At 43.4% G+C, this 144179-nt stretch overlaps 1 pseudogene; it reads left to right on the top strand.

The window, feature by feature from the left end:
• The first annotated feature begins 44022 nt into the window (after window positions 1–44022).
• On the top strand, window positions 44023–44775 carry LOC141127344 (uncharacterized; annotated as a pseudogene).
• Window positions 44776–144179: the final 99404 nt, after the last annotated feature.

The following is a 144179-nucleotide window of genomic DNA, read 5'->3' as shown; positions in this document are numbered from 1 at the left end:
GCTGTCCTTCTTGGGCACCCCCTCTGTCCGTGCTCATGTTACTGCCTTCATCGAGCTCAGTATCGTCATCAGAGCCTTCCAAACGCTGGGCATCCTCCTGGAGCATGTACCCAACACTGTGGTCAAACAGTTCGAGATAATCCTCATGAGGACATGGTGGAGCTAGGGAAGGAGTCACTGATGACATTGAGCTGAGGGAAGAGGCCGCTGCTTTGCCAGACAAAGCACCCTGGGCATGGGTGAGAGAGGATGAGGAGGATGAGGACGGCTTGGTCATCCACTCGACCAAGTCTTCCGCATGTTGCGGCTCAACACGGCCAGCTGCCGAAAAAAAGGCCAAGCGTGTCCCATGGCCACGTGCTGATGAGGATGCACCGTCTCCACGACCAGCACTAGACACAGAGCCTGCTTGCCCTCTCTTATTGGCTTGTGACTGTCTGCCTCTCCTTCTTGGCCTTCCAGACATACTAATGGCCTGTAGCTGCACTAAGCTGGGATAGAACACCTGTAATTTTCTTCAGGTAGCTTTATATACTGTAACCAGACAAGCCTGCCTGTCAGTAGGAAGATAACAGGAACGGATCTAGCTGAACACTGTGAGCAGGACGCACTGTACTAAATGTAAATAGTCTAGCTGCCTGACCGTGGTACTAATAGGATCAAATAGAACACCTGTAATTTTCTTCAGGTAGCTTTATATACTGTAACCAGACAAGCCTGCCTGTCAGTAGGAAGATAACAGGAACGGATCTAGCTGTACACTGTGAGCAGGACGCACTGTACTAAATGTAAATAGTCTAGCTGCCTGACCGTGGTACTAATAGGATCAAATAGAACACCTGTAATTTTCTTCAGGTAGCTTTATATACTGTAACCAGACAAGCCTGCCTGTCAGTAGGAAGATAACAGGAACGGATCTAGCTGAACACTGTGAGCAGGACGCACTGCACTAAATGTAAATAGTCTAGAAGATAATAGGAACGGATCTAGCTGAACACTGCGAGCAGGACGCACTGCACTAAATGTAAATAGTCTAGAAGATAACAGGAACGGATCTAGCTGAACACTGTGAGCAGGACGCACTGCACTAAATGTAAATAGTCTAGAAGATAACAGGAACGGATCTAGCTGAACACTGTGAGCAGGACGCACTGCACTAAATGTAAATAGCAGGAACGGCTCTAGCTGAACACTGTGAGCAGGACGCACTGCACTAAATGTAAATAGCAGGAACGGATCTAGCTGAACACTGTGAGCAGGACGCACTGCACTAAATGTAAATAGCAGGAACGGATCTAGCTGAACACTGTGAGCAGGACGCACTGCACTAAATGTAAATAGCAGGAACGGATCTAGCTGAACACTGTGAGCAGGACGCACTGCACTAAATGTAAATAACAGGAACGGATCTAGCTGAACACTGTGAGCAGGACGCACTGCACTAAATGTAAATAGCAGGAACGGATCTAGCTGAACACTGTGAGCAGGACGCACTGCACTAAATGTAAATAGCAGGAACGGATCTAGCTGAACACTGTGAGCAGGACGCACTGCACTAAATGTAAATTGCAGGAACGGATCTAGCTGAACACTGTGAGCAGGACGCACTGCACTAAATGTAAATAGTCTAGAAGATAACAGGAACGGATCTAGCTGAACACTGTGAGCAGGACGCACTGCACTAAATGTAAATAGCAGGAACGGATCTAGCTGAACACTGTGAGCAGGACGCACTGCATTAAATGTAAATAGTCTAGATAGAAGATAACAGGAACGGATCTAGCTAAACTGAATACAGTGTATATATATATATGCAACACCTGGGATGCATATATATACACAATACACTGTAAGTGCAGCTAACTGACTGACTGTTCTGCCTAATCTATCTAACTCAAATCAAATGACACTGTCTCTCTCTCTCTCTATCTCTCAGCACACCGGAACACACACTACACAGGGCCGCCGTGCAGGCGGCCTTATATAGTGTGGGGTGTGTACTAAATCCCCTGAGCCATAATTGGCCAAAGCCACCCTGGCTTTGGCCAATTACAGCTCTCTCTACTGACGGCGCTGTGATTGGCCAAGCATGCGGGTCATAGTGCATGCTTGGCCAATCATCAGCCAGCAATGCACTGCGATGCCGCAGTGAATTATGGGCCGTGACGCGCCACACGAATTTAGCGCGAACGGCCCATATCGTTCGCAATTCGGCGAACGGGCGAACAGCCGATGTTCGAGTCGAACATGGGTTTGACTCGAACACGAAGCTCATCCCTATTAGGGATGTATGATACAGTTCGAAGCATTCACCAATGCAAAGGCCAGGTTGCGAGGGACACTGGGGACAATGGAAGCTGGTATCTTTTCGAAAACCTCTTCTGCTGCACACACGACATCTTTTTTGCTGTCTTCGGCCTGCTTCCGATGGTGGAATGTTGTACGGGAAGTGGCGTTCATGAAGTCGGCTAACAGCATCAGAACGAAATACTTCTGGGAGGGGTCTTTGTTGATAAATGAGGGACGTGACTACTACTTCTATGAATTTTAGGAAGGGGGCGGGGCTTTCTGTGGATTTAGTGTAGATTATGTAGGAATTGTAAATGGCCAAATGGATTAGATATATTGCTACCTTCTTGTACCAGAATCGGGACCTCCTTATTGACAAATAGGGCTGAATCATTTGGTTGTGGAAATCCACCCCCCCATGTAGAGATTATAGTCTTGGACACATGTCGGTTTTTCAATGGGACCTTGTCTTCGCTGAACTACAACTGTAGTGTCATCATGAATGGTGGACATCATGTGCACGTTCCTGTTATCCTTCCACCTCAAGGCCAGCACTTCATTACATCTCAGTGTTGCTCTTTCCCCCCTTTTCAGCCTTTTGTTCACTATGGATTGTGGGAAGCCCTTCCTATTTTTTCTTGAAGTTCCGCAGGCCAGGGTTTTTTCAATATATAGGTGTCTGAAAAGGGGCAGGCTGATATAAAAGTTGTCCAGGTATATATGATAGCCTTTTTTCAGAAGTGGGTAAGCCAGGTCCCATACGATTTTTCCAGTTGTGCCCATGTAGGCCGGGCACTCAGGGGGCTGGAGCTGGGAATCTCTTCCCTCATATATGCGGAATGCATATAGATATCCTGTGGCTCTCTCACACAGCTTGTAAAATTTGACTCCATATTTGGCCTTTTTGCTAGGAATATATTGTTTTATTCCTAGCCAGCCTGAAAATGGTACCAGGGACTCATCCACGCATATATTCTTCTCGGGGACATAAAGTTCTGCAAATCGTTGGGAAAATAAATTTATTAGTGAGCGAATCTTGTATAGCTTATCGGAATTTGGATGATTGCGGGGAGGGCACTGGGTGTTGTCGTTAAAATGAGAGAATCTCATAATCATCTCGTATCGGGACCTGGACATAGCGGCAGAATACATGGGCATATGGTGGATGGGGTGGGTGGACCAATAGGTATGTCCTTCATTTTTTTTTGTAAGCCCCATATTTAGGGTGAGGCCCAAAAACAATTTGAACTCCTCCAAATTCAAATCTCTCCACTCAAACGGATGGGTATAAGATGATTGGGGGTTGCTGGCAATATACTGCTGGGCATACAAATTTGTCTGGTCCACAATGAACTGCAGCAAAGTATCAGGCAAAAACAGGTGAAAAAAATTGATCTCTGTAAAATTTTGGGTGTTGGCCTGCACACCTGGCTGTGCTGTGAAAGGGGGAATATTTGGTGATCCCGAGTTGGAAGGCAGCCATGTTGGGTTGGCAAGACCATCTGTCATATAGGTAGCGGCCCTGGCTCTTGGGGGACGTGACACTCCAGTAGTTGGGGGAGTTGAATTTCCTGTGCTGGAACTCAGGTGTGATGTGGCAGCACTGGTACTGGGCATTTGTGCGCGGGCCTATCTCTGGTGGCAACACTGGTACTGGGCCTTTGTTCCTGGGGCCTATTGCTGGCGGCAGCACTGGTACTGGGCCTTTGTTCCTGGGGCCTATTTCTGGCGGCAGAGCTGGTACTGGGCCTGGGAATATAATCCTGGTTGCTGGCGGCTTCCTGGTTTCCAGAGTGTCGTGCCCTTTTAGGAGGGACCCATTCTTCATCCAAATCATTGCTACTCTCGATCGGTTCAAATGCCGTTTGATTCGGAATCAGAATTGGACTCTGATGAGAACTCCCCGGTGCTCTCATCAGTCATAGAGAGGATCTGGAATGCCTCCTCGCTAGTATAAACTCTTTTGGACATGGCTGTGTGGCGGGTAGCTGTGCGACGGGTGACAGATGGGTGGCAGGTGACGGTCACTGATGGGCTGTGCGATGGGTGGCAGGCGACGTTCACTGAGAGGTGATGGTGTGATGGGCGATGGTCACAGATAGTTGACAGGTGACGGTCACTGATGGGTGACAGGTGCACCGCTGATGGTCACTGATGGGTGAAAGGGCACAGTCACTGATGGGTGACGGGTGAGAGGGAAGGTCACTGATGGGTGACAGGCTATGGATGGTGACAGGTGATAGTCACAGATTGTTGACAGGCGACGGTCACTGACAGGCGACAGTCACTGACAGGCGACGGTCACTGATGGGTGACGGGTGCACCGCTGATGGTCACTGATGGGTGACAGGGCACGGTCACTGGTGGGTGACAGGTGACAGGGCAGGTCACTGATGGGTGACGGTGGCACCGCTGTTGGTCACTGATGGGTGACAGGGCAGGTCACTGATGGGTGACGGTGGCACCGCTGATGGTCACTGATGGGTGACAGGGCAGGTCACTGGTGGGTGACGGGTGACAGGGCAGGTCACTGATGGATGACGGGTGACAGGGCAGGTCACTGATGGGTGACGGGTGACAAGGCAGGTCCCTGATGGGTGACGGTTGCACCGCTTACGGTCACTGATGGCAGTCTCTATGTGACAGGTGCACTTTTTATGGGGTGACTGTTGGGTGACAGATGACAATTGGGGGGGGCGATGGGACAGAAGTGGTGTTGGTGCAGACACTACAATACAAAGATCTGTAACTCACTGCTCCTGGCTCTTCTCTCCTCACACTGGAAACGGTGTGTGAGGAGAGAAGGGCTAGTAACAGCTAGTGACAGCTCTTTGTTTACAGTTAGTGATCGGCTGTGAATGGATGACAGCCGATCACATGGTACACAGCCCTGGCCAATGGCTGTAAACTATGGTCGGTGACGAGCAGTGTTCCCGGGGAACACGCCGCCACCGACGTGCACGCGCAGCACGCTCACGATCGCGCGCATGCGCCGTGCAATGCAGGGATGTACCATTAGTGATCGGCCGTGAATTCATCACGGCCGATCACGTGGTAAACAGCCATGCCCAGTGGCTGTTCACCCCTGTCGGTGACAAGCGGTGTCTCGGTGACACGCCGCCACCGACAGTACAGGGCTGCGTGCTCACGATCGCGCGCATGCCCTGTTTAAACGGGCTCACATCATATGACGTCCGCTCAGAACAATAGGCTTACCGTCCCGCCGTCATATGACGGTGGGCGGTGGGCTAGCAGTTAAACAATCCGAAATAAGGAACAAAAATTCATATAAAATTTGATTAGAATTCAAAAACAAATTTGAAATAAAATTTAAAAAAATGGAGATTGAGTTTTGAAAAAAGAATACAATAAAAAAGTATATTAAATAATAAATCAATAGAATAAAATAATAGAATAGTAAAGAATAAAATAGAATTTAGTAGAATAGAATACAATAACAGAATATGTATGGCCGTCTTCCTAAATTTGAATTTCAAATAGAATACATTTGAATTTGAATAGGATAGATTAGCACAGAATCCAAAACAATGGAAACCAAAATAATAGAAAAGAATAGAATAGAAAAGTAATAGAATATAATAAAATAGAATATGACCTGACTTCCGAAATTCGGATTTCAAATAGAATAAATTTGAATTAGAATAGAATGCAAAACAATGGAATTCAAAATATTAGAAAATAATAGAATAGAAAATAAGAGAATAGAATAGATAATATAATAGAAAAACAATAGAATAGAATAAAATATAAAGAATATAACCATATTCAAAAATTTGAATTTTAAATGAATTTCGATTAGAAAAGATTAGAAAAGAAAAGAAATGCAAAAAATAGAATATAAAATAAGAGAATAGAATAGAAAGGAAAATAATATAAAAAAAAACATTAATATAGAATAGAATATAACCGTTATTAATTTTATTTTATTTTATCCTATTCATTTTCTATTCTATTTTTTCTATTCTATTCTTTTATATTCTAGTCTAATCTTTTATATTCGAATTTGAATTCATTCTATTCGAAATTCGAATTTCGGAAGATGGTTATATATTCTTTCTATTTTATTCTATTCTTTTCTATTTTATTATTTTTTATTCTATAATATTCTCTTATTTTCTATTATTTTCTATTCTAATCTTTTCTATTCAAATTTATTATATTTGAAATCTGAAAGATGGTTATATATTATATTCTTTCTATTTTATTATATTCTATTGTTTTTCTATTCTATTGTTTATTCTATTCTATTCTTTTCTACACTATTGTCTTATCTTCTATTGTATTGTTTTCTATTCTTTTCTAATCATTTCTATTCAAATTCAAATTCATTCTACTCCAATTTCTTAAGATGGTTATATTATAACCATCTTCCAAAATTAGATTTTTAAATAGAATACATTTGATTAAAAAATATTGAAATAGAATAAAATACAAAATAAGAAAATAGAAAATAATAGAAAAGAATAGAAAAGAAAAACAGTTGAATAAAATATAAATAATATAATGGTTATGCCCTATCAACATCTGTCACAGGGTACCAGTGCCCCATCAACATCTGTCACAGAGTAGCAGTGTGCCATCTACATCTGTCATAGTGTACCACTAGCGCCCCATCAACATCTGTTACAGTGTACCATTGTCCCATCAACATCTGTCACAGGATACCACCAGTGCCCCATCAACATCTTGTACAATATACCAGTGCCTCATCAACAACTGTCACAATGTACCAGTGCACCATCAACATCTGTCACAGTGTACCCACAGTGTACCATTGTCCCATCAACATCTGTCACAGGATACCACCAGTGCCCACATCTGTCACAGAGCACCAGTACCCCATCAACACCTGTCACAGTGTACTAGTGCCCCATCAACACCTGTCACAGTGTTCCAGTGCCCCATCAACATCTGTAACAAGGTACCAGTGCCTCATCAACATCTGTCACAGTGCACCAGTGCCCCACCAATATCTGTCACAGTGTACCAGTGCCCCATCAACATCTGTCCTGGTGCACCATTGTCCTATCAAAATCTGTAACAGGGTACCACTAGTGCCCCATGCACATTTGTCACAGTGTACCACCAGTGTGCCATCAACATATGTCACAGTGTACCACCAGTGTGCCATCAACATATGCCACAGTGTACCATTGTCCCTTCAACATCTGTCACAGGGTACCACCACTGCCCCATGCACATCTATCACAATGCAGAATAGGATCCAAAACAATGGAATCCAAAATAATAGAAAATAAGAGAATTGAAAATAATAGAATAGAAAAGCAATAGAAAAGAGAAGAATAGAAAATAATAGAAAATAATAAAAGAGAAAATAAGAGAATAGAATAGAATTTCAGAAGACGGTCATATTATTTCTATTTTATTCTATTATATTGCTTTTCTATTCTATTCTCTTATTTTCTCTTCTATTATTTTCTATTATTTTGTATTCTTCTCTTTTCTATTGTTTTTCTATTCTATTATTTTCTATTCTCTTATTTTCTATTATTTTGGATTCCATTGCTTTGGATTCTATTCTAATTTATTCTATTTGAATTCTAATTTATTCTTTTCAAAATTAGAATTTCAGAAGATGGTCATATTATTTCTAATTTTAAAAAGAATAAATTAGAATTTGAATAGAATAAATTAGAATAGAATACAAAGCAATGGAATCCAAAATAATAGAAAATAATAGAATAGAATGGAATAAAATATAAAGAATATAACCATCTTCAGAAGTTCAAATTTAGAATAGAATGAATTTGAATAGAAAAGATTAGAATAGAAAATAATAGAAAAGGGGGGTGCATATGCGGAGCCACTCGGGACGGACATGTCTGACTAGGGCTCCGCATCTTCCGGGACTGACACAGCCATTAAAAACTGATTCCCGACACCCACAACACAAACTGCAGCATTCACATACTCGTTAGACCCGACCGGGCATTTCTACTATGGTCTTCAATGGTGCCAAGCAGAAAACAAAGCCAAAATCCATCAAGGAGGCGCTGACAAGGTCTTCTTCCAAGATGGCACCACTGCATTCCTCTAGATCTGTCACACAGCACATTCTGTACTCCCAGAAAGGGACAAGGCTCCCAGTGGCTGCAGCAAGCGTTGAGTCTGACACAGAGTACGATCTGACTCCCTTAGCCCTGCAGCATGACAGCACCCAGCCAGACCTGCTAACCTGGATAGAGAGAATGCTCACCAGAGCTCTCAAAAACACATCAGACACCATTACTGATCAGTGAGGTGGGCAGGCGAACCACAGTCCTAGAACAAAGGGTGGAAGATTTAGACATTCTCACACTCAACCATGCAGAGGACATGGAGACCCTCCATGAGGAGAACCTTGCCCTTCAAGCCCTCCAAGGACTTTAAAAACAGAGCGAGGAGATCTAATGTTCGCATAAGAGGGATCCTTGAGACCATTGTGGATCTACAATCCACCATCACTGCGCTCTTTCATTAGCTCGCTCCATCCATCCCTATCGAACTGTGGAATCTTGATGCTGCTCTTCGGCAAACAATACCCTCAAGTGTACACAATAGTCACATATTACACTCCCAATAAGAAACCCCTGTCATTTCTCTCCCACTTACTGTCTGTTGTGGCCTCACATACACAAGGTACTCTTATAATATGTGTAGACTCCAATCAGGTCCTCTACCATCTCCTTAATCTTAAATCAGCACTCCCTACTTGACTCCTGGTGAGAACAGAATCCCGCTAAGCGACAATACACTTATTACTCCCATCCCACAAACAATTATCTTGCATTGACCACATCCTCTGGTCTTGACCTTGGATATCTTGCCCTGCACCTGGTCAGACCACAATGCAGTCATTACCTCTTTCTCCTCTCTGGTCCCTATATCAAATCACCATTCCTGGTACATCAATTACAGCTTACTAGCAAACCCAACCCACTGTATGGAAAAAGCAACAGCCATTAAGGACATTAAGGCTAACAACATATCTTCAGATGTTCCTCCACTTACGTTATGGAAAGCACATAAACCAGTTATCAGGGAAGTGTGTATTAGTCAAGCTTCCCACTAGGGATGGGCGAAAGGGTTTGGCCCGAGCATACGTTCGGGCCGAACTTTGGTTGTTCGGATGTTCGTCGAACACCGAACAATATGCGGTGTTCGGGGCAAATTTGAAAGCCGCCAGAACACTGTTAAAGTCTTAAAATCAAAAGTCCTCATTTTAAAGGCTTGTATGCAAGTTATTGTCAAAAAAAGTGTTTGGGGACCTGGGTCCCGGCCCCACGGGACATATATCAATGAAAAATTTTTTTTTTAAATGCCCATTTTTTGGGAGCAGTTATTTTTTTAATGCTTAAAGTGAAACAATAAAAATGAAATATTCCTTTAAATATCATGCCGGGGAGGTGTCTGTAGTATGCCTGTAAAGTGGCACATTTTTCCCGTGTTTGGAACAGTACCACAGCAAAATGACATTTTTAAAAAGAAAAATTGTCATTTAAAACTGATCGTGACTGTAATGAATTGTTGGGTCTCGGCAATATAGGCCCTTTGGGTCTGGCATGGAAATTAAGGGGAACCCTACGCCAAATTTTTAAAAAATGGCGTAGGGGTTCCCAACAAAATCCATACCAGACCCTTCAGGGTCTGGTATGGGTAACTTTTCTTCTGGTAATGCTTCTTCTGAGTGACAGCTGTTATATAGCTGAGGGCGGGGCCACCAGGTGACCTAAACGGGTGACCCCGCCCCCCTCTGACACCACGCGGAGCTCACTGCATCCATCCCTATCGAACGGTGGACTCTCAATGCCGCTCTTTGGCAAACAGTACCTGTAAGTGTACACAGCCTTGGCTTCTACTAAGCAGTATGGGGTACTGGTGGCATTCCACAGTAATACTCCATTCACACTCCTGGCAGAGACCAGAGACCCGGAAGGTCGCTACGGGAAGCCCCCCGTGGCATCAGAGGGTGGCGGGGTCACCTGTTTACGTCACCGGATAGCCCCGCCCTCAGCTATATAACAGCTGTCACCCAGAAGAAGCGTCACTCGGCGGGAGCCTCCCATGGAGGCGGAACTGTTGCAGCTTTTTTTTTTTTTCTTTTTTAGTCCTTTGGGCGGTGTGGATTTACATTGCAGGACATTTTTATATTTTTTATTTTTTAGTAAAGTACTTGTTCCAAGCTGTCTCTTTTCTTTTTTACCATTTTTGACACATGTTTTTGTGAAATAGTAGGGGTACAATGTACCCCGTTATTCACATAGGAAGGGCTGGGATCTAGGGGTCCCCTTGTTAAAGAGGGGTTCCAGGTTCCAATAAGCCCCCCACCCGCAGACCCCCACAACCACCGGGCAAGTGTTGTGGGGATGAGGCCCTTGTTGATGGGGACAAGGTGCTTTGGGGTCAGACCCCAAAGCACCCTCCCCATGTTGAGAGCATGTGACCTGGTACAGTTCAGGTAGGGGGGGCACGCTCTCATCCCCCCTCTTTTCCTGTGGCCTGTCAGGTTGCGTGCTCAGATAAGTGTCTGGTATTTATTTAGGGGGAACCTACGCCATTTTTTTTTCATTTGGCGCAGGGTTTCCCTTAATTTCCATATCAGACCTGAAGTGCCTGGTATGGATTTTGGGGGGACCCCCACGCAATTTTTTTAAAAATCTTGGTTCGGGGTTCCCCTTAATATTCATACCAGACCCAAAGAGCCTAGTAATGGACTGGGGGGGAACCCATGCCGTTTTTTTCAATGAGTTTTATCTATATTGCCGAGACCCGACAATTCATTACAGCCGCGATCAGTTTTAATTGACTTTTTTCTTTAGAAATGTCAATTTGCTGTGGTAGTGTTCTAAACACGGGAAAACTGTGCCACTTTACAGGCATACTATAGACCCCCCAGGCACAATATTTAACCACTTCAGTACCACTTATACACCTTCCTGCCCAAGCCAATTTTCAGCTTTCAGCGCTGTCGCAAATTTTATCATTTTGTTCCCACAAATAGAGCTTTCTTTTGGTGGTGTTTGATCACCTTTGTGATTTTTTTTGCGCACCAAATAAAACAAGACCGAAACTTTTGAAAAAAAGTTTTTCTTTGTTTCTGTTAAAACTTTTTGTAAATAAGTATGTTTTCTTCTTCAATGACAGGCACTGATATGGCTGCACTGATGGGCACCAATGAAGTGGCACTGATGGGCATTAATGATGGGCACTGATAGGCAGGACTGATGTGTACTTATGGGTGGCACTGATAGGTGGCACGAATGGGTACTGATGGGCACTCATAGGTGGGCACTGATGGGTACTGATAGGTGGCACTGATGGACACTGATGGGTGGCACTGATAACACTGATGGGTATCACTAATTTTTTTGTGCCATAGAGGTGCCAGTCAGTGCCCATTTGTGGGCACTGATTGGCATATGTTGGCCATTGATTTTCACATGTGGATGGCCATGGGGGATGTACCTGGCCATCCACATGCTGGGGGCTTCCCAGGTGATCTAGTATGGGCATCCAAGGGGGGGCTGCGCTAATAAACAATCAGCACAGACCCCCTTGTCATGAGAGCCACCGATCGGCTCTCCTCTACTCGCGTCTGTCAGACGTGAGTGAGGAAAAGCCGATCACTGGCTCTTCCTGTTTTCATCGTGATCAGCCGTGATTGGACATGGCTGATCACGTGGTAAAGAGTCTCCTCCGGAGGCTCTTTACCGAGATCGGTGTAACGGCGTGTCAGACTGACACACTGCACCACAGCCGATCACTGGCTCTTCCTGTTTACATTGTGATCAGCCGTGATTGGGCATGGCTGATCACGTGGTAAAGAGTCTCCTCCGGAGGCTCTTTACCGAGATCAGTGTAACGGCGTGTCAGACTGACACACTGCACCACAGCCGATCACTGGCTCTTCCTGTTTACATCGTGATCAGCCGTGATTGGGCATGGCTGATCACGTGGTAAAGAGTCTCCTCCGGAGGCTCTTTACTGAGATCGGTGTAACGGCGTGTCAGACTGACACACTGCACCACTGATCGCCGTGCTGCGTGCCCCCACGTCATATGGCACCCAGTCAGGATAACAGAACCACCGCCCGCCCATCATTCTTCTATAGGCCGGGCGGGAAGTTGTTAAAGGAATATTTAATTTTTATTGTTTCACTTTAAGCATTATTAAAATCACTGCTCCCAAAAAAAGACCGTTTTTAAAACTTTTTTTGCATTGATACATGTCCCCTGGGGCAGGACCCGGGTCCCCAAACACTTTTTATGACAATAACTTGCATATAAGCCTTTAAAATTAGTACTTTTCATGTTCTTGTCCCATAGACTTTAACGGCGTTCGTGTGTTCTTCCGAATTTTTTGCCTGTTCAGATGTTCTGATGCGAACCGAACCGGGGGGTGTTCGGCTCATCCTTACTTCCCACCAACACAGAGAAAAATGCCTTTGACAAAAACTGCTAGAAGAAGCCTTTTGCAAATTCTCTGAGGCCTTCCAAACTTCTCTGTCTCCGTCAACCAAATGAAGCTTCGAAAAAGCTCTTTTAGAACTTGATCTTTTGCTCCTTGAATTGGTGGAAATAATACTTTGCAGATTGCAACAAACTTTATATGAAAGCTAACAAATCAGACACATTCCTTGCACTAGTGCTCCTCAAAGCTGATTTCACCCCTAAACCAGTACGATTGAAGTTGACCAAAGACATATTCCAGTAATCCTCTAAAGATAATACAAGCATTTTGCAGTCGATTTTCTGAACTATACAAAAAACCCCACACCTCAGACCAATCCCACATAGATAACCTGCTTTCAACTGTCCACCTCCCAATACTTTCTTCCTCTCACAAAGGAATGCTGGAGAAACCCATCACTGCTGAGGAAATTGAACAGGCTATAGAATCACTGAAATCACAGGGTTCTGATGGCTTCTCGACGACTTATTATAAAAAGTCTGCAGACCTTCTCATCCTCCCCCTAGTAGAGGCCTTTAATTCTCTACCTAAAGGGCATTCTTTTGTACAGAATCCCTCACTGCATCAATCTTGATGATACTCAAACCTATAAAACTAAAACTATAGGCCAATATCCATACTCAACCTGGATATAAAACTTTTAGCAAAAGTTCTGTCAAAGAACCTCAATCCCATCATAGGTTCCTTAGTTCACAAGGACCAAACGGGATTCATCTCGCTAAGCGGGTGACAATATCCGAAGAGCCACACTTCTGGCTCACGCTGCCCACACCCACCGAATACTGTCTTGCTTCATCTCTCTTGACATTTGAAAGGCATTCAACACACTTTCCTGGTCTAATCTTACTTATGTCCTCCAACTATGGGGATTTGGCTCACTTTTTTTACAATGGGTTTCTGCCATTTAACAAAACCCGAAAGCCTTTGTGTACTATTCGGGCTTCTGCTCTGAGCTCTTCCCCATAGAATGAGCTACTGGACAGGGCTGTCCCCTTTCACCACACCTCTTCACCCTAGCCATTTAACCACTTAGATCCAACCCAAACATTCAAGCCCTGAAACTAGGGTAAATTAACACAAATTATATTTATTTGCAGATGATGTCCTCATATTTTTAACTTCACCCTTGATCTCCTCCCCTAACTTGCTGAAGAGCTCATCCTCATTTGGAAAGGTTTCAGGACTTATCACTAATCTTCAAAAATCGACCGCCCTGAATATTTCCTTACCACCTAGTCTACAGGCCCAACTGAGTGAAATTCTTCCGTCCCCCTGAGCTACTTCCAACATCTCATACCTAGGTATTAAGTTTATGGCAAACCCTGAGGACCTCTATGCCGCCAACTTCCCTTCTATGCTATCTCAACTTACCAATCTTATATCCAAGTGGGCTATCTTACCTCTGGCATGGATGGGTAGAATCACGGTAGTTAAAATGTCGATACTTCCCAAAATTCTCTACCTCTTCGGGGTATTACCCATATAAGTACCATCCTTTTACTTGTGCATTCTCCAGCACAGAATTTGGCATTACATCTGGAATAAAATCGAACCTCCTCTGCCCAAGCCCACTCTTTATACTCCCCGTATTAGAAGCTGTGTCATGTACCTAGTTTGTGAGCCTGACGTGTAGAGGAGAGCATCTGGTACCACACTGGCCTGTGGGTCACTGAAGGTGAGACAGCAACCACAAAAGCACAGTGATGTAGGAGTGCCTGAGATCAGTCCAGTAGTCAGTATAGCTGGTTGTTCATGGCCGGATGTGCAGCAGGCTGGCTGGTGATGGTTAGGCAAACCAGAGTTCTGGCATGCTGGGATTGCAGCAGAAGCAGGAACCGAATGTGATTTGCAGTGCAGTGCTGTGGCAGGCTAGATGAACAGGTGCAGGGTCAGGCAGGCTGGGTCAGTAACGTTCAGGCAAGCGGTGCAACAGGCAAAAGGGAGGTCCAAAACAAGCCTAGGTCAAGGTATCAAGCAGATAGCATTAGTGGGAACAAGCCGGATCAAGATCAGAGGTCAGCACAGGTAACTGGTCAGAACACACAGAAGCTGCAGACCAAACAGCAAAGAGTCCTTGGTGCACTCAGTTTAAATAGCCCCTTTGGCGCCAGCATTTATTGACAGGCACGCGGTGAACGTGTGTGCATGTCGTGCAATGCCTGCTGCACGGACATGCCTTTTCTGACAGGCTGGCTTAGTGTACCCAAATTCACAAAATACTACTATGCAGTGCAACTTGCACAACTCCCCAAATACTACACTACTAAAGAGATATCGCTTTGGGTAGCAATCGAATCGGTGGATAGTGACCCTCTTTCCACGGCTAACCTTTTGTGGCTATTGCCATCGCAACGCCGGTCCATCACTAAGCCAAATACTAGACACAGTCTAACGATTTGGGACAGACTTAAATTACGTTTTGGCCTCCAATCCTTTCACAATCCCCTCCTTTCCTTCCCCTGCTACCAATCTTTCTACCAGGCCTGACCGGCGCTAGCCTTCTTTTCTGCTTGGTCTAACATAGGATTAATGAGAGCCCACCATTTTTTTACCTCACAATCTATCACACCCTCTCCAATGCTTTGCAAAATGCATAACCTTCCTTGCGGAACTCTTTAGATACCTTCAACTCAAGCACTTCTTTTCTCAATGTATACCCCCTCCCTCAACTACTCCAAACGTTACAACAACAGCAGAAAAACAAAAAACAGAAAAACTACCTCCAACTAGTTCTCCACCAGAGGGCCTATACAGCCCCCCTATTCGGGGACCTAATTCTATTGTATTTTTTTCTATTCAGTTCTAATCTTCTCTATTCATTCATTAATTTAGTCTATTCTAAAATTCTGAATTTTGGTAGATGGTTATATATATATATATATATTTTTATTATTATACATGATTTATATAGCGCCAACAGTTTACGTAGAGCTTTACAACTTGAGGGTAGAAGTACAAATACAATACACTTTAATACAGTAGGAATCAGAGGGCCCTGCTCCTTAGAGCTTACAATCTAAGAGGGAAAGTCAAGAGATACAAGAGGTAATAATTGTGGGCGATGTGCTGATTGAGAAGATAAATGTACAGTTGTTAGGTGGGGGCCAGATAGGCTTCTCTGAAGAGATGAGTTTTCAGGGATCATCTGAAAGTGGATAAAGTAGGAGAAAATTGGACAGACTGGGGTAGAGCATTCCAGAGGATGGGAGAGGCTCTGGAGAGGTCCTGAAGGCGAGCATGGGATGAGATGACAGGGGAGTTTGAGAGCAGGAGGTCTTGGGATGAGCGAAGAGAACGATTAGGTTGGTATTTTGAGACTAGGTTAGAGATGTAGCTGGGGGCCAGGTTGTGGATGGCTTTGTAAGTTATAGTTAGTATCTTGAATTTAATTCGGTGACTGAGTGCCAGCCAATGGAGGGATTGACAGAGGGGTATAGCAGACGCTGATCGGTTTGTGAGGTGGATGAGCCTGGCAGCAGCGTTCATGATGGACTGAAGTGGGGATAGCCTATTTAGAGGTAAGCCAATGAGGAGGGAGTTGCAGTAGTCGAGGCGGGAGATGACCAGGGAGTGGATTAGAAGCTTTGTGGTGACATTGGTTAGGAAGGGGCGTATCTTGCAGATGTTGTGGAGGTTGAGGCAGCAAATTTTGGATAGTGATAGGCGTGAGGAGACAGATGGAGATAGCTGGGGGTGGAGAGATAGATCTGGGTGTCATCAGCGTAGAGATGATATTTAAAGCCGTTTGAGGCAATCAACTGACCCAGGGAGGTGGTGTAGATTGAGAAAAGTAGTGGTCCAAGAACAGAACCTTGGGGGACCCCAACGGAGAAAGGAAGAGGAGAGGAGGAAGTAGAGTTGTAAGTGACACTGAAGAAGCGGTGGGATAGGTAGGATGAGAACCAGCAAAGAGTACAGTCATGGAGACCAAAGGAGTGGAATCTATTGAGGAAGAGGGGGTGGTCCACTGTGTCAAAGGCAGCAGAGAGATCCAGGAGAAGTAGTACAGAATAGTGTCCACTGGTTTTAGCCATTAGTAGGTCATTTGAGAATTTGAAGGAGAACAGTTTCCATCGAGTGTTGAGGGCGAAATCCGGACTGAAGGTGATCAAGAAGTTTATGCATGGTTAGATGGTCGCTTAATCGCTTGTAGACCAGTCTTTCAAGAAGTTTGGAGGAGAAGGCGAGTAAGGAGATGGGACGTAGGTTGTTAAGATTGGTTGGGTCCAGTGAGGGCTTCTTAAGTATGGGGGTGACTAGCGCATGTTTTAGAGAGTTTGAGAAGATGCCACAAGAGAGGGAGAGCTTGAAAATGTGAGTTAGACAGTGTAGAATTGAGTCAGAGGGTGAGCGTAGCATTTGCGAGGGAGCAGGATCCAGGGGGCAGGTGGTTAGATGACTGTTAGATAAAAGTTTAGCATCCTCATTAATAGTAGCAGGGTTGATTGAGGGAAGTGATGATTGTATCTGTGAACATGGGATGTTGCATGGGGGAGGTTTTTGTGCATTGGAGATCTCCTCATGAATTGTATCAATCTTAGTTTTGAAGTGATTGGTGATCTCCTGGGCAGTGAGTGAGTTGGTGGGTGGATGCAGTGGAGGACAGAGTAGAGTGTTGAAGGTAGAGAAGAGTTGACGTGGACTGGATGAGAAGGTGTTAATGAGTGTGATAAAGTAGGTCTGTTTGGCAGTGTGAAGGCAGGAATAGTATTTTAGGAGGGCAGATTTATATTGTGTGAAGTCTTCCTGGAACTTAGTCTTATGCCACAGACGGTCAAGAATGCGGCTATGTTTCTGAGACTTCTGGTGTCATCTGCTTGCCAGGGTTGTAGGAGCCGGGGCCTAATTCTGCGTGTAGTGGGGGGGCTTTCTTGTCTAGGGAGGAAGACAGTGAGCTGTTGTAGATGAAAGTAGCTAGGTTGGGGTAGGACAGGGGTGAGATTTTGTCATAGAGGTGATCAGTAGCAGAGTAGAAAAGAGAAGGGTTGAGGTGGCAAAGGTTTCTACGTGTAACTGTTAGGCGGTTGGAGGGAGAGGAGGTGGAAGACAGGGAGAGAGCAAAACTAATAAGGTGGTAATCAGAGAGTGGGAGAGGATTGTTGGAAAGGTTGCACAAAGTGCACAGATAAGAGAAGACAAGGTCAAGGGTGTTGCCGTTGGAGTGAGTAGGAGCCTGTATCCATTGCTTCAGGTCAATCAATGAGGTTAGACTGAGAAGTTTAGAAGTAATAGTAGTGTTAGTGTTAACAGGGATGTTGAAGTCACTGAGAATAATTGTGGGGATTTCAGAAGAGAGAAAGTAGGGTAGCCAGGCAGAGAAGTCATCAAGGAAGGCTGATACTGGTCCAGGGGGCCGGTAGATGACAGCAATTCTTAGAGAAATGGGAGAGAATAGACGAATGTAATGTGCCTCAAAAGAGGAGAATGTCAGAGAGGGAGGTGGGTGACGTACCAGATAGGTGCTGCATGGGGCTAGAAGGATTCCCACTCCACCTCCCTTCCATCCTCTTAGTCTGGGGGAGTGTGTCCAGAGCAGGCCACCATGGGAGAGAGAAGCAGGAGAAGTAGTATCTGATTCATGAAGCCAGGTTTCAGTAATGGCAAGTAGGTTAAAGGAATTTGTGTGTGTGTTACAGAGTGGAAGGAGAGCTTAATAGAGAGACAGGGTCACCTGCAGTTTGTTAGGTGCTTTCCAGTGCAGTTTGCTATATTTGTTTGCTTTGTGCAATCGCTGAAGTGCAGAGAATGAAGTGCATATCACTTAGAATCACTTAGAGATAGAAGCCTTAAGGATAGAAGCCCCAGCAATGTGCTGACCCCTTTAAAGATGCTCAAATTTATACTGTTATGAGGGTGGGGTGGAAGTTTGTTAATTTATCATGAGTGAATATAAGAATGCCTAACAATAAAAGTGGACCTTTCGCTTCTAAAGTCAGAATAGCAAGAGGCCAGAGGCCAAGATAAGATCAACACATAAAACTTAGGTAAGATAGTTGAGAGCAACAAAAAATAATGTCATGGTTATGCACACAGGGCAACAGATAGAGAAGGCCACATACCAAAGACACATACACAGAGACAGCAAGCAGATTCCAATTTCATTTAAAGGTGGAAGATGTGGTTGAGCTGACACATACCAAAGACACATACACAGAGACAGCAAGCAGATCCCAATTTCATTTAAAGGTGGAAGATGTGGTTGAGCTGACACATACACAGAGAAAGCAAGCAGATCCCAATTTCATTTAAAGGTGGAAGATGTGGTTTAGCTGACACATACACAGAGACAGCAAACAGATCCCAATTTCATTTAAAGGTGGAAGATTTGGTTGAGCTAACACATACACAGAGACAGCAAGCAGATTCCAATTTAATTTAAAGGTGGACGATGAGGTTGAACTGACACATACCTGTAAAGAGACAGAGAAGGAATATTCAGGTGAGGTAGAACTTGAAGCAGAGATTGAAGTGCATATCACTTGTAGAAAGAATCACTTAGAGATAGAAGCCTTAAGGATAGAAGCCCCTGCAATGTGCTCCCCCCAGCAATGATATTTTGTCTCATTTATTCTATTCTGTTCTAATTTTCGAATTGTCAGACAGTCCGTTTCAATAGTCTAATGCAACAGCTGCGTTTAAATGGAAAAATACTGATTCAATAATTTTTCCTATTTTTTTTTAAATTTCGGCGCATTTTTCGAATTTGGTCAAATTTTTTTATTTCAATCTCAAATACAGAACTAAATGAATTCTAAAAATGAATGGAACAAATGTAATGAATTTAACAAAACAAATGTATTTAAATAATGGATCGAAACAAAACTAATTTTTTCATCCTGCACATGTCTACCCTACAGTATCTGACCTCTGGTTGGCTTCTTGACTCCCTACCTTGCTTATCCCTTTGGCTCATTTGTCATGTGAAACTGACCTTGGCCTGGCTTCTGTTTAATCTTTCACCTTCTGAATCTGTTCCCCTGCTGCCTGTTTCCAACTTTGCATGTTATTGCCTTCTTCTACTGAATACCCTATGATGACATCCCGTACGTGTTACTCTTTGTCAGCTTCTACTTCAGCACAAGATCCTGTTCTTCTGTTGGCCAGGACTTACTACAGGTGGTTGTGTCACTCTGTGTTTTGTCTTATCATGTCATTAATCCTAAGGGACAAACAGGACAGGAGGTGTAAGGGAGAGCCCTGTCATCAGTTTGGCCACTACCAGGTACATGACATAGCTAGAATCTTGTAACCTTCAGCACAGAGCTCTCAGAACTGTGAGCAGTTTGTGTGCTGGCTTCCAGCACAGGATGCAATATACAAAAGTGGTTAGTTAGTTAGTGGGGCTTGTTTGTGTATATTATGGTTTAACTCTAGTTATTATTAGAATCAGGGATTTGGAGGCTTAGTTTCAGTTTTAGTGTTGCAATATACAAAAGTGGTTAGTTAGTTAGTTAGTGGGGCTTGTTTGTGTATATTAGGGTTTAACTCTAGTTAGTATTAGAATCAGGGATTTGAAGGCTTAGTTTCAGTTTTAGTGTTCTAACAAACCTGTGTTTTGTCCATGCAGGACAAAGCAACATATTTCTCCCTGCAGTGCACACTCATTTTTTCTTTGCTTCCCTGCTGCTCTTTTAAGTTATTGAGAACAAAGGATATGCCAAATATGTCTTGGTAATTCTCATGGCAATCCTGCTGATGATTGCGCCTCTCTAGTCAAATTTTATACAGGACTAGTGGACCCGCTATTAGCTTCCTTTCCTTGCTCCCCACAGCAATAAAATATTTATGAAGAAGCAAAGAGAGGGTGAGCACGGGCTGCTGATTTAGGAAGCTTTAACCAGTTCCCACCCAGCCTATATACGAATGAAGGCTGGGCAGGACCTCTCTGGATCCTGGTTGATGCCCCGGAATGCGCCACACTGCAGTGTGATCTTTCACTGGTTGTGTCCACCGGACACAGCCAGTGACAGATCACTGCAGGTTCCATGTGATCGCTGTGAACAATCACAGCAGATCACATGATAATTGTACACAATGGATGGCTTCCATTTATTCCATTCATTGTATAAAATTGTGTTGCTTGCTGTGATTGGCCACAGTGATCATATGGTACAGACAGAGCCAATCACAGCCCATCTGTACCATTTCATTAGCTGTGGCCAATTACAGCTAATCACAATACACACTGAATGAATCAATTTCATTCAGAAAAAAATGGTTGCTTATAACAGTGAATATCACTGTTACTGTATCTTGTATATAACTGTTACTGTATAATGATCATAATGTGTAAAAAAAAGAATAAAAACCTCACCACCTCCCCAGAGTAGCACAGTGTTACTATGGTAACACTGTATTGCTCTGGTCACAGTTTGTGTAAAAAAAATTGTAAAACAATATTTTAAGAAAATTATTAAACATTTTTTTTTACATACTGTCACCAGTCAATGGGCTCCATACACAAAGCAACATTTTCCGTTTTAAAATTTGCGGTAAAATTTTTTCAAAAATGTTATTGCAAAATACACTACTAAAATACCTATTTTTAATGAAATATGTGGTATTTCTCTCATAAAAACATGCAGTTTTTTTCCTTATGCGATATCCAGTGGAATGGATACAGTAGAGAAGAATTCGAACCCCTGTCAGTTTTTATTGCTAATAACTTGCTAATAACTTACTAAGTCAGTGCGGTCCCTGCACCATATGTATTAATACAAAAGAAAAAAGGTGACAAGAATACCAGTCAAAGGGAAGCTGCTTTCCCAGGATCCACATGGTGCATCAAAAACAACTTCAATGAAGTAAATACAAAATATCTTTTAAATATTAAATATTAAATATTGAATGAAAATAGTATAAAAAAATACACACATATATAAATACTCTTCTTCCACCCAAAAAAAAAAAATACAATGGAAGAAGGGTATTTACTTTATATATGTGTGTAATTGTTGATACTATTTTCCCCTGGAGGAACCCTTTCGGCAGAACCCTGCTCGCTCTATACATCAATCCCACATGAAATTGGACTAAAAGCCATCGAGTATTTTCTTTCTCAAGACCCCCAGATCAATTTCAGACAGGCAGAATTCATTATAGCCTCCACAAAATTCTGCCTTAACCACAATTATTTTTCTTTCGATAACCAATATTACTTACAAACCCAAGGCTCAGCCACGGGTGCCAACTTCGCCCCCAGCTATGCCAACGTGACGATGGGCTTCTGGGAGCAACACTCAATCTGGAACAACAACCCCTACTCTGAACACATTGTATTTTTCGGCAGATACATAGATGACATAATCATCATCTGGGATGGTACACGATCCCGAGTTGATGACTTTGTGGCCTACTGCAACACCAAACACAAGCACCCCCTATCGGAGTGCAATACCTCTAACGGGACTTTATGGCGGGGTCACCTCTGGTAAAGTAGAAAATAGTAGGAAATTTTTAAATTTTGTATAAAAGTATTAAAGTTTATTCATTAAACATTTCTTAAAACACATTACCATGACCTAACCGTATATACAGTAAAAATGGATGCGTATAATGGGAAGATACAATTGTAAAGGAAAATTGACCAATTGCAATGATACAGGTAAATAACCAATAATCATAGAAACCCAACGTTTCGAGGTATGTAAAAAAGTTGACCTCTTCTTCAGGGGTAACGATAATTGGTCAGAGTGGGTGTTTCATCCCTTGAAAATTATGTAAAACTTCCTAAGGACATTTCCAGCATCCAGTGCGACTTAAACAAATTGCCGTCCGTCACGGCCACACAGGAATCGCAAGACCAAGGTTGAAGCAGATAGAGAAAAGACCAAGTAAACCGCAGGAGTGAAAGCCAGGGTGGGCTGAGGTTGCTTCACAAAGGATGTCCCCCAAAAGGCGGAACAGACACAGTCCTCCCCTTTTCCCCTATGAGGGCTGGAAAAACAGCCTGCTTGATGGAGTATGGAAGGTGGGGGGTAATAGCCCGCTAAAAAGATATAAAGGTGAGTGGAATCAGGTCACGGATTCCAGTATTGAGCCAAAAGGAGATATTTTGATAAACCTCAAATTAAAGTGGGCCGAGGTCCAGAGGGGTCTGCAGGTTCCCTGGTTAGGTATAGGCCCGCATAAGTCTGCTTGTCTTAGCTTCCTCCAGGCACGTCTGTGTGGTATAAGAAACAGGCTGTTTCTTATACCACACAGACGTGCCAGGCTGTTTCTTATACCACACAGACGTGCCTGGAGGAAGCTAAGACAAGCAGACTTATGCGGGCCTATACCTAACCAGGGAACCTGCAGACCCCTCTGGACCTCGGCCCACTTTAATTTGAGGTTTATCAAAATATCTCCTTTTGGCTCAATACTGGAATCCGTGACCTGATTCCACTCACCTTTATATCTTTTTAGCGGGCTATTACCCCCCACCTTCCATACTCCATCAAGCAGGCTGTTTTTCCAGCCCTCATAGGGGAAAAGGGGAGGACTGTGTCTGTTCCGCCTTTTGGGGGACATCCTTTGTGAAGCAACCTCAGCCCACCCTGGCTTTCACTCCTGCGGTTTACTTGGTCTTTTCTCTATCTGCTTCAACCTTGGTCTTGCGATTCCTGTGTGGCCGTGACGGACGGCAATTTGTTTAAGTCGCACTGGATGCTGGAAATGTCCTTAGGAAGTTTTACATAATTTTCAAGGGATGAAACACCCACTCTGACCAATTATCGTTACCCCTGAAGAAGAGGTCAACTTTTTTACATACCTCGAAACGTTGGGTTTCTATGATTATTGGTTATTTACCTGTATCATTGCAATTGGTCAATTTTCCTTTACAATTGTATCTTCCCATTATACGCATCCATTTTTACTGTATATACGGTTAGGTCATGGTAATGTGTTTTAAGAAATGTTTAATGAATAAACTTTAATACTTTTATACAAAATTTAAAAATTTCCTACTATTTTCTACTTTACCAGAGGTGACCCCGCCATAAAGTCCCGTTAGAGGTATTGCACTCCGATAGGGGGTGCTTGTGTTTGGCTAGAAATTGGGATGGGGGCCCACCTTTAGAAACTTACAGTGCCTACTGGGATGACACCTCCCTTTCTTACTGCAACACCAAGGACTTAGGCCTATCTTTTACTTCAGTCTGCGACCCGAACACCCTTGCCTTTCTTGACCTTGAACTAAGCCACTCGGATGAACATATCCATGCCAAAAACGATACGAAACCCACCGCTGGCAACTCCTACCTCCATTTCCACAGTTGTCACCACCCTAGATGGATTTCCAACATACCAAAGAGTCAATTCTGCCATTTGAAACATAACTGTACCCGGATCGAAGACTACATGAAACAAAGCTGTCTATTCAAGAAAAAGTTCTCTGAAAAAGGCTACCCAGCCCCCCTAGTGGATGAAGCCTATAACTACTTCCTGAGCGAAGCACCGACACCCAACAACCAACAACCCATCCTGTTATCCCAAGCACCCAAATTTATCACCCAATTCCACACCCAACATAGGAAAATGGAACATATCCTCCAGAAACACTGGGGCATACTATTAGAAGACCCTCATCTCAAAAATAGTCTTGATGAAAAGCCAAAAATCACATACAGAAGAGCACAAAACCTAAAAGGAAAGATAGCTGTCAGCAAACTAAAAACCCGTACACCCCAACCAACTGTCACATCCATTTTCCTTGACGTCAAAGGCATATACCAATGCCACAAGCTCAAATGCCTAACCTGCAAATTCATCCAGCACAAACAGAAATACTTCACCACAAAAGGGAAAACATATCAACTTGGTAATTTTTTCAACTGTTCCACTGAATTTGTAGTATACTGCCTCTCGTACCCATTTAATCTACTTTATGTAGGCCGCACCACCAGGACATTATGTAAGAGATTTAGAGAACACAGACGCTCTATTGAAGATAACAAGAACCTCACGATCCCAAGACACTTCTCAGAATTTCATCAAGGCTCCACCAATGGCCTACGAGTCTGGATCATAGAGGCTATCCCCAGTAACCTCCCTCCAGCTGAACGCATCAAACGCCTATGTGAGAGGGAGACTTTTTGGATATATACTTTGGACTGCCTTAAGCCTGGAGGCCTAAATGAAGAGATTAAAACTCAATCCATCCTCTAAACACCTACTCCCAGCTTTGTTGCATTACATACTCCCCACCCGAATCCTCCCCCTGGCCCTCTTTCCCCCCCCCCCTCCTCCTCCCCCTCCCCCCTTCCTTCCCTCCCTTCCCCCCACCTCATCACATTACTTCCATTCCCTCCCCAACTCCCCTACCTCCCAACCCACCCCGCCCACACCTCCCCTTTTACCCTACTCCAGCTCCACACCCCCTCTCCTTCCCTCTAACATTATTACATTTCACGAGTATTATTTCCATACTTACGCACACACAGTTACACATACATATATACATACATACAAGTGCGCATATATGTTTTTGCGCACATATATGCCCCGCATGCACACATATGTTAGTTGCGCACATATTAGTCCCACAGGCGCACTCCAATTTTTATTTTTTTTTTATAAATTTCTTTACGTTTTTCCCACCTCTTTTTTGTATATATTTTTTATATATTTTTTTATATATATTTTTTATATTTTTTTATATATATATTTTTCCATATTTTTTTAATTAATCATTTTTTTAATTAATCCTTTTTTTTTTTTAATTAATCCTTTTATATACATTCATAAAATATATATTTCTATACACATTTTATTTCCAATTTTTCTTTTTATATTTCTCATTTATTTATTTTTTTATATTTTTCATCTTTCATATTCTCATTTTTTATTCTTTATTATTATTTTTTACTATTATTTTCTATTTTTATTTCTATTTCTATTCTTTCCCTTAATTTTTCTTAGTTACCTTTTTTCTATTTTCTTTTTTTTTTTCTAACTATCATTCATTCTAGTACTATAATCTCTCCACTCCCCTTTTCACATTTACCCTGCTCTAACGAGCCACACCACTATCCCAGCTGACGTGTGTTAGACACATACCAACACTGCCGGGCCACTCCTGTGTACCGCTCCTCCTCCTCTCTCCCTATTTAACCCACACCATCATGGCCAATAGCCATGCCTGAGGAAGGAGCACGCATTGCTCCGAACGCGAGCGCGCTACGGCCACGCCCCCTGCTCTCCTCCACCTGACGTCATCTTCCTAGGAACCTGTTGACGCGCTGTCTGAGGGAACCCCAAGCCATCGGAAGCTACGGACTCCACCGCAAGTGGCCGAGGCCGGCCCCGCCACAGCCCAGCTGTTTCGTGATGTGACTCTGCGTTGCCCAGGAGAACCTACCTATGCCTATTTCTTATCACACAAATGTGAGTGTACAATTTGTAATAAAATAGTGTTTTTAACTACTTACTACCCTTAGAGCAGCGCTGCTTTTCTTTTTGCTTTTACATGGGGAGGTAAGTATTACATGTTTGTTATTTAAAAAAATAAAAAATGATCCTTTACAATCACTTTAAGAGACCCTGCTTTAAAGTCATTTTTGCTGTGATATTTGTCAAAGTCAAAGTCATTGCTATATCTTTGGAGAGGTCTGTATTTTCTTGTTATGCCCTGTACACACGCTGCAATGTTAAAAATGGTTTAATACAGCGCACTCTCTTCTTCTTTATAATGTGAGAAGAATGAAGTAGTTTTGCTGCTCATATTCACACACACTTCTCACAAACTTCTTTCTTTATTATTTATCGGGATTCCCTCAATATATTTTGATTTGTCACATCTGACAAAATTATTTTTGTGTTGTTTTATTTTTTTTTATTTTAAGGCATAATTTTATTTACTTTTTTTTAGGTTTGTATTTTTTTTAAGGCTGATCTTTGTTTTATTTTATTTTTAGTTTTACTCCAGAATATTTTTGTGTGTGTTTTGTGTGTCAACACCATTGATATCTTGTATTATTTAATCTCAAGGAGATTGCTTGGTGTTGGTGTCTCTTGTTAATTGTACTTTAGAAATGTACCTGAATCCTCACAAACAAACTGTCCAAACAAAAATGGAGGCAACGCTGGAGAAACAGCAGAAATTGGCGAAGCCTTGGACCCCCAGGGCTGACATCAATTCTTTAACATCAAAATTGGTGGCCTGAGGAGTCCATATCTAAGGGAGTGCAGTCTGGTCCAGAAGTCCCAGAGATCCAGAAAGCAGCAGATGACATCTGTGTCCCCAGGCTGTGGTACTACAAGAGCCTGCATCTTTTGCCAGACCAGACTGGACCCAGGGTCATCACTTTCTGGTCTTCTTTCCACGCTTCCTTCCTGGCTGTGGCTCTGCTGTTGGAGATGTGGCAGGAGGAGGAGTAGGAGCAGGAGGAGGAGGAGGACTAGTAGGACCTGGAGGAGGAGGAGGACCATGTGTGAGGTCACAAATGTGGGTAGCAGATGTTATTTGGCCCCTCAACCCCTTATAGAGAGCTTCCAACATTAAGGACTCACACATGAGTTGTTGGCCCTCCTCCATCCGCTGCATTTTGCAGGCAAATATGCCAGCAAAGTCCTCTTCCACAGTGTGGAGGCTGTCAGGGCCTCTGTAGCCTTCCAAAAGAGGCCTATGGCAGCCTCCTCCAGGGTACTCCTCTTCCTACCACTTTCTCTTTGCAGGTGGCTGAGAGGGACCTGGATATCAGGCAGCCTGCTCGGCCCGGCCACCTCCTGGCTGAGACTTCCCTGTGTATGAAAAAGGGACATGGTTTTACTTTTTGCATCATCAATCACAATCATAAATTAGTACTCCAAACTAACATCTAGTTAACATCATTGATTGGACAAGCAGAAATATTTAGAGGAATGCTATACCTGGCTCAAGCTGGGCTCCTCCACATGTTGCTGCCTGGAAGGCCCAGGTTGGACATCAGAAGCCTCAGCTGGGGGGGAAGGAAGAGTGGAAGGAAGACTGGAGAGTGATGACCTGGGTTCAGTCTGGCCTGACAGAAAATGCAGCCTGTCATAGTACCACATCCTGGGGACATAGATGTCATCTGCTGCTACGGATCTCTGGGAATCCTGGACCTTCTTGTGCTCCCTTTGATAAGTGCTCCTCAGACCACCAATTAGGATCTTCAAATAGGTGATGTCTGCCGTGGGGATCACAATCACAAATTCCAACAAATTATCCAGCGCTGCCTTCCTCTTTGTTTGGTTCTTATATTCAGGGTGGTTTATCTCCCATAGACAGGGCAGCTCCCTGAACATATCAATGAAGATTGCCATAAAGTCCTCATCTTTCAAGATGTCCATTTTCACTGCAAGACACAACACAAGACAACCCCTAATGTCAGCCTAAAGTCTTCTAAACTTGTGCAAATACAGGCCTCAATCTAGAAGCAGTATAGGCCCAATGTTAAACGCTGTGTTACGCTTTATAGACACTGCGCATGCGTGAAACTCCGCCCGCCCCTGATGTTCTTTCTAGTCTATTCCCCGCCCCATCTAGTTCGGCACAGTTGGGAAGAGCACATGGCTGAGTCAGAGCAGGTGTCTGATATTTACACCAACGAGGAGGAGGAGGAAAGCCCAGAGCCTGAAACGTCCCGATCCAGAAGGAGATGATATAAGGCATCAAATATGTCCTTTGGGGAGATGTTGGAGATGGTCGACATAATGAAGAGGGCCGACTATGATGGAAAATATGGACCTTACCCCAACCCCAATGTCCGAAAGGCCAAGATCATGGCGAAAGTGGTCAAAAGTCTGCACCAGAATTTCGGGGTACGTCGATCGAAAGATCAGCTCGGGAAGCGGTGGTCGGACCTAAAATTAAGAGAGCACGAGCAGTACAGAAAGATCCGGAGAGTGCTGCAAAAAACTAAGTAGTTGTGCTGTGTTCCTATTTTTTTTTGTGTTTATTACGTCCGTGCTGCTCCATGTGCTTTTCTTAACTGTTATCCAGTTTAAAATGTCAACTTTCATGTTCATGGGCACATTACTCGTTCGTATCAAACATTTTTCTTTCGGCCTATAAAACACCATTGTTTTGGCCATATGCATTTGCCCACATTTTTTAGGGCCTACTTGTCTGAAAATAATTTGATTGTGTACATGGGTTTGTTACTAGAATGAAATGCAAACTAGATTCTGTGTAAGGAGAGGACACTCAGCAGCTGTTTAGACATCTGGACGCTGGAGCACTAGTGTGGGACACAAGAACACCCTTTTTATTAGGGGGCCCACACAGGTGCTCCAGTGTATACTATAGGGGTGTCTCCATCTGTGAAGCTTGTACAAAACAGGTAAAGTATTGAAGCTTGACAAAGGACACTAACATTTCTACATCTTGGAACTCAGCCAAAATAGACAATTGTACCCCATTTCCAAGCAATGTTTCATATTTATAGTTCTTCCCTCAAATATCTGTGTGCTGAGTATACCATTTTTTTTTTACACGGGGGAGAAAAGACTCAGAGGACACCCCTCATCCGAGGAGACCAGAGACCCCCCACCTCTGGAAGAAGGAGAAATCCAACCAAGACAAGAAGAGCAGGAGGAGGAAGACATGGTGGAAATTGGCACCACAACAGGTGTGTGTCGGCGACCACAGGCTCAGGTAAGAGATGGATGCCGGCATATTTATAATACATTTTTTTTTTTTGGTTTCTATCTTTTTAGGTGATCGTGATGTTGTGGATCCAGATCCTTTCACCTCGGAAAGTGCACAGATCCTGATTGGGGAGATCATGGGGTGTAATAGGGACTTGGAAAAAAAACATCAAGAAAAACATCAATGATGTTCTTCAAAAAAATAAGAACATCATTGATGTTTTGGGGAGAGTTTAAAACCCCTCCAAATCCCTTTGTTTTATGGTGTGCAACAATTTTAAAATTTTTTGTCAAATAGTAGAAAAGCCAAATTTTGAAGAGGCACACAGTGTGTCAAAATGTGCTATCTGCCATCACGGGAGATCAATGGACGCGTTTTGGGGGTGCAACCCCTTCCTCAATAATAAAGTAGCTGAGAGGAAGGGGTTGCTCCCCCAAAACACATCCCTTGATCCCCCATGATGGCAGCTAGCACATGTTGACATTCGGCTATTTGTGTGCATCTTCAAAATTTGGCTTTTCCGGGGGTGACTTCACCCCATCTGAACGCAATATCAAACACAGTTTCTAAATACTCATGTCTTATATTGCCTTCAAGTTCTACCAAATGTGAACTTTGTAAGTTCAAGATTTGTGTCTTTCTTGTTGGTTTTAAACATGCCTGTTTTATCTTAAATGGACATTTCTACTTTTTCTAATGCGACCCCAAAAATTGTTATACAACAAACATGTTGGTTTGTTTTAAAAACCTTTTCTAAATGCACATGTGATTGTGCAGGTATTAAAAAGATTGTTAATCAAGAATGTGTGGATTATTGTCTCAACGCTCCAACACTTTTGTGGTGCTCTAATTGCTGCTTTCTGTGACAATGGGGGTTATTTCCTAAGGGCAAATCCACTTTGCACTACAAATGCAGTTTCAAGTGCATTGTAGTGCAAAGTGTCTTTGCCTTTAGTAAATAACACCCAACGGTGCTTTGTAAGGTTACACAATCACGCCATTTTCAGGACTCAACACATTTCTGTCAGGGTCAGCTAAAACAAACACAAGCAGTAAATGTCACCAAAGATTTGCTTAATTTTTTTAATTTTTTTTTTTAATTTGAAAAAGGTTTTATACATTGTCTGGCATATTGATATCCCCCCCTACCCGCAAAGAATTCAAGTTATCTTAGCCGGACATCAAGGGCACTCAGGGAGGGCAAGCCAGGACGGCCACTTTCAAGCACCATCAGGATTGGTTCATTTTGAATTCCGGCCTTAGGCCCAACTGAGCTAGCATAGTTGGCAGAATGTTTCCGTAAAAAGTCGTGTAGAACACAGCACGCCAGGATAATATGATTCAGTTTATACTCCGCCATATGTATGGGTGTAAGAAATAGGCGGAACCAGCTGGCCATGATTCCAAAAGTGTTCTCCACCACTCTTCTGGCTCTGGCCAGCCAGTAATTAAAAACCCTCTGGTCCGGGGTGAGGGTCCTCATCGGGAATGGCCGCATAAGATGGTCCCCCAGCGCAAAGGCTTCATCCGCAACGAAGACAAATGGGAGTCCTTCCACATTGCCATATGTATGGGTGTAAGAAATAGGCGGAACCAGCTGGCCATGATTCCAAAAGTGTTCTCCACCACTCTTCTGGCTCTGGCCAGCCAGTAATTAAAAACCCTCTGGTCCGGGGTGAGGGTCCTCATCGGGAATGGCCGCATAAGATGGTCCCCCAGCGCAAAGGCTTCATCCGCAACGAAGACAAATGGGAGTCCTTCCACATTGTCTTCTGAAGGTGGCAAGTCCAAGCTGCCATTCTGGAGACGCCTGTAGGACTCTGTCTGGGTGATGACTCCACCATCGGACATCCGGCCATTCTTCCCCACGTCCACATATAGAAAATCATAAGTAGCCGACACCACCGCCAACATCACAATTTTATTGAACCCCTTATAATTATAATAGTACGACCCCGAGTTGGGTGGTGGGACGATGTGGACGTGTTTCCCATCAATTGCCCCTCCGCAGTTAGGAAAGTCCCACCACTGGGCAAAGTGGGAGGCCACTGTCTGCCATTCCTGTGGCGTGGAAGGAAACTGTGGAGTAAAATAAAAAAAATTAATAAGTCTTTGTGCACATAAACAGGGAAAGCAGATTAGACACAAACATTGTTGGCCAACATAAAGATACAATTTTTTAGAGGTAATTTTTAAACACCAAAGTATAAGGTACACCTATCAGATCCCCCCCCCATGGGCCATTTCTAACATTATAGGGGGGGGAACTCTTGGACAGGTAACCCTCTCCACTTCATTGAGAGATGAATGCCTAAATAATGGGTATTACTTTGAACAGCCCCTCCTTAGTTACACTATTGGCAGCCCACTGGACAGGTAAGAAGTGTCATAATACAAAGATATAAATACACACTGTACACATTTGAGCACATTTGGAAATTCTGCTATTACCTATCAAGATAATAATATGATACAAAAACTTTAAACATTACCATTTGAAAGTATACAGGCAGGCCCTTGCACTACATGCTTTGGGGAATTCAGCCATAAATCTGACCACTAAAGAGATGGGTATAGTGTGTATGGGTTTCGCAAAGTCAGCAGATAGATGATTGAGGATAGATAGAGAATTGGTATCAGCTGACTTAGCAGTTGGGGGAAGGGAGGGTTCCAAATGATTTGGGGACCCCCCAAAAAAAGCCTCTGGCACTCTTCCTGAATTTAAAGCACAAATCACATTTCAAAACATTTTAGGGGTGTTTGGGGTAAAGCACTATAATGGAGCTGATAAAATACATTGTTAAGTGACTACATGAGGTGAATATAGGGCCAGGAGACCATGCTGGGGAGGTAAGTGAAGGCAAATATGTATGAAGGACAACAAAAATAATTACAAAAATATCAAGCATGCATGAGGACAAAGGGGACATTCACAGCATATTCCCATCATGGTAATTAGGGAATGAGGTAAGAAATACAATATATTATCAAACATTAAATACAATAAAATGTGATATAAAAGGATACATATCTTACCTTAAGATACTCCTTCTGCAGGACCTGTATGATGGCAGAACAGGTCTCCGGGATAATGATCCCCAGAGCCTGGGGGGAAATGCCTGTTGAGAACTTCAAGTCCCGCAGGCTTCTCCCCATCGCCAAAGTACCGCAGGGTGGCGACGAGCCTCTGCTCTGGAGTGATGGCTTGCCTCATGCAGGTATCCTGCCTGCTGAAATAGGGGGTCAGCAAAGCCAACAAACGGTGAAATACGGGGTCCGTCATCTGGAGAAAGTTCCTGAAATCATCAGGATTATTCTCACGGATCTCACGGAGCAAAGGCATATGACAGAACTGGTAACGCTGAAGCAACCAATTCTTGGTCCATGAACTCCTCCCCACCCTGTTCATCGACTGGACTTGTGTCAAGGTCAGCACCCCAACACCAAGCCCCCGCACAGCACAAACTCTACGAGGAGTACGTATACGCAACATGGCTAAAAAACGGTTGGCTGCTTAGAACACAGTAACAGAACGCACTGAAGAACAGCAAGGCCTGTGAAGGGCGAACTGAAAAACAGTAACGAACGAACAAGAGCAGAATGACAAGAGTCACGCGTCACTTGCTGCACGCACTGAAGAGCAGATACAAACCCACAAGCACAAACTGAACAGCAGAAAACGATCTGAAAACCACGAGTCTGAAAAAGCGCGAATCGTCTCTCACCAAACTTTTACTAACACGAGATTAGCAAAAGGAGCCCAAAGGGTGCCGCGCTTGGTTCTGAACTGGCCTTTTCTAGTCTCGTCGTACGTGGTGTACGTCACCGCGTTCTTGCCGATCGGAAATTCCGACAACTTTGTGCGACCGTGTGTACGCAAAACAAGTTTGAGCCAACATCCGTCTGAAAAAATCCTAGGATTTTGTTGTCGGAATGTCCGATCAATGTCCGATCGTGTGTACAGGGCATTACTCTGGAATCAATCTGTCAAACCTTCAAATTGATGATACCCCTCTCCTAACAGCTCAAGTTTTACACCTTTGTAAGAATACTTGTCTATTCATAATCCCATTCTGTTTTACAAATATTTGAGCCAAAGACATCTCTAAAAATAACTGTGAAAGTTATCCCCACTACATATGACATATGTTCTAACAGGGGATTAGACCATTGTGATATGTATGTACATTGTATTATGTTTGGACTGTTTGGGAGGTTTGCAGCAAATGATGGATATGCTGATGTAGCACCCTGGTTTTAGGCAGGGATGCTAACAAATTTAGTTATGCTACGTGGTAACTAGCCTGGCTAATTGGTAATTGTATCCAGTAACTTTTTGCCCTAAGCCTGAATTTGGTGCATTTCTCTCTTCTGTCAATAGGTGGCACTGCTGCCTTTGGCATTAGAATGACAAGACCACAGTGAGTTTAGGTTGTGAATAGACATAATTTCTCAGCCAGTAGCTACTTTGCATGCTGGGATAGTCTATTTATGGGGAATGAGTCAGGTGATCAGTGTTCTTTTACCCCCAGGCTGAGGCCTGGGGGCTGTATGTGAAGCAGCAGCTGAAGGTTAGGCCTGAAGCCTGAGGCCTAGCCATGTGTGTAGAGGCTCAACTTGAGGTGAGCCTGATCATTGCAGAGGTTCAGCCGGACAGGGAACCGAGTGTTGTCAGAGGTGAAGAAGAAGCAGTTGCCACATGGGATGACCACACCTGTTACCAGAGGCAAGTCAGAACCAGCGGTCAGAGATAAAGGGGACACAGCTGCCAGTAAGGGACAACTACTCCTGTTATCAAAGCCAGGTTTGTGAAGTCTGAAGAAGTACCAGAGCAGCCTTCTTCGCTAGCCGGGGACGGTGAACAAGTTGGGAAAGCTTCAGCGTTCAAGTTAGGGACCCAGCGGATGAGCGTGGGTGACACTTGAAGAGGATTCAGCGGGTTAGCTTAGAGCCAAGCAAGAGTCCCAGTAAGTAGCGCAGGTGATGGTTGGAGTGTACAGCGGGTTAGCTGTGGTAGAGCTCAGGGGATCCAGTGGGCAGCTGGGATCTGAAGGTCTGGTGAGAAGAATGGGAGCTCAGTGAGAAAATCTACAGTAAGAGTCTGTGAGATGTGACTGAAGATCTGCAATCGGTGACACTGTTAGTTAAGTGTGCGGATCTGCAATGAAGATGGAGAGTTCAGTGCCATAGGAGACAGCAGTTCTACAAATACAGTGCTGCAACCAGCTTAAAGGCCCTCAACCTTTATAGCTGTCTGCCTATTTTGTCTCAGAGTCTGACAATTGCTATTGCATCTGCCTAAGGGTGTTCAGGCCCTAACCCTCGCTCCCCCAGTTCTTGTTAAAAGACAGTAAATCTCTTTTTATTCGTATTCAAAAAGTGACTGGCGCTCAATTATTTAATCTTGCATTACACCCACTATGCCTAGTAACTCACTCTACAAAGAAGGATGTCAGCTCTCCCTGACTCTGGAGGTCACCATTAGGCCTCTAGGGGTCGGGGCCATTGCAACACTGGTATAGACACAAAAAAAGTCTCCCAAAAATTTGGCAAAATGACCAGAGAAAGTAGATATGTTTCACTACATGTAATCAGGTGAATTTACTAAACGTAATGGTGTTGATTTACTAAAGGCACATAGACTGAGGACTTTGCAAGTGAAGTTACTCCAGAGTTTTTTTAAATGAGGGAGAGCTCTGCTGACTTCAATCATCCAATCATGTGTAAGCAAAAATGTTTTTCTTCCTTGCATGTGATTGGGTATTCTTTGTAAAGTGAAGCATTACCTCATTTACTAAGCTCTGGTGCAACTTGCAAACTGCACAGTCTATTTGCCTTAAAGTAATACTATAGGTACAACTTTTCTTTTAATTTTGGAAAGAGTAAGGGAGGGTTATAACCCCTGTTAATTTATTTTGCCATCTGTTTAACATTGGAAGATTTACCCTATTACTTTTCTGGGTACAGCCCATAATTTGGGCTTTTCTTTTAATTTTACTTTCAATAATAATGTTAAATGATTTCCATATTTTCATATTTAGGTTTCTATGCATTACTGTTGAGAGAACTGATCCAAAATGGCAGAGGCTACTCAAAATTGGCTATTATATTTTTACATTCCTTAAATGCCACATTCCTGGACCACTACTTAATTGCTGCATGCATTTAATTATTTATTTCCTTCTGTGAATTGACTTTACTTCCTTTTCATGCAGTATTTACTGACACTTTTGAGTGTTTTGCAGTAAATGCTGCAAAAAGGTACAGTGAATTGACAATTTCAGGATCGCATACGATATTTAGGGAAAATGTGTCGCCTATAAAAGAAAAATTTGGGGGATGGACCTCAAGGAAGGAAGTCACAGCAGAACCACGCAGCTTAATCACAGGATTACTTCGATCAAACATTTACTAATACAAAACTCTGGGTAAAAAAACTCCACCTTCACCTAGGTAACATTTAAAAAGACGGATAGAAGCAGCTGCGACCACACAAGACAAAGGCTCACAGTCACACCAATAGCAAAGATAGAATTTGGTCACGATGCCATGTGAGTGACACTTCTGCTGTCACGGATAAAGCTGCTCCACACATTTGCTCATGCTCCATGCACCTATCAAGTACAATGGACTCCATCTTTGAACAGACACTGAGATGCTGATTCTACAGCAAATAGTCCAGATAATTGGAGACCGCTTCAGCCTCTGTAAGAGACCTGAATAACTGAGCATCGACATCGGCAATCCGGTGTGGATCTCTGTGAGTTGTACACCTGCAAGAGCAGTAATTTCCTACAATGATTAAATAAGTGGGACTACCCGTATACTGGTTGGGTGAGCAGTTCCTTATTTTGCTTACAGTGCGGGTGCACTTCACTGCTGACTGCATGAGCATGTTAACTATCTGATATATTTCAATATACATAACCTATGAAAAACCATTTTCATAACATGGTGCTGATACTCTGATACTCTTTTCAATACAGCTGAGTCCCTTGTACCCTATAGTCCATTCACACTACTTGCCATTTATCATAGCCCAGGAGAGGACTGATCATACTCGTTATGAGTGAACCTTCTGAGCAACCTTGTGATTACATCTCATTATCTTCCTGCTGCAGATCATAGGAGCAATATCTACTTTACTGCATAGACACATGTGTACACTACTGGCAACATTTCCCCTGCTGACAGCCATATGTTCTATTTTTGCTATTGGTGTGCCTGTATCCTCTGTGATCTCAGCTGCGTCTATCCAGACAACGTTGTCCTTTTTAAATGTTACCTAGGGGAAGGTGGTGGTGGAGTTTTTTACCCAGAGTTTTGTATCAGTAAATTTTTGATTAACGTAATCCTGTGATTAAGCTGGGTGGTCCTGCTGTAACTTCCTTCCTTGGGGTACTTCCCCCAAATTTTTCTTTGTATGGTTTTGGGTCACTTGGATTGCACTTGCACCATTAAAAGGTGAGTCAGCATTCACTCAGGACACTGCCTTTTTTTGATATCACTATGCCCTACAGTGCCTAAAAACACTAATGAGGTATTGGCAAACACCCCTTATTTTTTCCACAAAATGTGTAACCTAGGTCAATGTTTCTCAACTCCAGTCCTCAAGTACCCCCAACAGGTCATGTTTTCAGGATTTTCTTCAGATGAAACGGCTGTGGTAATTACTAAGGCAGTTAAACTGATCAAATCACCTGTTCAAAATAATGAAAAGCCCGAAAACATGACCTGTTGGGGGTACTTGAAGACTGGAGTTGAGAAACATTGGCCTGGATCAGTGGTTCTCCACCCTTTCCTCAAGTACCCCCAACAGGCCATGTTTGCAAGTTTCCTTTATCTTGCACAGGTTCTTTAAATCAGAATCAATGGCTTTGTATATTGGACAGCTATTTTATCTAAGAGAAATTCCCAAAACATGGCCTGTCGGGGGTACTTGAGGACAGTTTTGAGAACCACTGACTTAGATGACACCTAATTACCATGATGAGCGATGCATTTGTGAATGGAGCCCACTGTCCCTGATCACACAATTTATATGATGTATATGACACTGTACTGCACTGGTGACAGTATGTACAAAAAACCTTGGACTGCCTACTTTCCAAAAAGGGATCATTTAGGGGGTACATGTACTGTCCTGGCATTTTTGGGCCTCAAGAAATGAGATACAGTGAAACCTTGGTTTGCGAGCATAATTTGTTCCAAAAGCATGCTTGTAATCCAAAGCACTCTTATATCAAAGCGAATTCCCCTTTAGGAAAAGATGGAAACTCTGATGATTCATTCCACAACCATTTATTCATATAAAAATGATTACAGCAAAAATATATAAAGTGTATTGTAAACATAAAACAAATAAAAAATATGAAAGGGACAGGAGGGGAAAAAAGAGGTATCTCTCCCCCCAGGGACTTTTAAGGTGCTATTTAAATCAATGGTTTAATCACACAATTTCTGTACATTTATATAAAAAAGGTTTTTATTAGATCCAGATTAAAACATCAATGCCTCACATAAGAGGCTAAGACATGATTCTAAAATGCCTAGACATGATTCTAAAATACCTAGACATAAACACTTTCACCTAGATTCTTTCACATTAAACAGTGTAACATATGGCAACTAATCAAAGGTGCCATGACAATCTGCCACTTGCTCTGCTCGACATGTTTCGCTCTAAATGAGAGCTTCTTCAGGAGTTTTTAAAGGGCAACGATTGTAGTAGACTCTAAATGATGAGAGAATAGGCAACAATCAATACATCAATAATTTAAACAGATTACAAAACGAATCCAGTGCCATAGGGTTCAATAAGTGGAATCAAAATTAGTACAGAACATTCCAATAAACACATAGGTTTGAAACCAAACAATCCAATCAGATTATATATATAACATTTAAATTTACATATCTTACCAGGCTACAGTGCACCAATGTGACGTAAATGCTTGAGTAGTGTAAATCTACTGCCAATTTCAAACAGGGGTATTCTCATATAGGAGGGACCTCACCGCCATAAGGGGACCACAGGGGAATATAAAGTATTCAAAGAAGACCCTTTAAGAAACAACAGATGAACTGTGGATTAAGAAAGGGAAATAGCATATTGATATAATTCACCTTTAAATTTAGGGAATATATTACCTTTTATGGAACCAATGTATAAATCCTGGCCTGGAACATAAAAGTCCCACAGCCCAAACGGATACAGTGACTAGAAATGACACCACGCTATGGCGAACTAACCACTGGCGACTGCAAAGTTTAAATATCCACAAAGAGCGATTCCCCTCCAACAGTCTTCTACACAGAGAGAAGAAAGAGATCAATGGAAATTTAGAAAGTGCAACTGATTTGTCAATGGTGACAAGGCTGCAAAAATGATAACTTACTTTTAAGACGTTGATACGGCACAAGGATTGGGGAGAACCCCTCGCCACCCCTGCAAGACGGCACCAGCATCAGAACTATAAGCGGTGTATAACCGCCTTTATATACCCCCATCCCGGTGGAGTCTGATTTCACCGCCAGGATGCGGACGCTCAATGAGATCACCTGCGTCATGGCGTGGGGGGACGCGGCGGCGTCATTCTGACGTCAGCGGCGTCCATAGAACTTAATACGCATGTGTTAAGAGTCTATGGAGCGTGTAGGCGCCGGCGGCGCCATCTTAATTAAGCGCCTACACGCTCCATAGACTCTTAACAGAGTCTTAGCCTCTTATGTGAGGCATTGATGTTTTAATCTGGATCTAATAAAAACCTTTTTTATATAAATGTACAGAAATTGTGTGATTAAACCATTGATTTAAAGAGCACCTTAAAAGTCCCTGGGGGGAGAGATACCTCTTTTTTCCCCTCCTGTCCCTTTCATATTTTTTACTTTATAGTTAATTATGGGATGTGGTGCTTTCAGTTGACTATTTTTGTCCTTTCCAAATTATAAAACAAATAAAACTGCACTTCAAAATACAGTACTGTACAGTAGTAGGAATGCTGTACTGTACCTCTGTGTTGCAAAAGTTTTAAGGTAAAAAAAAAGAATGTGCACAGTGATAATGTTGAGGAGTCTGGTGCTCACCTATTTAAAGCCGCTGTGTATATTGTATGTAGAGTAAAGCCGCTGGTGTAAACAGCTCTGTATGTGGCCAGAGGTTGGTGCTCATCTATTTAAAGCTGCGTATACAGTACTGTATGTTCAGTAAAGCTACTGGCGTACACTACAATGCTGTATGTGGCCACAGGTTCAGCTCACAGCACTTCTTAGAGAACTCGGAAACTGTTAACATCACTTCCAGGTACACCTGCTCCTGCTGGGAGTGTCTGAGTGTCTCCAGGAAGTGCTGGGAGTCACTATCGCCCGCAAATCTCTGGCCACATACAAAGCTGTACTGCATGCTGGACACCAGCGGCTTTACTGTACATATACACAGTGGCTTTACATAGATGAGCAGCAGAATCCTTCACATTGTGAGTGTAATTCTTTTTTTTTACATTAAAAAAAAAAAATGCGCGTATATCAAGACAGTGCTTGCAGATCAAGGCAATTTAAAAAAAAAAAGTTTTGTCTCGTCTTTTCAAATGCTCGTAAACCGCGTTACTCGTAAACCAAGGTTTCACAATACCATAGTTTGTGGACTCTATAACTTTCCTACAGACTAAATAATACACAGTGAATTGGGTTATTTTTTCCAAAGAAATGTAGCAGGATACATTTTGGCCTAAATTTATGAAGAAACATTATTTATTTGTAAAATTTTTAACAGAAGCAAAGAAAAATGCCCTTTCTAAAAAAAAATATATATATATTTTTTAATTTATTTAGCAAAAAAAAAAAAACAGTGGTGATTAAATACCACCAAAAGAAAGTTATATTTGTTTGAACAAAGGTTAGAGTTTGCGATGGGCCGAAAACCCCCCGGTTTGGTTTCCACCAGAACTTCCGAACATGGAAAAAGTTTGGAACCAAACCACAAACCTTATTAAAAATCAAAAGTCCCCATTATAAAGACTTATATGCAGGTTATTGGCCAGAAAAAGGGTATGGGGGCCATGTATCGATTAAAGATGGGTGAACATTGGCTGTTCACCCGTTTGGCCTACACCCAAATTGGCAGGGCTTTCGACTTTTTGTTTGGCCCACCGAATGCCCCACAATGCACTGCCCGCCACACAGTGCATTCTAAGCCCTGATTGGCTGAAGAAATGAAGGCTTTGCCAAATCAGGGTACAGAGCACTGGCAGTGCAGAGCAGAGCCATGATTGGAGAAAGTCATGATGACTTAGCCCAATCATGGCTCATTTCTCACAGACCCACTTCACACTATAAAAGGTTATTTCCCACTAGAGCTATTTGCAATGCCATATTGTAGGGGAGATAGAAAAGGGCTCTGTTCATTGCTACTAGCAAATTAGTGTGCTACAGTGCCTTGAAAAAGTATTCATACCCCTTGAAATTTTCAGCATTTTGTCATGTTACATCCAAAAACTTAAATGTATTTTATTGGGATTGTATGTGATAGACCAACACAAATTGGCACATAATTGTGAAGTGGAAGGGAAATTATAAATGTTTACATTTTTTAAATAATAAATAGAATACACCTGTGTGTAATTTAATCTTAGTATAAATACAGCTGTTCTGTGAAGCCCTCAGAGATTTGTTAGAGAACCTTGGTGAGGTTGTAAAAATATATCCCAACCTTTGAACATCTCGTGAAGCACTGTTCAATCCATCATCCGAAAATGGAAAAAGTATGGCACAACTGCAAACCTACAGTACCAAGACATGGCCGTCCACCTAAACTGACAGGCCGGACAAGGAGAGCATTAATCAGAGAAGCAGCCAAGAGGCCCATGTTAACTCCGGAGGAGCTGCAGAGGTCCACATATGTTATAACATATGTGTATGAATATGTTAAGGGCAAGCTTGTGGCTGAATATAAGCATAAAACAGAAAGCATGAATAGTAGCGGTGCTTCTGTCGCAGAGTCTGCTTGAAAGACAAAAGACAGGAATAAAAACAACAACATACAACAAGAAACATGCAACTGTTTTGTGTGCAAGAAACAGAGTAATTTAAAATCAAAATGCAGAATTTGGAAAGCTAGAATTCAAAAACAAACTAAATTACAAAAGGCCAAAAGTGTGAAGGAAGAAACAGATTTTGCTTCAGATCATGAATATATTTTTTCAATCTAAAAGTTGCACCTAATTTTTTCAGGTATGGTTTGTTCATTCAGGAGCTACGAGTCACATGGCAAATTACATAAATGTCTTTATTCACGTTGACCAGAGTAAAACAGAAAAAAATCACCACAGCTGGGCAAATAATGGAAGAAAGATACCTGTGAAAAATGTACTGTATGTCCCTGCTCTTGAAACTAAAGTTTTGTCAGTGAAGAAGCTCATAAAACAAGGCAATGTAGTGACCTTGCAAGATTACAGTTGTGTCATCACAAAAGGGAATATCTTACTTGCAAATGCTAAAATTACAGATGAAATGTATCCGTTGAACTGAAATGAGGTGGTTAATACTGCCAAGGATGAAAAACATTCAAACTGCATTCACACATGGCACAGACGACTTGGGCACAGAAATCCTGACATAATAAAGAAATTAACTGAGAATGACTGTGGAAAAAATGAGTCCATGTGATTAAACAATGAAATTCACCAGCTGTATAGAAGGAAATATGGCAAGAAAAACCTTTCCGAAGTAGAGTAACCACAGAGCTAAGAAACCTCTGGACTTATTCATTCAGATATTTGCAGTCCAATGGAAAAATTGACTCCAGGAAAGAAGAGGTATTTTCTCACTTTTATAGATTATTACTCCAAGAAGTGTAATTGTTAATGAAACTTTGGTGTGCTCAAAATTTAATGAACTAGCACAAACACTTCAAACTGAAGGAAATTCCACATTAGTGTCACATGAAGATAAGCAACAAAGTGAAATAGATACTGATGCAGACAATTCAAATGCTTCCAACTCATGAGAAACAAAAGTGGATCAGAGCTGCTGATGAAGAGATGACATCTCTTAGCAAACTGAAGACATGGACACTTTCAGAACTACCTCATGGTAAGCGTGCAATCAGCTGCAAATGGGTTTTTAAGGCCGAAAACAAAGTCTGTAGGTACAAAGCATGGTTAATGGCAAAAGGGTACTCACTAAAATTTGGTGAGGAATACGATGCTACTTTTCTCCATTTGCAAAACAAAGTACTTTGCAAACACTGTTAACAGTGGCTGCTTCTCAGAAAGTGGTTGATATCATGATATCACCGCAGCCTTTCCTATTGGTGATATCGAAGAGGAAATATATATCACACAACCAGAAGGATACTTGAAAAATGGAGAAGAGCATCTTGTGTGCAAGTTGCAGAAATCTCTTTAAGGACTTAAAGTGGATGTAAACCCCATTCATGAAATGTGACCTAAGCACATATATATATATATATATATATATATATATATATATATATATATATATATATATATATATATATATCTCCAAAGCTTTTATGCCCTGTACACACGATCGGAATTTCCATCGGAAAACCATCGGAAATTCCGCTCAAGCTTGCTTTGCATACACACGGTCACACAAAAGTTCTATGAACTTTCGACCGTCAAGAACGCGGTGATGTACAACACTACGACGAGCCGAGAAAATGAAGTTCAATGCTTCCGAGCATGCGTAGGAATTTTGCGTGTCGGAATTGCTGCAGAAAATCGGAATTTCCAATAGTAACTTTTTCCGTCGGGAAAAATAGAGAACCTGCTCTCAATCTTTTTATATCGGAAATTCCACCAGCAAAAGTCCGTTGAAGCATACACACAGTCGGAAATTCCGACCAACAGCTCACATCGGACTTTTGCTGGTGGAATTTACGATCGTGTGTACGGGGCATAAGTGTCATTTCTATCTGGTGCTTCATTCCTTTTTTATCAGCAGAGTCACTTTTGACAAATTTTCCTACACATGAGATCACAACAGCTGAAACATTGTGGTGGGGAGGGAGCTTAGAGGGAGATTAGCAGGGAACTTGTGTATTCAGACTATAGCTCTGCATGTTCCTTCGTTCCTCTGCCAATGTGGGAGGGGTGCCTTTCCTCCAATCAACTCTCACACAGTGTAAGCCCAGACTCCCCACCCACTGCTGAAAGAGGAAGAAATATGTCTAACATTATCTGCACTTTCCAGAGAGTGCAGAAAGCTGAAGACAGCAGATATACAAGTAAAACATATGTAGGAAGATTTGTTTCATCTCTGTGTATCATCTGAGGCTATTCACTTCACTGAGTATATGTGAGGGTTTACTACCACTTTAAGTAATCATTTAGCGCATGGAATTTAAAAATAAGCTAAGTCTTGCTAGACAAAGGATTCACACAAAGCAGAGCTGATCCATATCTATACTCAAATTATATAGATTCGGAATATATGTATATTTTACTCTATGCAGATGACTTGATTGTTACTCACAAAAAAATGAGGAAGTTGCAAAATTGACTGCAGTGCTTAATCAGCATTTTGAGACTAAAGATCTTGGGGAAGTGACATATTACCTAGGAATTAACGACAGCTTCCTGTTAAATCCAAAATCTAACATTTTGGTAGTGCTTCAGCAGTTTGGCATGACTGAAACCAAAGAAGCAAGTACGCTCATGGACACAGCATACCTAAAAACAGAAGGGGATGAGGATATTCTTCCTACTAATGATCAGTACAGATAAGCAGTGGGGGTATTGCTAAATATGGCAAACACTACACCTTCAGACATTGCAGCTGCATGTCGCTTCTTTGTAGATGCACGAGTGAACCATGTCAAAGAGACTGGATATCAATGAAGAGAGTCAATGATATACTGTATCTCAAACAAACAAATGACTTGAGTCTGAAGATGTCTGCAGTTGGTGATTTGAACCTTGTTGGATATGTAGACTCTGATTGGGCAGGTGACCTAAGCACTAGTAAATCCACAAGTGGTTACTTGTTCAAATTAGGAAACAGTGCTATATCTTGTTCCAGCAAGAAGCAGATCTAAGTAGCTTTGTCTTCTACAGAGGCAGAATACATTGCTGCTGCCTATGCCAGTCAAGAAGCTGTGTGATTATGTCAATTGCTTGAAGATCTTGGAGAGCCAATGTCCCAGCCTACAATCTTATATAAGGACAATCAAGGATGTATTAAACTTACCACCAATGAGAAGATCAATGCAAGAAATAAACATATTGATGTCAGACATCATTACATTCATGATCTGGTTGAAAAAAAATGTAATTGTGCTTACGTATTGTGAAACTAATAACATGGTTGCAGATGCTTTGACAAAACCACACACAAGAAACAGATTTATAGAACTGAGATCCGAAATGGGACTAATATAAGGAAGTAGTTGTTTCATGGGGTTGTTAGAATACAGAAATGTATTTTGTGCAACAACTACTGTACATCAGTATTTAGTAGAGATATATTTTTCAACCAGTAGATGACAGTTTTTAAAAGTTTGTAGCTGCATCCATGGTATGCTCTATGTCTTTTCCTTTAATAAAGTTCCTGTTTCATTGGTGCAGTTAAGCAGAAAAGCCCAGGTGAATTGTCCATTGTCTGTTCTTTAGGGCTATATACAGAATTTTTAATAGGTTATGGGCCCAGCCATAGTCTAGACACCCACCAAGAGAAAAGCTGAGAACCTTGTCATAGCCCAGTCATAGCCAGCTACAGCAAATAATTGCAAGATACAGCAACAGAAAGAAGACTGCAACAGAATAAAAGAAAATGACCAGTAACACAATTGCAGCAAAGCTTTTATTTGCAAATCTCACAGACCAGAACTACCAGTCTTGGAAATTCAAGATGAATATGCTGATAATAAGAGAAGGTATGTGGAAATGTATAAATGAAGTCAGGCCAGAAGATCCTTCAGATGAGTGGATAGAGAAAGTCCGAAAAGCTCCGAGCACAATCTCTCTTCGCATAGAAGATGAATATGTAAGTGTGAAAGACATGTGGGAAGGATTACAAAAGGTGCATGAAAGAGCTAATCTTAGCACCAAACTGTATTGGAGTTAAAAGCTACACTGAACTAAGCTGAAAGTCCAGGATATGCAGGATTACATGAGGCACACCTTGGAAATGGTTAAACGCCGCAGAGGTATAGCAGAAGAAATGAAAGATTTTAAAAGAAAATTATTTTTTTTTTCTGAATCATACTTACCTACCACCGCAGGCTCTAACACTGAGAAGAGAGTGATCAAACACCACCAATCACTTAGTACTCTTCCCCCCCGCACTAACTGGGAGGGGGTAGGAGCAGTCGGGTCAGGGTCTCAGTGACTGGCTGGAAGGCTGAGTTGGGTGCCAGTCCAGGCATGTGGGTGGATCCCGACATCATTGTCACCATCTTGCCCAAGCCTGGACTGGCTCTGTGACGTCAGCCGACAACGGGCTTCAACTGAAAATGGGTCAGAACGAACAGCACTCCTGTGATCCACAGTAGAAGTACAGCCAAATAAGCTTTGGCTGAACTTCTCCTTTAATGTCACATTGCAAAAGTTTGGAATCAAATAAAGAAACCCATTGAAGTCTATGGGATCCAAACTAGAAAAATCAAAACATTTTGAAGGCTTATACGCAAGTAATTGGGCATACAATGGTTATAAGGTCCCAGGCACTCCGCTGGAGGACATGTATCAATGAAAAAAACGTCTGTAAAAAACTTCATTTTTAAATGAGCAGTGACTTATTGATGCTTAAAGCGAAAGCATAAAAATTAAAAATCCTTTCAATATAGTGCCTGGCGGGGGTCACCTTAGTCTACCTGTAAAGTGGCACATCTGTACTGTGTATAGAAGCTGTTTCAGCAATAATTGTATTTTTAAAGCTAAAAAAATGACATTTTCCCTGCAAGCTTTCTTTCTTTTGGAAGCAATGGCTTGGGGAGCCAGTCTGTGTGATGAGGCCACAATGTAGCGCACTGGAAACAAGATTAGAGATTTTTTGGATACATTTCAGTGTCTCTTCCACAGACTTTGGATAGAAGTAATGGGTGTGGAAAAATTGATCTTTGGGTGTCGGTGACACCTTCATACCATAACCCTATAAGAGGTACTCTTGATGAAAGCAAGAATTGGCCTTGCTGTCCAAAATTGCAATTAAATTGGTCTTTGGGTGTTAATTGTGACCAAGAAACTTACACCAAAAACATTCTTCCGGATGAAATCAACACCCACAACTCTAGGCAACCTAGACGTCCTGCAGAGATTCCACATACCAAAAACACTTAATCAGCGACATCAGCATCAAGGGCTTTATAGCTGCTGGTAATCCATGACTGATTAATTTTGATAAATGTCAGACGGTCCACGGAGTCTGTGGACAGATGCTTTTTATCATCAGTAACAAAACCTCCAGCAGCACTGAATGCCTGTTCGGAAAGCATGCTGGATGCAGGGCAGCCCAGCAGCTCGATTGCATACTGGCCAAGTTCTGGCCAGTGGTCTATTCTCATGACCCAGTAACCCAGTTGATTGTTGACTGGAAAGCTCTCCATCTTTGCTTTTGCCCCTAGATAATCATCCACCATGTGATGCAGATGCTAGCGATGGCATGTGGAAGCCCTGGGCAGCTAGGACTAAAAAACTTGCATCACTTAGGCGGCCGCTTTCTCCACCACTCCTCCCTTGACCAACAGAAGCCTCAAAACTACATTTTCCATGACACTGTAGGCTACCAGAGTCGGGTAAAGCATTAGATAAACTCCTCTTTAATGTGTCCTCAAGAGATTTAATTTTCTGCACTCTCTGTGGGGATGGTATGAGTTCTGTGACTTTCATTCCACCTAGACCGGTGGTCTAGGAGGGCTGCCAACCAATAGTGATTCTGCTCCTTTACGCCATGTATTCTTGGGTCCTTTTGCATGCTTTGAAGCATGAGGGAGGCCATGCACCGCAAATTTGTGGAGGCATGAGAAGCAGACTCCTCTGGGTCACTAAGGATTACAGTATCTGGAACTGCCTCCTCCCAGCCACGTACTACTCCCAAGGGTTAGGGGATGGAAAACCATCTCTTACTGTTTGGCATATGTCTTCCTCTGCTTCTATGCCTCCAAACCTGCCAGAATCCTTCTCCTACTCCCTCTCCTCTTGTGTGTTCTGTGGTGTAGGAACAATGGTGTCTGCATAAATTGGGCCTTGAGAGGAAAGGAAGTCCTCTTCCTCCCGCAGTTCTGCCTCAAGCAGCCATTGACGTGGGAAAAAAAGCTTAGCTGGCTTGAGCCTGTCATTGTGCCATACTCACACAGGTACTCGTTGACGACTCTCTGCTGCATGTGCAGCCACTGCAGCATTGCCAAAGTTGAGTTCCACCTCGTGGGCATGTCACAAATCAGGTGGTTTACGGGCAGGTGGAATTCCCACTGAATTTCAGCCAACCGAGCACTGGCTGTGTATGACCGCCTGCTGCAAGGACCTGGGACTCCCCTTTTGTGTGGCTTGCAAGTGCTCTTGCCAATGGGCTGAGTGGTGGGAGGTTAAATGCCTTGTCAAGCATGTAGTACCCAAATCGCTGGTGTTTTTGCCACGCTTGATGTACTTTGGAAAGTTTGCAAATTGCAACAGTGCGATCAGCTGCACATGTGCTAAAAAAGACCCAGACAGCTGAGCTGTGGAAAGTGGGCTAGGAGATAACAGCTCCACAATGTGATGGAATAGGGTGGCTGCTCTCTACTCTTCCATGATGCCTGCCTCGTTGGGGTTGTGCCTCACCCTCACTCCTCTGCTCTATCTGGCACCCAAGTCGCGTCAGTGACCTCATCATCTCCTCCATCCTCATTACCACTGGAGACAACTTGACAATATGTTGCGGCTGGGGGAACATGACTTCCAATTTGTGTACCAGTGTTCTCCCCTCTCTGTAGGCTCATGTTCCTGCCTTCCTCAACCCCAGAACCAACAACTGAATCAAGTAATGGCTGTGCATAGTCGAGGCGCAAGTGGCTTGTGTGTGTTCAAATAACTCAGCCAACTCCTCCATTGCTGATGCTGGGGCTGTGGCAGGAATAGCTGTGGACAAGGAGGCAGATTTAGCCACTCTGGCAGCTACAGTGGACTGTGCACTAGTCTCTGCTTGGGTAACTGAGGATGAGGAGGATGGGGATGGTTTATTAAGCCAGTCCACCACCTCCTCAGTATGCTGTGGCTGGATACCATGGGCAACATCACTAAACAGAGAAAATGATGCCCTGCCTGAGAAATGACCATGTCCACCTTTGCCTGTGGACACATACACTGCTGGCCCCCTCACAGTGCTATGGGAACGTCTGTCTCTCCTTGTTGTCCTCCCAGACATGGTTAGGGGGTTGTTTATTAACAAAATGTAATAAAGATGTGGAAATGTGTACGTGGATGCACTTTAATCAACGGAAAGTGGTATTTGGTGCACTTTAACTTGAGTACTCACTACACAGACACACTCCAGTGATACAGTGTTTCTTAAGTCCAGTCCTCAAGGCGCCCCAACAGGTCATATAAACATGACCTGTTGGGGGGCCTTGAGGACTGGAGTTGGGAAACACTGCACTATAATATACTGCAGTAAAACTGCACTGACGCACTGCAATACACTACATCAAATGTGGAGTAACGCACAGAAATATACTGTGTTAAATGTGCAGTAATGCACTAAACTATACTGCATTAAACAGGTGGTAATGCACTGAAATATACTGCGTTAAATGTGCACCAATGCATAGAAATATACTGCGTTAAATGGCACATAACGCACTAAAATACAAGACATTAAACGCCACGTAATAGACTGAAATATACAGCGTTAAACTTGCAGTAACGCACTGAAATATACGGTGTTAAACGGAAGGTAATGTGCTGAAATATACGGCGTTAAGCTTGCAGTAATTGAATATACTGTGTTAAATGGTCACTACACTCACATTGACTGAACGATCCCTAGATTCACACTAATGTAAAGATGAATGATGTTCACACTGCACTAGGGATAAGCCCGATGTTGGAAATGAACGTAAGTTCGACTCCAACATTGGGTGCTCACTGGTTTGCCGAATTTAGAACATTATGGGGCATTCGCGGTAAATTTGAGTGCCCGCGGGACGCCCCATAATGAACTGCAAGATTGTCAATGCACTGCGAGATCGCAGTGCCATGATGGCTGCTGATTGGCGAAAGCATGCACCTGATGTGTATGCTTTGGCCAATCACAGCATGCTCTGCTGTGAGAGCCATGACTGGCCAAAGACAGGGTGCCTTTGGCCAATTATGGCTGAGGGGACTAAGTCCACATGCCACACTTTGTAAAGCTGCTTACACGGCGGCCGTACATAGTGTAATTAATGCGAGCAGCAAAATTACATTTCTAAAGGAAAAAATGTCATTTAAAACTGCTCACAGCTGTAATGTATTGCCAGACCCCATAAAAATCATTGAAAAAAGTGGAGCGAGTTCCCCCCAGTCCATTACCAGGCCCTTTGGGTCTGGTATTAACTTTAAGGGGAATCCCGTGCCCAAATAAAAAAAATGGCATGGGGTCCCCCCAAAATCCATACCAGACCATTATCCGAGCACGTAACATGGCAGGCCGCAGGAAAAGGCCCCCCCTCCTGAACTGTACCAGGCCACATGCCCTCAACATGGGGAGGGTGCTTTGGGGAGTTTTTCCATTTTTTTTCTCGGGACCGTCGGGCGCTGTGTTTGAAGATGGATGGACATCGCGGGACACTTTTTTTTTAATAAAGGAATTGTCAAAAATTGTCTCCTGTCATTTTTACGTTTTTGACATTTTTTGGTAAATGGGTAGGGGTACAATGTACCTGATACCCATTCACAGAGGGGAGGGCCGGGATTCCGATAAGCCCCCATAGCCATCAGGCAAGGGTTGTGGGGAAGAGGCCCTTGAGTCCCCATCAACATGGTGAAAAGGTGTTTTGGGGGGACCCCAAAGCACCCTCCCCATGTTGAAGGCATGTGGCCTAGTATGGTTCGGGGGGTGCTCTCTCATCCCCCCTTTTCCTGCAACCTGCCAGGTTGCATGCTCGGTTAAGGGTCTGGTATGTATTTTGGGGGGACCCCCACGCCATTTCTTTATTTTGGCACGGGGTTCCCCTTAAAATCCATACTAGACCTGAAGGACCTGGTATGGATTTTGGGGGGACCCCCACGCCATTTGTTTTTTATAATTTTGGCACGGGGTTCCCTTAATGTTCATATCAAACCCAAAGGGCCTTGTAATGGACTGGGGAACTCACGCCGTTTTTTTCACCCATTCACATAGGGGAGGGCCGGGATTCCGATAAGCCCCCATATCCATCAGGCAAGGGTTGTGGGGAAGAGGCCCTTGTCCCCATCAACATGGTGAAAAGGGGTTTTGGGGGGACCCCAAAGCACCCTCCCATATATTAAAGGCATGTGGCCTGGTATGGTTCGGGGGGTGCTCTCTCATCCCCCCTTTTCCTGCAACCTGTCAGGTTGCATGCTCGGATAAGGGTCTGGTATGTATTTTGGGGGACCCCCATGCCATTTTTTTATTTTGGCACGGGGTTCCCCTTAAAATCCATACTAGACCTGAAGGACCTGGTATGGATTTTGGGGGGACCCCCACGCCATTTATTTTTTATAATTTTGGCACAGGGTTTCCTTAATGTTCATATCAAACCCAACGGGCCTTGTAATGGACTGGGGGGGAACTCACACTGTTTTTTTTCAATGATTTTTATGAATATTGCCCGGGTCCAACAATACATTACAGCCGTGAGCAGTTTTATATGACATTTTTTCCTTTTAGAAATGTAATTTTGCTGTAGCACTGGTATGAACATGGGAAAGATGTGCCACTTTACAGGCAGACTAAGGAGACCCCCCAGGCATGATATTTAAAGGAATATTTCATTTTTATTGTTTCATTTTAAGCATTATTAAAATTACTGCTCCTGAAAAAACGGCTGTTTTTAAAACTTTTTTTGCATTGATGCATGTCCCCTGGGGCAGGACCCAGGCCCCCAAACAATTTTTATGGCAATAACTTGCATATAAGCCTTTAAAATTAGCACTTTTGATTTTTTACATTCGTGTACCATAGACATTAACGGTGTTCGCACAAATTGTTTTGCCTGTTCTGCTGCGAACCGAACCGGGTGTTTGGCTCATCCCTACACTACATTCACACTAAACTGATATTCTACACTGACAATAGAATCATAATAGCACACTATAGCACACTAACTGTCTAGCAGCACTGAACAGAGCCCTGTTATATCCCTCTCCACGCCATCACACTAAAAATGTCCGCTATTGAAAGAATACTTTTATAGTGTGGGTTGGGACTAAGAGCAATGAGCCATGATTGGATAGAGTCATCATGACAGCGTCCAATCATGGCTCTAAAAGTGCTCTGTGCCCTGATTGGGCAAAGCTTTCATTGCTTCAGCCAACCAGGGCTTTCAATGCACTGTGCAGCGTCGCAGTGCATTCTGGTTGTTCGATGGGCAGAACAAATGGTCGAATGCTCCGATAATTCGGTTGATCGGCGAATGTGCGAACATCCATAGCTCAGCCCGAACTCATGCTCAGGCCGAACCGCTTGCCTATCCCTACTCAGTGGCTTACCAGAAAGTTATGAAATGCCTGTCACAGCACTTGATGCATGTCCAGATGATGAACTGACTTTGGACTATGTTAAGGGCAAGTTTGTGGATAAATATAAGAGTAAAACAAAAAGTATTACTAGTGATGGTGCTTCTGTCGCAGAGTTTGCTTGAAGGACAAAAGACAGGAATAAAAACAGCATCATGCAACAAGAAACATGTAACTGTTTTGTGTGCAAGAAACAAGGAAATTTATAAGCAGAATGTAAAATTTGGAAAGCTAGAATGCAAAAACAACCTAAACTATGAAAGGCCAAAAGTGTGAAGGAAGAAGTCTTTAGGGTTATATACAGAATTTCTAACAGATAATATTTGTTAAAGCGTTAAGTTCTTGTGTTTAGGAAAGCTAAATGATGAGAAATATTTGACAGTGTGGTAATTACCTTGTATATTTCAATAGAGAAATACATTAAATGGGGAATATAAGAAACAAAAGAAAAGAAAATTAAATTGTGTTTAGTTTCATGATGGCTTTGTAGAATGCTATGGTCTCATTGGAGAAAAGTTTGTCTCTTCTTACCTTCTCTGGTAATGCTGTTATGAATGTAATATTCGGTAAATGACCCTATGATTACAAATAGGGATGAGCTTCGAGTTCAAGTCGAACTCATGTTCGACTCGAACATTGGCTGTTCGCAAGTTCGCCGAACAGCGAACAATTTGGGGTGTTCGCGGCAAATTCGAATGCCGCGGAACACCCTTTAAAAGTCTATGGGAGAAATCAAAAGTGCTAATTTTAAAGGCTAATATGCAAGTTATTGTCATAAAAAGTGTTTGGGGACCTGGGTCCTGCCCCAGGGGACATGGATCAATGCAAAAAAAAGTTTTAAAAACGGCCATTTTTTCAGGAGCAGTGATTGTAATAATGCTTAAAGTCAAACAATAAAAGTGTAATATCCCTTTAAATTTCATACCTGGGGGGTGTCTATAGTATGCCTGTAAAGGGGCGCGTGTTTCCTGTGTTTAGAACAGTCTGACAGCAAAATGACATTTTGAAGGAAAAAACTCATTTAAAACTACCCGCGGCTATTGCATTGCCGACAATACACATAGAAGTTCATTGATAAAAACGGCATGGGAATTCCCCAAAGGGGAACCCCGAACCAAAATTAAAAAAAAAAAATGACGTGGGAGTCCTCCTAAATTCCATACCAGGCCCTTCAGGTCTGGTATGGATATTAAGGGGAACCCCGGCCAAAATTAAAAAAAAAAATGACGTGGGGTTCCCCCTAAATTCCATACCAGACCCTTCAGGTCTGGTATGGATTTTAAGGGGAACCCTGTGCCAAAAAAAAAAAAAAAAACGGCGTGGGGTCCCCCCAAAAATCCATACCAGACCCTTATCCGAGCACGCAACCTGGCAGGCCGCAGGAAAAGAGGGGGGGACGAGAGTGCGGCCCCCCTCCCTCCTGAACCGTACCAGGCCACATGCCCTCAACATTGGGAGGGTGCTTTGGGGTAGCCCCCCAAAACACCTTGTCCCCATGTTGATGAGGACAAGGGCCTCATCCCCACAATCCTGGCCGGTGGTTGTGGGGGTCTGCGGGCGGGGGGCTTATCGGAATCTGGAAGCCCCCTTTAACAAGGTGACCCCCAGATCCCGGCCCCCCCCCTGTGTGAAATGGTAAGGGGGTACATAAGTACCCCTACCATTTCACGAAAAAAGTGTCAAAAATGTTAAAAATGACAAGAGACAGTTTTTGACAATTCCTTTATTTAAATGCTTCTTCTTTCTTCTATCTTCCTTCATCTTCTGGTTCTTCTGGCTCTTCTGGTTCTTCTGGTTCTTCTTCCGGCGTTCTCGTCCAGCATCTCCTCCGCGGCGTCTTCTGTCTTCTTCTCCTCGGGCCGCTCCGCACCCATGGCATGGGGGGGAGGCTCCCGCTCTTCTCTTCTTCTCTTCTTCTTTTCTTCTTTTCTTCTCTTCTTCTCTTCTTCTCTTCTTCATTTTCTTCTCCGGGCCGCTCCGCAATCCATGCTGGCATGGAGGGAGGCTCCCGCTGTGTGACGGCGCTCCTCGTCTGACAGTTCTTAAATAACGGGGGGCGGGGCCACCCGGTGACCCCGCCCCCCTCTGACGCACGGTGACTTGACGGGACTTCCCTGTGGCATTCCCCGTGACGTCACAGGGAAGTCCCGTCAAGTCACCGTGCGTCAGAGGGGGGCGGGGTCACCGGGTGGCCCCGCCCCCCCCCCGTTATTTAAGAACTGTCAGACGAGGAGCGCCGTCACACAGCGGGAGCCTCCCTCCATGCCAGCATGGATTGCGGAGCGGCCCGGAGAAGAAAATGAAGAAGAGAAGAAGAGAAGAAAAGAAGAAGAGAAGAAGAGAAGAGCGGGAGCCTCCCCCCATGCCATGGGTGCGGAGCGGCCCGAGGAGAAGAAGATAGAAGACGCCGCGGAGGAGATGCTGGACGAGAACGCCGGAGGAAGAACCAGAAGAGCCAGAAGAGCCAGAAGAACCAGAAGATGAAGGAAGATAGAAGAAGCATTTAAATAAAGGAATTGTCAAAAACTGTCTCTTGTCATTTTTAACATTTTTGACACTTTTTTCGTGAAATGGTAGGGGTACTTATGTACCCCCTTACCATTTCACACAGGGGGGGGCCCGGGATCTGGGGGTCACCTTGTTAAAGGGGGCTTCCAGATTCCGATAAGCCCCCCGCCCGCAGACCCCCACAACCACCGGCCAAGGTTGTGGGGATGAGGCCCTTGTCCTCATCAACATGGGGACAAGGTGTTTTGGGGGGCTACCCCAAAGCACCCTCCCAATGTTGAGGGCATGTGGCCTGGTACGGTTCAGGAGGGAGGGGGGGCCGCACTCTCGTCCCCCCCTCTTTTCCTGCGGCCTGCCAGGTTGCGTGCTCGGATAAGGGTCTGGTATGGATTTTTGGGGGGACCCCACGCCGTTTTTTTTTTTTTTTTTTTGGCGCGGGGTTCCCCTTAAAATCCACACCAGACCTGAAGGGTCTGGTATGGAATTTAGGGGGAACCCCACGTCATTTTTTTTAAAAAATTTTGGCCGGGGTTCCCCTTAATATCCATACCAGACCTGAAGGGCCTGGTATGGAATTTAGGGGGACCCCCACGTCATTTTTTTTTTTTAATTTTGGTTCGGGGTTCCCCTTTGGGGAATTCCCATGCCGTTTTTATCAATGAACTTCTATGTGTATTGTCGGCAATGCAATAGCCGCGGGTAGTTTTAAATGAGTTTTTTCCTTCAAAATGTCATTTTGCTGTCAGACTGTTCTAAACACAGGAAACATGCGCCCCTTTACAGGCACACTATAGACACCCCCCAGGTACGAAATTTAAAGGGATATTACACTTTTATTGATTGACTTTAAGCATTATTAAAATCACTGCTCCTGAAAAAACGGCCGTTTTTAAAACTTTTTTTTGCATTGATCCATGTCCCCTGGGGCAGGACCCAGGTCCCCAAACACTTTTTATGACAATAACTTGCATATTAGCCTTTAAAATTAGCACTTTTGATTTCTCCCATAGACTTTTAAAGGGTGTTCCGCGGCATTCGAATTTGCCGCGAACACCCCAAATTGTTCGCTGTTCGGTGAACTTGCGAACAGCCAATGTTAGAGTCGAACATGAGTTCGACTCGAACTCGAAGCTCATCCCTAATAGGGAGCACAATCTGGTCCAGGAATCACAAAGATCAAGAGCAGCATCAGATGACATATATGTCCCCAGGCTGTGGTAGTACACCAGCTTGTGTCTTCTGTCAGACCAGACTGAAGCCAGGTCATCACTTTCTTCTCTTCGTTCCAGCCTTCCCTCCACGCTGGCCTGCACCCTTCCCTGCAGCCTTCCTTGTAGGCTGGGGCCCTGGTGGTTGACTTGTGGCAGGAGGAGGAGGAGGGGCTTGATCGTTTATTTGTGTGTGGACAGTTAACTCTCCCTTCAGCCCTTTGTGAAGGACATCAGAAAAAAGTTTTTCACACAGGAGGCATGGTCCTTTCTCCATTTTCAGCAACCTGCTGGCTATATAGGAGCCATAGGCCTCTTCAGCTTCGGGGGGGGCTCTTGAGGAAATGAGTTGCTTCTCTCATGAGGCGCAGTGATGCCTCCTCTGTCACCGTCCCCTTTCTGGGCCTTTTTGTATGAAGGCAAAGGGGAGGAACCTGTGATTGTGTGAGGCTCCTACTGGGCCCGGCCCCCTCCTGGCTGACACTAACCCCTGCTTCCTCCTGGATGTCACTGGGCCCGGCCTCCTCCTCAATGACACTGGGCCCAGACTCCCCCTGGATGACACTTTCCACACCTTCCTGTTGGCTGATCTCATCCTGTGTATAAAAAAGGGATATAGTTTGAGTTGTTGTTTCATCAATGGTACACAATTTTCAGCTCATGACTTGCAAATTCAATGTTAACACATATAAAAGAGTATCAAAATGACACCAGCATTTTTTAAAGCTGGTGACAAACATTTTTGGCCACTACTGTCAATTGATATGTATCCATGAATGAATGAATGAATGAATGAATGAATGAAAATTTGTAGAGCGCTGCAAATGCGAACTGAATCACCTCAAGGCGCTTGATGCATTCTCTGTTGTCAGCTTCTTAGAAAAGGAAGGTCTTTAGTTTTTTCCTGAAGGCCTGGTGGTTTGCTTCCATGCGGATGTTGGTTGGAAGAGTACTCCATAGTCGAGGTCCTTGGACTGCGAATCTTCGTTCTCCCTTTGCTTTGTAGCGGTATTTGGGAATGATGAGGAGGTTTTGGTTAACTGATCGAAGACTGCGATTCGGTGTGTAGTGTTTTATTTTCTCCTTGAGATATAGCGGAGCGTTTCCTTGTACGCATTTGTGGGTGAGGCAGAGGGTCTTGAATATGATCCGATTCTTCACGGTTAGCCAGTGTAGGCTCTTTAGGGATGGGGAAATGGATTCCCAGGTTTTTTTTCCTGTTAACAGTCTTGCCACCGTGTTTTGGATGAGTTGCAAGCGCGCAAGCTGATATTGGGGTAATCCTACGTAGACCGAATTTGCGTAGTCGAGTCGGGAATTGATGATTGTTCCCACAACTGCTGCTTTGTCCTCTTCTGGGATGAAGGGGATGAGTCTGCTTAGCAGGCGGAGAAGATGGTGGGATCCGCTAACTACTGACCCTATTTGTGCATCCATTGTCATTCCTGAGTCAAAGATGACTCCGAGACTCTTGGCTTTGGTGCTTGGAGAGATGGTCTGTCCGAGGATGGTGGGAGGTGTCCATGGAGTCTTTATTTTGGAATTTTTGTTAGCTTGTAGGAGAAGAAGTTCTGTTTTGGTCCGTTGAGTTTAAGGGAGCTAATGGTCATCCAGTCATCTATTAAAGTGAGGCATTTCTGTAATTGTTGATGAAGGTTTTTTGTAAGTTGATGCAAAGGTAGAGTTGGGTGTTGTCAGCGTATGAGTGGAAGCAGAGGTCGGTTTTCCTGATGATATTGAGAAGTGGGCGGATGTAGATGTTAAATAGCACTGGTGACAAGGGTGAGCCCTGAGGGACTCCACAGGAGATTGCTCGGGTTTCCGAGGTGAATGTTCCTAGTTTCACTATCTGGGAGCGGTTCTCTAAGAGGGAGGCAAACCATTTTAGAGCAGAATCTGTAGCTCCTGCAACTTCTACGAGGTGGACAAGTAAAGTATTGTGGTCCACTGTATCGAATGCTGCGCTGAGGTCTAACAGTACCAGGAGACTCGATTCTCCGTCATCGGCTGCTTCAAGGGCATCGTCCCATATTTTGAGAAGTGCTGTTTCTGTGCCATTGCCTGGGCGGAAGCCTGATTGCAGAGGGTCCAAGAGTTAGTGTGTGTCCAGGTAGTGTTGTAGCTGCTGTACTACTGCTTTTTCCATAATCTTGGAGATGGTGTTGAGGCTTGTTATTGGTCTGTGGCAGTTAGGGTCCTTAGCGTCGAGACTGGGTTTCTTTAGCAGGGGTTTGATGATGCCTTGCTTGAGGGAGGTTGGCACCGTCCCTTCTTTGAATGATTGATTTATGAGATGCGTTAGGTTAGGGACCAAGATGTCGGAGCATTCTTTAAGCAGTTTAGTGGGGATGATGTCATTTGGTGATGTGCTGTCTCAAAGGCTTCTGATGATGTTTTTAGTTGTGTCAGTGGTGATTGGGGACAAAAAGAAATTTGGTGGTTGAGTGATGTTCACGTCGATATCCTCTTTTTGCTTTGGTTGAGTGAGGTTAGTTGTTATTTTCTGTTGAATTGATTTTCGAATGTTGTCGATTTTGTCGATGAAGAAATCTGATAACTCATTGCAGAATTCTTGAGTATCGTTTGCTGGGGGTTCTAAGCAGGTCGGGTTCATTGACTGAGCAACTATTTTGAAAAGTTCCCGCGGACGGTTTAAGGCAGATGAGATGGTGTCTGAGAAATGTTCTTTTTAGGCTTTAAAGATTGCCTTGTGGTATTTCATAGTGAGTGCTTTGTAGTTAGCAAGGTTTTCCTTGGTGGGATTTCTTCTCCATGCTCTGTCAGCTCTTCTACGTTCTTGCTTGAGTAGTGTGAGTGTGCCATTAAACCAACTCGAGTTTTTTTTTGCGGACGAGTGTTCTGCGTTTTGGCGCCACTAAGTCTGCTGTTTGTAGTAATACATTGTTTAGGGAGTTGAGTGTTTGTTCCGTTGAGAGGTTTGAGTTTAGCAAAAGAATTTTGCTTGATAAAGTAGTTTTGAAGAGTTCGGTGTGTAGTTTCTTCTGAGATCTATTCCAGTGTGTTGTTGTTGCGCGTTTCTGTTTTTGGAGGATGGTGTTAGTGGTGATTTTAAATTTGATAGCATGGTGGTCCGTCCATGGTAGTGGAGTGTTGTCAAATACGTCGATGTCCATATTCTGTTTGAAGATGAGATCTAATGTGTCCATCATTTTTTTCATAAAAAAAATTAATAGGTAATCAATTATAAACATGTAGTTAACATCATTAATATTAGGACACTAAATATGTTTAAAAATAATATACCTGGCTCCAGATGGTCACATCCGGTTCTTCCAGGATGGAAGGCCCAGCTTGCTCCTCATCAGCCTCTGCTGGGGTGGAGAGAAGGGTGGAGGGAAGGGTTGAAAGTGATGCCCTGGCTTCAGTCTGGTCATAAAGAAAACGTAGTTTATCGTAGTACCACAGCCTGGGTACATACACATCATCTGCTGATCGTTCTGATCTCAGGGAAATCTGGATTTTGTTATGCTCCCTCCTATACATATTTCGCAAGATCCCAATTTTATTTTCCACAAACTTAAAGGTTGCTTCTGGGATGAAAGTCTGCACAAATGCGAGAAGTTTCTCCAGCGTTGACTTCCTTATTGTTTTAATATAATATTCAGGGTGTTTCACCTCCCATAGATTCCTCATCTCCCTGTACTTCTCAATAAATTGAGTCAGAAATTCAGGGTCCTTAAACTTAGTATTCATGTTTTCTGTCAAAGATAATACACAAGACAAAAACACTTTACTACGCACAGAACGTACGTACAGCACATGCGTGATAGCTTTGGATACACACTGCGCATGCGTGAAACTCCGCCTGCGTTGCCCGCCCCTGACGTTCTTTTTAAATGAATATTCTCCGCCCCTTCTCTCTACGGTGCGCAGTAGGAGTAACAATGGCGGAGACATAGCAGGTGTGTACTAACTCCAGTAACGAGGAAAGCTGAGGAAATGATGGTCCGACCGCAAACTCAGGGAGCCGGATCAGTACAGACGAATCCAGAAAGTGCTGAAAAAAAGTAAGTACTTGTCGTGTGTTCATATTGTGATTATTACCTTGCATGCTGCTCCATGTGGTTATCTTTTTACTGTACAAGTTTTACTCCTTTAAATGTTCGTATGAAACATTGTCCACAGTAAACATTGTTATAAATAATTAGATACAATGTATTTAGTTGATACAGGGTTTCAAAAATATTTTTGGTCTTGGTAGTTTGTCTTATTTTAAAAGAAGTTTATGACATTGTTGTCTAGATGTCTTTTGAAACTAGAATGAATAGCAAACTTCATTCAGTGGAATGTAAGGAGAGGACACTCAGCAGCTGTTTACACATCTGGACACAGGAGCACTATAGTGTGGGACACCAGAATACATTTTTTTTTGGTTAACCCACACAGGTGCTCCAGTGGATACTTGTTGGGGTGTCTCAATCTGTGAAATGCGGAATGTGAAATGTGGCCAAAAAAGCAAGTAAGTATTCCAGCTTGTTTCCTAGGGAATTTTAATTATCTCTTCAACTTGGATCTCTGCCCAAACAGACAATTGTACACCACTTCAATGCAATGTTTCAAATTCCTATTCCTGGACTCAAATATGTGTGTGCTAAGTATACCTTTTGATTAATTCTCATAGGGGAGAAAAGACTCATCAGACAACCTGAACCCAGGGACCCCCGACCTCAACAGCCCATTTGGCAAATCAGCCCAAGTCCCAAAGAGGATGTTGAGGAAGGAGAGGTGGGCGACATGGGCACCCCACCAGGTGAGTGTCTGACACCCCAGCTTATGTTAATCTATGTATGCCTGCATATTTCTAAATACATTTTTTTTTGCATCAATTTTAGGTGATGTGGTTGTGGAAGGGGAAGAAGCAGTGGAAGCAGGTCCAAGTGCCAGTGCCCTCCTCCCGAGGATGTGTACGAAGGAGAGGTGGAGGAAGTGGGCGACATGTGCACCCTACCAGGTGAGTGTCTGACACCCCAGCTTATAGTAATCTATGTATGCCTGTATATTTCTAAAGACATTTTTTTCCTCAATTTTAGGTGATGTGCTGGTTGTGGAAGAAGGGGAACCATTTACTACAGACAGTGCCCAAAGATTAATTGGGCAAATCATGGCCTGGAATGGGGATATAGATGTCATGCGCACTAGCCTTGACCTAATGAGCAATCGGCTGGACAATATGCAGCAGGAAATGAAGAAAATGATCAATGTTTTAGGGGGAGAATCTAAAAAACTTTTTCACAAAAAAAAATTGATCATGTTCTTCATTTCCTGTTTTGCTGACCCCATTCTGGGCTTTGACTTTTTTATAGATTTTAGGCATGTTTCTAAAAAAAATTTGTAAAAAAAATAAAATAAAAACAGAGGCCTGTTTGTTAAAAAAAAAAAAAAAAAAATAGAGGCCTGTTAAAAAAAAAAAAAAATAGAGGCCTGTTTGTTAAAAAAATAAACAAAAAAAAAATAGAGGCCTGTTTGTTTAAAAAAAAAAGAGGCCTGTTTGTTAAAAAATAAACAAAAAAATAGAGGCCTGTTTGTTTTAAAAAATAAATAAATAAAAAAAGAGGCCTGTTTGTTTGTTTTTGTTTTTTTAAATAGAGACCTGTTTGTTAAAAAAAAAAAACAATTTAAAACTTGAGGCCTGGTTGTTCTAAAAAAATTATAAAGATAAAATATTTTTTATACAAATAAAAATTAGATTTAAAAAAAATAGATTTATTAGAAATCATAACATTTTCACAAATGCACATGTGAATGTGCACAGAATAAAAACATGTTATTAAACAACAAGATGTGTGGCTTCTTCTTTCAATGCTCAATATCAGTTTTGGAAGTTATTTGGTGTTTACAGTACATGGGGCTTATTTACTAAAGGAAAATACACTTGGCACTACAAGTGCACTAGGATAACATAGGAGACAGCCATAAATACAATTCTAGATTTTATCTGATCAATATTTTTTATTCAAAAAAATTAGAGATTGTCTGGCATTGCAATGGCCCCTCTACCCATAAAATAATCAACATATTGATCCCAAACTTGACGGGTGCTTTGGGGGGCCAAGCCAGTACGGCCAGTATCCAGGCCCGTCAGAGGATTCTGTATAATTCTGGCCTCTGGCCCAAGTGATGCAATATAGTTTCTGGAATGTTTGTTTATAAAATTGTGCAGGATGCAGCACGCTAGGACAAGGTGATTTAGTTTGTATTCCACCATATGGATAGCTGTCTGAAACAGGCAGAACTGGCTGGCCATGATCCCGAAGGCATTCTCCACAACTCTTCTCACTCTGGCCAGCCTGGAAGTTAAATACCCTCCTCTCTGCGGTGAGGGTCATTTGGGGGAATGGCCTCTTCATGTGCTCGCCCAGACCAAAGGCTTCAACTGTAATAAAGACAAAGGAGAGTTCTTCCACGTTATGGTGGCAATCCCAGGCCACCACTCTGGAGATGCTGGCAGAATTCTATCTGGGCGAAGACTCCTCCATCCGACATCCGGCCATTCTTCCTCACATCCATATACAGAAATTCATATTGTGCCGACACCACCGCCATTAAGACAATAATATGGAATCCCTTATAATTAAAATAGTATAACCCTGAATGGGGTGGTGGAACGATGTTGACGTTTTTCCCATCTATAGCCCCTCCACAGTTGGGAAAGTCCCAACGGGTGGCAAAATGGGATGCCACAGTCTGCCATTCCTGTGATGTTGAAGAAAACTGGGGAGTCAAGCAAGAAATAAAAATGATAAGTACTTTTGCACATAACATTCTAAGCACATTACACAAAAAACATTCTTGCCCAGCATCAGTATAACATTAATTGTAATAAGTATTATTTAAAGAGTAAAATATATGGCCCACTTATCAGATTCATCACCCCCTCTGATGGCACATTGCTAAATTTTAGGGGGGGGTTGTAGATCAATTTAAGGACACACAGACCATTTGCAAACATTTTAGGGTAAAACAATACAATGGAGCTGACAAAATACATTGTTAAAGTGACTACACTAGGTGGATATGGGACCAGCATACCATGCTGGGTAGGTTAGTGAATGCTAATATGCATGCAGTACAAAAAACATAATTAAAAGATTACAGCATGCATGAGGACAAAGGGGACATTCACACTATATCGCAATCATGGTAATTAGTGTTTGAGTAAAGAAATACATTACATTAGCAAACATTAAATACAATAAAATGTGATGTTAAAGGATGAAAATTCTTACCTTAATATAGTCCTTCTGCAGGACCTGGATGATGGCAGAACAGGTCTCTGGGATAATGATCCCCAGAGCCTGGGGAAGATGCCTGTTGAGAACTTAAGGTCCTACAGGCTTCTCCCCATCGCCAAGTTCTGCAATGTGGCGACTAGCCTCTGCTCCGCAGTGATGGCTTGCCTCATGCGGGTATCCTGCCAGCTGATATAAGGGGTCAGCAAAGCCAACAAACGATCAAAAATGGGGTCCTTCATCCGGAGAAAATTCCTGAAATCCTCAGGGTTATTCACGGATCTCATGGAGCAAAGGCATGTGACAGTATTGGTCACGCTGGAGCAACCAATTCTTCTTCCATGAACTCCTCCTCATCCTGTTCATGGACTGGGCTTGGGCTAAAGAATGAACTACAGCACCAAGCACATACAATGCACGAGCTCGACGATGAGTACGTACATGAAACATGGCTTAAAAATGGTCAGCTGGTCAAAACGAACTTAACAGAACGCACTGAAGAACAGAAAGGCCTGTGAAGAGCGAGCTGAAAATCAGCAATGAGCAGGCAATAGCACACTGAATAGATCAATGCAAACTGACTACATGCACTGAAAAGCAGATACAAACCTCACAAGCACAAACTGAACAACAGTTAAACGATCTGAAAAATACAAGTCTTACAAGCGCGAATCGTCTCTCACCAAACTTCTACTAACATGATAATTTTTAGGGACTCATTAATGACAGGAATGGTACCACTGGATTGGCGATGGGCGAACGTGGTGTATTTAAAAAGGGATCAAAGTCTTTACCAAGTAACTATAGACCTGTTAGTTTAACTTCTATAGTTGGGAAGATACTGGAGCGTTTAATAAAAGACCACATAGACGAGTTCTTGCTGGAAAAAAACATTTTAAGCAACAGACAGCATGGATTCATGAAAGACAGAAGTTGTCAGACAAACCTGATTTCTTTTTATGAAGAGGTAAGTAAAACCTTGGACAGAGGGGTGGCTGTGGACGTGGTTTACTTGGATTTTGCAAAAGCGTTTGATACAGTTCCGCACATACGGCTCATGTGTAAGCTAAAGTCTACAGGGTTGGAAATATCAGTTTGTAAATGGATAGAAAACTGGCTAAAAGACAGAATTCAGAGAGTAGTGGTTAATGATTCTTACTCTGAATGGTCTAAGGTTATCAGTGGTGTACCCCAAGGTTCAGTGCTGGGACCCTTACTCTTTAATATCTTTATAAATGATATTGGGTCTGGGATCAAAAGTAACATTTCTGTCTTTGCAGATGACACCAAGCTATGCAGTGGAATAACGTCCTTACAGGATGTCTCCAATTTACAAGCCGACCTCAATGCACTGTCTAATTGGGCGACTATGTGGCAGATGAGGTTTAATGTTGAGAAATGTAAAGTTATGCACTTGGGGGCTAAGAATATGCATGCATCATACATTCTAGGGGGAGTACAACTGGGGGAATCCGTAGTGGAGAAGGATCTGGGGGTTTTGGTAGATCATAAGCTCAATAATAGCATGCAATGCCAAGCTGCGGTTTCCAAAGCGAGCAAAGTTCTTTCTTGTATTAAGAGAGGTATGGACTCCAGAGAGAGAGATATCATTTTGCCCCTGTTCAAATCATTAGTAAGACCTCATCTGGAATATGCCGTTCAGTTTTGGGCACCAGTTCTCAAAAAGGATATCGGGGAACTGGAGAAAGTGCAGAGAAGGGCAACCAAACTGATAAGAGGCATGGGGGAGCTCAGCTATGAGGAAAGATTAGAGGAACTGAATTTGTTCACTCTTGAGAAGAGGAGAATAAGGGGGGATATGATCAACATGTTTAAATATATAAGGGGTCCATATAGTGAACTTGGTGTTGAGTTATTCACTTTACGGTCAACACAGAGGACAAGGGGGCACTCTTTACGACTGGAGGAAAAGAGATTTCATCTCCAAATACGGAAAGGTTTCTTCACAGTAAGAGCTGTGAAAATGTGGAATAGACTCCCTCCAGAGGTGGGTTCTGGCCAGCTCAGTAGATTGCTTTAAGAAAGGCCTGGATACTTTCCTAAATGTACATAATATAACTGGGTACTGACATTTATAGGTAAAGTTGATCCAGGGATAATCCGATTGCCTCTCTGGGATCAGGAAGGAATTTTTTCCCCTGCTGTAGCAAATTGGAGCATGCTCTGCTGGGGTTTTTTGCCTTCCTCTGGATCAACTGTGGGTATAGTATTGGGTATATTGTTTTTTTGTTTTTTTTGTTTTTTGTTTTTTTTTTATGGTTGGACTGGATGGACTTGTGTCTTTTTTCAACCTGACTAACTATGTAACTATGTAACTATGATATAAACACGAGATTAGCAGAAGGGGCCCAACGGGTGGCGCACAAGCTATTGAACTTCCGTTTTATAGTCTCGTCGGACCTGGTGTACGTCACCACGTACTAGATGGTCGTACTTTTGTGTTACCGTGTGTGTGCAAGTTCGTTCGTTCTAAAGTCCGTTGGAAGTCCGTCAAAAGTCCTACGAAAGTCCGCCGGAATGACCGTTGGACTTTTGTTGCCGGAAAGTCCGCTCATGTGTACGCGGCCGTACTCAAATTTCCCTGAAAGCCTAATCCTAAAAACACTACCTTTCCACTGACCAGGGTTTTAGGGTTTTCATTACTTTTTTTAACAGATGTTTACTAAATTTGCTATGTGATGCATTCAAGTTCTTTTTTCTTTTTAATAGAATTCTTTATATTAATGGGTATTTATCCAGTATTTACTGCATGGATCTTACTTACAGGCAATCATTTTATAGAATGAATTTTCTGGGTTTAGAATATGGTTTAAAAATAAAATAACGTCTGTGTTGAGACAGAAAAATGCAATTTTTTTTTCGTATGCTTGGCATTAGGATGTCAGCCACTTTATTATAGAAGAGGATTTCTTGATCAGGGACTAGCCTGTCAGCTCCAGGGATCCTGTCTTCGTGGAAGCTAAAATCTATTCTTTAGAAAGACATGCAAACCAGTGCAGTATTTAAACTACACTTCCACTTTTGCCCATAGGCAAGATTCTTGTGTGGAGAACTCTGTGAGGGAATTGAATGGACAGTGGTATGACTCATTACTGTCTTAGTCAAGGACTTTGGGAATATTTTGGGGATCAAATGGCATCACTTCTCTTCATTTTCACAAGAGTTTCCTTCTTAGGGCTCATTCACTTAGCTATTATGCATGCAGCTTGCTTTCTTTGTTAGATAACTTACAGAATATGATGGAGCTAGGTTTGCTATGGGTTTACGTTATTATGGATAGTTATACTATTGTAAAATCATTTAGTTATATAAATAGGTGTATGAGTATGTATTTGTAAAACATACTTTAAACATACTTTAAACAAAACTATTTTAAAAAGCCATATAACTGTAACATGATATTAAAAGACCAAAAAACCTAAAAGCAAACAAACTAAAAAATTAAAAAGTATTAAGTATTATTTACAGAGGTAATAATAACTTTCGCAAATTCTGAATGCATGTAAAAATAGAACATACTTATGCTTATGATATTTTTGAAATCGTATGTCCCATTAGTTGTTTTAAAATCTTATCTAATCTGCTTTTACCTTTTCATACAGTGATTGTAAATCCTTACATAGCTACTGAAGTGACTAGCCTCAGGTGATACACAGAAATGAAATCTGCCTAAATAAGTTGTACCTGTTTATCTGCAGCTTTTTCTCCTCTACAGCCATTCAAAGTACAGAATTGACACAGCATTTCTGAGCTTCCAAAGGCAGGGGTGGAAATCTGGTGCCACACACAGCACAACATAGAACAGGGAGCTGAATGTAATCTGAGACCTGGGTGGAAGAAATGGACACACCCTGTTGCCTGGTGTCATCATAGGCTGTCAAAAGTGACTCATGAAGTAGAAGGAGGAGAGAGTAAACAGAAATCACTCTAGCATGGTAAGTGCAAACCATAGAAGACAGTGGGGTTGATTTACTAAAACTGGAACAAGCAAAATCTGGTACAGCTGTTCATGAAGCCAATTAGCTTCTAACTTCAGCTTGTTCAATTAAGCTTTGACAATAAAGCCTGAAAGCTGATTGGTTTCTATGCACAGCTGCACCAGGTTTTGCACTCTCCAGTTTTAGTAAATCAACCCCTATGTGTTGTTCATTTTTCTTTTCTGAGACATTTTATTAGGTTTTTGTAATGAAATACAAAGAGGTAAAACAATATAGTCATGTATAAAATGGTATAGCATTTCCAAAATTATCTTATTCATTGCGAATAATAAAATTGTTAACTTTGTATGACTTTAAACTTGTTTCAGCATCGCCCATCACTGAGCAGGCTGACTAACTGTCACGTACCTGGTGGGCAGAGCCTGGTCTATGCAGAGGAAGGCCTCTCTTACACCTCTGACTCGGGGCCCCTGCTAGAGTATACAGGTGGTGCAGGAGTGGAGAGCTGCACGAGTGCCGGTAGACATGCTTGCTGTTGGTCTGATGGTGGAGTGGTATGCCAGATCTTCTGAGGGCAGGAACAGGCTGGTACTTTAGCCATAGAGCAGGTTCCAGTGGCAGATGGACAGGTGCTAACTTGGTAGATCCAAAGTGACAGGAACATAAGCAGATTCAGACAAGACGGGTCATACACAGAACGAACAGATCAAGTACAAATGTGGAGGCAGGAGAATGGTCAATAAACAAGTCGGGGTCATTGCAGGTGGATAACAGGGACAAGCTGGGTCAGTATTTCAAAAGCATATGTAGGTAACAGGAAACAGGACAATCGCAGAATGCTGTAGTCTCGGATCCTGGGTGCTGATCCATCTTAAATAGCCCATTTTCTACCCTTATCTGTCACAGAATGCGCCGCCTCCTTCGCATATGTGCATTCGCAAATCAGCATTTCCGCGCATATGCGTTTGCATGTTATCACGCACTAACGACTAACGCTCCTCTTCTTCCAGGCATTCTGGGAACAGGTTTTCTGTGGCTATTATTCAGTCTTCTGACAGAGCCTTCCTGACACTAACTGTAAATCCAGTCGCATATAAAGGAAGAGCCTAGTGAGTGTTACATACATTGTCTTACATCTATTTCTATAAGTGAATTGATACAGCTCTTGTGCAATTGAATCTCGTTAGGCTATTGGTGATTAGGTAACAATTTATGGGGCTGTAATTAAGCCAAGGTTATCTATATGAAAATATGTAACTATATGAAGATTGAATAGAAAGAGTCTAAGGCTAGGTATAGGAGTGGGAAAACTTCAAAGGGAGTGAGGAATAGATCCATGGTTCGCGCAACCTGAAGAGTGTATGGCATATTATATGTACTACAAGGTAAGCACAGGATGGGACATGAGTTGTTAGGGTACCAAACCACTTCTAACTATGTTGTGTTCAAGACTGTTTATCAATGAGGACAGGCATTGACCAGTTGACCCGTCACATTATGGGGTGTCACTGCATGCAATGGTTCTTGAAAGTGGAGCCAACATGGGTTGTTCATTTTTTTTCAGAGGTTTGGCCGCACTTCTTTGCTATTCATATAAGCTTGTACAGTTTGGTAGGTGCTGATTATCTCTGCATACATGTCTATGTAAAAATCTGTGAAAGGAGTGATCTGGGTATGGTTGATCTGTGCTTGAATTACTAACTGTCCTATGAGGCCTATGGCAACATATACTATTGAAAACAGGAAACATTTTGTTAGTTTGAAAACATATCACCCTCTAAAATGTATTTACACTGTACATTGTATTTATCTAAATATTTGAGAACTTGAAATTGTAATATTTGGGCTCGTAAAAATGTCATATTGACCTGTAAACATTATTAGGTTTTTCAAGTGCAACTACAGGAAAAAACAAAACAAAAATAACATATACAGTATGATGGAGTTTATCACTAGCATTAATACAGCAGTTTTTGCTTTACTGATTCTTCCAGTAACACAGTTGTATTACCTGTCGATCCTGCCAGGAGATCCATTATTTTTCTTCTTCCATTAACAAGTCAAGTTCTCCAGGAAAAGTGGCAATTAAAGGTTAAGGCAATCCATTTACTGCTGACAGGGGTGCATACAATGGTACAGCTTTTATGCATATAGGTAAAACCTTTATCCCAAACATTTAAAAAAAATACAACTTATTGGGCTGGCAGCTTGCTATATTGTTAGCTGTAAGCAACAAACACGAACAGGAAAGATAAAAACACTTAACTTTAAGAGAGCAAATTTTCCAAGGATGAGGGCTGCTCTCCAAGACTTAGATGCGGAGGGAATATTGGCATCAATGGACACAGAACAGAAATGGGAATTCTTCAAAAAGACTATATGCAAACTCACTGCAAAGTATATTCCCATGGGAAATAAGTTTAAAAGGCTAAAAATTAAACATATGTGGCTATAAAATTAAAATGGCTATAAATAATAAGAAATGAACTTTAAAAAAATATAAAAATGAAGGAACACTATCATCGTTTAAATGCTACAAAGAATATAACAGAATATGTAAAAAGAAAATCAAGAACGCAAAAATTCAAAAGGAATGACGAGTTGCAAGAGATAGTAGGACAAACCCCGAAAAATGTGTCCTACTTTCTTCAGCTCTGTGTATACAAAGGAGCATAGGGGGGAGCTCATGTCCATAATGGGGTGGTATTGGCACAGCCCCAAATGACCCACAATGGCTCAAAAGTGATATAGTCCAGAAATATAGTGTAACACCATATATTAAAAAAGCTAGATAAAATTATAAAGTAATATTACTCAAAAATGTGGTGCTTCATCCAGCATAAACATATTCAGTATTGTACAGGAGAAGTGCACAACTTGCTTCAATCTACTGCAGAATGCAAGCATCTACCCCTCCTTGCATGATGATGTCACTGTGTGTTGGCCAACACTGAACACTGTTTTATATTGGTATGGTATTTTAATATCACTTGTAATATTTGAACAGCTGCTGTTCATTTTTATATCACTTGTAATATTTGAACAGCTGCTGTTCATTTTTATATCACTTGTAATATTTGAACAGCTGCTGATCTTTTGTATATTACTTTTAATGTTTTAAAAGTTGCTAGTGGTTTTATTTGGCGTGGGAATTATAAACCTTTGTTGATGCTTCTATTGTTATTTTTACCTTTGCTCTTGAAGTTTTTTTCTTTGTGTAAAGCCAAAGCAAAGCCAAGACTCTTGTTCAGTACTGCTGTTATTGCTGTTGTTATTTTTTGCTATTGACCATTATTTTTTCTACGGGTGAAGCTAACGAATAAATATTCATACTGAATGCCACATACACTGCCTAAACCAGGACATACTTTAAAATTGTTGGCTTTCCCCCACCAATAGATTGATATTTGTATATATATATTTTTAATGTTATTTTTATATATATTTTTTTAATGTTATTTTAAAGCAAGCACAAAAGAATAAATACCTGATCAACAAACACTGAAGCTTGTGGTACAACAAAATGCTTTTGTTGCTTCATCTGCAATAGCCAAATGTACTTTGCATGAAAGTGTATAAATAACTAAGACTCTAAAGATCACTTTACAGCCAACAATATCACAGGGATATTATTTTTTCAATCTCAATAACTGTGGCATTAATTTGGAATATATAATTGTTTACTTTCAATTATCACATATCTTAAATGAATGTGGTGAAATAATATGACATTTCACTTCACCAAGAATACCCAATCACTCACAAATAAAATGTAAAAAACAGGATTTTTGCTCAAACATAATTGGATCATTAAAGGATAAGTTCACCTTTGGAACATGTTACATGTTCCAACCGTTTTCCAGCTCCTGCACCTTCTTCCCCCAATCCCCCCTCCATGTGAAAGCGGGTGGGGGTTCTTCTCTCCACACCCGCTGTCACTTTTTAAAAGTAGCGTGGCTGTGTGGGCTCCACCCACACAGCTGCATCATTCATTCACAGTTTCCTGTGAGGACATTATTAAAGGGCATCTTGCTAAGATAAGAGAACTACATAATAAGGCCAGAGATATTGCTAAAGATGGATGGAACCCTTTAAAACCACTTACAGACCACCACACACGCCAATATATGTCCTAACTTTGAAAAGGAATATCGTTGTTATGGCAGCAGCTAGCTGCCATAACCCTGGTATCCTCTTCTTCGGCCGGTGGTCCGCTTTCCAATAATAGTGGTCTCTGTGGCAGATTCACCACAAGATCACTTTTATCGTTGGCGGGAGAGGGGCCCCCGCCGCACTCCGGTGCCCCCCGCCACTTATCGGAGTCGTCGGCATGTGGTTGGATCCTCTCACGTCAGTGGCATGGAGACGAGTGAGGGGAAGATGGCCCCCACCTGTCTCCATACCATTACAGGGCAGAAGCAACATCAAAACATCACTTCCACGCATAACTCTTAAAGGGCCATTTAAAAAAAATGACAACATTTTTTTTAAATTGCATTTTAGTTTAAATATGAGATCTGAGGTCTTTTTGACCCCAGATCTCATATTTAAGAGGCCCTGTCATGCTCTTTTTCTATTACAAGGGATGTTTACATTCCTTGTAATAGGAATGAAAGTGACACTTTTTTTTTAAAGAACAGTGTAAAAATAAAAAATAAAGCTTGTGCGCAAAAGCTGGTGCATACGTGAGTAGCGCCCGCATATGAAAACAGTGTTCAAACCACACATGTGAGGTATCGCCGTGATCGGTAGAGCAAGAGCAATAATTCTAGCCCTAGACCTCCTCTGTAACTCAAAACATGCAACCTGTAGAGTTTTTTAAACGTCACCTATGGAGATTTTTAAGGGTAAAAGTTTGTTGTCATTCCGAGAGCGGGCATAATTTTGAAGCGTGACATATTGGGTATCAATTTACTCAGCATAACATTATCTTTCACAATATAAAAAATGGGCTAACTTTACTGTTGTCTTATTTTTTTAATTCAAAAAAGTGTATTTTTTCCAAAAAAAGTGTGCTTCTAAGACCGCTGCACAAATACGGTGCGATAGAAAGTATTGCAACGACCAACATTTTATTCTCTAGGGTGTTAGAAAAAAATGTATAATGTTTGGGGGTTCTAAGTAATTTTCTAGCAAAAAAAACTATTTTTAACTGAAGGAATTAGGAGATTTTGGCAACTTTTTATATGGCATAGCAACATGGTTACAGAAACAAGGCGCTTACATTGTGATGTTCCTATTTCTCATATTTGTTATTTACTTCCTCATCAGGCTATGCCTCTGTGTGACTACCCACTGTACCAACAAATGGTCCACCAGCCCTGATGAACCCATTATTCTGAGAAAACTAGGAGAGAGCTAAATAGGAAACTGTTTCTCTGTGCCAATGTAGCAGGAGTTACCAGCAATCGGCTGAATGTAACATGGAGAAGAATGGTGTCAAATAAACAAAAGGAGGGAAATTACATGGACTTTCACAGTATTGTTCATTTAAGCACAAGAGACTCCATTTTGTTCACGCTGTTGAAATGTGTTCTGTAACCTTCACCTAACACACAGTCACATCTTCTGCTAAAAGCTCTCTCTATCTCTACTCCCCCCTCCCCTCTCAAGGTTTTACTTTTGCAACTGTTTTATTCGCTAGCTTTTAATAACATATTTCTATTTGTTCGTTTTTAATAACATCTCACACCACCTCTTTCTTATCTATGTATAAAATAACATGTAATAATATATATTGCACTAAACAGACATTTTAACCAATTCCCTACCGTGCATAGTGATATGACGGTGGCAGGAACCCTTTGTCTCTCCGGGCCACCGTCATATGACGTCTTTGGTGCCTCTAGGGGGCGCGCACGCCCGCCGCGTCACTAAGCACCCGATGCGCATGCCCGGTGGCCGCATTGTCCGCTGGGCACCCGCGATTGCCGTGAACACAGCAGGACCATGGATCTGTGTGTGTCCACCACTGTATCGCAGTCACGATAAAAATCTCAGATAACTGCCATTACTACTAAAAAAAAAATAACAATAAAAATGCCATAAATTTATCCCCTATTTTGTAAACGCTATAACTTTTGCGCAAATCAATCAATATACATTTATTGCGATTTTTTTTTACCAAAAATATGTAGAAGAATACATATCTGCCTAAACTTGGGAAAAAAATTGTTTTTGTTTTTATTTTAATGGGATGTTTATTATAGCAAAAAGTAAAAAATATTGTGTTTTTTTTTAAACCGTCGCTCTTTTTTTGTTTATAGCGCAAACAATAAAAACCGCAGAGGTGATCAAATACCACCAAAAAAAACCTCTATTTGTGGGGAAAAAAATATCAAAATATCATATGGGTACAGTGTTGCATGACCGCGCAATTGTCATTCAATTGTAACAGCGGTGAAAGCTGAAAATTGGTCTGGGCAGGAAGGGGGTGAAAATGTCTTGTATTGAAGTGATTAAACACAGTGATTGCGTCTTGTGAATCTGTTCCTGCAATTGCAGTATTAACTTTTGTTTTTAGAGTCCCAATCAGAAATAGTTCCCATAACAGTTTAAAAAAATAAATAAATGACGTGGGGGTCCCCCCCAAAATCCATGCTAGGCCCTTCAGGTCTGGTATGGATATTAACCACTTCAATACAGGGCACTTATACACCTTCCTGCCCAGACCAATTTTCAGCTTTCAGCGCTGTCGCAGTTTGAATGACAATTGCATGGTCATCCATCACTGTACCCAAACTAAATTTTTATCATTTTTTTCCCACAAATAGAGCTTTCTTTTGGTGGTATTTGATCACCTCTGCGGTTTTTATTTTCTCCTAAACAAATAAAAAAAGACCAAAAATTTTGAAAAAATAAAAATGTTTGCTTTTGTTTCTGTTATAAAATTTTGTAAATAAGAAAATTTTCTCTTTCACTGATGGGCACTGATAAGGCGCCGCGCAGTGGCTTAATATCCTGAGGACGTCATATGACAGCCAGTCAGGGTATTAAAACCACTTTGCCACCGTCATTCTGCTATATAGCGGGCAGCAAGTGGTTAAGAGGAACCCCGCGCCAAAATAAAAAAAGGCGTGGGGGACCACCAGGCACTATATACTCTGAACTGCAGTATATATACTATACGGTGTTGGTGGTGCCACAACACTGTTACTCACAGTTACTCTTGTTGGACACAGGAACGGGCCCTACTGTTAAATATTATTTCAAAAATTGTAATTACAGGGGCAGAAAAATTGGGCCTTTGGTTTTGATGGTGCGATAACACTGTAACCCCTAACAGTTACTCTTGTTGGGCACAGGAACAGGCCCTGCTAGTAAATATTATATCAAAAATTGTAATTACATGCCCCTGTTAAACAGAAAAAAAAGGGCCTGGGGTGGTGGTGGGGGTGCCCTAAACCAAAAATATTGTTGGAAGCTAGCATCAACACGATTGAGGAGGAATAGGATAGGTAGGATAGGCATTCTTCAAAGGATCCCAGATCCATAGCAAATTCAATCAATTACATCAGCATCAGGTGCTTGATAGCTGCTGATCCAGGACTGATTAATTTTTATAAATGTGAGCCTATTAACAGGGTCTATGAACAGGCACACACTTTGATCTGTTACAAACCCTCCAGCAGCACTGAATGTGTGTTCAGAAAGCATGCTGGATGCAGGACAGGCCAGTAGCTTGATTGCATATTGAGCAAGTTCTGGCCAGTGGTCCATCCTCAAGACCCAGTAACCCAATGGATGCTCTGTTGGAAAGGTCTCCAAATCTGCTCTTGCCCCTAGATATTCCTGCACCACATAATGCAGACGCTGGTGATGGTTGTTTGAACCTATCAGACCTTGACGCTGAGGACTGGAAAATTGTTTAAAGGCATCGGTCAGACAGCCACCTTCTCCACCGCTCTTCCAAAGCCTCAGAAACACGTTGTCCAGCATCAGGTAAAGGTAACCTCCCAGAATCTGGAAATGCGTTATGCCCCGTACACACGGTCGGACTTTGTTCGGACATTCTGACAACAAAATCCTAGGATTTTTTCCGACGGATGTTGGCTCAAACTTGTCTTGCATACACATGGTCACACAAAGTTGTCGGAAAATCCGATCATTCTGAACGCGGTGACGTAAAACACGTACGTCGGGACTATAAACGGGGCAGTGGCCAATAGCTTTCATCTCTTTATTTATTCTGAGCATGCGTGGCACTTTGTGCGTCGGATTTGTATACACACGATCGAAATTTTCGACAACGGATTTTGTTGTCGGAAAATTTTATATCCTGCTCTCAAACTTTGTGTGTCGGAAAATCCGATGGAAAATGTGTGATGGAGCTTACACACGGTCGGAATTTCCGACAACAAGGTCCTATCACACATTTTCAGTCGGAAAATCCGACCGTGTGTACGGGGCATTACACAAACTTTTCTTCAAGGTCTCCTGAAGGTGTTTCATTCTCTGCTCCCTTGTAATGTGGATCAAGAAAGCTTGCCAGCCAGTAATGATCCCTCTCCCTGATACTACAAATCCTAGGGTCCTTTCGCAGGCTTTGCAAAATCAGGGAGGCCATGCAGCGTAAGTTTGCAGAGGCATTCGATTCTGGGACACTAAGGATCACATTATCCGTAACTACCTCCTCCGAGCCACATATAACTCCTTGGGTTTCTAGGGACTGAAAACCATCCATTGAAGACTGCTGCTGGGTGTTATCCTCTACATCCATGCTGACACAATCCTCCTCCTCTTCTTCCTGTTTGTTTGGTGGCCTGGATAAAGGGGGCCTTGAAAGGAAGTCCTCCTCTTTCTCCTGCTGTTCTGCCTCAAGTGCCCTGTCTATGATTCCACGAAGCGTGTGCTCCTGCAGGAAGATGCATGCATTGTCACAGATGCATGCATTGTCGGTGTGCACCATCCTTGTGGCCTGCTCAAATTGTGACAGGACAGTGCATGCATCCTTGATCAGTAGCCACTGGTGTAGCGAAAAGAAGCCAAGCTCCCCCGACCCTGTCCTGGTGTCATACTCGCACAGGTACTCATTGATGGCCCTCTGTATTGTATTGTGTATATATATATATATGCATCCCAGGTGTTGTATATATATATATATATATATATATATATATATATATATATATACACTGTATTCAATTTAGCTAGCTCCGTTCTTGTTATCTTCCTACTGACAGGCAGGCATGTCATGTTACAGTATTTACAGCTACCTGAAGAAAATTGCTAGTGTTCTTTTTATCCTATTAGTACCACAGTCAGGCACCTAGACTATTTACAGTTAGTGTAGTGCGTCCTCCTCACAGTGTTCAGTTAAAGCTACAAGTTAGTTTAGTGTGACCTCTGCACAGTGTTCAGCTAAAACTACAAGCTAGTGTAATGCGTCCTCCTCACAGTGTTCAGCTAAAGCTACAAGTTAGTTTAGTGTGACCTCTGCACAGTGTTCAGCTAAAGCTAAAAGTTAGGGTAGTGCGTCCTCCTCACAGTGTTCAGCTAAAGCTACAAGTTAGTGTAGTGCGTCCTCCTCACAGTGTTCAGCTAAAACTACAAGTTAGTGTAGTGCGACCTCTGCACAGTGTTCAGCTAAAGCTACAAGTTAGTGTAGTGCATCCTCTGAACAGTGTTCAGCTAATACTACAAGTTAGTGTAGTGTGACCTCTGCACAGTGTTCAGCTAAAGCTACAAGTTAGTGTAGTATGTCCTCCTCACAGTGTTCAGCTAAAACTACAAGTTAGTGTAGTGCGACCTCTGCACAGTGTTCAGCAAAAGCTACAAGTTAGTGTAGTGCGTCCTCCTCACAGTGTTCAGCTAAAGCTACAAGTTAGTTTAGTGTGACCTCTGCACAGTGTTCAGCAAAAGCTACAAGTTAGGGTATTGTGTCTTCCTCACAGTGTTCAGCTAAAGCTACCAGTTAGTGTTGAGGGTCCTCCTCACAGTGTTCACCTAAAACTACAAGTTAGTATAGTGCAACCTCTGCACAGTGTTCAGCTAAATCTACAAGTTAGTGTAGTACGTCCTCTGAACAGTGTTCAGCTAAAACTACAAGTTAGTGCAGTGCGACCTCTGCACAGTGTTCAGCTAAAGCTACAAGTTAGTGTAGTGTGTCCTCTGAACAGTGTTCAGCTAAAACTACAAGTTAGTGTAGTGCTACCTCTGCACAGTGTTCAGCTAAAGCTACAAGTTAGTGTAGTGCATCCTCTGAACAGTGTTCAGCTAAAACTCCAAGTTAGTGTAGTGCGTCCTCCTCACAGTGTTCAGCTAAAACTACAAGTTAGTTTTTTGCGAGCTCTGCACAGTGTACAGCTAAAGCTACCTGTAGAAGGTTGGTGGTGTTTTCCTGATCCTATCACTACCGCAGACAGCTAAATAAGCTACAAGTTAGTTTTTTGCGAGCTCAGCACAGTGTTCAGGTAAAACTACAAGTTAGTGTAGTGCGAACTCTGCACAGTGTTCAGCTAAAGCTACTTGTAGAAGGTTGGTGGTGTTTTCCTGATCCTATCACTACCGCAGGCAGCTAAATAAGCTACAAGTTAGTTTTTTGAGAGCTCTGCACAGTGTTCAGCTAAAACTAAAAGTTAGTGTAGTGCAAGCTCTGCACAGTGTTCAGCTAAAGCTACCTGTAGAAGGTTGGTGGTGTTTTCCTGATCCTATCACTACTGCAGGCAGCTAAATAAGCTACAAGTTAGTTTTTTGCGAGCTTTGCACAGTGTTCACCTAAAGCTACCTGAAGAAGGTTAGTGGTGTTCTCATACTACAGGCAGGCAGTTGATTTTGCTAGCTGCAGTATCAGTATATATATATATATATATATATATATATATATATCCCAGCTTAGTGCAGCTACAGGGCATTAGTATGTCTGGAAGGCCAACAAGGAGAGGCAGACAGTCACAAGCCAATAAAAGAGGGCAAGCAGGCTCTGTGTCTAGAGGCAACAGTGCTGGTCGTGGAGACGGTGCATCCTCATCAGCACGTGGCCATGGGACACGCTTGGCCTTTTTTTCAGCAGCTGGCCGTGTTGAGCCGCAACATGCGGAAGACTTGGTCGAGTGGATGACCAAGCCGTCCTCATCCTCCTCATCCTCTCTCACCCATGCTCAGTATACTTTGTCTGGCAAAGCAGCTGCCAATGCGGCCTTTTCCCTCGGCTCAATGGCATCAGTGACTCCTTCCCTAGCCCCACCATGTCCTCCTGAGGAGTCCCTCGAACTGTTTGACCACAGTGTTGGGTACATGCTCCAGGAGGATGCCCAGCGTTTAGAAGGCTCTGATGATGATACTGAGCTAGGTGAAGTAATGTGAGCACGGACAGAGGGGGTGCCCAAGAAGGACAGCAATCTGGCAGTCATGCTCTCCCTGCTGCAGCATACTGCCAGGTTTGCTCCAGTGATGAGGAGGGAGGGGATGATGAGGTCACTGACTCAATGTGGGTGCCTGATAGGAGAGAGGAGGAGGAGGAGGAAGCACATCACCAACAAGGCAGGATGCCCTCCAGGGGCCAGCCTAAGGGCAGCACACTGACTGCATCACACCCAAAAGCTCCGCATGTGCAGGGCGCTGCTGTCTCTGTGCGTTATTCCAAATGTTCTTTGGTGTGGGCCTTTTTTGAGACGAGTGCATCAGATTGCACCGCTGTTATTTGCAACATATGTCTCAAGCATATCTCGCGTGGCCAAAACATCACCCGCTTGGGCACCACATGCTTGACCAGACATATGTTGACCTGCCATGCAGTTCATTGGCAAGCGTATCTAAAAGACCCACACCAAAGAACAAAGAGGACCTCTCCTTGCTCCTCATCAGCTGAGATCTCCAACCCCACTATACCTTCAGTCCTCTCTGAAACCTGCACTGAGAGGAATGAAGGTGTAGAATTAGGTGTGTCACAGCCAAGTACTTGTGGGCAATCTGCTTTCGGTACACCGACATCAGATTGTACCAGGCAAATTTCCCTGCCCCAGCTGCTGCACCGCAGAAAGAAGTTTGCTCCCAGCCATCCACATGCCCAGCGGTTGAATGCCAGCTTGGCCAAATTGCTAGCAACTGCTACCTTTTCAGGTGGTAGACTCTGCCTCCTTCTGTGAGTTTGTGGAATGTGCGGTTCGTCAGTGGCAGGTTCCCAAACCCCACTTTTTCTCACTGAAGGCGATTCCGGCTCTCTACCGGCATGTGGAAGGCAATGTCTTGGCCTCGCTGGACAAGGCAGTGAGCGGTAAGGTGCATATTACCGCTGACTCATGGTCCAACAGGCATGGACAGGGACGTTACCTAATTTCACGGTGCATTGGGTGACTCTGCTGGCAGCTGGGAAAGATGCAGGACAAGGTGCAGTAGTGTTGGAGGTTGTTCCGCCACCACTCCTCCAAAATGCCACTACTAATGATTGTGACACACCTCTCTCCTCCACCCCCTCCTCTTCTTCTTCCTCCATGGCCTCTTCCTGTGCTTTGTCCTCAGAACCAGCGGTGCTCCGTAGCCGTTCAAGGGGCTACGCAAATATGCAGGCCAAAAGATGCCATGCGGTGCTTGAGCTGGTGTGCTTGAGGAACAGGAGCCACACTGATGCAGAGGTTCTGTCAGCTCTGCAGGGGCAGGTTCGGAGGTGGTTGACGTCACGCCAACTTAAGGCAGGAATGGTGGTTTGCGACAATAGCACCAACCTCCTCTCTGCCCTCCGACAGGGACAAATGACCCACATGCCCTGTTTGGCTCATGTCCTTAACTTGGTGGTGCAGCGGTTCTTGGGCAGATACCCGGGCTTACAGGATGTCCTGAGGCAGGCCAGGAAAGTCTGTGTGCATTTCCGCCAGTCATATAATGCCAGTGCTCGGCTGGCAGACCTCCAAAAGGATTTTAACCAGCCCAAGAACCGCCTAATCTGTGACATGCCCACCAGGTGGAACTCAACGTTGGCCATGCTGCAGCGGCTACACACGCAGCAGAGGGCCAGCAATGAGTACCTGTGCGACTATGGCACCAGGACAGGGTCAGGGGAGCTTGGTTTTTTTTCCCCACGCCAGTGGGCCATGATCAGGGATGCATGCACTGTCCTGTCACCATTTGAGGAGGCCACGAGGATGGTGAGCAGTGACAGTGTATGCATCAGGGACACTGTACCCCTTGTCCACCTGTTGGAGCACACGCTGCGTGGAATAATGGACAGGGCACTTGAGGCAGAACAGAGGCAGGAAGAGGAGGACTTCATTAGCTCTCAAGGCCCCCTTTATCCAGACAGTGCTCCTGCATGCCTGCCGATCACACAGGAAGAGGAGGAGGAGGAGGATTGTGTCAGTATGGAGGTGGAGCCTGGCACTCAGCATCAGCAGCAGTCTTTAAGAGATCAGTCCCAAGAAACACATGGACTTGTACGTGGCTGGGAGGAGGTGGCTGCGGACCATGTCATCCATAGTGACCCAGAGGACTCTGGACCGAATGCCTCAGCAAACCTATGCTGCATGGCCTCCCTGATCCTGCAAAGCCTGCGTAAGGATCCTCGTATTCGTGGTATCAAGGAGAAGGACCAATACTGGCTGGCAACCCTCCTTGATCCACGTTACAAGGGTAAGGTTGCTGACCTTATCTTGCCGTCGCAGAGTGAGCAGAGGATGAAACATCTTCGGGAGGCCTTGCAGACAGGTCTGTGCAACGTGTTCCCAGAGACTGGGAGGTTACAAACTCCTGTTTCTGGACAACGTGTTGCTGAGGCTTCGGTCAGTCAAAGAAGGAGCGGTGGAGAAGGTGGCCGTCTGACCGATGCGTTCAGACAATTTTTTAGTCCGCAGCCCCAAGGTATGATCGGTTCCAGCAACCATCGCCAGCATCTGTTTTATATGGTGCAGGAATACCTAGGGGCAAGATTTGATTTGGACACCTTTCCCACCGAAAATCTTCTGGGTTACTGGGTCTTGAGGATGGATCACTGGCCAGAGCTTGCACAGTATGCAATTGAGCTACTGGCCTGTCACGCATCCAGCGTTCTTTCGGAACGCACATTCAGTGCTGCTGGAGGCTTTGTAATCGATCACAGGGTGCGTCTGTCCACCGACTCGCACGATTGACTGACCTTCATAAAAATGAATCAGTCTTGGATCACCACCAGCTACCAAGTACCTGATGCTGATGTAACCGAATAATTTTTTTTGAAATCTCAGATTCCTTCAAAGACTGCCTATGCTGTGCTGAGTGACTATCCTGAGTAATTATCCTCTTCATCCTCAATGAGCACGCTGATAGCTTGTAAGAACATTTTTGGTTCTGGGCGCCACCACCAGTGCCTAAGGCACAATTTTTCAGCCCCTGTTTAACAGGGGCGTGTAATTACAATTTTTGCTGCAATATTTTGCAGCAGGCTCGTTCCTGCGTTCCAACTAGAGTATCTGTGAGGGGTTGCAGTGTTGTGGCACCAGCACCAGTGCCTAAGGCCTAATTTTTCAGCCCCTGTTTAGCAGGGGCGTGTAATTACAATTTTTGATGCAATACTTTGCAGCAGGGCTCGTTCCTGTGTTCCAACTAGAGTATCTGTGAGGGGTTGCAGTGTTGTGGCACAAGCACCAGTGCTTAAGGGCCAATTTTTCAGCCCCTCTTCAACAGGGGCATGTAATTACAATTCTGGATCTAATATTTCACAGCAGGGCCCGTTTCTGCGCCCACCAAGAGCGTGTGAGGACTTACAGTGTTGTGGCACCAGCACCACCACCACCACCACCACCACCAAAGGCCCAATTTTTCTGCCCCTGTTCAACAGGGGCATGTAATTAGAATCATTGATCTAATATTTCACAGCAGGGCCCTGTGAGGGCTTACAGTGTTGTGGCCACAACAACACCTAAGGCCCAAATTTCTGCTCAGTATATAGGGCAGGCCCCTACTTTCAAACATCCAACTTACAAACGACTCCTACTTGCAAACGGAAGGAGACAACAGGAAGTGAGATGAAATCTACCCCTAGGAAGGGAAATTCTCTCCTGTAAGTTAATATGGGAAAAACGTGTCTCCTTTCCACTGATGCTTTATCACCAATCCTTGTTTCACAAAAAAAAAACAAATTTCCAAAAAACATTTGTCATTGGGACAAAAAGTGAGGTGAAATCTTCTGAAGAGGAGCACAGACAGCAAAACAAATGTTACAGGGGTGATAACCCTTCCCTATGTTTTCCAAAAAGCTTAAAATAGATTTTTTGGCTGGAGCTAAACACGTTAAAAATGTACCAGTTCAAAATTACAAACAGATTCTACTTAACAACAAACCTACAGTCCCTGTCTTGTTTGCACCGCCTGTATACTGCTATTCAGAGTACAGAGCCTGTATACTGCTGTTTCCTTTTTTAATTTGGGTGTGGGGTTCCCCTTAATATCCATACAAGACCCAAAGGGCCTGGTAATGGACTGGTTGGTACCCATGCCGTTTGTCTCACTGATTTTCATCCGTATTGCCAGGACCCGACATTACATTAAAGCCACAAGCAGTTTTAACTGACTTTTTTTCCTTTAAAAATGACATTTTGTGCAGGGACTATTCTAAGCACGGGAAACACATGCCACTTTACAGGCATACTATAGATACCCCCAGGTACGATATTTAAAGGAATATTTCACTTTTTTTTTTTTTTTCTTTAAGCATCATTAAAATCACTGCTCCCGAAAAAATGGCCGTTTTAAAAAGTTTTTTTTTGCATTGATACATGTCCCCTGGGGCAGGACCCTGGTCCCCAAACCCTTTTTAGGACAATACCATGCAAATTAGCCTTTAAGATGAGCACTTTTGATTTCGAACCTTCGAGTCCCATAGACGTCAATGGGGTTCTAACGTTTGTGCGAATTTTCGGTCCATTCGCAGGTTTGGCTCATCCCTAACCAACAAATTCAGGATGTGTGCCAAACATGGAATATGGGATAAGTGTCCCTGTCGGAGGGCGGAGGGAAGGTTGGTGCCATTGTCGCATACAACCATTCCTGTCTGAAACTGGTGTGACGTCAACCACCTCTGAGCCTGCCCCTGCAGACCTGACAGGATCTCTGCCCCAGTGTGGCTCTTGTCCCCTAGGCAGACCAACTCAAGCACCGCATGGCATCTTTTAGCCTGACTGCTTGCGTAGTCCCTTCAGGGCTTAGGGAGCATTGCTAGTTCAGAGGACAATTCTGCAGAAGAGGCCATAGAGGAAGAAGAAGAGGAGGGAGGGGAGCAAACAGATGTTGTGGCAGAATCACCATCAGCTTTTTGGAGGTGTGGTGGCAGAACAACCTACTTCACTGAACCCTGTCCTGCATCCTTCTCAGCTGCCAGCAGAGTTACCCAGTGCACCGTGAAGGAAAGGTATTGTCCCTGCCCATGCCTCCTGGACCATGAGTCAGCGGTAATATGAACCTTACTGCTGACCACCCTGTCCAACAAGGCCAAAACATTGCCTTCCACATGCTGGTAGAGTGCTGGAATGGCCTTTCGTGAAAGAAATGGAGTTTTGGAACCTGCCACTGAGGTACAGCACATTCCACAAATTCACAAAAGGGGGCAGAGTCTACCAGCTGAAAAGGCAGCAGTTGCAGTGCTAGCCATTTGGCCAAGCTTTAGATGCTGAGCATGTGGATGGCTGGGACCGAATTTCTTTTTATGGTGGATATATATATACCGATTATACTGCAACTAGCAGAATCAACTGCCTGCCTGTAGTATTATTAGTAGGGATGAGCCGAACACCCCCCTGTTCGGTTCGCACCAGAACATGCGAACAGGAAAAAAGTTCGTTCGAACATGCGAACACCGTTAAAGTCTATGGGACACGAACATGAATAATCAAAAGTGCTCATCTTAAAGGCTTATATGCAAGTTATTGTCATAAAAAGTGTTTGGGGACCTGGGTCCTGCCCCAGGGGACATGGATCAATGCAAAAAAAAGTTTTAAAAACGGCCGTTTTTTCAGGAGCAGTGATTTTAATAATGCTTAAAGTCAAACAATAAAAGTGTAATATCCCTTTAAATTTCGTACCTGGGGGGTGTCTATAGTATGCCTGTAAAGGGGCGCATGTTTCCTGTGTTTAGAACAGTCTGACAGCAAAATGATCATTTAAAACTACCCGCGGCTATTGCCGACAATACACATAGAAGTTCATTGATAAAAACGGCATGGGAATTCCCCAAAGGGGAACCCCGAACCAAAATAAAAAAAAAAAAATGACGTGGGAGTCCTCCTAAATTCCATACCAGGCCCTTCAGGTCTGGTATGGATATTAAGGGGAACCCCGGCCAAAATTAAAAAAAAAAAATGACGTGGGGTTCCCCCTAAATTCCATACCAGACCCTTCAGGTCTGGTATGGATTTTAAGGGGAACCCCGCGCCAAAAAAAAAAAAAAAAAACGGCGTGGGGTCCCCCCAAAAATCCATACCAGACCCTTATCCGAGCACGCAACCTGGCAGGCCGCAGGAAAAGAGGGGGGGACGAGAGTGCGGCCCCCCCTCCCTCCTGAACCGTACCAGGCCACATGCCCTCAACATTGGGAGGGTGCTTTGGGGTAGCCCCCCAAAACACCTTGTCCCCATGTTGATGAGGACAAGGGCCTCATCCCCACAACCCTGGCCGGTGGTTGTGGGGGTCTGCGGGCGGGGGGCTTATCGGAATCTGGAAGCCCCCTTTAACAAGGTGACCCCCAGATCCCGGCCCCCCCCTGTGTGAAATGGTAAGGGGGTACATAAGTACCCCTACCATTTCACGAAAAAAGTGTCAAAAATGTTAAAAATGACAAGAGACAGTTTTTGACAATTCCTTTATTTAAATGCTTCTTCTTTCTTCTATCGTCCTTCATCTTCTGGTTCTTCTGGCTCTTCTGGTTCTTCTGGTTCTTCCTCCGGCGTTCTCGTCCAGCATCTCCTCCGCGGCGTCTTCTGTCTTCTTCTCCTCGGGCTGCTCCGCACCCATGGCATGGGGGGGAGGCTCCCGCTCTTCTCTTCTTCTCTTCTTCTCTTCTTCTCTTCTTCTCTTCTTCTCTTCTTCTCTTCTTCTCCGGGCCGCTCCGCAATCCATGCAGTCATGGAGGGAGGCTCCCGCTGTGTGACGGCGCTCCTCGTCTGACAGTTCTTAAATAACGGGGGGGCGGGGCCACCCGGTGACCCCGCCCCCCTCTGACGCACGGTGACTTGACGGGACTTCCCTGTGGCATTCCCCGTGACGTCACAGGGAAGTCCCGTCAAGTCACCGTGCGTCAGAGGGGGGCGGGGTCACCGGGTGGCCCCGCCCCCCCCGTTATTTAAGAACTGTCAGACGAGGAGTGCCGTCACACAGCGGGAGCCTCCCTCCATGCCAGCATGGATTGCGGAGCGGCCCGGAGAAGAAGAGAAGAAGAGAAGAAGAGAAGAAGAGAAGAGAAGAGCGGGAGCCTCCCCCCCATGCCATGGGTGCGGAGCGGCCCGAGGAGAAGAAGACAGAAGACGCCGCAGAGGAGATGCTGGACGAGAACGCCGGAGGAAGAGCCAGAAGAACCAGAAGAGCCAGAAGAACCAGAAGATGAAGGACGATAGAAGAAGCATTTAAATAAAGGAATTGTCAAAAACTGTCTCTTGTCATTTTTAACATTTTTGACACTTTTTTCGTGAAATGGTAGGGGTACTTATGTACCCCCTTACCATTTCACACAGGGGGGGGGCCGGGATCTGGGGGTCACCTTGTTAAAGGGGGCTTCCAGATTCCGATAAGCCCCCCGCCCGCAGACCCCCACAACCACCAGCCAGGGTTGTGGGGATGAGGCCCTTGTCCTCATCAACATGGGGACAAGGTGTTTTGGGGGGCTACCCCAAAGCACCCTCCCAATGTTGAGGGCATGTGGCCTGGTACGGTTCAGGAGGGAGGGGGGGCCGCACTCTCGTCCCCCCCTCTTTTCCTGCGGCCTGCCAGGTTGCGTGCTCGGATAAGGGTCTGGTATGGATTTTTGGGGGGACCCCACGCCGTTTTTTTTTTTTTATTTTGGCCGGGGTTCCCCTTAATATCCATACCAGACCTGAAGGGCCTGATATGGAATTTAGGGGGACCCCCACATCATTTTTTTTTTTTAATTTTGGTTCGGGGTTCCCCTTTGGGGAATTCCCATGCCGTTTTTATCAATGAACTTCTATGTGTATTGTCGGCAATGCAATAGCCGCGGGTAGTTTTAAATGAGTTTTTTCCTTCAAAATGTCATTTTGCTGTCAGACTGTTCTAAACACAGGAAACATGCGCCCCTTTACAGGCACACTATAGACACCCCCCAGGTACGAAATTTAAAGGGATATTACACTTTTATTGATTGACTTTAAGCATTATTAAAATCACTGCTCCTGAAAAAACGGCCGTTTTTAAAACTTTTTTTTGCATTGATCCATGTCCCCTGGGGCAGGACCCAGGTCCCCAAACACTTTTTATGACAATAACTTGCATATTAGCCTTTAAAATTAGCACTTTTGATTTCTCCCATAGACTTTTAAAGGGTGTTCCGCGGCATTCGAATTTGCCGCGAACACCCCAAATTGTTCGCTGTTCGGTGAACTTGCGAACAACCAATGTTCGAGTCGAACATGAGTTCGACTCGAACTCGAAGCTCATCCCTAATTATTAGTATGAGAACACCTGCACTTGTCTTCAGGTAGCTATACTGTAGGTGCAACTGTGCAGGGTACACAGTACAGTAACTGGAAATACGTCAAGAGCCTACACAAGAACCTGGCTGGAGGTAGCTATACTGTAGGTGAGACTGCGTGGGGTACACAGTACAGTAACTGGAAATACTTCAATGAGCCTACACAAGTACCTGGCTGCAGGTAGCTTTACTGTAGGTGAGACTGTGCAGGGTACACAGTACAGTAGCTGGAAATACTTCAATGAGCCTACACAAGCACCTGGCTGCAGGTTGCTATACTGTATGTCCGACTGTGCAGGGTACACAGTAAAGTAGCTGGAAAAACTTCTGTGAGCCTACACAAGCACCTGGCTGCAGGTTGCTATACTGTAGGTCAGACTCTGCAGGGTTTACAGTAAAGTAGCTGGAAATACTTTAATGAGCCTACACAAGCACCTGTCTGCAGGTTGCTATACAGTAGGTCAGACTGTGCAGGGTACACAGTAAAGTAGCTGGAAATACTTCAATGAGCCTACACAAGCACCTGGCTGCAGGTTGCTATACTGTAGGTCAGACTGTGCAGGGTACACAGTACAGTCGCTGGAAATACTTCAATGAGCCTACACAAGCACCTGGCTGCAGGTTGCTATACTGTAGGTCAGACTGTGCAGGGTATACAGTACAGTAGCTGGAAATACTTCAATGAGCCTACACAAGCACCTGGCTGCAGGTTGCTATACTGTAGGTCAGACTGTGCAGGGTACACAGTACAGTAGCTGGAAATACTTCAATGAGCCTACACAAGCACCTGGCTGCAGGTTGCTATACTGTAGGTCAGACTGTGCAGGGTACACAGTACAGTAACTGGAAACACTGTAAAAACACCTGCCTGCCTGTCAGTATATTAGGAAGAGAAGAACAGGATCTAGCTAAACTGAATACAGTGCGCAACAACTTATATAGGCATAGGGCGTGGTCACCGGGTGATGTCAGCAGGTGACCCCGCCCCTTATTACATCACCACCCCATCATGTCCGGGGTGGTGATGTCATAAGGGGCGAGCTCACCAGATGCTCACCAGATGACCTCGCCCATGCTATATAAATCGTTGCGCACCATTTACAGCGGAATAGAGTGTCGCGTCAACATCGGAAGAAGACGACGTAGAAGACCGGGCCAATGCTAGGAAAAGAGCAGTCAAAAGAGCAGAAGATAGCGGAGGCGGAGGAGCCCGGTAGAAGACACCAGAGAGCGGGAGAAGAGGCCGAAGATAGCGGAGAAGTCGGAGGAGACCCCCCAAGTTGGAAGAGACCCCCGGAGCTGCCTAATAAATTACTTTAAAAGATAGCAGAGGCGGAGGAGCCCGGCAGAAGACACCGGAGAGCGGGAGAAGAGGCCGAAGATAGTGGAGAAGTCGGAGGAGACCCCCCAAGTTGGAAGAGACCCCCGGAGCTGCCTAATAAATTACTTTAAAAACCATTCTAGTGTGTTTTTTTATTGACACTTTTTCCCCCCAGGTGAATGGGTAGGGGTATGATGTACTCCATACTCATTCACATAGGATGGGGGGCCGGAATCTGGGGGCCCCCTTATTAAAGGGGGCTCCCAGATTGCGATAAGCCCCCCGCCCGCAGATCCGACAACCCGTTGGTTGTCAGGAAGAGGCCCTTGTCCTCATCAACATGGGGACAAGGTGCTTTGGGGTGGAGGGGGCCACAGTGCACCCCCTTGCCCCAAAGCACCCACCCCCCATGTTGAGGGCATGCGGCCTGGTATGGTTCGGGGGGGCGCTCGGTCATCCCCACCCCCTTTCCTGACCAGCCAGGCTGCGTGCTCAGATAAGGGTCTGGTATGGATTTTGGGGGGACCCCCACGCCGTTTTTTCTGCGTAGGGAGTTCCCCTTAAAATCCATATTAGACCGAAGGGCCTGGTAAGCTCTTGGAGGGGGAACCCATGCTGGTTTTTTTATTTAAAATTTGGCGCGGAGTTCCCCCTTCAAGATCATCAGAGCACAAGTCGCATGCCAAAGTCGAATCATGCAAGACGACGATCCGACTTTGATCCGACTTAAAATGATAGTCAATGGGCTGAAGTAGGATCAAAGTCAGGCCAAAGTAGTACAGGGAGCATTTTCAAAGTCGGATCAGTTAAGACGGCTTTCATAGGGAAACATTGATTTTCACACGTCATGCGACATGAGCTCCCAATGTCGGAGCGTTTATCACACCAGTGTAAACCTAGCCTCAAAGTCGGACCAACTTGCGAACCCAGCAAACTCAGAGTATGTATGGGTGAAATAATGTGCTTTACATTTATGATGTTTATGATAGAAGTTTGGTAAAAAAATAATATACAACACAGTTGGTATTTGTTAGCCATCAGTACCAATTTAAAAAATGTGCTTACCTGTTTTCAGAAAAAAAAAAAAAAAAACTTTTGGATATTGAATTCCTAATGTTTAGATGGTTGTTAAAAGACAGAGAGGCCAAACAGAAAACGAGCTATGAATGCCTTGATTTTGTTCCTATAGCTTTCAGGTGTGCCACGTCAATTTGACCACTGGCTACTAGCAGATGTTCAACTAGACCCTGTCTAATGTTATCTAGGCTTTGTGTGACAACAATGATGCGATCAGCCCTAAACTACAGCTGCAGTGAATTCTGACAATTAGGAAATACATTGTTATTATGAAGAATAATGCTGCATACACATGATCGGAAATGCCACCAGCAAAACTCAGATGAGAGCTTTATGTCAGAAAATGCGGCCGTGTGTATGCTCCATCGGTCTTTTGCTGGCAGAATTCCAGCCAACAAAAGACTGAGAGCATGTTCTCTATTTTTCGGTCAGGAAAAGTTCCTATCTGAAAATGCGTTCGTCTGTATGCAATTCGGACGCACAAAAAATCATGCATGCTCGGAAACAATTTGACACATGCTCGGAAGGCATTGAAATTCATTTTCTTGGCTCGTTGTAGTGTTGTACGTCACTGTGTCGAAAGTTCAGAGAACGTTTGTGTGACCGTGTGTATGCAAGGCAAGTTTGAGCGGAATTCTGTCAGAAAAAACTTGGATGTTTTTTCTGCTGGAAATTCTGATAGTGTGTATGTGGCATAAGACTTATTTAGACACTAAATTTAACCATACACTGATTGAAATTTGGTCTGACCAGCCACATTTCTATCAGTGCACGGCCTTCCCTATTTGACAGAAGTTGATTATTTATTCGACTTGAAGGGATGTGTTGGGAAATTTTCAGGTGATCAGAAGTTGCAGGCACTGATCAGTATATTCTGATGGAGATAGTTACCACTGTCTGAATACAATGTCCCAACTGAAAGAAAAAAACTAAAAGTAACTGTGTATGGCCAGGTTAATTGGAAAATGACAATAATTAGTGACATATGTAGTGAACGCAAGCTAATAGCAATTTCACTGTGACGGTAGGGGATACTATTTATTGTACAGAATGAAAAGTGGGATAAATTATTGATACATTTATTGAACATTTCACATTTGCGAATGCATTCTGATTTAAATATCTTTAAAAAGATGAGTTAAAAGAGCAGCATAGACAGATATACCTATCCCATGTGTCTTCTGACCTCCTGATTGGTTGAGAGGTGGAGGGAGGGCATGAATTAACAAGTGATAATGACAGAACATGTAGAGCAGCATGGAGGACTCTGTTCAATGCCACCAACACTTATAACGTGTCCATGTTGTATGTGGGTAAACCACACCATTTAAACACAAACCCCAGTTCACAAATAGTAGTTCAACTAGTATACACATTTATAGTCTCTTGGCAGGTAAATCACATTTTTTGGGTTTGAATATTGAACATAAGCAGAAGGTCATATCTGCTTCTAATATCCTAATCGATTTTTCAGGATAGTTTAATAAAATCTGAAGAGGGCTCTTTCATAAAATAATCAAACATCCAACATCAACAATTAACATTTATCACAGTATATTGGAGCTTACCAATTTTTAGAGGTAGTGGCTGCATTGATTTATTTAGGCTTTTTTTCTTCCATTTTTGCCTTGTGATTTGTCTAGTAAGTCTGTTATTTTTTAACAGAACCAGCTGTCCTGCAGATATAACCGTTAGAGTTGAGACAAACCATTTAACATTGACAAGGGTGCTTACGGTGGTCAGCTTTTGTTTATTTGGGTAAAACCTTTATCTCAAAAGAAAACAAGACTGTTTGCTGTAGATTAAAAGTTGTTAGCTGTCAGCTTGTTAGTGTATCTAAATCGGCTAATACATCTAATGCCGCGTACACACGGCCGGACTTCCCGACAGAAAAAGTCCGATGGGAGCTTTCGGTCAGACATTACGACCGTGTGTATGCCCCATCAGACTTTTTCTGTCGGAATTTGCGACGGACTCAGATATAGAACATGCTCTAAAACCTCCCCTTGGAAATGCCGACGGAGTTTAGCCCGTTGGCAAGTCCAGCCGTGTGTACGCGGCATAAGGCTTGATTTACATCTATGCATGTTGCTTTTGAGCGTTTCTGCAGAGCTTTTTGCTGTGCTCTCTTTGCAATTTTACTGCTATTTTACCGCAATTTTCGTTTTGCGTTTTGTGTAGGTTTTTTTGCTTTACATTCACTGTATATAGCTAGTTGCTTAAAAGTGGAAGCTGGCTGCCATGTCCTCGACAAACGATGAGTCATCAGCTGTCAGTGGGTTTCCTCTGTAAAAAATGTAAGAAAAATATTTTTCGGCTAAAAATATTCAAGAAAAAAAAGTCTTGGTCCCCCCCCCCAAAATCATGCCAGACCTTATCTGAGCATGCAGCCTGGCAGGCCAGGAAAGGGGGGAGTGAGCGCCCCCACTCTGAACTATACCAGGCCACATGCCCTCAACAAGGGGGTGGTCCTCATGTTGATGGGGACAAGGGCCTCTTCCCCACAACCATGGGCTGTGGCTGTGGGGGTTTGTGTGCAGAGGGCTTATCGAAATTTGGAAGCCCCCTTTAACATGGGGGTCCCCAGATCCTGGCCAGCCCCTATGTGAATGAGTATGTGGTACATTGTACCCCTAACCATACAACCTTAAAAAAAGTAGTGTAGTATGACAAAAAACAAGTTCTTTATTAAAAATGTCTTCTTCCTCTCGTCTTCTTCTTCCTCTGGTTCTTCCGCAGGTTTTCTTCTTCCTCCGCTTCTTCCTCTGGCCTTTTTCCTCTGCCAGTCTTTATCCTCTGCATCCGCCGCTGCCACCGCTGACCCGCTGAAAATAAAAAAGCAAACCTCCTCCGATGAATGCTCCCCATGTTCTGTCCTCTCCCATGTCTGCCATTTCTTATATAACTATGGGGCGTGGCCACCAGGTGATGTCATCTGGAGACCACGCTCCCTTGTGATGTCACCCGATGGCCATGCCCCATAGTTAAATAAGAAATGTCAGACAACAGAGGACAGAACAGTGGGAGCATTCATTGGAGGAGGATCGCTCTTTTTATTCTCAGCGGTGGTGGAGGAAGAAGAAGACCGGAGAAAGAAGCGGAGGAAGTAAACATTTTTAATTAAGGACTTATCAAAAACTGTCTCTTGTTATTTGTCACACTACACTACATTTTTTGGGGTAAATGAGTAGGGGTACAATTGTTAAAGGGGGCTGGTATGGATTTTGGGCCCCACATAATTTTTTTTTTTTGGCATGGGGTTTCCCCTTAAAGCAGTGTTCCACCCGCACATTTTTTTTTAAAGTCAGCAGCTACAAATACTGTAGCTGCTGACTTTGAAAAAGGACATTTACCTATCCAGGGAGCCAGTGATGTTGGCCCCCCGAGGCTGATCCGTCCATCAGATCGGGTGCAGACACCACCATTCTAGCTAAGGGAACCCGGCAGTGGAGCCTTGTGGCTTCACTGCCCATTTCCTACTGCACATGCACGAGTCGCGCGGCACTTTGTGAATGGCCAGCCATCTTCTGGGACACACACAGGTCCCAAAAGACAGCGGGGGGGCTCGCCGCACAAAAGGATATGACGTCCTGTGGATCGGAAGTACAGGCTGCATTTCATTAAAAGGTACTATAGTATAAAAAAAATGAGTATCCAAAAACGAGGGGTGGAGTGGTGGTCTTTCGTTTAAGACCACCTCTCAAAATTGGGTGGAACTCCGCTTTAAATCCATACCAGACTTCAGTCTGGTATGATCTTGGGGGGGGGCACTAATTTTTTTTTTTACATTCAGCTGTCAGTGGGGAAACCTGGTTGTTAAGAATGCGATGGCTGTGTTCCCGGCCTGCTCCTTAGCAACCAGGTATATACAGTAATTGTAAAGCAAAAAAAAAAGTGGCAAAATCGCAGTAAAAAACAGAACTTGCATTTTGCATTTTCCGCGAAATGCAGCATTTTGCATGTCATAGACTTCAATGGACCCGCATCCAAAATGCAAGTACCGCATTTTTTACTGAAATATTGACACAATTTGCAGTTTATTTTGCTGTACATTTAACTGGTTGCTAAGGAGGGGGCCAGGAAGCCGACCGCCACATCCCTAACAACCGATGAGTCATCAGCTGTCAACTAAATGTAGAAAAAAGAATTGCCGGCAAAAAAATAATTGTGGAAAAAAAGCAGCGTGGGGTCTCCCCCAGGTCCATTCCAGGCCCTTCGGGTCTAGTATGGATTGGGAGGGGACCCCCCCATGCCGGGAGGGGACCCCCATGCCAAAATTCCCCCCCAAAATTAATACCAGATCCTTATTCGAGCATGCAGCCTGGCATGTCAGGAAAGGGAGGGGATGAGAGAGCGCCCCCTCCTGAACCATACCAGATTGCAGCAGGCCCTTAATATGGGGGGTTGGTGCTTGCTCTGGGCCCCCCACCCCAAAGCACTTCGCCCCCATGTTTATGGGGACAAGGGCCTCATCCTGACAACCCTGGCCGGTGGTTGTTGGGGACTGCGGGCAGGGGGCTTATCAGAATCTGGAAGCCCCCTTCAGATACCACCAAACCCCTTATGTGAATGAGTAGGGGGTACCCCTACTCATTCAATAAAAAACGTAGTGTAGTGTTAAAAAATACAGTAGACCATTTTTGACAAGTCTTTTATTAAGAAAAATTCTTCTGCTTCCCCACTTCTTCCTCCATCTTCTCCTTTCCCGCTTTTTCCTCTGTCTTCTCCTTCCCTGCTTCTGCCTCCTCCTGGCTTCTCCTTCTCCCACTTCTTCTTCCAGTCTTCTTCTTTCTCCTGTCTTCTTTGTCCGGTGTGCTTCTTCCTCTGCCGCCGCTCCCGCTGACGACCCTCCTCTAATACTGCGTCCCGCTGATCTGTCCGCATCGATGTCAATTTCTTAGATAACGGTGGGAACGTGGCTATCAAATGACGTCATCCAGAGGACCTGCCCCATTGTGACATCACAAACAGGTGCATGATGGGTCAGTGTTGTCACAAGGAGGTGGGGCCTTCGGATGACATCATCTGATGGCCACGCCTCCATCGTTATCTAAGAAATGCTTGACAGCTGATGAATCATTGGTTGTTAAGGACGCGACGGCTGGCTTCCTGGCCCCCTCCTTAGCAACCAGCTATATACAGTGTAAAAAAATGCAAATTGCTACAAAACGCAGTAGAAACACTTTAATAAATGCAGAAATCACAGCAAAGATCAGTACAGAAATGCTCAAAAGCAACATGCATAGATGTGAATATTCCAGGTGCATTTTGCATTTTTCAATACACATTTTTGATCCATTAACCACTTCAGCCCCGGAAGGATTTACCCCCTTCCTGACCAGAGCACTTTTTACAATTTGGCACTGCATCGCTTTAACTGCTAATTGCGCGGTCATGCAATGCTGTACCCAAACGAAATTTGCGTCCTTTTCTTCCCACAAATAGAGCTTTCTTTTGATGGTATTTGATCACCTCTGCCGTTTTTATTTTTTGCGCTATACAAGGAAAAAGACCGAAAATTTTGAAAAAAATTGATATTTTCTACTTTTTGTTCTAAAAAAAATCCAATAAACTCAATTTTAGTCATACATTTAGGCCAAAATGTATTCGGCCACATGTCTTTGGTAAAAAAAATGTCAATAAGTGTATATTTATTGGTTTGCGCAAAAGTTATAGCGCCTACAAACTAGGGTACATTTTCTGGAATTTACACAGCCTTTAATTTATGACTGCCTATGTCGTTTCTTGAGGTGCTAAAATGGCAGGGCAGTACAAAACCCCCTTAAATGACCCCATTTTGGAAAGTAGACACCCCAAGGAAATTGCTGAGAGGCATGTTGAGCCCATTGAATATTAATTTTTTTTGTCCCAAGTGATTGAATAATGACAAAAAAAAAAAAAAAAATTACAAAAAGTTGTCACTAAATGATATATTGCTCACACAGGCCATGGGCATATGTGGAATTGCACCCCAAAATACATTTAGCTGCTTCTCCTGAGTAAGGGGATACCACATGTGTGGGACTTTTTGGGAGCCTAGCCGCGTACGGGGCCCCGAAAACCAATCACTGCCTTCAGGATTTCTAAGGGCGTACATTTTTTATTTTACTCCTCACTACCTATCACAGTTTTGAATGCCATAAAATGCCCAGATGGCATAACCCCCCCCCCAAATGACCCCATTTTGGAAAGTAGACACCCCAAGCTATTTGCTTTGAGGCATGTTGAGTCCATGGAATGTTTTATATTTTGACACAAGTTGCGGGAAAGTGACAAATTTTTTTTTTTTTTTTTTGCACAAAGTTGTCACTAAATGATATATTGCTCACACAGGCCATGGGCATATGTGGAATTGAACCCCAAAATACATTTATCTTCTTCTCCTGAGTATGGGGATACCACATGTGTGGGACTTTTTAGGAGCCTAGCCGCGTACGGGGCCCCGAAAACCAATCACCGCCTTCAGGATTTCTAAGGGCGTGAATTTTTGATTTCACTCTTCACTGCCTATCACAGTTTCGGAGGCCATGGAATGCCCAGGTGGCACAAACCCCCCCCCAAATGACCCCATTTTGGAAAGTAGACACCCCAAGCTATTTGCTGAGAGGCATGGTGAGTATTTTGCAGCTCTCATTTGTTTTTGAAAATAAAGAAAGACAAGAAAAAGAATTTTTTTTTTTCTTTTTTCAATTTTCAAAACTTTGTGACAAAAAGTGAGGTCTACAAAATACTCACTATACCTCTCAGCAAATAGCTTGGGGTGTCTACTTTCCAAAATGGGGTCATTTGGGGGGGGGGGGGGGGTTGTGCCACCTGGGCATTCCATGGCCTCCGAAACTGTGATAGGCAGTGAAGAGTGAAATCAAAAATTTACGCCCTTAGAAAGCCTGAAGGCGATGCTTGGTTTTCTGGGTCCCGTGCGCGGCTAGGCTCCCAAAAAGTCCCACACATGTGGTATCCCCATACTCAGGAGAAGCAACAGAATGTATTTTGGGGTGTAATTTTACATATTCCCATGGCATGTTTGAGCAATATATCATTTAGTGACAACTTTGTGCAAAAAAAAAAAAAAAAAAATTGTCTCTTTCCCGCAACTTGTGTTACAATATAAAATATTCCATGGACTCGACATGCCTCTCGGCAAATAGCTTGGGGTGTCTACTTTCCAAAATGGGGTCATTTGGGGGGGTTTTGAACTGTCCTGGCATTTTATGCACAACATTTAGAAGCTTATGTCACACATCACCCACTCTTCTAACCACTTGAATACAAAGCCCTTTCTGACACTTTTTGATTACATGAAAAAATTATTTTTTTTTGCAAGAAAATTACTTTGAACCCCCACACATTATATATTTTTTTAAAGCAAATGCCCTACAGATTAAAATGGTGGGTGTTTCATTTTTTTTTTTCACACAGTATTTGCGCAGCGATTTTTCAAACGCATTTTTTGGGGAAAAAACACACTTTTTTAAATTTTAATGCACTAAAACACACTATATTGCCCAAATGTTTGATGAAATAAAAAAGATGATCTTAGGCTGAGTACATGGATACCAAACATGACATGCTTTAAAATTGCGCACAAACGTGCAGTGGCGACAAACTAAATACATTTTTAAAAGCCTTTAAAAGCCTTTACAGGTTACCACTTTAGATTTACAGAGGAGGTCTACTGCGCGAGAGCAGGGGGGACAGGGGTGCTTTTTTTTTTTGCTTTTTATCTTATTTTTAAACTGTTCCTTTCATATTTTTTTTTTTTTAAATCATTTTTATTATTATCTCAGGGAATGTAAATATCCCCTATCATAGCAATAGGTGGTGACAGGTACTCTTTTTTGAAAAAATTGGGGTCTATTAGACCCTAGATTTCTCCTCTGCCCTCAAAGCATCTGACCACACCAAGATCGGTGTGATAAAATGCTTTCCCAATTTCCCAATGGCGCTGTTTACATCCGGCGAAATCTAAGTCATGAAATGCTCGTAGCTTCCGGTTTCTTAGGCCATAGAGATGTTTGGAGCCACTCTGGTCTCTGATCAGCTCTATGGTCAGCTGGCTTAATCACCGGCTGCATTCTCAGGTTCCCTGTTGAGACAGGAGAGCCAGAGAAAAACACGGAAGACGGTGGGGGGGGGGAGCATTCCCTCCCACTGCTTGTAAAAGCAGTCTAGAGGCTAATTAGCCGCTAGGATTGCTTTTACATGAAAGCCGAACGCTGACTGAAAAGAATGATACCAAGATGATACCTAAACCTGCAGGCATCATGCTGGTATAACCACTCAAAGTCGTGAATGGCGTACCTGAAGACAAAAAAATGGTTAACAATAAAGCACAGTAAACGGTAAAGTATAAAAAATTGCAGACCTGAAAAACAAACATGATAAAACATAATAACAATAAAACATTGCAGAATAGAATACAGTAAAAAAGAGCAGAACAATAGAGAGAATAGAGAGAGAGAGAACAATAAAACGACAACTATTTTTTTTTTATTTTATATTTTTGTATGTGTTTTTTTTTTTTTGTTTTTTTTTTTTACACTTTTTTTTGTAACTAACTTTTATAACTGTAACCGGTTCCAGGTTCGGGTCTCTCAAAATGTGATGGCATCTTGGGAGACCCTGTGAAAGTGTGCCTAGTCTGTGCAATGCTGTACCCTACGCTAATACTCAACTAGTGAATGGTAGCGTTCAAAACATTCACCAATGCAAAGACCAGGATTGTCAGGACAGGAGAGACAATAATAGTGGGTGTCACGCCTATATCCGCGCTTGCTGCAGACACAACATCTTTTTTGGGGGGATTCGTTGGGTAGGGGTACTCGGGAGGACATAAAGAAAATGCCTCTCATGCAGCCGACTGCATTTGGTTGGGGATGTGAATGGGGGAAGTACGGGCGCTGCAGAAGTGGTCGGTTCCCAATTAGGATTGGCGAATGCAGCAGGAAGGGCATTATGGGCACGACGGGCCTGTGTTTGTCTTTTTGGTGGCAGCGGGACACTACTTGTGCTTGCCACCTCACCAGCTTGAACTGCATTTATGGGACTCGCCACGTCACCAAGTGTTACTGCAGTGCTGGTTTGACTACGACCGGGGTGTACTAGGCCGCTGGTGCTTGCCAGTTCACCAAAACGCTACCAAAAAAACTGTTAACGATCGCAGGGATCAGGCCTGACTCTGCGAACGCTGCAGTTATGCGTTTAGTGTTTTGTAAGTGACAGTGATCGATCGATACTGCACTTGGGTGGGCTGGGCCGGGCTGGGCGGAGGGGCAAAACGCAGGTGCTAGCAGGTATCTGGGCTGATCCCGCTAACACTGCGTTTTTGGGAACCCTAAACTGCTGGGGACGCTAGTATAGATCTGATCGGATCAGGTATTGATCTGATCAGATACTATACCACTAAGGGAGGTGTACGGTGCGTGCGTGGGTGTTAGCGCGTCTGGCGCTAACCTGACGCTGCCTGGGGCTGGTGCTTGCCAGTTCACCAAAACACTACCAAAAAAACTGTTAGTGATCGCAGGGATCAGGCCTGACTCTGCGAACGCTGCAGTTATGTGTGTTTAGTGTTTTGTAAGTGACAGTGATTGATCGATACTGCACTTGGGTGGGCTGGGCCGGGCGGAGGGGCAAAACGCAGTTGCTAGCAGGTATCTGGGCTGATCCCGCTAACACTGCGTTTTTGGGAACCCTAAACTGCTGGGGATGCTAGTATAGATCTGATCGGATCAGATATTGTTGCGTTCAGATACTATACCACTAAGGAAGGTGTACGGTGCGTGCGTGGGTGTTAGCGCGACTGGCGCTAACCTGACGCTGCCTGGGGCTGGTGCTTGCCAGTTCACCAAAACGCTACCAAAAAAACTGTTAGCGATCGCAGGGATCAGGCCTGACTCTGCGAACGCTGCAGTTATGCGTTTAGCGTTTTGTAAGTGACAGTGATCGATCGATACTGCACTTGGGTGGGCTGGGCCGGGCGGAGGGGCAAAACGCAGGTGCTAGCGGGTATCTGGGCTGATCCCGCTAACACTGCGTTTTTGGGAACCCTAAACTGCTGGGGACGCTAGTATAGATCTGATCGGATCAGATATTGATGCGTTCAGATACTATACCACTAAGGAAGGCGTATGCTGCGTGCGTGGGTGTTAGCGGTACTGGCGCTAATCTGACGCTGCCTGGGGCGACGCATATCACCGCCGGGCGATCAGGGGGCTAAACCTTTATTCGGTAATAAACGGCGGGTGCTCTGACACTATGAAAAACAAACCAACTAACCAGCGTCACCCGTAACAGTTATATGGTGATCAGTGGTGAAAGGGTTAACTAGGGGGCAATCAAGGGGTTAAAACATTTATTAGATAGTATATGGGGGTCCCTGTCGCTATAAAATGCTGACGGCGAACCTAAATATTTACGTTCCTAACTAGCGTCACCAGCGACACTAATACAGCGATCAGAAAAATGATCGCTTAGCGACACTGGTGACAGGGGGTGATCAAGGGGTTAAAACTTTATTAGGGGGGGTTAGGGGGGTACCGTAGACCTACAGGGGGGTAACACTCACTGTCCTACCACAGTAACTGTCACTAACTGACACCATGCAGTAATCATAAAAAAAAAAAAAAAAACTGCTGGTGTCAGTTTGTGACAGGGAGGGGTGATTGGGGGGGATCGGGGGGCGATCGGGGGGGGGTCGGGGGTGTTTTGTGTGCCTGGCATGTTCTACTGTGTGTGTGTGTGTTGGTGCACTTACATGTCTTCTCTCCTCTGCGCTAGAACGGAAACTGCCGAGCCGAGGAGAGATGACATCACATCCTCTGCCTGTGTGTACTATACACAGGCAGGGGATGTTCCTCATTGGCTGGGAGCGATCGCGAGGGGGGGGCCACGATCGGATGGTCTCCCCCTCGTCTCTCATCGCTCATAGCCAAATGCCGACCGCCGCTGGCACCGGGGGGGGGTCCGATTGGACCCCCCGCCCGCGGGAAGGCAATCACGTATGGGTACGTGATTTTGCCTGCCCGTGCCATTCTGCTCACGTATATATGCGTGAGGCGGTCGGCAAGTGGTTAAAGTCTATGGAACCAAAAACCAGAAAAAAAAACCCTGACCCTTTCCATAAAATGCACAGATGTGAACTACATCCATAGGAAACCAAGTTAAATGGACTATAGTGTGTCTGCAAAACTGAAAACGCACTAAAAAATGCATAAGTACGAACCAGGCCTAAATATTCTCCCTGTTAATGCAGAAGTCATAATTAAACTGAGACATTTTGTAAGGGTGCAAACATAATATGCAATATAGTGCAGTTTCTGTCTAATGTACAGTATTTACTATTCAGTTCCATTTCAATCAGAAATGTATTATCTAAACAAATTAAGGCTTAGTTTACATGGTTTTTAGCTAATAAAATATTAGTGTGTACAGCATAGTTTTCTGAAGCTTTTGCAGATCTTTCAGCAAGTTTAACCACTTCAGCCCCGGAAGGATTTACCCCCTTCCTGACCAGAGCACTTTTTACAATTTGGCACTGCGTCGCTTTAACTGCTAATTGCGCGGTCATGCAATGCTGTAACCAAACGAAATTTGCGTCCTTTTCTTCCCACAAATAGAGCTTTCTTTTGATGGTATTTGATCACCTCTGCCGTTTTTATTTTTTGCGCTATACACGGAAAAAGACCGAAAATTTTGAAAAAAAATGATATTTTCTACTTTTTGTTCTAAAAAAAATCCAATAAACTCAATTTTAGTCATACATTTAGGCCAAAATGTATTTGGCCACATGTCTTTGGTAAAAAAAATGTCAATAAGTGTATATTTATTGGTTTGCGCAAAAGTTATAGCGCCTACAAACTAGGGTACATTTTCTGGAATTTACACAGTCTTTAATTTATGACTGCCTATGTCATTTCTTGAGGTGCTAAAATGACAGGGCAGTACAAAACCCCCACAAATGACCCCATTTTGGAAAGTAGACACCCCAAGGAAATTGCTGAGAGGCATGTTGAGCCCATTGAATATTCATTTTTTTTGTCCCAAGTGATTGAATAATGAAAAAAAAAAAAAAAAAAAAACAAAATTACAAAAAGTTGTCACTAAATGATATATTGCTCACACAGGCCATGGGCCTATGTGGAATTGCACCCCAAAATACATTTAGCTGCTTCTCCTGAGTATGGGGATACCACATGTGTGAGACTTTTTGGGAGCCTAGCCGCATACGGGGCCCCGAAAACCAATCACTGCCTTCAGGATTTCTAAGGGCGTACATTTTTGATTTTACTCCTCACTACCTATCACAGTTTTGAAGGCCATAAAATGCCCAGATGGCACAAACCCCCCCCAAATGACCCCATTTTGGAAAGTAGACACCCCAAGCTATTTGCTGAGAGGCATGTTGAGTCCATGGAATATTTTATATTTTGACACAAGTTGCGGGAAAGTGACAATTTATTTATTTATTTTTTTTTTTTTTGCACAAAGTTGTCACTAAATGATATATTGCTCACACAGGTCATGGGCATATGTGGAATTGCACCCCAAAATACATTTAGCTGCTTCTCCTGAGTATGGGGATACCACATGTGTGGGACTTTTTGGGAGCCTAGCCGCGTACGGGACCCCGAAAACCAATCACCGCCTTCAGGATTTCTAAGGGTGTACATTTTTGATTTCACTCTTCACTGCCTATCACAGTTTCGGAGGCCATGGAATGCCCAGGTGGCACAAAACCCCCCCAAATGACCCCATTTTGGAAAGTAGACACCCCAAGCTATTTGCTGAGAGGCATGGTGAGTATTTTGCAGCTCTCATTTGTTTTTGAAAATGAAGAAAGACAAAAAAAAAAATTTTTTTTTTCTTTTTTTAATTTTCAAAACTTTGTGACAAAAAGTGAGGTCTGCAAAATACTCACTATACCTCTCAGCAAATAGCTTGGGGTGTCTACTTTCCAAAATGGGGTCATTTGGGGGGGGGTTTGTGCCACCTGGGCATTCCATGGCCTCCGAGACTGTGATAGGCAGTGAAGAGTGAAATCAAAAATTTACGCCCTTAGAAAGCCTGAAGGCGGTGCTTGGTTTTCGGGGTCCCATACGTGGCTAGGCTCCCAAAAAGTCTCACACATGTGGTATCCCCGTACTCAGGAGAAGCAACAGAATGTATTTTGGGGTGTAATTTCACATATTCCCATGGCATGTTTGAGCAATATATCATTTAGTGACAACTTTGTGCAAAAAAAAAAAAAAATAATAATAATTTGTCTCTTTCCCGCAACTTGTGTCACAATATAAAATATTCCATGGACTCGACATGCCTCTCAGCAAATAGCTTGGGGTGTCTACTTTCCAAAATGGGGTCATTTGGGGGGTTTGAACTGTCCTGGCATTTTATGCACAACATTTAGAAGCTTATGTCACACATCACCCACTCTTCTAACCACTTGAAGACAAAGCCCTTTCTGACACTTTTTGATTACATGAAAAAATTATTTTTTTTTGCAAGAAAATTACTTTGAACCCCCACACATTATATATTTTTTTAAAGCAAATGCCCTACAGATTAAAATGGTGGGTGTTTAATTTTTTTTTTTCACACAGTATTTGCGCAGCGATTTTTCAAACGCATTTTCTGGGGAAAAAACACACTTTTTTACATTTTAATGCACTAAAACACACTATATTGCCCAAATGTTTGATGAAATAAAAAAGATGATCTTAGGCCGAGTACATGGATACCAAACATGACATGCTTTACAACTGTGCACAAACGTGCAGTGACAACAAAATAAATACATTTTTAAAAGCCTTTAAAAGCCTTTACAGGTTACCACTTTAGATTTACAGAGGAGGTCTACTGCTAAAATTACTGCCCTCGATCTGACCGTCGCGGTGATACCTCACATGCATGGTGCAATTGCTGTTTACATTTGACGCCAGACCGACGCTTGCGTTCGCCTTAGCGCGAGAGCAGGGGGGACAGGGGTGCTTTTTTTTTTTTTTTTTTTTTTTCTTTATTATTTTTTTGCTTTTTTATCTTATTTTAAAACTGTTCCTTTCATTTTTTTTTCTTTTTAATCATTTTTATTGTTATCTCAGGGAATGTAAATATCCCCTATGATAGCAATAGGTAGTGACAGGTACTCTTTTTTGAAAAAATTGGGGTCTATTAGACCCTAGATTTCTCCTCTGCCCTCAAAGCATCTGACCACACCAAGATCGGTGTGATAAAATGCTTCCCCAATTTCCCAATGGCGCTATTTACATCCGGCGAAATCTAAGTCATAAAATGCTCGTAGCTTCCGGTTTCTTAGGCCATAGAGATGTTTGGAGCCACTCTGGTCTCTGATCAGGTCTATGGTCAGCTGGCTGAATCACCGGCTGCATTCTCAGGTTCCCTGTTGAGACAGGAGAGCCAGAGAAAAACACGGAAGACGGTGGGGGGGCATTCTCTCCCACTGCTTGTAAAAGCAGTCTAGAGGCTAATTAGCCGCTAGGATTGCTTCTACATGAAAGCCGACCGCTGGCTGAAAAGAATGATACCAAGATGATACCTAAACCTGCAAGCATCATTCTGGTATAACCACTCAAAGTCGTGAATGCTGTACTCAGACAAAAATATGGTTAACAATAAAGCACAGTAAACGGTAAAGTATAAAAAATTGCAGACCTGAAAAGCAAACATGATAAAACATAATAACAATAAAACATTGCAGAATAGAATACAGTAAAAAAGAGCAGAACAATAGAGAGAATAGAGAGAGAGAGAATAGAGAGAGAACAATAAAACGACAACTATTATTTTTTATTTTATATTTTTGTTTGTGTTTTTTTTTTTTTTTTTTCACTTTTTTTGTAACTGTAACTTTTATAACTGTAACCGGTTCCAGGTTCGGGTCTCTCAAAATGCGATGGCATCTTGGGAGACCCTGTGAAAGTGTGTCCTAGTCTGTGCAATGCTGTACCCTACGCTAATACTCAACTAGTGAATGGTAGCGTTCAAAACATTCACCAATGCAAAGACCAGGATTGTCAGGACAGGAGGGACAATAATAGCGGGTGTCATGCCTATATCCGCGCTTGCTGCAGACACAACATCTTTTTTGGGGGGGTTCGCTGGGTAGGGGTACTCGGGAGGACATAAAAATGCCTCTCATGCAGCCGACTGCATTTGGTTGGGGATGTGAATGGGGGAAGTACGGGCGCTGCAGAAGTGGTGGGTTCCCAATTAGGATTGGCGAATGCAGCAGGAAGGGCATTATGGGCACGACGGGCCTGTGTTTGTCTTTTTGGTGGCAGCGGGACACTACTTGTGCTTGCCACCTCACCAGCTTGAACTGCACTTATGGGACTCGCCACGTCACCAAGTGTTACTGCAGTGCTGGTTTGACTACGACCGGGGTGTACTAGGCCGCTGGCGCTTGCCAGTTCACCAAAACGCTACCAAAAAAACTGTTAACGATCGCAGGGATCAGGCCTGACTCTGCGAACGCTGCAGTTATGCATTTAGTGTTTTGTAAGTGACAGTGATCGATCGATACTGCACTTGGGTGGGTTGGGCTGGGCCGGGCGGAGGGGCAAAACGCAGGTGCTAGCAGGTATCTGGGCTGATCCCGCTAACACTGCGTTTTTGGGAACCCTAAACTGCTGGGGACGCCAGTATAGATCTGATCGGATCAGATATTGATCAGTTCAGATACTATACCACTAAGGGAGGTGTACAGTGCGTGCGTGGGTGTTAGCGCTACTGGCACTAACCTGACGCTGCCTGGGGCTGGTGCTTGCCAGTTCACCAAAACGCTACAAAAAAAACTGTTAGCGATCGCAGGGATCAGGCCTGACTCTGCGAACGCTGCAGTTATGCGTTTAGTGTTTTGTAAGTGACAGTGATCGATCGATACTGCACTTGGGTGGGCTGGGCTGGGCCGGGCGGAGGGGTAAAACGCAGTTGCTAGCAGGTATCTGGGCTGATCCCGCTAACACTGCGTTTGTGGGAACCCTAAACTGCTGGGGACGCTAGTATAGATCTGATCGGATCAGATATTGATGCGTTCAGATACTATACCACTAAGGGAGGTGTACGGTGCGTGGGTGTTAGCGGTACTGGCACTAACCTGACGCTGCCTGGGGCTGGTGCTTGCCATTTCACCAAAATGCTACCAAAAAAACTGTTAGCGATCGCAGGGATCAGGCCTGACTCAGCGAACGCTGCAGTTATGCGTTTAGTGTTTTGTAAGTGACAGTGATCGATCGATACTGCACTTGGGTGGGCTGGGCCGAGCTGGGCGGAGGGGCAAAACGCAGGTGCTAGCAGGTATCTGGGCTGATCCCGCTAACACTGTGTTTTTGGGAACCCTAAACTGCTGGGGACGCCAGTATAGATCTGATCGGATCAGATATTGATGCGATCAGATACTATACCACTAAGGGAGGCGTATGCTGCGTGCGTGGGTGTTAGCGGTACTGGCGCTAATCTGACCCTGCCTGGGGCGACGCATATCACCGCCGGGCGATCAGGGGGCTAAATCTTTATTCGGTAATAAACGGCGGGTTCCCTGACACTATAAAAAATAAACAAACTAACCAGCGTCACCCGTAACGGTTATACAGTGATCAGTGGTGAAAGGGTTAACTAGGGGGCAATCAAGGGGTTAAAACATTTATTAGATAGTATATGGGGGTCCCTGTCGCTATAAAACGCTGACGGCGAACCTAAATATTTACGTCCCTAACTAGCATCACCAGCGACACTAATACAGCGATCAGAAAAATGATCGCTTAGCGACACTGGTGACAGGGGGTGATCAAGGGGTTAAAACTTTATTAGGGGGGGTTAGGGGGGTACCCTAGACCTACAGGGGGCCTAACACTCACTGCCCTGACACTGTAACTGTCACAAACTGACACCAATACAGTAATCAGAAAAAAAAAAAAAAAAAAAAAAAACTGCTGGTGTCAGTTTGTGACGGGGGGGGGGTGATTGGGGGGGGATCGGGGGGCGATCGGGGGGGGGGATCGGGGTGTTTAGTGTGCCTGGCATGTTCTACTGTGTGTGTAGTGTTGGTGCACTTACATTGCAGTCTTCTCTCCTCGGCCCGGAACGGAAAATACCGAGCCGAGGAGAGATGACATCATTTCCTCTGCCTCTGTGTACAATACAGAGGCAGGGAAATGATCCCATTGGCTGAGAGCGATCGCGAGGGGGGGGCCACGAATGGATGGCCTCCCCCTCACCTCCGATCGCCGGGGGAGATTTGCCGACCGCCGCAGGCACCGGGGGGGGGGTCCGATCGGACCCCCCACCCGCGGGCAGGCAAGGACGTACATATACGTCCTTTTGCCTGCCCGTGCCGCTCTGTCGACGTATATAGTCGTGCGGCGGTCGGCAAGTGGTTAAGGCAATTTTTTGAAGCCTTTAAAGAACTCTTCAGTTCTTAATAGGCGTGCTGTCACTTTAAATAGGTTTGTTTCAGTAGGCTATCAACAAGCTTCAAGTAGTCCTGAAGCTTACTAACCCCTGGTTCACTATGGAGGGTACACTTAATGATGTTATCAGCTTGCTTAAAGTGACAGTCAGCACTTCAACTAAGATCTGTTTACCATCCCCATACTTGAGCTGAATGGTACTTTACAGTAATGTTTCTCAAATCCAGTCCTCAAGTACCCCCAACAGGTCATGTTTTCAGGATTTCCCTCAGATGAAACGGCGGTGGTAATTACTAAGGCAGTGAAACTGATCAAATCACCTGTGCAAAATAATGGAAAGCTTGAAAACATGACCTGTTGGGGATTACACTGCTATACACCAACTCTCATAAAGTGAGTAATTGTGCCCATGGAGATGTGCTCAATGACACCAGCAACATTCAACAAATGCTCTGTAATGTATATCGTATGCTTAAAAAATTATGTGAACATTCACTTCAATCATTCATGAATGAAAAATTAAAGTGTAACTCAACTTTTGTTGAGAAAAAAACATTCCCCTCTGGGCGATCTGTCTACATTGCATGGATTTTAACAAACTTTGTTGCAGATTCCTACCTTTTGTTATTCTGAAGGAATGTTTGTTTCTCAGTGTCCGTGTCCATGAGTGAATCTGTATGGGAGTGATTTTATAATTATCAATCAACTGTTGCATTTGCAGGGCTCTAATGAGTGAAGTGGCAGGGTCTGTAACCCTTTAGACGTGGTTTCCCTTTGAGTATATCACCAAAAGTAAAACACAAATGGAAAAAATACAGCGCTAACACATTAAAACAATGATAGTATCCAAATTAAAAAGCTTTGCACCAGGACAACGTCAGCTTGTGACAAAACGTGTTGGGAGGAGGGACGTGCTGACGTCCCAGTGTTGCTACAATCCCGGATGGACAGGTTGTTATGCAAGCCAGGTGTCTTTTTACATATGTTTTTAATCTGCTCCTTGCTGTAAGTGCACTACCTTTTTACTATTAAAGGTGTAATTGGTTTTACACTATAGCAAGCTTTTTCATTTTGGGTATTTTGTACCCACTGAGTGCGGAGTTGACTTCTTGGTCTCTATGAGGATAAAGGATGTCTGCTTGACTTTATCCCACGTGGAGTGGGATCCATCCCCTTGAGCTGACATCAGATCCCCCTCAGGATAAAGGCCTTGGCTGGGCAATAGCCACAAGCATTCCTAAACTTGCCATCTGGTAAGCATGTATTTCATGTGGTGGAGGTGCACCCCCTTTTTGTCGTAGTGTGACAACACTCACATTATTGTCACAAGGAACTTTTAAAGGGACACTCACTTTTTTCACCTTTCCGTTTTGATGGGTTTGATGATTTATACAGACTATTAGTTCACTATTTATGTCTATAGAGTACATCACCAAAAGTGACATTCTTGTTGCAGGGCATGCTCGAAATCTGATTTGTATCTTAGTGCAGACTTCTGGAAAAATCTGTGAGCCAATCACACAAACAGGAAATTACATTTCTGGGGGGTGTTTAGTACACCGTCTGCATTTTACAGAAAATTACACTGGCTGCAGATTTAAAATGAAAGATCATTTCTAATAACATTGAATTACAATATGACTTGTGTGACAAATTGTATATGCTATATATTTTTTTTTTTTGCTATTTTTTTTCATGAAAATTGAGTTACCCTATAAAATGTTCAGTTTGAATATCCTATCAAGTGCAGATGTTTTTTACATGACTAGATAACTGAAGTGAATTTTTACAGTGTTTTATTAAATACATATTTTTTTTAATTTTCTCATTTGAACATTATATACATAACATTTAGATATAAATAATAATAATATAATAATAATAATAATATTAATATCTATACATAAACATAAAGTAGCATACAGTGTCAAAATTAAAGCCATCTGAAAAAAGTACATCAAAGAGTAAGTAGAATATTAGACAGGTGCATTATACTTTGTGGGATAGAATGGGAACATTAACAGCCATGCCATTGTCAGAACTATTGGGGTTAAAAAGAATTAATTTCTAGGCTTATGCATATGAATATATATATATATATATATATATATATATATATATATATATATATATAAACTGTATATAATTTCATGAGCAACTCGGAAGCTATTTTGTGCTATTTTTTTATTTCCCTAAGGTGAATGGGAGATCATGATTTTAAACAAGGTTTCTTACAAGAAGATTTTCAGGGCTTATCTTAGTTTCTCTCAGATCGTAAATTCAGAAATTCTGTCAGCCAGGTAAATAAGAGGGAAACCAAGAGGGCTAATGTTTATATTATAATGAGACCAAGGTCTCCTGTTTCAAATGAACAATGAACAAACACGTACATATTTTTTTCATTTTTATGACTGAGAGAAGGGGCTTATTCAAAAGCTATTTTATGAAACAAGTATTTTTCACTATAAACAATTGTATTAGCAATAATTCCTATTATATTATTATAGGGCAAATATATGCATACTTCATTGAATAAACTCCGTGATTTGGGTTTATGTATTTTTATAATGTACCACAGTTATTCATTATATTTTATTTGTTATTACCCATTGAAATATGTTATTAAAGTGAAGGATAGCACCTTGTTAACATTATGAATAGTTTTAAATGAATAGGTATTCTATGTGTGAAACTACGTAAACATAATGGTTATTGCATGTTCAGTTACAAATGATCTAACTACTAAGAAATTTAGAACAAGAGTTAATTAATGTATCTAAACTTACTACATCTATATATTTTCCAGCCAGACTATAAGTCTACTACAAGACTACAAGTCTAGCAATCTGACATATAAATGACATCTTTATAATAATAGTTTATAGTTTATATCTTTATTTGATGAGATTTTTGACATGTTAAGAAACATTCCAATATCATTTTTAAGCCTGTAATGCCACCTTGTGTTAGTGGTGTAAAGGAAAACATTGCCCCTTGTGGTAATTATACATAAGGGTCCGATATTGCCCTTATAGGTATGGTGCAGGAAATGACATGTGTTTAACGTCATTCATTACGTGAAAGGCATATCCAAACCTACTCTTTGGGCGGATAAAGGGTGCATATGTATAGCAGAGAGGACAGAGGGCTAAGATCAGAATGAGAGGATAACGGAAAAATCAAAGGAAGGGAACAATGCCCATTTGAAAACACAGCTGACATCTATCAAACAAAAGAGCTCAAAAGTTTTGGTAAAGTATAGATCTTATTTTTCTTTATGCAAATGATTATTCAAACATATATTGGCTGGACCATGTAATCTTTGTAGCATAAATTGGACTTAGATTATTTCTAACTGCAGTATGAGATAGTTTTGTACCAATTAACCGCTTGCCGACCGTCCGCCGCAGTTGTACTGCAGCAGAATGGCACAGGCAGGCGAATTGCTGTTATGCTATGACGGGCGCGCGGCTGGTGGGGGGGGCACGCGCGCACGCCCCCCCGCCTGCCCCAATGATCGGATTCGATCAGGAACCAATCAATCCCAAGGCCCAGGCCAATGAAATCTGGCCTGGACCTGGTGATCGCTCCTGACGAATGATATCCTTCCCCTGTCTGTGTAACTGTAAACACTGACAGGGGAAGTGATGTCATCTCTCGTCGTGTTGGTCTTTTCGTTCCAGACTGAAAGGAAAGAGCATCAGAACAGTGAGTTGCACAACACTACACTGACACCAGGTCATGTAGGCACACAATTCACCCCCCCGATCACCCCCCAATTAACCCCTTCACCACCTGTCACTGTGTCACCCAGTACAGCAATCAGATTTTTTTTGATTGCTGTACTAGTGTTAGGGTGATTAGTATTAGGCCCAGATAGGTATAGGGACTGCCCTTAACCCCCCCAATAAAGGTTTAACCCCTTGATTACCCCCTGTCATCTGTGATCACAGTATAAGTGTCACGGGTGATGCAGTTTAGCTAGATTTATTTTATAGCGTCAGGGCACTTGCCGTATTTTATAAAGGTTTAACCCCCTGATCACCCGGTGGGTAATCAAAGTTAGGTTTTAGCGTCAGATAGGGTCTGTGTCACCCCAGGCAGCGTCAGATCAGTGCCAGTACCGCTAACACCCACGCACGCACCATACGCCTCCCTTAGTAGTATAGTGTCTGAATGGATCGATATCTGATCTGATCAGAACTATATTAGCGTCCCCAGCAGTTAAGGGTTCCCAAAAACGCAGTGTTAGCGGGATCAGCCCAGATACATGCTAGCAGCTGCTTTTAGCCCCTCCGCCCAGCCCAGCCCACCCAAGTGAGGTATCGATTGATCACTGTCACTTACAAAACACAACACACATAACTGCAGCGTTCGCAGAGTCAGGCCTGATCCCTGCGAATGCTAACAGCGTTTTAATCAGTCGCTAACAGTCAGGAGCTTTTTTACCTGTGAGTCTCACTACTGCACCAGTAAATTTAGAGACCAAAACGTCAAATCAAAGGTACAGTGGTAAAGAGGCCTACACGTTTCTGAGCATGACAGATAGTGAAGAGGAAGTCACTCATCTGTTAGATTCAGGCTCAGAATACAAACCTGTAGACAGCAGCGGCACCCTAACAGATAGCTCTGACAATGGAGTTGTGGTCCCTGCCAAGGTCAGGTGTACCAGACCCCGATCTTCTTCTGCTGTCGTTGAGGTGCAAGAACCGCCTCCTATGGAGCAGAGATCCAGTGCTAGCACCGCTATTCCTTCTGGTGAACTGGCAAGCACCAGCAGCCTAGTACATCCTGGTCATACATTCAGCACTGCAGTAACACTTGGTGACGTGGCAAGTCCCATAAGTGCAGTTCAAGTTGGTGAGGTGGCAAGCATGAGTAGTGTCCCGCTGCCACCAAGAAGAAGACAAAGACAGGCCTGTTGAGCCCATAGTGCCCTTCCTGCTGCATTCGCCAATCCTAATTGGGAACCTACCACTTCTGTAGCACCCTTACTTCCCCCATTCACTGGCCAACCCAGAATTCAGGTGGAAACAGTTGATTTTATGTCACTTGATTTTTATTCACTGTTTTTCACCGAAGATCTCTATAGATCTATTGTGGACCAAAGCAATTTATATGCTGGTCAATTCAACACCAATAATCCCCAGCTGACCCTTGCCAGAGATTGGAGACCAATTACGGTCTCTGAATTTAAGACCTTCCTGGGCCTATCCCTCCTCATAGGCGTAAATAAAAAGAGTGAGTTGCGGTCATATTGGTCCACTGACCCAATTCACCATATGCCGTGTTCTCTGCCTCCATGACCAGGACACGATACGAGCAGATCTTGCGGTTCATGCACTTCAGTAACAATGAACTCTGTCGTCCTTGGGGTGACCCTTAATTTGATCGGCTCTACAAAATTCGGCCCCTCATAAACCACTTCCACCAACGTTTTGGAGCCTTGTTCACTTCCCATCAAGTTGTCTGCATTGATGAGTCCCTGATTAAGTTTTCTGGCTGCTTGTCATTCAAAAAGTATCTTCCCAGCAAGAGTGCCAGGGTCAAGATGTATAAGCTCTATGATAGGGCCACAGGCTATACATATAGTTTTATGGTCTACGAGGGAAGAGATAGTTACGTAGAGCCAGAGAACTGCCCTGACTACATAGGGGGCACTTGTAAGATTGTGTGGGACTTGGTGTCACCCTTATTCGGAAAGGAGTACCACTTGTATGTGGACAATTTTTACACAAGCATGCCACTTTTTAGTGACTTGTTTGATCATGTGGCATGTGCGATCTAATCGCCGGGGCTTACCCCAGCGGCTTGTATATTCCTGTCTTAGGCTGGGGGAGAGAGCCTGCTTGAGATGTAATAATTTGCTCACTGTGAAGTGGAGGGATAACAAGAATGTTTTCGTTCTTTCCTCCCTTCACGCAGACACGACTGTCCAAATTACTACGGCAACTGGTGTTGTGGAGAAACCCCTCTGTGTCCATGAATATAACCTCAATATGGGAGTGGTGGACCTCAACGACCAGTTGTTGGCACCGTACCTAATTGCCCATTAGGCCAGACGCTGGTATAAAAAAGTGTCTGTATACTTATTTCAATTGGATTGCTGAACACTCATGTGCTATACAGAGCTTCAGGACGAACTGGATCCTTTCTTAAATTCCAGGAAGAGATCATCAGAGCCCTTCTGTTACCAGACGGTGCTCTGGCCCAACTTCCCAACGCAAATGCAGCAAGCTGGCTGCATGAGAGGCATTTTCCGCATGTCCTCTCTAGTAACCCTACCCAAAGAAACCCCCAAAGAAGATGTTGTGTCTGTAGAATTTAGGCATGACACCCACTTTTATTGTCCCTCCTGTCCTGACCAATCTGGTCTTTGCATTGGTGACTGTTTTGAATGCTATCACACACCAGTTGAGTATTAGCGTAGGGTACAGCACCACACAGTCATAGGCACACGTACACAGGGTCTCGGGGTCTCAAAAGATGTGATGGCCATCACATTTTGAGAGACCCCAATCTGCAGTCTTTTTTTTTTTACAGTTTTTATAAAAGTGAAAAAAGTGAAAAAAAAAAAAACACACAAAAACACAAAAAAAAAAAATAGTTGTGGTTGTATTTTTCTACTCTCTCTCTCTATTGTTCTCTCTCTTATGTTCGCTCTCTACTTTCCACGCTACTGTTCACTCACTATTGTTCTATAGCTATCCTTCTTTCTCGGTTTTATTTTTACTATGTTTTATTGTATTTGCTTTGCAGGTATGGTATGTTATACTGTAATGTTTGTTTTATTGTTAACCATCATTTGCTTAGCAGGTACGTCATTCAGTTGCAGCGTGGATTTATTTATGTTGACAGCAACAGCATTTGCTCCCACAGTAGATAAAGCCATGACTCCAGCGCTGTAGGAGGTGATTTTACCACCACAGTTAAAAAAAGAGCATATATGCCAAAGCATGAAGGCAGCAGGGGTGGAGGAGTGATTTGCTCCTAATTTTTGGGGCGGATGCCCCCATGCTTCGGCATATATATATTTTAGGCACAGATTGCGTTAAAAAATGTTTTATTTTTTATTTTATTTTTTTTGTATTTGCTTTGCAGGTATGGTATGTCTTACTGTTATACTGTAATGTTACTTTATTTTATTGTTAACCATCATTTGCTTAGCAGGTACACCATTCAGTTGCAGCACAGATTTATTTATCTTGACAGCAACAGCATTTGCTCCCACAATACATAAAGCCGTGACTCCAGCGCTGTAGGAGGTGATTTCACCACCACAGTTAAAAAAAAGAGCATATATGCCGAAGCATGGGGGCAGCAGGGGTGGAGGAACGATTTGCTCCTAACTTTTGGGGTGGATGCCCCCATGCTTCGGCATATAGTTTTTAGGCCATTCAGCTGCAGCACTGATTTATTTATCTTGACAGCAACAGCGTTTGCTCCCACCATACATAAAGCCGTGACTCCAGCGCTGTAGGAGGTGAAAAAACAAAATGGTGCATGTATGCCCATCATTAGAAGTGAGTGGATGAAGGGAGGTATTCTAATGGTGGGCATACTCACCGATCAATCTCTTTTTTTAGTTCAGCCCACAGGCTGCATGAAAAAAAAAATTACAATATATGCCCAACAAGGACCAGTAACATACTGGTATGTTGCTGGACTTTGAGTGGTTATACCAGAATGATGGTATCATCTTGGTATCATTCTTTTCAGCCAGCAGTCAGCTTTCCTGTAAAAGCAATCCTAGTGGCTAATTAGCCTCTAGACTGCTTTTAAAAGCAGTGGGAGGGAATGACCCCCCTCCCACCATCTTCCATTGTTTTCTCTGGCTCTCCTGTCCTAACAGGGAATCTGAGAATGCAGCTGGTGTTTCCGCCAGCTGACCATAAAGCTGAACAGAGACCAGAATGGCTCCAATCATCTCTAAGGCCTAAGAAACCGGAAGCTATGAGCAATTCATGACTTCGATTTCGCCGGATGGAAATAGCGCCATTGGGAAATTGGGAAAGCATTTTATCACACCGATCTTGGTGTAGTCAGATGCTTTGAGGGCAGAGGAAAAATATATGGTCTAATAGACCCCAATTTTTTTCAAAAATGAGTACCTGTCACTACCTATTGCTATCATAGGGGATATTTACATTCCCTGAGATAACAATAAAAATGGTAAAAAAAAAAATGAAAGGAACAGTTTAAAAATAAGATAAAAAAGCAAAAAAAAAAAAAAAAAAAAGGCGAACACAAGCGTCGGTCTGGCGTCAAATGTAAACAGCAATTGCACCATGTATGTGAGGTATCACAGCGAAGGTCAGATCGGGGGCAGTAATTTTAGCAGTAGACCTCCTCTGTAAATCTGAAGTGGTAACATGTAAAGGCTTTTAAAAGATTTTAAAAATGTATGAAGTTTGTCGCTGCTGCGCGTTTGTGCGCAATTGTAAAGCGTTTGGTATCCATGTACTTGGCCTAAGATCATCTTTTTTATTCCATCAAACATTTTGGCAATATAGTGTGTTTTAGTGCATTAAAATTAAAAAAGGGTGTTTTTTCCCCAAAAAACTATTTTTCATGTAAACAAAAAGTGTCAGAAAGGGCTTTGTCTTCAAGTGTTTAGAAGAGTGGGTGATGTGTGACATAAGCTTCTAAATGTTGTGCATAAAATGCCAGGACAGTTCAAAACCCCCCAAATGACCCCATTTTGCAAAGTAGACACCCCAAGATATTTGCTAAGAGGCATGTTAAGTCCATGGAATATTTTATATTTTGACACAAGTTGCGGGAAAAAGACAATTTTTTTTGGTCACAAAATGATATATTGCTCAAACATGCCATGGGCATATGTGAAATTACACCCCAAAATACATTCTGTTGCTTATACTGAGTATGGGGATACCACATGTGTGACACTTTTTGGGAGCCTAGCCGCACACGGGACCCCGAAAACCAAGCCTTCAGGCTTTCTAAGGGTGTACATTTTTTATTTCACTCCTCACTCTCACTGCCTATCACAGTTTTGGAGGCCATGGAATGCCCAGATGGCACAAAACCCCCCAAATGACCCCCCAAGCTATTTGCTGAGAGGTATGTTGAGTATTTTGCAGACCTCGCTTTTTGTCACAAAGTTTTAAAAATTGAAAAAAGAAAAAAAAAAAAAATTTTCCTTTTCTTTCTTCATTTTCAAAAACAAATGAGAGCTGCAAAATACTCACAATACCTCTCAGCAAATAGCTTGGGGTGTCTACTTTCCAAAATGGGATCATTTGGGGGGGTTTGGGCCATCTTGGCATTTTATGGCCTTCAAAACTGTGATAGGTAGTGAGGAGTGAATCAAAAATTTACGACTTAGGAATCCTGAAGGCGTTGCTTGGTTTTTGGGGCCCCGTATGCAGCTAGGCTCCCAAAAAGTCCCACACATGTGGTATCCCTGTACTCAGGAGAAATGTATTTTGGAGTGCAATTCCACATATAACCATGGCACGTGTGAGCAATATATCATTTAGTGACAACTTTTTGTAAATTTTTTTTTTCTTTTTGTCATTATTCAATCACTTGGGACAAAAAAATTAAAGTCCATTTAAAGTCCCAAACCTGAGGAATCTTGTTCTTTATGATATGCCGGGATGGGACGCATAGGCAACCTAGTCGGCTAGATGAGGCAAAGCCCTATCATTACAAGGGAATTAAATATTTAATGTGCTCAACATGCCAATATGACATTTATCAGCAATTTCCTAGGGGTGTCTACTTTCCAAAATGTGGTCATTTAGGGGGGGGGGGGGGGTTGTACTGCTCTGCCATTTTAGCACCTCAAGAAATGAGATAGGCAGTCATTAACTAAAAGCTGTGTCAATTCCTAGAAAATGTACCCTAATTTGTAGACGCTATAACTTTTGCGAAACCAATAAATATACACTTATTGACATTTTTTTTTACCAAAGACATGTGGCTGAACACATTTTGGTCTAAATGTATGACTAAAATTGAGTTTATTGGATTTTTCTTAAAACAAAATGTAGAAAATATAATTTTTTTTCAAAATTTTCAGTCTTTTTCCAATTATATCACAAAAAATAAAAATCGCAGAGGCAATCAAATACCATCAAAAGAAAGCTCTTTTTGTGGGAAAAAAAGGACGCAAATTTCATTTGGGTACAACATTGCATGACCGCACAATTACCAGTTAAAGCAGCGCAGTGCCAAATTGTACAAAGTCCTTTGGTCTTTAGGCAGCCAAAAGGTCTGGGGCTTAAGTGGTTAATAAGAGAAATACACATTGTTGTATGTCTCAACACAGCTACATTTAAAGCTTGTTGAATGGCTTAGTTATAATGTATGTTTAAATATAAAATGCATTCAAGATCAATCTTTACCTGAAAAATAAGTCTTAGTTAAATCACCAAGATCTGTGCGCGGTATAACATTTTGTCTGTGTGCTTTTAAAGTTTGAGCTTGCCAGGTCTGTCTGTTTAAGAGAGATCACGTGTCGATTTCAGTGTCAATTTCATCACTTGTTTATTTTCTTGGTCTGTGAAGCCACTGAGAGACTGTTAACCATTTACAAAGCAGTTACTACTAAGTTTTAAGACATTGACATTTTAAAACTAGAGCTTGTGGTTATTGTCTCATAATCTGTATTATTGATATTTGAAATTATATTCTGTGTTTATCACCAGTTATGTTTTGATATTGTTTTGCACTGATTTTTAGTAAATATATATATATATATATATATATATATATATACATACATCGTTGTATTCCTTCGTCTTCAAATTAGAGCAGATAAACAAATTTGAGTCATTGGGTGATTTGTGGAAATATGTGGAAATCTCCTAAATCTTAGAGTCTTGCTCATTTCCATAAATATAAAAACTGTTTAAAATTTCAGTATAAATACCCTGACAACATCTTTCCATTGTTAACCTATTAGGGCACTTTTACACTGAGGCCCAGGGGGCATTGGCGGTAAAGTGCTGCTGGTTTTAGTAGCACTTTACCGTCATTTTAGAGGCACTTTATGGCCGCTAGCAGGACGCTTTTAACCCCTGCTAGTGGCTGAATAAAGGGTTAAAAGTACCCGCAAAGCACTGATAGTGCCTGTAAAGCACCTTAGTGTGAAGTGTCTTAGAGGTAAAAAAAGGCATATGATGGTATCATGAATAGAAAGGCCTTCCATGTGGCGGAGACTTCTCCTAGCAGGAGGTGCCCCCAAGCCAGCTCTGCCATGATGACAAAACCTAAGAAAGAAATCCCTTGTAGTGAGCAAACTCCCCCTACTAATAGGCTAAAGGAGCTGTGACACTGCATGTAACAACAAAACAAACAAAATGAAAAGAAAAAAACTAGAAAAAAGAAAAAAACAGTTGCTCCTAGTATAGTATCTGAAAGGCTAATTTGTGAGGTATCAAACACAGTAACAGACCTGTAAGCATTATCCTCTGGGGGTAAAAGATATTAGTTGGAAGGCAGGGATGCCTGACCCCTACTGGATCTTCAGTGTTCCTAGGTGGTCTGTGAGATTTTCCTTGGCATATCATTCCATGTATTGGAAAGAGGACATAAGCGTATAACCAAAAAGGGATACTTTTCCTTTGGAATTGTAGGCCAGACATTTATTGGATCGACAAAACTTTTCACTGCTAAGTCATTTTTCAGCTAAATAAGTTCAAGCTCAACAGTAGACTGATCTTTGTCAAATTATTTTTGTAATGCAGCAGATAACTCTTCAACATTTACATTATAAAAAGGAAACTACAAATTGACAGGCGGGTTCAATTGACCTGAAATCACTGAAACATTTTTAAATTCCTCCTTAAGTGGAGAAATTACATTCAGAAATGTATTCCCCTCATAGGGTACTGCAGATTTCTCAATGTGCTTTTTTAAATTTGGAAAATGCTTTAAATCTCCCTTTGTCAAAATATTCTCCCACAGGCCAAGTTTGTCTGAAAATGTTTTTACCTCAGAAATCATGTCCAGAATACAGAACTTTATCCCTGTCTTGAAGTTTCAGTTTCAAATCATTAAGTTTTTCAGTGACATCTACCAAAAAGACAAAGTCTTGAAGCCAATTAGCATCTTCCAGCATCACTACAAATGCTTCTTCATTACGTTCTTTTAGAAATGTTGCTATGGCTGGTAGAAGCTGCTTGAAGCAATATTTCCTTTGCTGTGCCAATGCACCTCAGTGTGGAAGGGAAGTTCACTGTATTCCATTTCAAGCTCTCCAATCAACACCCTGAATAACCTTCTTTGAAGGGAGTGGGACTGAATTTTATTAACAATCTTAATAACAGTTTTCATAACTTCCCACGGAGTGCTTGCTGGTGCAGGATGCAATGGTAGGAAAATATTCTGGGAAACTTGTATCCCTTTGGCAAAGAGCTATAAATGCATTGGTTCTGCCAGTCAAAGTGGGTGCTCCATCTGTAGTAATGCTGACAAGCTTTTGTATCTGAATATTTTCAAAGATGAAATATTCTTTCACTTTTGAATAGATGGCCTTTCAAAGAAATTATTTTCATAATTTCTTCCTTTACTTCAAAGTTACTGAAAACTATTCTAACAAATATCGCTAGTTGTGAGGTATCTGTAACATCAACTAATTCATCAAGTTAAATGGAGAAATAGCTGCAGTCATCCAAGTCCTTTTTCAGTTGTAAAATGATGTCACCTGCCATGACTTCAACTCTTCTTGTAACTGTTTTTGCAGAAAGTTGAAGAGAATATATTGCAGAAATGATTTCAGTTTTGTTTTTAAAGCCATTCTAAAGAGAGAATCATCAGCTTCCAAAAAAGCCTCTTTACTCATCTCACCATCCTCAAATGTTTTTTTCCTCTTGGCTATGAGCTGAGACACAGGATAAGAGGCCATAGTTGAGGTTTTTCTCTGCAGTCCTACTGAATATCCTTTGCTGTGTAGTAAGAAAAGTTTTTAAAATGTTGCACTTTTTGTTCTTGTAATTCGGACTTAGGTGGAAAATCATTATCAATTTTAGAATGAAGTTTTCCAAAGTGTCTCAACATTTCCTTTCTTGGCTAAAGCAACGGAAGCTTTGTATAGCAAACAAACACACTTCCCATTCACTTCAGTAAAAAAATAGTCATTCATGATGAAAATTATAGATTTTCTGCTTTTGTTTTACCATTGTACTGGAGGCTGAACTGCCACTGAATTTTAGGGTGTGCCCCCCAAATATGTTTTTGTATATTGTAATAGACCCTGACCAGGTTTTTTTGGGCTGCAGCACCCTTCCCCCTCTTCATTACCTCTTATTTAGTGGCCACCAGTGCATAGGAGGAATCCCCTTTAGTTCTCCCACATAGAGGAATTCAGCTCCCATGGTTGAGACGCAGGATCTTCTCAACATTTCCTTTCTTGGCTAAAGCAACGGAAGCTTTGTATAGCAAACAAACACACTTCCCATTCACTTCAGTAAAAAAATAGTCATTCATGATGAAAATTATAGATTTTCTGCTTTTGTTTTACCATTGTACTGGAGGCTGAACTGCCACTGCATTTTAGGGTGTGCCCCCCAAATATGTTTTTGTATATTGTAATAGACCCTGACCAGGTTTTTTTGGGCTGAAGCACCCCTCCCCCTCTTCATTACCTCTTATTTAGTGGCCACCAGTGCATAGGAGGAATCCCCTTTAGTTCTCCCACATAGAGGAATTCAGCTCCCATGGTTGAGACGCAGGATCTTCCATTCTATTACTAGGGTAGGACCCACTAATTCGGGGTACTTTGTCACAGTAAGTGGGCTTAGCACTATATGACCATATAGTGTGACCAAACCCCAGTATTTTTTTGAATATGTTCAGGTGTTTTTAACTAGCCTTGCAGGAAATGTCATTCTTGAATGTGTGCGCTGTAATCTGTTTTGTCCTGATGGGCTGGCTTGAGTTCCAACCTGGCTGGCTGTCTGGTCTGAGTTCCAGCATGGCTGGGTGGTGCGAGTTCTGGCCTGGCTGGCTGGTGTGAGTTCCGGCCTGGCTGGCTGGTTCGAGTTCCGACCTGGCTGGTCTGAGTCCCAGCCTGGCTGGCTGGTCTGAGTTCCAGCCTGGCTGGCTGGTCCGAGTTCTTGGCTGGCTGGTCCAAGTTGCAGCCTGGCTGTCCGGCTTGTCCAAGTTGCAGCCTGGCTGACTGGTCCAAGTTGCAGCCTGGCTGGCTGGACTGGGTTGCAGCCTGCATGGCTGTCTGGTCTGGGTTTGGACTTGTCTGTCTGTCTGCTCTGAATTCTGGCCTGGCTGGCTGGTTGGCCTGAATTTTGGCCTGGCTGGCTGATCTGACTTCTGACCTGGCTGGCTGGACTGAGTTCTGGCCTGGCTGGCAGGTTTGAGTTTCAGCCTGGTTGGCTGGACTGAGTTCCAACCTGGCTGACTAGTCTGGGTTCTGGCCCGGCTGACTGGTCTAGCTTCTGGCCTGACTGGCTGGTCTGAGTTTCAGCCTGGTTGACTGGAGTTCTGGCCTGGCTGTCTGGCCTGAATTTAGGCATGGCTGGCTGGACTAAATTCTGATATCTGTCTTGGCTGAGATTTGGATTGGCTGGGTGGCTTCTACTTGGCTAGCTGTTCTGGGATTGACCTGTCAGAGCAGTATACATTTTTGTTAGTATAGTGAAGGGGTGAGGATTAAGTAACGCATAGTTCAGATTAAAAAAAAATGCAAAGTGCAGTGGTCAGGAGTAGGGATGAGCCGAACACCCCCCGGTTCGGTTCTCACCAGAACCCGCGAACGGACCGAAAGTTCGCACGAACGTTAGAACCCCATTGACGTCTATGGGACTCGAACATTCGAAATCAAAAGTGCTCATTTTAAAGGCTAATTTGCATGGTATTGTCCTAAAAAGGGTTTGGGGACCCGGGTCCTACTCCAGGGGACATGTATCAATGCAAAAAAAACTTTTAAAAACGGCCGTTTTTTCGGGAGCAGTGATTTTAATGATGCTTAAAGTAAAAAAAAAAAAGTGAAATATTCCTTTAAATATCGTACCTGGGGGGTGTCTATAGTATGCCTGTAAAGTGACGCGTGTTTCCCATGTTTAGAACAGTCCCTGCACCAAATGTCATTTTTAAAGGAAAAAATCTCATTTAAAACTGCTTGCGGGTTTAATGTCATGTCGGGTCATGGCAATATGGATGAAAATCAGTGAGACAAACGGCATGGGTACCCCCCAGTCCATTACCAGGCCCTTTGGGTCTTGTATGGATATTAAGGGGAACCCCGCACCCAAATTAAAATAAGGAAAGGTGTGGGGCCACCAGGCCCTATATACTCTGAACAGCAGTATACAGGCGGTGCAAACAAGACAGGGACTGTAGGTTTGTTGTTAAGTAGAATCTGTTTGTAATTTTGAACATTTTTAACGTGTTTAGCTCCAGCCAAAAAATCTTTTCTAAGCTTTTTGGAAAACATAGGGAAGGGTTATCACCCCTGTGACATTTGTTTTGCTGTCTTTCCTCCTCTTCAGAAGATTTCACCTCACTTTTTTGTCCCAATGAAAAATGTTTTTTGAAAATTTGGGTTTTTTTGTGGAACAAGGATTGGAAAGCATCAGTGGAAAGGAGAAATTGTTTTCCCATATTAACTCTTACAGGAGAGAATTTCCCTTCCTAGGGGTAGATTTCATCTCACTTCCTGTTGTCTCCTTCCGTTTGCAAGTAGGAGTCGTTTGTAAGTTAGATGTTTGAAAGTAGGGTCCTGCCCTATATACTCAGCAGAAATTTGGGCCTGAGGTGTTGCTGTGGCCACAACACTGTAAGCCCTCACAGGGCCCTGCTGTGAAATATTAGATCAAGAATTGTAATTACATGCCCCTGTTGAACAGGAGCTGAAAAATTAGGCCTTAGGCACTGGTGCTGGTGCCACAACACTGCAACCCCTCACAGACACTCTAGTTGGAACGCAGGAACGAGCCCTGCTGCAAAGTATTGCTTCAAAAATTGTAATTACACGCCCCTGTTAGACAGGGGCAGAAAAATTGGGCCTTAGGCACTGGTGCTGGTGCCACAACACTGCAACCCCTCACAGACACTCTAGTTGGAACGCAGGAACGAGCCCTGCTGCAAAGTATTGCATCAAAAATTGTAATTACACGCCCCTGTTAGACAGGGGCAGAAAAATTGGGCCTTAGGCACTGGTGCTGGTGCCACAACACTGCAACCCCTCACAGACACTCTAGTTGGAACGCAGGAACGAGCCCTGCTGCAAAGTATTGCATCAAAAATTGTAATTACACGCCCCTGTTAGACAGGGGCAGAAAAATTGGGCCTTAGGCACTGGTGCTGGTGCCACAACACTGCAACCCCTCACAGACACTCTAGTTGGAATGCAGGAACAAGCCCTGCTGCAAAGTATTACATCAAAAATTGTAATTACACGCCCCTGTTAAACAGGGGCTGAAAAATTGTGCCTTAGGCACTGGTGGTGGCGCCCAGAACCAAAAATGTTCTTACAAGCTATCAGCGTGATGATTGAGGAGGAAGAGGATAATTACTCAGGGATAGTCACTCAGCATCAGCATAGGCAGTCTTTGAAGGGATCTGAGATTTCAAAAAAAATTATTCGGTTACATCAGCATCAGGTGCTTGGTAGCTGGTGGTGATCCAAGACTCATTCATTTTTATGAAGGTCAGCCGATCGACCGAGTCGGTGGACAGACGCACCCTGTGATCGGTTACCACGCCTCCAGCAGCACTGAATGTGCGTTCCGAAAGAACGCTGGATGCAGGACAGGCCAGTAGCTCAATTGCATACTGTGCAAGCTCTGGCCAGTGATCCATCCTCAAGACCCAGTAACCCAGAGGATTTTCGGTGGGAAAGGTGTCCAAGTCTGATCTTGCCCCTAGGTATTCCTGCACCATGTAAAACAGACGCTGGCGATGGTTGCTGGAACCGATCATACCTTGGGGCTGCGGACCAAAAAATTGTCTGAACGCATCGGTCAGACGGCCACCTTCTCCACCGCTCCTTCTTTGACTGACCGAAGCCTCAGCAACACGTTGTCCAGAAACAGGAGTTTGTAACCTCCCAGTCTCTGGGAACGCGTTGCACAGACCTTTCTGCAAGGCCTCCCGAAGATGTTTCATCCTCTGCTCCCTCTGCGATGGCAAGATAAGGTCCGCAACCTTACCCTTGTAACGTGGATCAAGGAGGGTTGCCAGCCAGTATTGGTCCTTCTCCTTGATACCACGAATACGAGGATCCTTACGCAGGCTTTGCAGGATCAGGGAGGCCATGCAGCGTAGGTTTGCTGAGGCATTCGGTCCGGAGTCCTCTGGGTCACTAAGAACGACATGGTCCGCAGCCACCTCCTCCCAGCCACGTACAAGTCCATGTGTTTCTTGGGACTGATCCCTTAAAGACTGCTGCTGATGCTGAGTGCCAGGCTCCACCTCCATACTGACACAATCTTCCTCCTCCTCCTCCTCCTCTTCCTCCTCGTCCTCTTCCTGTGTGATCGGCGGGCACGCAGGAACACTGTCTGGATAAAGGGGGCCTTGAGAGCTAAGGAAGTCCTCCTCTTCCTGCCTCTGTTCTGCCTCAAGTGCCCTGTCCATTATTCCACGCAGCGTGTGCTCCAACAGGTGGACAAGGGGGACAGTGTCACTGATGCATGCACTGTCACTGCTCACCATCCTCGTGGCCTCCTCGAATGGTGACAGGACAGTGCATGCATCCCTGATCATGGCCCACTGGCGTGGGGAAAAAAAACCAAGCTCCCCTGACCCTGTCCTGGTGCCATAGTCGCACAGGTACTCATTGATGGCCCTCTGCTGCGTGTGCAGCCGCTGCAGCATGGCCAACGTTGAGTTCCACCTGGTGGGCATGTCACAGATTAGGCGGTTCTTGGGCAGGTTAAACTCCTTTTGGAGGTCCGTCAGCCGAGCACTGGCATTATATGACCGGCGGAAATGCACACAGACTTTCCTGGCCTGCCTCAGGACATCCTGTAAGCCCGGGTACCTGCCCAAGAACCGCTGCACCACCAAGTTAAGGACGTGAGCCAAACAGGGCACATGGGTCATTTGTCCCTGTCGGAGGGCAGAGAGGAGGTTGGTGCCATTGTCGCAAACCACCATTCCTGCCTTAAGTTGGCGTGGCGTCAACCACCTCTGAACCTGCCCCTGCAGAGCTGACAGAACCTCTGCCCCAGTGTGGCTCCTGTCCCCCAAGCACACCAGCTCAAGCACCGCATGGCATCTTTTGGCCTGCGTACTTGCGTAGCCCCTTGAACGCCTACGGAGCACCGCTGGTTCCGAGGAAGAGGCCATGGAGGAAGAAGAAGAGGAGGGGGTGGAGGAGAGAGGTGTGTCACAATCAGCATTTTGGAGGCGTGGTGGCGGAACAACCTCCAACACTACTGCACCTTGTCCTGCATCCTTCCCAGCTGCCAGCAGAGTCACCCAATGCGCCGTGAAACTTAGGTAACGTCCCTGTCCATGCCTGCTGGACCATGAGTCAGCGGTAATATGCACCTTACCGCTGACCGCTCTGTCCAGCGAGGCATGGACATTGCCTTCCACATGCGAGAGCCGGAATCGCCTTCCGTGAGAAAAAGTGGCGTTTGGGTACCTGCCACTGAGGAACCGCACATTCCACAAACTCACGGAAGGGGGCAGAGTCTACCAACTGAAAAGGCAGCAGTTGAAGTGCTAGCAATTTTGCCAAGCTAGCATTCAACCGCTGGGCATGTGGATGGCTGGGAGCAAACTTCTTTCGGCGGTGCAGCAGCTGGGGCAGGGAAATTTGCCTGGTACAATCTGACGTCGGTGTACCAAAAGCAGATTGCCCACAAGTACTTGGCTGTGACACACCTAATTCTACACCTTCATTCCTCTCACTGCAGGTCTCAGAGAGGACTGAAGGTCTAGTGGGGTTGGAAATCTCAGCTGATGAGGAGCAAGGAGAGATCCTCTTTGTTCTTTGGTGTGGGTCTTTTAGATACGCTTGCCAATGAACTGCATGGCAGGTCAACATATGTCTGGTCAAGCATGTGGTACCCAAGCGGGAGATGTTTTGGCCACGCGAGATACGCTTGAGACATATGTTGCAAATAGCAGCGGTGCGATCTGATGCACTCGTCTCAAAAAAGGCCCACACCAAAGAACTTTTTGAATAACGCGCAGAGACTGCAGCGCCCTGCACATGTGGAGCTTTGGGGTGTGATGCAGTCAATGTGCTGCCCTTAGGCTGGCCCCTGGAGGGCATCCTGCCTCGTTGGTGATGTGCCGCCGCCTCCTCCTCCTCCTCCTCCTCCTCCTCCTCCTCCTCCTCCTCTCTCCTATCAGGCACCCACGTTGAGTCAGTGACCTCATCATCCCCTCCCTCCTCATCACTGGAGCAAACCTGGCAGTATGCTGCAGCAGGGGGAGCATGACTGCCAGATTGCTGTCCTTCTTGGGCACCCCCTCTGTCCGTGCTCATGTTACTGCCTTCATCGAGCTCAGTATCGTCATCAGAGCCTTCCAAACGCTGCGCATCCTCCTGGAGCATGTACCCAACACTGTGGTCAAACAGTTCGAGAGAATCCTCATGAGGACATGGTGGAGCTAGGGAAGGAGTCACTGATGACATTGAGCTGAGGGAAGAGGCCGCTGCTTTGCCAGACAAAGCACCCTGGGCATGGGTGAGAGAGGATGAGGAGGATGAGGACGGCTTGGTCATCCACTCGACCAAGTCTTCCGCATGTTGCGGCTCAACACGGCCAGCTGCCGAAAAAAAGGCCAAGCGTGTCCCATGGCCACGTGCTGATGAGGATGCACCGTCTCCACGACCAGCACTAGACACAGAGCCTGCTTGCCCTATCTTATTGGCTTGTGACTGTCTGCCTCTCCTTCTTGGCCTTCCAGACATACTAATGGCCTGTAGCTGCACTAAGCTGGGATAGAACACCTGTAATTTTCTTCAGGTAGCTTTATATACTGTAACCAGACAAGCCTGCCTGTCAGTAGGAAGATAACAGGAACGGATCTAGCTGAACACTGTGAGCAGGACGCACTGTACTAAATGTAAATAGTCTAGCTGCCTGACCGTGGTACTAATAGGATCAAATAGAACACCTGTAATTTTCTTCAGGTAGCTTTATATACTGTAACCAGACAAGCCTGCCTGTCAGTAGGAAGATAACAGGAACGGATCTAGCTGTACACTGTGAGCAGGACGCACTGTACTAAATGTAAATAGTCTAGCTGCCTGACCGTGGTACTAATAGGATCAAATAGAACACCTGTAATTTTCTTCAGGTAGCTTTATATACTGTAACCAGACAAGCCTGCCTGTCAGTAGGAAGATAACAGGAACGGATCTAGCTGAACACTGTGAGCAGGACGCACTGTACTAAATGTAAATAGTCTAGCTGCCTGACCGTGGTACTAATAGGATCAAATAGAACACCTGTAATTTTCTTCAGGTAGCTTTATATACTGTAACCAGACAAGCCTGCCTGTCAGTAGGAAGATAACAGGAACGGATCTAGCTGAACACTGTGAGCAGGACGCACTGCACTAAATGTAAATAGTCTAGAAGATAACAGGAACGGATCTAGCTGAACACTGTGAGCAGGACGCACTGCACTAAATGTAAATAGTCTAGAAGATAACAGGAACGGATCTAGCTGAACACTGTGAGCAGGACGCACTGCACTAAATGTAAATAGTCTAGAAGATAACAGGAACGGATCTAGCTGAACACTGTGAGCAGGACGCACTGCACTAAATGTAAATAGCAGGAACGGATCTAGCTGAACACTGTGAGCAGGACGCACTGCACTAAATGTAAATAGTCTAGAAGATAACAGGAACGGATCTAGCTGAACACTGTGAGCAGGACGCACTGCACTAAATGTAAATAGCAGGAACGGCTCTAGCTGAACACTGTGAGCAGGACGCACTGCACTAAATGTAAATAGCAGGAACGGATCTAACTGAACACTGTGAGCAGGACGCACTGCACTAAATGTAAATAGCAGGAACGGATCTAGCTGAACACTGTGAGCAGGACGCACTGCACTAAATGTAAATAGCAGGAACGGATCTAGCTGAACACTGTGAGCAGGACGCACTGCACTAAATGTAAATAACAGGAACGGATCTAGCTGAACACTGTGAGCAGGACGCACTGCACTAAATGTAAATAGCAGGAACGGATCTAGCTGAACACTGTGAGCAGGACGCACTGCACTAAATGTAAATAGCAGGAACGGATCTAGCTGAACACTGTGAGCAGGACGCACTGCACTAAATGTAAATTGCAGGAACGGATCTAGCTGAACACTGTGAGCAGGACGCACTGCACTAAATGTAAATAGTCTAGAAGATAACAGGAACGGATCTAGCTGAACACTGTGAGCAGGACGCACTGCACTAAATGTAAATAGCAGGAACGGATCTAGCTGAACACTGTGAGCAGGACGCACTGCATTAAATGTAAATAGTCTAGATAGAAGATAACAGGAACGGATCTAGCTAAACTGAATACAGTGTATATATATATATATATGCAACACCTGGGATGCATATATATACACAATACACTGTAAGTGCAGCTAACTGACTGACTGTTCTGCCTAATCTATCTAACTCAAATCAAATGACACTGTCTCTCTCTCTCTCTATCTCTCAGCACACCGGAACACACACTACACAGGGCCGCCGTGCAGGCGGCCTTATATAGTGTGGGGTGTGTACTAAATCCCCTGAGCCATAATTGGCCAAAGCCACCCTGGCTTTGGCCAATTACAGCTCTCTCTACTGACGGCGCTGTGATTGGCCAAGCATGCGGGTCATAGTGCATGCTTGGCCAATCATCAGCCAGCAATGCACTGCGATGCCGCAGTGAATTATGGGCTGTGACGCGCCACACGAATTTAGCGCGAACGGCCCATATCGTTCGCAATTCGGCGAACGGGCGAACAGCCGATGTTCGAGTAGAACATGGGTTCGACTCGAACACGAAGCTCATCCCTAGTCAGGAGTAAGTATTGCAGGGTGCATAGGTTAGTAATTAGTAACACAGAGTTCACATGTCACGAGTAAACAAAGCAGACTTAAGAGGTTAGGAGTAAGTTATGCAGCGTTTGCAGCTGGGGAGTAAGTAACACAGAGTTCAGACAGTGGCTGGCTGTTATCAGGTATGACCCAGTATAGTCCTTAACATGCCCCCTGTGCCCAGCTGCCAATATCCACCTTTAAACAGCATATTCTGTCTACTCCTACTGTACAATGCATTTTTTATTACTGTTTTTCCTTCCTTAGGACATGTTTACAAGTGCAATAGGCACTGATGCTCCTCTGAAAAGTTCACATGCTTAGATTGCTTTTCAGAGGTGTTTGACAGGTGGACAGGAGGTGATGTCACCTCCTCACTGCCTGATCAAAAACTTTAATTTCTCTACTACTTCGCCACAATCGCATGCATTGCACAGCAATTATAGGTTAAAAAAACAGGCAGTGAGGAGGCAATATATTGTCTCGTCACCATCTGTCAAACACAGTCGGATCGCTTTTCAGACGAGCAGTAGTGCCTGCTGCACTTGTGAATGAGGACATTTGGCAGCGGCACTCCTAGGGCTTGTTCACACGTAAGGTCGGGGGGTGGTAAAACCCTGCAGAGGCAGCAGCCAAAGGTATACACATAAAAAGTTCACACGTAGCGCTGAAATGGAACTATAGCAACAGTCCTTGGAGGAGGAAAGATGAAATCCCTTCAAGGTATACACATGCTGCAGCAGGAATGATACCCCTTGTGACTTTTGGTGAGTGCTACTGCCCATCAATTGCAACCCATTCAAGTAAATGCAGCCACTCTGCAAGCGCCCCACGACTGCGTGCTTCTGTGGGGTCCAAGGGGTTAAGGCAGCTAGTGAGGAGGCAATACGATGCCTCCTCACAGTCTGCTTTAACCCCTTTGGTTGCTATACTGCACAAGCTTGCAAGGTGCTTGCAGAGAGGCCTTATTCACTTGAATGCATCTTGCTGGGCAGGTTCTACACCCAACAAGTGTGATGGGGTGTATCATCAATACTACGGCCACAACATGTGTACACCCCTGGCTACTGCAGCTTAAAGTAGTGTGGTTGGGGGGAGTGGTGGTAAAAACACAGCTCAACTATGGGGTTTTACTGCTCCTCAAACTGTAAATAAGCCCTTACTGTCCTGAGCCTCCAAGATAGTTGCTTTCACAATGATGCACCTGTGACTTTCCTGTGGGTTAGTTGACCTTTGCCTTAGACTTCTATAATATCCTGGGAGTTTGGTGAGCTTTCTAAAGGCACACCAAAACTCCAGGAAATTTGGTGTGCTTTCAGGAAGCACACCAAACGCGCAGGATATCATGGAAGTCTATGGCTATGGCGCTGCTAAATCTGCCAGTACACTGCTCTGCACCCGTAGCGCATCAGTGTGAAAGCTGCCTAATGGTTATTAGCCCTGTTATAGATGCTATTTTGCCCATATAGCTGCTGTTGTGCCCATATAGCTGTACAATAGCAGCTATATGGGCACAACAGCATCTACTGTATATGGGCAGAATAACTTCTTTATGCAGTTGTGCTCATATACTATAGATGTTATTGTGCCCATATAGCTGCTATTATGCAGCTATATGGGCACAACAGCATCTATATAGGCACAACAGCATACTGATGCTATTGTGTCCATATAACTACTTGTGTCCATATAACTCTAACTGTGGCTGGCGGAGTGATATGCTTTGCATGCCTGGAATTCTTTCCAGAACTTTAGCAGAGGCATCAGCTTATGTGGTCGGCTGATGCCTTTGCGGAACAGCTGACTCTGTGGCGCTGTTCCCTCTGCTGCTCCCTCCATGGCTGGTGCCGGCTGGGAGCATTATGCTTGGAAGTAGTTCCCCCCCCAGCACGTTTGTCCAGATCAGGACATGTGTCAGCAGGTCGGCAAGCCCAGGCGATAAACCAGTCCTAAATAGTGGTTCCAGGGTTAGGATAAATAAAAGGGGTGCTAGGGGGCAACCCTGTCTGGCTCAATTTTGTATACTTATTGGTTCAGAATAAACATCATTAATTTTAATTCTCGCTTGTGGTTTGTTGTATAATGATGTTATCCACATCATCATTCTGTTTCCTAACCCAATGTGTTTGCAGGTAGAGAACATATGGTCCCATGCTACTCTATCGAAGGCCTTTTCCACGTCAGTAGACAACAGAAGACTTTTGATTTATTTTTTTGGTGTAACCTATGTATCAGGTTTACAGATTTGATTATATTGTTTCTTGCCTCTCCTCCAGGCATAAAGCCTACTTTCTCTGGGCCTATCAGTTTTTCTAGAATGGGTCTGATCCTGTTAGCAAATGGTTTGGTCAATAGTTTTATATCGATATTCAGAAGGGGTCTGTAGTTTGGACACTCGGTGTGGTCCTTGTCTGGTTTTGGTATGACCAAAATATAAGCAAGCAGGAATTCTTTGGTCATGTTCTGTTCTTTATTTATTGAATTAAATGCTTCTGAGGTTTAGTAATTAGGAGTTCTCATAGTTTGTAGTATTGTGTAGTTTGTAGTATTGTGATGTTAAGCCATCCGGTCCAGGGCTTTTCCCTGTCTTTAAATCTTTGATGGCAACAGCTAATTCTTCAGTGAAAATTGTTTTTTTTAGTTGATCTCTCTCTTTTTGGGATAGGGTAGGCATTTTACATTGGATTAAATAGTCTAATTATTTGTTCTCTATTCTCTGCTAAGTTTTCTGGTTTATTTTGTGATGGTATGTTATAAAGTTTAGAATAATATTTATTGAAGAGCTCGGCTATTTTGAATCATATATCGGTTTTCCTTCTTTGTTATTTATGCAATGAATGTTGCTGGCCATTTTGGTTTCTTTTAATGCTCTCCACTAAAAATGTGCCCCCTTTATCGCCATGTTCGTAGTAGATGGATTTTTTGAGGAAAATTGATCTATTCATCCTGGAGTCTAGTAATTGTTGTAAGACCTTTCAGGTCTCAATTAATTCTTGTTCTGTTTTTAGCGCTAATGACTGTTTGTGTTGTAGCTCAAGGTGTGTTATTTTAGCCGTTGATTAATTCTCCCTGTATTACACACTTGTGTGCTTCACATATCATTGATGATACCTCTGGTGTGGAGATTGTTTTGAAATAGTTCAGAATCGATTCCTAAATTTGGGATTGGATTGTGAGATCAGTTAGAAGTGAAGCAATTAATCTCCAATTAAATTTTTGAGGATGGTGATTAGTCATATTTAGTGAGATCGAGATTGGTGCGTGATCCGAAAGTGAGTTAATTCCAATTTCTGCTCTTTCTAGATTCGCCATATCCCCAGTTTCCTATTGTGACACAGATTGTCCATCCTTGCTTCTGATTCCTGACAGATCACTTCTAGTTGAGTAGAATGACTTTAGATAGTTTTCTAATTGAAAATGGCAAAATACATGCGAAGGAGGAAGTTTAAATTCTTGAGCTAACTCTGAGTAAGGTTTTAGCTTGTGAGTATCTGTGGGAATTAAAACATTACAGAGGTAAGGTCTTTTGGAATCAAATTCCTGAGCATCTTCTGGTCCGTGCTTTGGAGAAATATTAGGTTAGCATGTATAGGAAAGTATTGTGATATGAATGGGAATAGAACGAAACACAAACACTTTCATTGTATAGAGCTCTGCCTTAGAGTCTACTTGTGCAGTGTTTCATCAAAAGCAATGAAATAACATCCGTCAGGTATGCTTCATTGATGCAGCCCTCCTCATATTTGGGAATCTAGTAGAAAACTGTAAAAGAGCACACAGGAGGGTGCACATGCCTATTGCATTACCAAAGGTTTATTATATAAAATAAAGCATACATCCAAATGGATACTTTCCAAAATAAATATACACAGGTATTGTATGACACTAAATCTCAATCCAGTGTGGGAATACAATAGCGTGGGCAAACACATGGTAACACGATACAATGTCAAGGATTGATTTTGTGTTAGTATCGAATACACTGCTACCCAGGTTTACGGGATCAGGAATTGCTCCTAGAGCCCTATCGGACCATTCCCCATGCTGGATAACGGTCTCCCTACTGAGATCAGCTCCCATTCATGTCTGGATACTTAATCCATTCTGGCTATCGGTCATACCAGACCTTGAAGGTATAGCAGGGGAACTGAAATTTATACTAAATGATAATAGTACTATAGACACAGGTGCCATGGAGTGGGATGAGTTTAAAAATCAGGCCCACAAGATATTATAATCCAAAATAAATAGACTTAAGCTGTCATCTAAGCTCATTTTGCAGATGACATCTGACAAGCTGCAGGAGATTGAATCCGCATATAGTGTAGATCCCAGTTCTGATAATCTCCAAAGGGTTAAATTGCAAGCTAGAGTAGTCACCCAAATGCTTATAGAGAAAGCTAGACAACAAGTGTTTTTCTACAAACAGCGAGTGTTTGAACATGGGGAACATGCAGGGAAACTACTAGCATACCTAGCACACCTAAACGACAAGCCACCGGTGGTGTTGTCCCTGACTACGCCACAGGGGGACACTATTACAGACCCCCCTCAGGTAGCGGCTCAGTTTCAGTCCATTTATAGTGAACTGTATATGTCACAGAGCACACATTCCCAACAAGATATCAAAAACTACTTGGACACCATACAATTCCCCAAACTTAACCCCGACCAAGTTAAGATGCTTGAAGCCCCTATAACACAAAATGACGTCACAGAGGCACTGTCTCAGCTATCTAAGTCCAAGGCTCCTGGCCTGGATGGCCTACCCCTGGAATTTTACAATACCTTTTCGGAGATATTATTATAAATAGGGGATTGGCGCTGTCCAACTGTGATAATAATTATAAATGAAAAAAGTGTTTACTCAACATATATATCCCAAATATTCATGTCAAAAAATATTAAATATTATTGTGCATTTAACAAAGTGTTAAAAAAGACTGAAGTGTATCAAGTGTACATAATCCACCTATACAGTACTATAACAGTAAAGTGCAACGTGCTCCTAAAGTGCGTGCAAAAAATCTTGTATTCAATGGTTGTATGTGTATAAGAAAGGTACCTATATCTTATAAAATGGCAGAAGAAACAAGATCCAATATATAAACACAATAATGTTATTCAAAGTGAACAATTGTGTGAAGAATAAAAAGTGAAAAGAATAAAAAATATAAAAAGACACCAGCATGTGTGCATGAAAAAACAATTATGGCAATCAAAGCAAACAATTAATTGGAGAGAAGATGTGAGAAAAAATATATATATATATAAAATATAAATTCCCAGCATATGTGCATAAAAATCCTACCAGAAAAATTAATGTGTAAAAAACAAAATTTATGAAAAGTAAATGTCCGCAAAAAAGTCCTAAAAAATGTCCTTCTGGTGAAGAAAAGCGTGGTCACAGCATTCAACCGTTAATATCCCGTCCTTTCCTGCACCCCCACTTGTGTTTGCACTCACCGGACTCCCTAACCCCTGCAGGGGTAAAGGGAATATGCAGACAATCCTGCGGTATCGGAACCGGGAAGTGATCCTCTGTCCAGGGGTGCTTTATCCTGCTCTGGCGTGATGTGGTCCCCAATAAAAGGCATCCATATGAAGTGGAGAAAGAAAGCACTTCATAGCGTGAATCCATAGAGATTAAAGTTTATTGATAAAAATCCATAGAAAAACTGTTTAAAAACAATCCATAAAAACACTGGAGCTGACAGTGCTCCTATAATGATCCAAAAGCCGGCTCACAGCTGTGGGGCAGTGTGGTATAGCGTGCGTTCCACCGCCCGACAGCGAGAACCGGAACTAACACAGGCTTGAACAGAGAGGTGCTGACGTGTGCATATCACGAGGCCACATCTTACGCGTTTCATCATCAAGACGTCATCTGAGGCGCGGCCATCTTGGTACTCCACACGTCTAAATAGGGGAATGGAGGTGCTGCTAGAGCCAATCGAATCTTCGGAACCCGCCCTTGTGACTTCTGATGGGAAACTAGAATGGAGAACTAATGGTGTCCCTACTAATGGACAAGCGCCATCATATGGAATTAATCCATAATAGCATTTTTGGGCGCCTCCATTTACCAAAAAGCCCCAACATAACATAGATAGCATATATGATAAATCATAAAACGGGTAATCAACGAGGAGAAACCCCGGACTAAAGAATATAACACCTAGTACAATTCTTATTACATATCCTAATAGAACCATATATCAAAAAGGGAAAGAAATTTAAATATGGAAATGCCAAAAAATCATTAAAAATGTAAAAAATAAAAATAAAAATAAATTATATGAACAAAAATAAAGGTAAAATAAATATGTAAAAAACTGAAAAATTACAAAGGTGATTTATGCCCAAAGGTGTATATTGGGGGCGATAATAAAAATATATCTATGCATCACCAAACAAGAATATTAAATCTCATTCACGGTAAGGGCCTGTGTAATATGTATAAAAATATATAAAATATATTGAGCAAGAAATCACATACATGATGAGGGCCTGTATGACGGATATCTTGAGTGTTAGGGAAAATTAAAAGAGTATATATATAGTAATAAAAATTATATATATAATAATAAAAAATAATAATAAAAAATAAGAAATAAATAATAAAAAAATAAGAAATAAATAATAAAAAATTCATAAAAAATGATGCATAGATATATTTTTATTATCACCCCCAATATACACCTTTGGGCATAGATCACCTTTACAATTTTTCAGTTCTTTACATATTTATTTTACCTTTATTTTTGTTCATATAATTTATTTTTATTTTTATTTTTTACATTTTTAATGATTTTTTGGCATTTCCATATTTAAATTTCTTTCCCTTTTTGATATATGGTTCTATTAGGATATGTAATAATAATTGTACTAGGTGTTATATTCTTTAGTCCAGGGTTTCTCCTCGTTGATTACCCGTTTTATGATTTATCATATATGCTATCTATGTTATGTTGGGGCTTTTTGGTAAATGGAGGCGCCCAAAAATGCTATTATGGATTAATTCCACATGATGGCGCTTGTCCATTAGCAGGGACACCATTAGCTCTCCATTCTAGCTTCCCATCAGAAGTCACAAGGGCGGGTTCCGAAGATTTGATTGGCTCTAGCGGCACCTCCATTCCCCTATTTAGACGTGTAGAGTACCAAGATGGCCGCGCCTCAGATGACGTCTTGATGACGAAACGCGTAAGATGTGGCCTCGTGATATGCACACGTCAGCACCTCTCTGTTCAAGCCTGTGTTAGTTCCGGTTCTCGCTGTCGGGCGGTGGAACGCACGCTATACCACACTGCCCCACAGCTGTGAGCCGGCTTTTGGATCATTATAGGAGCACTGTCAGCTCCAGTGTTTTTATGGATTGTTTTTAAACAGTTTTTTCTATGGATTTTTATCAATAAACTTTAATCTCTACGGATTCATGCTATGAAGCGCTTTCTTTCTCCACTTCATATGGATGCCTTTTATTGGGGACCACATCACGCCAGAGCAGGATAAAGCACCCCTGGACGGAGGATCACTTCCCGGGTCCGATACCGCAGGATTGTCTGCATATGCCCTTTACCCCTGCAGGGGTTAGGGAGTCCGGTGAGTGCAAACACAAGTGGGGGTGCAGGGAAGGACGGCATATTAACGGTTGAATGCTGTGACCACGCTTTTCTTCACCAGAAGGACATTTTTTAGGACATTTTTGCGGACATTTACTTTTCATAAATTTTGTTTTTTACACATTAATTTTTCTGGTAGGATTTTTATGCACATATGCTGGGAATTTATATTTTATATATATATTTTTTTTTTCACATCTTCTCTCCAATTAATTGTTTGCTTTGATTGCCATAATTGTTTTTTCATGCACACATGCTGGTGTCTTTTTATATTTTTTATTCTTTTCACTTTTTATTCTTCACACAATTGTTCGCTTTGAATAACATTATTGTGTTTATATATTGGATCTTGTTTCTTCTGCCATTTTTTAAGATATAGGTACCTTTTTTATACACATACAACCATTGAATACAAGATTTTTTGCACGCACTTTAGGAGCACGTTGCACTTTACCATTATCGTACTGTATAGGTGGATTATGTACACTTGATATACTTCAGTCTTGTTAACACTTTGTTAAATGCACAATAATATTTAATATTTTTTGACACGAATATTTGGGATATATATGTTGAGTAAACACTTTTTTCATTTATAATTATTATCACAGTTGGACAGCGCCAATCCCCTATTTATAATAATTTTTCATGCTTTGGATTTCACCTAGTGATTTTCATTATAGGGGGGCAGCAGTCCTTTCCTAGGTTTTATATTCCTAAGCGCGGAACTACTGTCATTCACCTTTTCGGAGATAGTCATTCCCAAACTAAAACAACTGTACCAAAACATCTTTGATAAGGGAGTGCTCCCTCCCTCCATGCAAGAGGCACAAATAATAGTCCTACCCAGGCCAGGGAAAGATCCCCACTATCCCGAGTCATACCGACCCATATCCCTACTCCAAGTGGATATTAAAATACTAGCCAAGATACTTGCCTCTCGTCTTAACAATGTTATTCTCTCATTAATACACCCTGATCAAACTGGCTTCATGCCTGGAAAGAACACGGCCATGAATATCAGGAGGTTATTTATGAATCTTCAAGCCCAACTTGACAATCACAGTACTAGGGTGGTAGTGGCCTTGGATACAGCCAAGGCCTTTGATTCGGTAGAATGTTTATACTTATGGGAGTGCTTAAAGGAATTCGGATTTGGCCCAAATTTTATCAAGTGGGTGCAGATTTTGTATCAATCACCAAAAGCACGAGTATTAGTCAACGGGTGACTATCTGACCAGTTCCCCCTCGAGAGGGGCACACGGCAGGGGTGCCCCCTTTCCCCTCTTCTTTATGCCCTGGCAGCTGAACCTCTGGCTATTGCCATCTGGGCAGCGCCAGAGATAGATGGGCTACGCATGGATATGTCTCTGGAAAAAATAGGTCTCTATGCGGACGACACTATTTTATACCTGGCAGACCAGGATTCATCGCTACAGGGGGCCTGGGGATCATTGAGAGGATGGGAAGTTTCTCAGTTGTGCATAAATTGTAATAAATCCCAGATACAACCCATAGATCATTTTCCCCCTCCCCCCACACACCTGGAATTACCATTAGCTAGATTAAACTCTGTTAAATATTTGGGGGTGCAGGTCACACGGGAACTGGGGGACTACATTACCAATAATGTGGAACTGTTGTTCTCCCTGATAAAAGCCAATACGCAAGCCTGGTCCAAATTGCCCCTGGGGGTTATGGGACATATAAACATCATTAAGATGATTTTATTACCTAAGATTCTCTATCTGGTTTGGCATGCACCCCTATATATATATTCCCCTCAGAATTTTCAGAAAGATGGAAGCTATCCTAAATTTATTCGTCTGGGGTCACGGAAGACACAAACTGGCATGGCATATTCTTAAAAATCCTACATCCATGGGGGGAACTTCACTCCCAGACTTGCAGGAATATTATATAGCTGCACAATTATCCCATATGTACTATTTTAACAAGACTGAAATGCAGCACTATAGAGCATTAGTGTGTGACAGCCCAGGGAGTTTACTGGCATCACCTCTACAAGCTATTTTTCAGTGGAGAAAGGCACGTAAAAGATTTCCCCAAAGAAATGAGGGTATGCTTTTACACCATCAAAAAATATGGGAAATAACTCTGAAAAAGCTAAAACGTGGGCATATACATTCCCATGCCCCCCTGTGGCTCAATAACCACATTCCAGAACTTAAACACATACCAGACCCTAACATATGGGCCAAGTACAGGATATTATACCTCCAAGTAATGACTGATACGGGGCCTAAACCATTCCAGTCCTTCAAAGAAGAATACTCTATTCCGCACCATCTAATGTTTAGGTACTTGCAGCTCCACCATGCATTGCGCTCCCTGTTTAGGGATCTCGCTTTTACTCTTGAGCGCCCTCAGGCCCTGAAAATAATTATGGGCTCAGAACTTCAAAAACTGATTTCCAACCTATACTATACCATTAGACTTCCAAGGATAATGGCAGTTAGCCAAAAGGCCAAATTAGGATGGGAGAAGGACATAGGAGCTATTAGTGATTCAGATTGGGATGAAATACTAGAAAATGTTAAAACAACATCTTCTAAACTTTTCCGACAGATTGACACAGCTATACACAAAACAGTATTAGAAGAAGGTGGTTGCTTAGGGTCATCGAACATCCATGACAGAGCATGGGCTTGACATTCTTGGTCTGTATGTTATGTGAAATACAAATATTGAAAAAAAATAGTGTGCACCTGGCCTGACATGGCCTCAGTCGTTTGGCTTGAAGACAGCCAAATCATTTTGGCTTGTCCAAGACAGCCTCGTGACCCATCTAAAATCCTGAGCAGACACATAAATATCCCAATCATCAAGACAGAATGTAGGCGTAGCAAGGTAGCGTTATATATTGGAGGGTGGTCACGGGTGGAACGAGGGCAAGTGGCAGTCAGAGGATTGTTGGACCCTTGAGTCCAATACAGCTTCATAAAACTGCCATACAAACCCTGAGCCCGGACACATAAACTCTTCAATAGCTAATGAAACGATGGGGCAAACGTTAGTGAGGCCCAAAGAGGGCAGTTTGGCTTGTGACTTGGTATTAGAGCGGGAAGGAGAGGGTGCTGTCAAAAAGGGAAAGAAATTGGCAAAAGTGTGTGAGGTTGATATGCATTTGGGTGGAAGGCTACAAGTAGATGAATGGCGTACTATTTTGAAACGAAAAAGGGGTTTGTTGTCAGGCCACGAGTTGCTACAAGCAGCAGATGATTGGTTTAAAGTTGCAAAAGCTATTCATGAGGAAGGGTGGATAGATCAAGAAATGAATCAAGATGGTCGTATGTGTATAAGAAAAACAGAAAAGAGGAAGCTAAGTAGTCAGCCACCGCCCTATGATGGCGTCTGGTCCCCAGGAAGTAGACACTGCCCTTCGTCTACCGCCCCTCTGTTCCAAGTGACACCTCCCCCTACCGCCCCTCTGTTACAAGTGACAGAGGAGCCTCTGACACCTCCCCCGCCGTGCTTAACAGTAGACAAGGCACACTTGTCTTCGTACAGCTCGGGTGGTTGCTGCCACACACACCTGACCCAATCTGTACCACCTGCACCACCGTCCACACCGGAACCTACCCATATGTATCCAGTGATAGACCAGTCCTCCAGATCATATTACAAAGCCCAACCTACCCCATTAATAATAAGTGTACATTCTGGGGAAGACTCGGACAGCTCCCAGGGGGAAACCCAGGCACCTCCCCCACCCAAGCCTCAGGAGGCTCCTGCCCCAACAGACCCAGGACTAGGGACTCAGACTTGACCACCTATTTGGTAGTGACACACATTTACAGTCCCTCTTACGCCCCTCGCAGTCCAATACACAAATCCAGCAGCCACCCCCCAGTGCTCTCCCTAAACCCCTCCTTAAATGGACTCCCCCTGGACCCTCACACCACCAAAAACAATGGCCCCAATACGGCCCCTTCATTTCACCACCGAGATGGTAAAAGCGAATACTAATGCGTAAACCACAAAACACGGACAAAAAATCAGAACCAAAAAAGCATAACTGATAAAGCTGCCACCATAAGGGTGTCCCCACCCAATAAAGGGGATCTAAAAAATATTAAATATGAGCGCTCAATCAAATCAACTAGAAATGTAATACAACTAGGTATAAATGGAAATTCAATATTGGAAAATCCAATCAATATTTGTGTCTTTACCATTAATCTTCCATCGCATTGTGTAACCAAGAATAAAACCAAATCATTGTTACTTCAATAAATGGATCCAAAATAGCCTACTCCCAAAATGACCATTAGTGGAGCCTCTCAAAGGGAGATATATATTATCCGGGAGAAAAAATCTTCTAATATAAAACATTATTTTCTAAAAGCCCACCAAATTGATAAGGTGCCTACCCATAATTCATGACACTATTGTGCAAATAAATAAATAAATAAATATAAACATAAATAAGATGCAATCCAAATTGTGACAATCTCAATTGAAACAAGTGAAAAGATAGTTCATCAAAGATTCCCAGTGCCAGCAATCAATCTTAAATGTAGATAAAGATGCAGTTCTCCCAGCCTCTCACCTCAGGGCTGAGCGATAACAGCCTCATTAGCAAATAGTAACAATCTAATCAGCTCCAGGATCTCCTTAACGGTAGTTCCCTTAGGGGTCTCCTGTTTAAAACGTACTCCGCTCTCAGGATGCCCCAGTTCAGCAATGTAATTCATGTAAAAGAGGGGAGGACGCACTTCATAGTGTAGTATTTAAAATAACACATCTATTAAAGGTATTCTACTTACATTGACTAGATGTAAAACGAGCATAGCTTCAGCCAGTAACACAGCTGCTTACCGAACCCGGCCGTGATCGGGAAGCTACACGTGACCTGCCTCTCTTCTCTGACGCATTGCGTGACTGTTACGTCACTTTTTCAAAGGGTATAGAGACGGGTATGACGGGGATGACTCATATAGCAGGGACGTTACTATGGTAACTCCTGCTCAGCATATAACAGCATAACGGTGACTAACGCTCAGCATATAGCGGCATAAGTATTCCAAATAATGGCTTTCAATGGCTAATACTGATTTGGGTTTTAGCACACTGACCAAAGCACATAGATGCATGCTAGCTGCCGTATTTGTCTCAGGTCTTAAAGAATCAATTCGAAAGGGTCTGATCCTATCATGCCCAGAGTATATGGATCTTGAGACGTTGTTATTAGTAGCAAAAGGCCTATAATCTGCACAGAGATGTAAAAAGGTATTTCCTTTCATGGCCTCTGACACATCGTATCAGCGCCCACCAGTACCAACTCCATGTGTTTGCTACAACTGCGGAAGACCCGGCCACTCCAGAAGGGAATGCCGAAGCCCTCAGAAATTCACCCACAGTCAAGCAAGCCCCAGCTGTGGTCCACATCAAAGCGCTCAGTGTCAGAAACATGACACCCCACCCCTCTCTGGATCACATGGACCTTCTCCACTAGGATTCAGCCAAGCCTGTGTCACCTGCCCGCTACACCTGGACTGTTATGCCACAAGGTGCCCAGAACTCCCCCTCCCAATTCACCAAGGCAATAGCCCTCATTCTGGACACCTGGATGAAGTTACACCCAGACATTGTACTCCTTCAGTATGTAGATGACCTCCTTCTTTGTGCAGATACCCTTGGTGATGCCTCAGTCTTCTCTGGAAGCCTCCTCCACTACCTGGCTGAGCAAGGATGCAAGGCCTCGATGCAAAAGGTCCAGTGGTGCAGAGAGAAGGTGATTTTCCTAGGCCACTGCATCTCCCAAGGCACCTGACATCTCACTGAAGAAAGAGTTACTGCAGTCAAGGCCATCCCTTTGCCTCAAGGTCAAAAGCCCCTTCACGCCTTTCTAGGATTAATCTCCTACTGCCGTTCTTGGATCCCAGGAGTCTCCCTCTTGATGTAACCTCTCTATGACGCCCTGAAATCTCACTCTTTCCTGCTTTCTCCAGTTCTGAAGGAGATCCTCTCAACAGCCCCTGCTTTGAGCCTCCCAGACTATGAAAAGACTTTCAAACTGTTTGTCTCAGAGAGACAAGGACATGCCACAGGAGTTTTGGCTCAGGCCCAGAGCAACAGACTCAGACACATTGGGTATTACTCCTGTAGGCTGGACTTAGTGGCCAGAAGGGGACCCTCCTGCCTCAGAGCCATCTTTGCAGCCCAAGCCCTTTTGGACAAGACTGCTGACCTCGTGGTGGGCAGATACCGCTGTGAAACAAGCTGCAAATGGCACGTGAGAAGTGGTCAGCAGAGTGAATGCACCCATCCTGGATGACCCAATAGACACCCCTGAAGAGGCTGTACAAACCACTATGATTCTACAAAACCCTCCTATAAACAGGACTCCCCTCAAGGAGGAGGCAGCTGACAAAGAAGAAAAAGAAGTGTGGATCAAAAATGGAGCCACAGAAGTTGAGGGAATCATGGAATTAAACAAGAGACTGCGTCTGCCATGATCAATGTTTCCTGCAGTGGTACAGTGGGCCCACGGTGCCTCTCATCTGTCAAAAACCTTAATGAACGCCCTGATCAACAAATACTACTTGGCTCCGGGGATCACCCCACTCACCAACAACTTCTGCAAGTCGTGCACCATCTGTGCTAACTGCAATCCTGGAAGGACAGAGAAGGTACCTTTGAAGCATCTAGCAAAAGCACAGTACCCCTTCCAAGGGATATAGATCGACCACATCCAGATGCCGAAGAGTGGCCGATATGAATATGCATTGATTATCATAGACATGTTCTCCGTGTGGCCTATCCCGTTACCAACATGACAGCAAAGACCATGGCTAAAAGACTTCTAACAGTGAAATAGTGTGCAGATATGGTGTCCCAGAGGTCATAGAGAGTGACCAGGGGCTGGCTTTCACGGCCTCAGTGACCAAGGAAATATGGGCAGCTTTAGGGATCACACTAGCTTTCCACACCCCATACCATCCTCAGAGAAGTGGGAAGGTGGAAAGATTGTATGGCACAATAAAATCTAGAATGCTAAAAATGTCTCAGGAAACAGGAATGAGTTGGCCAGACAGCCTACCCATTGCCTTATTCAGTGTTAGGTACACTCCAAGGGGAAACCCTATGAGATATTGTTTGGTTCAGCCCCCAGACTGGGTTGTTACTTCCCACAGCAATTACAGCTCCAATCTGATGTATTGACTGATTATGTGACTGCTTTATCTCGAGAATTAACCCGCATCCATTCGCAAGTGTTTTCTTCCATTCCAGATCCTGAGTTAGATACAGGAATGCACAAGCTGGTTCCCGGTGATTGGGTCCTGGTAAAGAAGTTTGTGAGAAAACATACCCTTGAACCCAGATATGATGGTCCTTTCCAGGTTCTCCTAACAACTGCCACATCAGACAAGGTGGCCGGGAAGAACACGTGGATACACGCCTCCCACTGCAAGAAAGTCCCTGTACCTGAGGAAAAGGGCGAGGGGACCAAATGATTCTGTATATCCTTTTCATTGTAATCATTGCTCAGGCAGGAAGAGGTAGCCATCAAACAAAAAGATGGTATAACACAATTCTGGTATAACTTATTCAATACACATGTTGCCACCTTTATATCCTCTTTGAACAGATAATTCCAGGTACTATGTACAAGATCCGGTCCTGGGATGAAACAGTAAGACTCATGATCATGTATGTATGCATTACTGATTCCTATTGGGGGAACATCTGTGATTCCTGGGGAGCAGTGGGTTGGAACACAGGGGATACAAGCTGGGGGTACAAACCTGAAAGCACCCAAAATAGAAAGGATAATAATGGGAAGTCACTCTTAGATAGAATGACAATCAACAAGCACACAGATCAGTATTACACCAAAGAGTTCAGGCTGACCATTGAGAATCCTAGCCCAGGAGACAGCGGGACCTATGTTCTGGGCCTATGGTGGGGAAGTGGGTATTCCAGTTTTAGAAAGCCTTTCCAACTGAAAGATATGTTCAATAACCCAGAGTGGGGAGTTCCTCAATCTACATCTAGCTTCAACCCCCTGAGGCCCCATATACAGACATTAAAGGACATGGTAGCCATAGCAGACCCTACCTTTGAGGATACTATGGCTGCAGAAACCGGGTTCTCAGATGTCAACTTGTGGCTCGAGTGGATGAGGTACAGTGCAG

Source organism: Aquarana catesbeiana, linkage group LG02, assembly GCF_042186555.1.
Source record: "Aquarana catesbeiana isolate 2022-GZ linkage group LG02, ASM4218655v1, whole genome shotgun sequence".
In the NCBI taxonomy this organism is placed as follows: domain Eukaryota; kingdom Metazoa; phylum Chordata; class Amphibia; order Anura; family Ranidae; genus Aquarana; species Aquarana catesbeiana.
The sequence above is the reverse complement of the archived record's forward strand: the minus strand, read 5'-3'. Positions and strand labels throughout refer to the sequence as shown.